Source organism: Macrotis lagotis, chromosome X, assembly GCF_037893015.1.
Source record: "Macrotis lagotis isolate mMagLag1 chromosome X, bilby.v1.9.chrom.fasta, whole genome shotgun sequence".
NCBI lineage: Eukaryota > Metazoa > Chordata > Mammalia > Peramelemorphia > Peramelidae > Macrotis > Macrotis lagotis.
Window position 1 is genome coordinate 534,550,316 of NC_133666.1, and position 135,450 is coordinate 534,685,765.

The window sequence follows — 135,450 nt, forward strand, 5'->3', positions numbered from 1 at the left end:
AATGCTATGCTGTTTATATACCTAAAGAAGACTGTTTCTGTTTCAACAAAACTAATGCCATCACACTCTCTTATAAACAAGCTATTAGTTTGAAGAGAATTGAAACTGGTTATTGTAAGAACATCAGACCTGCCAATCAGATTACAGGAAAACTTCAGTTCATGCATTGCTGGACAAGTCTGGAGAAAAACAGCCCAATCTACTTACTCATTTGGCAAGCATCTAGTATGGGTTGTCTCAATCCAATTCCTTACATTATCCCACTTAAATATATACATATATATATAAATATATGCATATATTATGTTTTTGTTATGTCAATACTTAGATCATACAATATATATTCAAATATATGAGAAATGTTTATTCAGTTGGAAATCAAATATTTTATAGTTGTGTTGTAGCTCTTAGCAAAGTAATGAATACTAGGTAAAGTGAATGGAAAACCCTTTTTCTTTCTTAAAATATTTTTCCTGTCCTTTAAAAAAAAGGCTGTAGTCCATTGACTAATTTAGAAAATAATGATTAAAGTAAATACAAATGTAAAAAGAAAATAAATAGACAAAAAATATATGGTCTTGCAACTCCTCAATAATGGAAATATTCCTGAGGAAAAGAAGCTAAGTTAAAATGGAAGGAAAAGCCAATTTTCTTCCAGGATGAAATGTTAGTTCAGAAAATTTCAAAAGTATGCAAGATTGGGGCAGCTAGGTGGCACAGTAGATAAAGCACCGGCCCTGGAGTCAGGAGTACCTGGGTTCAAATCCGGTCTCAGATACTTAATAGTTACCTAGCCATGTGGCCTTGGGCAAGCCACTTAACCCTATTGCCTTGCAAAAAAACCCCTAAAAAAAAGTATACAAGGTTAATTTCATTCCTCTGATCTGCTATGCTACAATAATACACATATATTTCTTTGATTTAAGAAGCAAAGGAAAGATGATAGTACACAAGACAGACCATTTTTTACAATCCTATTTGGTATAGGCTGTCAAGTGACCTTTCATATTTCATTTTCCCCTTTCCAAAGATTGTTAGTATGTCATGATTTTCTGAATCTATTATCACTGGAAGAATACTTGACGAATTTTTGTTTTGAACTAAAATTTGTAATAATTCTAAGCTTTTCCTAACAATTAGAGATATCCACAAGTGGAATGGTTTAGCCCTGTAGGTAGTAGTAAATCTCTCTCTCTGGTGGTCTTCAAGCAAAGGTTGGATGATCCTTTTTCAAATATGCCATAAAGCAGAATTCTTGTTCTAGAAGACTAATGGCCTACATGGTTCTGTGGTCCTTTTCATCTTACTAATTTATGGTGCTTTATGTTAGAATTTCTAGTCAAACTTACATCTATTCATGATCTTAGGGCTAAGAGAAGGATCTTTTGTGATAGGAAAAATTTCCCAGAACCAAAGGAGAGTATTTGCACTGGAAAAAAATATCCCTATACACTAATTCTTTGGGTTCCTAACCTTCCCAGCTACTGTATGCTTAAATAGTAGGGAGAGAACATGGAATGAATTATGTGAATAGCCAGTGTCAAGTACTTTGCACATCAAGTTATTTGGTCTTGAACAATCAGAACAAATGATAATTAACAATAAACTGCATATTACAGACATTGACTTCACAAACTGTCCTCTTCCTCTTTTATGTCATTGATTTCTCTTCTCCCTCTTTTCTTTTTTAAAAATATAAATCATATATGTTATATCAAATATAAAGTATTTATTTTTTCAACTACATGCAAAGATAGTTTTCTAAATTCATTTTTTGGTGAAATTAGGAGTTCTATATTTTTCTCCCTTTTGCCTCCCCTTGACAGTGAGTAATCTGATATAGATTATCCATATATAACTATGTTAAATATATTTCCATACTTACCATGTTATGAAAGAAGAATCAGAACAAAAGGGAATAAACATGTGGGGAAAATGCATAAAGTATAACAAAAATTTTTTAAATGGAAAATAGTATGCTTTAGTCTGCCTTCAGACTCCATACTTCTTTCTCTGGATGTGGATACCATTTCTTTTTTTCTTTTTAGGTTTTTTTTTTTTTTAGGTTTTTGCAAGGCAAATGGGGTTAAGTGGCTTGCCCAAGGCCACACAGCTAGATAATTATTAAATGTCTTAGACCGGATTTGAACCCAGGTACTCCTGACTCCAGGGCTATCCACTGCGCCACCTAGCCGCCCCTGTGGATGCCATTTCAAATACTTTAAAATTGTCTTAGATCATTGTACTGCTCAGAACAAAGTTTATCATAGTTGATTATCACACAATGTTGCTCTTAATGTGTAAAATGATCTCCTCGTTATGCTCATTTCACTCAGCATCACTTCATTTAAGTCTTTCCAGGCTTTTCTGAAGTCTACCTATTCATTATTTCTTTTTCTTTCTTTCTTTCTTTTTTTTGGCAAAACAATGGGGTTAAACCCAAGGTCACATAGCCTGTCTGCCTCTTGTTCATCACTTCTTACAGAACAATAGTATTCCATCGCATTTTTATACCTCAATTTGTTCAGTTATTTCCCAATTGATGGTCATCCCCTCAATTTCCAATTCTTTGTCACTACAAAAAAGAGCTGCTACAAATATTTTTGTACATGTGAGTCTTTCCCCCTTTTTATGAACTCTTTCAGATACAGGCCTAGAAATGATATTGCTGAATCAAAGGGTATGCACAGTTTTATTGCCCTTTGGATGTAGTTTCAAGTTGCTTTATAGAATAGTTGGATCAATTCACAACTTCACCATCAGTGCATTAGCATCCCAGTTTTCCCACATCCCCTCCAACATTGGTCATTTTCCTTTTTAGTCATATTGGTCAATCTGAGAAGTGTGAAGTGGTATTTCAGAGTTGTTTTAATTTACATTTCTCTAATCAATCATATTTTAAAATATTTTTCATATAACTTTAGATAGCTTTAATTTCTTCATCTGAAAACTGACTACTCATATCCCTTGACCATTTATCAACCAGGGAAGGACTTGTACTCATAATTGTTTCCCAACTTTTTGCATTCCTTTAAATCTTGATCTCATTGGTTTTGTTTATGCAAAACCATTTAAATTTAATGTAATCAAAATTATTCATTTTGCATTTTATAATGTTGCCTATCTCTTGTTTGGCCAAAACTCCTCCCCTTTCCATAGATCTGACATAAACTATTCCCTGTTTTCCTAATTGGCTTATGGTATCACCCTTTATGTCTAAGCCTTATACCTAGTTTGATCTTATCTTGGTATAGGGTATGAGATGTTGATATATGCCTAGATTCTGCCATTCTATTTTCCAGTTTAATGAGCACTTTTTGTCAATTAGTGATGTCTTAGCCCAGAAATTGGAGTCTTTTGATTTATCAAAGAGTATAGTCATTCACTCTCTTTCTTTTGTAGCTAATCTTTTACACTGATCTACCATTCTATTTCTTATCCAGCACCAAACAGTTCTGATGATTGTTGCTTTATAAGATAGTTTTATATCTGGTACAGTTAAATCACATTCTTCTGCTGTTTTTTTTTTCATTAATTCCCTTGATATTCTTGACCTTTTGTTCCTCTAGGAGAATTTTATTACTATTTTTTCTAGATCTATAAAATAGTTGTTTGGTAGTTTGGTTGGTATGGCACCGAATAAGTAATTTAATTTAGGTAGAATTGTCATTTTTCTTATATATTAGCTTGGCCTACCCATGACAATTGACATTATTCCAATTATTTAGATCTGATTTTATTTGTGTGAAAAGTGTTTTTAACTGTTTTCATATGGTTTCTGGGTTTGTCTTGGTAGATAGATCCCCCAAATAATCTGTTATCTACAGTTACTTTAAATGGAATTTCTATTTCTTGCTGCTGTGCTTCATTGGGATCTATAAAAATGTTGATAATTTAAGTGGGCTTATTTTAAATCCTGAAACTTTGCTAAAGTTGTTTCAAGAAGTTTTTAGTTGATTTTCTAGGATTCTCTAAGTATATCTTCTGCAAAGAGTGAGAGTTTTGTTTTCTTATTGTCTATTCTAATTCTTTCAATTCCTTTTTCTTCTCTTATTGCTAAAGCTAACATTTCTAATACAATATTGAATAATAGCAATGATAACTCCCACCTCTTTTCTGCTAACCATCAAATATAAAATGAACTATAAGGTAATGTGGAGCAATGAATTGTGGAATCAAGAAGACTTGGGTTCAAATCCTGTCTCAGACATTTACTACACGACCAGGGGCAAGTCATCGAACCTCTAAGTGTGCTCAGATAACTAAGATGTAATAACCATAGGTATTGGTAAAAAAATATCTTCATCAGGAGTGTATCAGACTGATAAAATTGATGATCAGGACCCCCCAAAATATACATTTTTATAAACAACATACATTTACAAAAATGAACAACTTTAATCCTGTGCAAATTCTTTGCAAATGCTTTTAATCCTTTTTCAACTGTGTGTTCTTGGAAGAAATTATTGCTTTGATGCCTCTCCAGAAATGGAACCCTATTCTCTCTCTCTCTCTCTCTCTCTCTCTCTCTCTCTCTCTCTCTCTCTCTCTCTCTGTATTGGAGAAGGAGGTGAGAGTAGGATAATAAATCTGCCTTTGTTAGGAAACGGTCCAATTCAGGGATTCTGTAATTAGCACTTCGGCCTGCCCCCATTCCATAAACCTTGAATTTTTGTCAAAGGTTTGCCAAACATGGGTCACTGACCTGAGTTTAGATCTTAACTTGTTTATGGTTCATATTTTTTCAGACTGTGAAACTTTAGAAAGAACTAAGTCTGCCAGAAGGATTACAAACTAGGGTAGAGGGAATGAATACATACAAAAGAGGAAAAATAGGAATTAATATTTACCTACATTATCAATGAAAAGATTACTTTGCCTCCTGCTACACTTAAGCATGGAAGATTTGTTCTAGTGTTAACATCTTTAAAAAGACATTGTTGATGCCAATATCGTTGGCCCAGCCAGGAGATGGGAGCTGGCGCAATAACCAGCAGCATTTTGAAAAGCTCACTGAGAGATTCTGAGTCTTCTGCCAACACAACAAACCACTGTGTTCGTGAAATTGTTATTAGTCTAATCTAAATGAAGTTTAATAACACTTAGAACTTCAAAGCACTCTAAAAACATTAACTAATTAATCGTCACTTTACCCCTCCAAGGTATATAGATGGTTGTGATTATCTTCATTTTACAGTTGGGAAAAAATGAAGCGAAGAGGTTAAATGTACTTGCCTGAGGCACCAAATGCGGCTGAAGTAAGAAATGCCTATTGCCTAGCTACAGAGCCTTAATCTTGGACTCTGCACCCCTCCTCTTTCTCAGTTCTTCTCTCCTTTTGGGTCACTAAAAATCAATGACAATAGGACTAGGAGACATTCCAAATCATCTTTCCAATGTTATTTTATATTTGACCCAGAAAATTCTTTATATTTGTAGTGTGTGTGTGTGTGTGTGTGTGTGTGTGTGTGTGTGTGTGTTTGTGTTGGGAGGTAGGTGATCGAGGCAAAAATCTGTGGTTTCAATCTGATTAGAATTGTAATGTGAACTGATTCCTTTTAGAAAGCATTTGCAGCAGCCAAGAAGCAAGATTAAACATTAGATGACTACATGGCTTTTTTGAATAATCAATTACATCTGGACTGACTTATTCTGTTTGCCATTAGTTTTTTTCCTTAGTGTACAGAGTAAATGTAAAATTTCATTAAAAAATGGAGCTATCCAGGCTTCATATACTCCTGTCCTTTCTAGAAAGTACAGACTTCCACCAAACTCCAAATTCAATAAAAAACCAATGATTGTGTAAACAACAATAATAAAAATAGTAGCACCATCAGTAGCAACAGGAGCAGTAGGAGTGGTAATAGTAGCAATTATAATGGTAGTAGTAATAGTATTAGTAACAATAGCAGCAGTAGTAATAAAAGTAGCAATGGCTGTAGTAATAGGAGTAGTAACAATAGAAGTGATAGTAGCAGCAGCAGTAGTAGTTGTAGCAATAACTGTAGTGGTAGTAGTAGAAATAGTAATACAGTAGTAAGTAGCAGCAGCAACAACATGCTTTACAAATAAAATAACTGATTGTTGGAACAACTCTTCGAGGTAGATTCTATTGTTATTCCCATTTATCAGAAGATGAAAGTAAGGGAGGGAGATATCAAGTAACTTGTCCAGGGACACGCAATTATTGAGTGTATGAGATCAAATTTGAACTCAGTTTATCCTGACTCCAATCCCAGGATTCTATTCACAGTGCCACAAAACAGAATAAAATGTAGCATCATAATTAACCTTTGGAAAGAAAGATCTATTAGGTATAATCTTTCTCAAGGAAGTCATTCTTATTCAGGTTCTTTAATATTGAATTGAATTTTTTAATGGGGGGAGAAGAGAAGGAGGATAGACATTTCAAGAGTGCTTATGTGCACCAAGCTGTTATAAAAGCATTTTCATCTACTATTTCTGATCAGAATTACAGCATTTGATACCTGGAGAGAACTTGGAGGTATAGTCCGATCTTTTCATTTTACTCTCTCCTATTTCTCCAACTACTTCTTCTGACTACTCAGTTTCCTTTACTGGATTTTCATCCAGTTCACTCCCCATCCCTGATGACCATTGGTTTATCCCAAGACTCTATCTTGGACCTTCTCTTCTGCTTTTATACCATTTCACTTGGTTATCTCATCAGCTCCTGGCTTTCAATGATTCTGATGCTGATGCTGATGTTGATGATTCTCAAATCTACTTGTTCTGATCTCTGCTTACAGTTACATCTCCAACAGCTTATTTTACATTTCATAATGGGTATTCTGTAGATGCCTTAAATTTATCATGTCCATAACTGGACTTGTTATCTATTTCCCCAAACCTTTTCCTCTTGTTAACTTCTTTAATCCTGCAAAGGATAAACCATCTTCCCAGTCAACCAGGTTTCCAAGTATGTGTCATTTTCAACTTCTCAGTCTGTTGCCATATCTTGTCATTTCTAAAGAAACCTTTCATCTCATCTGGTACTATCACCACCCTACTTCCCTCATCACCACAGCCTGGATATAACTTATTTGTTGGTCTTAATCCATCCATCACAAAACTAACCTTTCTTATATTATGTTTGACCTTTGAGCCCCCAAGCTTCATCATGTATTGAAGAATCAAATTTCTATATATCACTATAAGGTTTAGAAAACCCTTTCCCTCAAAGTAGTCCCATCTTAAATATGTTTAGTCCCATCTTAAAGAGGGGTGACAATTTGAAGCTAGACAACTTGCCCATTATCACACTACTGTCTGATATGAGATTCAAATCAATCTAGCTTTCAATTACAAATTCAACACTATTTACCCCCCCACACTATTCCATGCTAACTTTGACTTTGAATTCAGAGTATTGGAACACCTATTCATAAAATCATAGAATAATGAGTCTAGAGCTGAAGTTAAAGGCCATCTTTCACAAATGTAGCTCAGGAAAATTATGTGACTAAGGTCAGACAGATAATAAATATTTTGTTGGGATTTGTCTCCAGAGCATTTATCCTATTTTCCCTTTCCTGGGACATTCTGATATAGTCGTTGCATTTCTACATTAGCATTCTTTCAAGGTTTTTTATTCCATTTCATTAATAGTTCTTTAGTACTTTCATTTTTTAGCAAATGATCATCAAGGAATATCATACTTAATTGATGGATATACTATTGCAGAATTATTAAATGAGAAGTCATGTTACTTAGGGAAAGGAGCTTGGTCCAAGCACTTACCTGCTGGTAATTGTGAATAATGGCAATTTATTCATCATTTGTAAGAAAGGATTAAAATGACACTAACAATCTTGCAGGAAAAATTGAGAGACAACCATAGAGAAAACACTATAGTATTTAAATAAAGTGGGAAATCTGAAATAATTAAATTTCTTGACAAACAATAAATTTTCACATTATTAAAAGACATTTAATATACATTTTTTTTACTACAATCACTTGTTTTGCATGATTTGGGATTGAATTCATGTGATCTTAACACACATTATTAAATTTTTCAGTATAAAAACCATACTTTTGCTACATTGAATATTAAACATACCTTTGACAAATAGTTCATTTCCCCAAGATTAGACTTAATTATATCTCATAAGTTTTTAGTGAGGTTTAAGTCAGAAAAGTCCATAAGCCAGTGAATCATGTTTATATCCATCTCTTGAATAAATTTCTTAAATTTTCTGTGACATGGCATAGTATGAGGCAGTGGTGTTAAACTCAAACAGTGCTACAACTAAAATATATAGAATTCTCATGAGTGCATATTGATTTGGAAACATCTATGAACTACAGTATTTTTATTCATCTAATATTTTCCAATTGCATTAAAAAAATTTTAGGCAATGAGGATAAGTGACTTACCCAAGGTCACACACACACACACACACACACACACACACACACACACACACACACACTAAGCGATTATTAAGTATCTGAGGTCAAATTTGAACTCAGATCCTCCTGACTTCAAGGTTGGTGCTCTATCCACTGGTTGCCTAGCTTCCCCTAATTGCATTTTAATCTGTTTAGACATCTTAAGTACTTAGTACTTTCTTCCTCATAACCATTAACAGATGTTTTTAAATGTTCTTTTTACTGGTCTTCTTGTTATTCTTAGGTAAAGTAGGTAATAAGGTACTTAAGAATGTAAGTACTTAAGCACTTTGGTAATTAGGGATATTTAGGTTCTCAGACAAGTAATTGGGTACCACTTAGGCAGTTGTTTGGCTACTTAAATCAAGAGTAATTAGGTGTATAGATAATCAGTTAATTAATTACTTAGCTATTTAAGTACAAAAAAATATAGGCAATTTGTTAAGTAGTTGTTAGGCACTTAAGTACTGAGTTAGACACTTAGATAATTACATACCTATGTATATAATAGCTTATACACTTAGATACTTAGAATAGTTGGGAATTTAGGCAATTAAGTACTTAGGTACTAAGGTACTCAGACAATTATGTTCAAACTTGTTTGAACCTGATTGAACCAGATTGACAGGACTTCAACCTTTGAACCTTTTTAAACCATTTTGCACCAGATTCAACTGTTTGAATAGGTTTGAAATGGATTAAACCAGTTTGAACTAATAGGCTTAGGAATTTAAGTACTTAGAATTAGATACTTAGTTTGATATGTTTATACTAAAGAAATTATATATACATATATACATATGTATGTATACACAGACATTTAAGTATCTAAATAGGTATATATTTCCAGATATATAACTCTATAACATAAGTATTTGAGTATACAAGTACATAACTGTGTTTAAATGAGTTTCAAGAGGTTTAAATCTGTTTTGACTGGTTTGAACCAAACTAAAATAATTCAAACTGGCTCCTGCAGGGTTTGGTGAAGAATACTCCAAATTCCCCCCAAATTTTTATGGGGGCAAGGACATTCACCTGGAGGAAATTTCCTTTGCAAAATGTAAATGAGAGCCAAAAATCTGAATGTCCTTGTCATGCCTTAGAACTGATATTTGTGCCAACTGCCAACCTTAACACAAAGCATACACATTAAAAAAAAAGCTAGTGGTCTACAGTTCAGTTATATTCATTTCATCTTCTACTAAAAACACATCCCATTATTGGAGTAAATATACATAAAGAGCTACATAAATGAGCACCAATTATAAAACATTTGAAAATTTCCACAACCCACATAAATCCTGTGGAATCTCACTTTAAGTGTAGCTCTTAATTCTTCTACAAGACCATGATGGAAGCCTTTCCTCAAGTGACTCATTGTTCCCTGAAGGAGAGATCCTACTTACTTGGCCCTGCTCTGGACTCATTTTGAATGTCTGAGATAATTACTTTTTGATCAGTGTGGGCTAAATTATAAGAGAATGTGAGGTCTCATATTACATCCTGAAGGCCAAAGAACGTTGGCTGTGTTCAATCACAATCCAAATGGATTCTAGTAATGACAACCCTATAGAGAACATTCTCTTCCATGAATTAGTTGAAGTTTCACACCCTGGGACCAGGAAGATAGTGCCTTACTGAAATATGTAGCAAAAGTTTTAAAGTAAGGCCACCGGGTGAGATTTCTGAGAGGACCTCTTGGCCCCTTGTTAATTGTCAAATAACATTTGGAGAGTAGGTACTTTCTTACCCAGAATCCCTTTCCATGAAGTTCTGTTTGGAACTATTTGCCCATTGACTGAGTGAATTTTGTTCTTAAGAAATAAGGCTGAAAAGTTGATCATCTGTATATATTACAATTGCAGTTTCATTTATAATTCTCTCATTTTATTTGGTGTTTGTTAAGTTCAAAATTTAAAAAATTAAAAAAAGATTAGTTCAGTTACTAGTGACTAAGTATATATAAGTATATAAATATATTTACCTCCATTTCATCTTCTCTGTATTTCTTTGAAATATATATGTGTGTATATATGCACATATATACACGTATGTGTATGTGTGCATCTTTTGTTTTGTGTAGTGGCTGACTTAAAACTTTGACTCAGCACCCCTCCCCCAACACAGGAACCAAGAGACAAACCAGTAGCTTCTGATCTTACCATTACCCAAAAATGCAGCAACTCCATATCCAAGAATTCTGAAACATACTTAAACTGATTACAATTTTTTTGACTTTCCACTTCTCCTTCTGCCTTCCCATACCAAACCCTACTATTCCATACAATGACATCCAATCACCAGACCCCTTAATTCTTTTCCAGGTTATCACTCCTGCATTAGCCATAATTTTCTTCTTGAATCCTTGGCCACTTTATCATAAAACTAATTATTTCCTGCCAATTATTTCAGTCTTGGATCATGCCCACCATCTACTAACTTCACTCCTACACATGTGCCCCAGATCCTCCTGAGAAGAAAGAAAAATCTAATAAAGTACTTCAATAAATTACTTTTGCATATAGCAAAAAGTAGCAAAAGTTTTAAAGTAAGGCCACCAGGCAAGATTTCTGAGAGGACCTCTTGGCCCTTTGCTAATTGTCAAATAACATTTGGAGAGTAGGTACTTTCTTTCCCAGAATCCCTTTCAGATGCTACTTATGGCCCTTCCCAGAACCATTTTTATTTTAAAGGGGAGAGTAGGAAAAATAATGAATTCCTAATGGTACAATTGCAGGATCTATGATGACTAGTGAATTATCTCTTCTAGGTGGGAGGAAAGAAGTTTAGAATTTTTTCCAGAGTCCCTCATGTAAGACATTTAAAGTACATAAGATCTTTTGTTTTTGTTTTTGTTTTTCAAGGCAATAAGTGACTTGTGAAGGTCACACAGCTAGGTAATTATTAAGTGTCTGAGGTCATATTTGAACTCAAGTCATGCTGACTCCAGGGCCAGTGCTCTATCCACTGCGCCACCTAGATGCCCCAGTACATAGGATTTTTACAAATGCTACAGTTGCTTTGGTCTTGCTTCTTTCATTCTCAATTCTTTTAATAATTCTGTGCTGAGGATCTCAAGAATTTTTCCAAATGAACAACTACAGAAACTCAGTCCTGAAATGAGAGAGTATGCCAACTATGGAATGAACAAAGCTAGGACAGGTCTTGAGTTTCCGACTGACTTGTTAGTTTCCCTTTATGTAAAATTGAGATGAAGACATTCTAAGCATAGAGATTAAATAGGTAATCCTAAAGCATTTTTGTAAATATAAAGTGAGATAGATAAAGTGAGATGGATTAAAAACAGATCCTTTAGTCTAATTTCCATTTGACCTTAAAATCTCAAAACAATAACAAATACAGTGACACTCTCCAAATTCACTTTCAAAGAAGGATATGTAGCTGGCAACACAACACCCTTGTGTGCAAGTTCACTGTGTTTTTCCTGTAAAATTTCTGCAAGCACTTGTTCAGTCAGTGTCTTTTATAAATGTGTTCATTAAAGTGAAGTTATTATTGGTTAGGATTAGCTGCTGTGAGCAGGCATTTATCAGAAATGGCTCAATGCACATATGCATCAATGGCAGGGAAGATGTTTCACATTAAACAGTCTTTTAACTGTTCTGTCTAAATTTTAGCTCTCACCTACATTATCACTTATTTGGGTCCTAGCAAGACCAACCAAATGATCCATTAGGCAGTTATGATACATAGAGAAGAAAGATGCCAACTTCATATTATTTCTATTTCATTTCTCCAAGGAGTAATAACTAGCTATTTTCATAAGACTTACAAAACGAGTGCTTAAATATACTAGAGTAGTTTTGATTCTGCTTCTCTGAGTAACTACCACTGGCTCAGAAATTTTTTCTTCAGGCTAAAGAAACACATCTATCCCTCTTTTTCTTTTTGGAACCAAGCACAAGATTGGAAGAAACTCAATCATACCTACTTACCCCAAATATGAAAAATCTTTCTTCTCTATGTTGTTCTCTCCCCTTGTCCTCTCTACCCCCCAACTCCCCCCATGTGCACTTTAGTCACCTCTCTCTTCATCCATGTTCTACTTCCTTTTACTCTGACATATTACACTTGTTTCTCTCAGTCTCTTTGTCCTGTGGCAAATTTATATTCTAATAAAAATGATAACCCAATCAAGAAGGCTGAACAATTGAACTGTGGGAGTAAGAAAGAAGCAATTGCTTTAAGTAACAATGAAATCAGTCTCTCTGAGCCTACCTGTAGCTCATAACATCAAAAAGCAGGAAGATCTCAGGTCTTGGAGTTGTTTTCCTAAATAGATCTTTGGAACTGTCACTATGAAGTTAACTCACTGGAGGGAGAATAAGAGAGCTAAATGAGACCACAGTGTAGTACATGTTAGAATCAATGAAGAGTATAGATCCTGAGTGATTTTGTGATTTTCTTTGGTGTCATATGTGTATGCATGTGTGTATATATGCATATATATAATTGTATGTTTTTTGCCATATATATACATATATATATATGTGTATATATATATATATATATATATATATATATATATATATATATATATATACCAAGGTACATTAAGAGTCTGAGTGACAAGCATTCTGTATAGCAAGACTTCTTTCTCAACACCTTCTGAGCATTCTATTCTCTCAGGTTTTCTTCAGTAAGTGGAAAACAGATCCTTGTAGTCATCAGTCATGGCTCTCTGACACAAAGTCAAGTATGAAAGAAGTGAAGCTCTGATGTACCACCTCACACCCCTCAGACTGGCCAATATGACCAGAAAGGATAATGATCATTGTTGGAAAGGTTGTGGGAAATCTGGGACACTATTACACTGTTGGTGGAGCTATGAACTCATCTAACCATTCTGGAGAGAAATTTGGAACTACACCCAAAGGGCAACAAAAATGAACATACCCATTGACCCAGCAATACCACTACTAGGTCTATACCCTGAAGAGATGATGAAAAAGGGTAAAAACATCACTTGTACAAAAATATTCATTGCAGCCCTGTTTGTGGTGACAAAGAACTGGAAATCAAGTAAATGTCCTTCAATTGGGGAATGGCTTAGCAAACTATGGTATATGTATGTCATGGAACACTATTGTTCTATTAGAAACCAGGAGGGATGGGAATTCAGGGAAGCCTGGAGGGATTTATATAAACTGATGCTGATTGAGATGAGCAGAACCAGAAAAACACTGTACACCCTAACGGCAACATAGGGGTGATATTCAACCTTGAAGGACTCACTCATTCCATCAGTGAAACAATCAGGAACAATTTTGGGCTGTCTGCGAAGGAGAGTGCCATCTGTATCCAGATAAAGAGCTGTGGAGTTTGGACAAAGTTCAAGGACTATTCCCTTTAAGTTAGAAATAAAACAGCTATCTTATTGTCTGATCTTGTTACCTCTTAGACTTCTTGTCTCTTCTTTAAGGATATAATTTCTCTCTCATCACACTCAATTTGGATCTATGTACAACATGGAAACAAAGTAAAGACTGACAGATTGCTTTCTGTGGGGGGGGGAGGAAAGTAAGATTGGGGAAAAATTGTAAAACTCAAATAATATCTTCAATAAAAATAAATAAAACAATAAAATAAAATAAAAAAAGAGAAGTGAATCTGAACTTCTGTTAGACTTCTTTTTGCACTTCTTGCTATCATAACTGCATTCTAATAACATCGTTTTGGATAAGGATTATATTTTGTTCACCTCTCATAGTGCTTGGAAATAGCAGGTATTGCATAAATATTTATTGCATTGTTGAATAAGTAAAGTATAAGCATGCATTCGGAACAGAAAGAAATGAATAACAATAATTCAAATTAAGAACTAGTGGAATCTCCTATAACCTACAACTTTTGAACTTCCAATCCATTCCCTTTTCCAGTTCCCCTCAGCTCTCTCTCCTCTACTCCCTGACCTTCCAAATAATGCTTTTGTCCTTGGGAGAATTGTAGGAAGCTTTGTACTAGTTCTTCACTAACCACCATCTAGTCTCCTAACTCCTAAGAGAGGACTTTTAATAATATCCAGAAAAGAGATTTTTCGCTAGTGTCTCACAGCAAGAAATGTAATACTGCATTATAGAAATGAACTGATTATTATTTATATTGGTGGATATTAATCACTTGGTGAAATCTAGTATAATCCTTTTTCCAAAGTGCAAAATTCTGATAAGACCTATTGTGTATTTGTCCAATTTGGGGCACACATGGCACTGTGGGGCAGCTAGGTGGTACAGTGAATAGGCTTCTGATCCTGGAGTCAGGAAGTCTTCTAAATTCAAATCTGGACTCATACATGCACTGCTTGTTTGATCCTAGGCAAATCACCTAATCCTATTTGCCTCAGTTTCTTCACCAGCAAAAATGAGTTGGAGAAGGAAATGACAAAATACAACAGTGTCTTTGAAGATACTGTAGTCAAAAAATTACTGAACAACAACAAAAACTGACTTTTCTCCTCTCCATTCCTCCCTACAGTGATGTCTCCCTTACAATTTGCCATCTTTGTCATGCATCAGTACTTCACATTCTACAATTATAACAGCAGGACAAGACTAGTCAAGTATAAGACTCAAGAAAATATGAATCCACTCACTCTGTCAAGAAAGTCACTTTGGAGGTCATCAATAAGGTCATGTTGACTCTACTGCTGAATCTAAACTTATTTCAAATATTTTAATCTACATTCACCTCAGTTAAGTCCAACTGATAGCAAACAACTGAGGAACATGGTGACTACTCTGGTAATGAGAATCACAGACATTTAATGAAGAGGAAATCGTAAACTTTTTCCTGAGAGTACATAGCTTTATTAGAAAAGTTGGCTTCTATTTAAGGAATAGCAAATCACTTCAATTTTTTCCATCATATATTTCAGCCCATGCTAGCTCTCCATATGTCTTTCCTTAAGCTTCTGTGCTTACCTCTCAAGATCCACTCTCCTTTCTACCCATCCCTCACTTCCCACATACACATACACAGATTTTATTCCCTCCTGATGAGATAGAACTAGTGACTTAACCCCCCCCCACCCCCCACCCCCTGCACTGAAACCATTTCTGGTTCAAAATGATTGAGAATCTTCCTTTCTGGAAACTTGGTGAGGGATAGGATTCTGAGGACAAAAATTAGTACTCTATACTTTCACAAGCCCAAGAGATCATTAGAAACTAGGTCCTCAATCCTAAAAGTTGATTAGAAACTGAGATATAAGAAAATGGAATTTTTCAGGCTGAGTGAGGGTTTACAGGGACCATTTAGGATTGCCATTTAAGGTAATTTTGATACCACCAGTAAAGGTGAAAATCGGGGAATTTTAAAAAATCGTTTTCATTGGGAATTTGTAGCTCTTTAGTACAAAAATTTCTGTAATTATCTGCATGATGAAGTGAACTTAAGGATGAACTTAAGAACTTAAGTAAACAAAGGATAGGAAGTCTTTTTTTTTTTTGATACTGGAAAGGACCCTCCTGGGATACCATCTCCTCTCTGAGTTTTCATACATTAGTCCCTCCTGGTTCCTTTTCCTGCCTGAGCACTCCCTTTCAAGTCTATGGTCCTCAGTCATCATTCCACTTTTGAGAGTTATGAAGCCATTGTATCTCTTAGGCTTTCTTCTTTGCTCTGTCTCTATATTCTCCTGGCAATGCCATCAACTCCCCTGGGTTCAATAATAATCAATAGGGGTGACTATTCTATTTTTTATATCTAACCCAAAGTTCTCTTCTAAGATCTAGTTCTATATTATTAACTTTCTGATGGACATTTCCAATTGAATGTCTGTTGACCTCTTAAACTCAACAAGTCCTTACTTCCCTAGCTCTACTGAGGGCTAGGCCTCTTCAAACACAAATTTACCACCTCAGAATCATCTTGACTTTTTCCTTTCCTTCATCTCACTGACCCTTATTCAGTCAGTTGTCAAGTCTTCTTGATTATACCTATACAATATCTCTTCCCTTTTATCAGTTTGCATGACCATCATTCTAATTGATCTTATTAACTCTGGCATGAATTACTGAAACAATCTTCTAATTATACTCCTGGGATAGGGCAGTTCTAATGTCCTAAGGTGTAATGCAGGACAATACAGATCTCTAATATACAGGATCTCATAAATTGTCAACTGGGCAGGTGCATTTTATCTTATGTCTGGCTTTTTTATATCTGCTATCCCAGTCTTGGGGAAAGCATGAACTTCTTACTTTGGTTCATTTAAATCTCAAGATGCAATAAGGAATGTTTGGAAGGAGGATGTTGGAAAGTTAACTATTTCTTCCTCATTGCTTTGTAACTATGTAAAAGGAAACATGGAGTTATGCTACTTCATTTCTCTGGGTCTCAATTTGCCTATCTATAAAATGAGAATTAGACTGAGAAGTCTGAGGTCCTTTCCAGGATAAATTCAAGTTTTGCCCTTGCTTTTTTAAGGAAGTAAGCTAGCTTTTATCCTCCCCATCCAAATTCATTGGGCTTTATTTTGTTTTTAATGACTAGGTTGTTGACATCATTTATTTTAATATTAATATACTAACATGATGGTCATAACTCTAAAGGTGGAAGGAAATCTCCAACCCACTCTTATTTTGCAAATAAGCAAACTGAGGCCCAGTAATATTGTTATTTGCCTAGGCATAATACATGTGGTAAGCATCAGAGATGGTATTTGAACTCATAAGCTCTAATTTCAAAACTAATACTCTTTCCATTGTACCATGCTACCTGTCTAGTTGTAAGGACCAAGGTGCTTTGGCAGATTCATGCTGTCTGATTATTTTAATTATATAAGCTTAGGTATTGCTTTAGGTATTTTTTTTTCTTATGTGGACAGAGTTTAAATGTCAAAGGAAGCACTTGGAACTTTGGCAGCTTCCTGAATGTCTGTAGGTACATAAACTTAGGAACATTCTGTTAACTAACTTCAACCATACCAGATTTGGAAGAGGTACAGAAACAAACTGGAGTATACTGACAAATCGGTTTGGATCAACTCAAAAGGAATTCTCATCAAACTTCTGTTTTCTACTTGTTCTCATTTGATGATGACAGATTTACCTCAGTCTGTAGAAAGGGGGGGGTATTATTGTACAAGAAAGATAATTTTCTGTCATTGAAGCCAGAAGATAGACTTAAATTTAATTATGTGAAATTCAGCAAAAAGCCTAATATGTGCAGAACACTGCACTAGTACTGACAGAAGAGAAAGAGAAATATGATAAAAATCTATATCCTCAAGTTCCTTACAGAATAACAGGAGGCACACATGCTTAAAGAATGGAAGGAGCTGAATATAATGATATAATATAGTAAAAAGATGGAGTCAATGGGGGATAAAGGAAAGCACTGGGCAGAAGAGAAAGGAGAAGAAGGGTCTAAGATATTTCACATAAGAGTCAAGAAAAAGCTTTTACAATGGAATGGATGAGGGCAGAATGGATGAGGGAGAATGAGTGAGTCTTCGTTCTCATCAGAAATGGCTCAGAGAGGAAATAAAATATACACACGGGTATAGAAATCTATCTTACCCTAGAGAAAAATGAGAAGAAAGGAATGGGGGGAGGGGGAATGGGGGGAGGGAATGGGAATAGATGATAGAAGAGAGGGAAGATTGAAGCAGAGGGTACTCAGATACAACACACTTCTAAACAGGGACGTTTGAAAGAAGAGAGAGAATAGAGTAAATGAGAGTGGGAAGGAATGGAGGGGAGAGAAATAAAGCTTGTAATAGCAACTGTGGGAAAAATATTGAAGCGACCTCTTTGGTGGACTTATGATGAAGAACGCAACTCATCCCATAGACAGAGCCATTGGACTCTGAGCACAGAATGAAGTATATTTTTTTTCCTCTCTCACCATTCTTGATCTTTTTGGGGGTTGGGGGTGCTTATGTTTACTCTCACAAGATTATTGTAATAATATAAAATAAATAAACAAACCCAACAATGAGGCAGCCAAGACAGCAGAGCCAGAAAAGCAGTTTATGCCCTATCAACAATATTCTAAGGACAAACAACTTTGAAATTAGAAACTCTGATCAAGACAATAACCAAATACAATTCCATAAATCTCTCATATGCAGAGATTATGGATTCTGACACAGATTGAGACAAATTTGGTAGTATTTTATTTTTAATGTGATTTATGTAAGAATTTATCTTATTGTATTATATATATATGTGTGTGTGTATGTGTATGTGTATGTGTATGTGTGTAATAGCTTTTGCTTTTACTTCTCATTTGGGTGAGAAGGGATGTGGGAGGGAAAGAATTTAGAATTGAAAATAAAATGAGAATTTTCTATGAAAGCTTTCTGGTCCCTTATCATATTTTAATCAATAATATCCTCAATAGTTGTGTAGATCATATTCATGATTATTTATAGGTATGAGAAAATAGGCAAATAGATCAGTTATTTTGACATAGACTTAATCACCTTTTTTTGAAATAATGTTAGCCATGGGGCAGCTAGGTGGTGTAGTGGACAGAGCACTGACCCTGGAATCTGGTGGACCTGAGTTTATATCCGGTCTCAGACGCATGATAATTACCTAGCTGTGTGACCTTGGGTAAGTCACTTAACCCCCCATTGCCTTGAAAAAAAAAACAAACCAAGGTAAAATAATGTTAGCCATGATTGTTTGCTTGTCTTAAATCTGATTCCTTGTTATTTTCAAAAAAGTATACCTCAAGAAAATATTTCTCCTATATGGTCAATTCCAGCTATTCTTCCTAAATTCATCTTCATAGACACTGCTTTCAGTTACTCAAGTGTCATACTGAAAACTGATGAACCTCAATATTACGGTTCTTCAGTGGTAGATGATAAGACAACATTGCTACAGACATTGAAAAATCTGTACTACTTTTCTTCTATTAGTTGTCCTCTTTCAGGTTCATTTATAAATAATCTTGATAGCATGCAATTCAATTCATTCTCACATCAAGTTTTCTTCTCTTGTTTTTGCCTTTACTATTTTTTTTCTCTTTGGAGAAGCAATACTACTAAAAGTTTTCTGAAGTCAATAAAATAATTTTAACTTACCACCAATTGCCAGAGATATTCCTTCTAAGAGGCAGCAGGAGTCTTTTACTGACAGTCAATTATAAAAGGTATTTATACTAAGGCTTACAATGTATATCACAAACTGTCAGTTAATTATAGCTTTAATCTGTCAGAATTTGGTTTTTCTGATACTGAGCTTTCTGGCTTATCTAAGTTATTTTCTCATACCTCCATCTTTAAACTTGATTGCATCTTTGTTTATTTTGATTTGAACTTTCCAACACTACTTTAGCAGTTGACCCTGTGCTTTCCATTCACTATCTCTTTCTCCTTTGAACTTTAGGCTCATATTTGTCAACTATTTGGCTATCTCCACCCATGTTTCTGGCATTCACTTCCTCTAACTTAACTTCCTATTGCCTAATTCCAATTACCTGTTGGTGACTGGGCCATTAAATCTCTATTGTCCAATACCAAATGACTTTATGTTATATACTCTTCAGAGACATAACTAGCAATTTTTTTTCAGGTGAAAGAAAACACACTCTCAACTTTTTAAGGCAAATTCATTTGAGTTGGGTAAAGACAGATAAACTAGTACCCAATATGGTTCTTGCTGCGCAAGCAAGAAGCAGGGATGAGTTGGGGGTCTTGGCTCAAGTAGAAATTGACCTGCACTCTTATCACTAAGGGAAAAGAAGGTACCACCTGAAAGATTCTAATTTCAACTAATTATTCTTATGAATCAGGAGTTAATAGCAATTGATTTTTATGATATTAAAGGTCTTTAAGGATCCTCTAAATTTCTGTACCCCAGAGGAACCCCCCCCCATTGGCTTCACAAAGCTAATTCATAATCAGCTTTTTTTGTTTTCAAAATATTGTGGATTTACAAAACTTTTCTCTTTGACCACAAAGGAAAGTTGATAACTGAGGACCTATACAGATAATTAAAGCCAAATGGAATTTCATTATCTCTTTAAGTGTCTTCTATTTTGAACATCAGTTTTATGACAGCATGCTTGCCCAAGTTCTGGATAGTGGACAATGCTATCATGATTTCTGGGTTACCAATGGAGTGAAACAAGGCTGTGTCCTTGTTTCCATGCTTTTTAGCATAATGTTTTCAGGCCTTCACTGAAGATGAACATGACATCAAGGTCAGTTACTGCAATACCAGTAAATTCTTCTACTTGAAAAGTTGAAGACTAAAAAAAGTCAAGACCAAAGTGGAAGGAATGTTGGTACATGATTTTCTGTTTGTGAATGATTGTGGACTCAATGCTGGCTCTGAAACTGAGATGCTACAAAGTAGCTGCTTGGCTAATTTTGATCTAGCACCAATTTTGATCTAGCACCAAAAAAAAAAAACCACAGGTGCTCATCAGCCAGCACCACATCATTCATATGTAGAACATCAATTATAGCAAATGGAGAAGTTTTGAATACCATGGACAAGCTCATTTACCATTGTAGTAGATTTTCCAGAGGGGTACACCTCGACAATGAGGTTGACATACCAGAGTTAGTTCAGTATTTGAGAGCCTCCCAAAGACAATGTGGGAGAAAAGACTGACCATCAAATTGAAGATCTCTAGAGCCATTGAGCTCACTTCATTACTGTATTACCTGTGAAACCTGAACAGTTGACCAGCACCATGTGAGAAAACTGAATTACTTTCATTTATATTGTCTTAGGAAGCAGGAGAAGATACAAGATACTGAGGTCCTTTCTTGAGCTAAACTGCAAAGCATTCAAATATTACTACAGAGAGCACAGCTATGATGGATGGTCATGTTGTTCGGATGCCAGAAGGACACTTGTCAAAAAGACTATTTTATGGAGAACACACAAGGCAAGTACTATATTTCCCAATGTATAAGATGAACCTTAATTTTGGGGCCTGAAATTTGAAAAAAAATGTATTACATAAAGTTATTGAACTCATGTTTTATTCATCACAAAATTCAAACAATTCCTCATCACCGTCAAAACTCCCATTCATTAGTTTGTCCTCATCTGTGTTTGATGATGAATCACTGTCTTAGGAGAAGTTCTGACTGCTTTTCCTACCTGTGCTCTGGTCTGTGGCTGACCATAAGTACTTCCTGAACAAGTCTGGTGCATGGACTCATGCTTTGTCCATTCTGTTTCATGAACCCAAAGCACCAATTGTGACCTCCTTTGAAATCAGTAACTTCTTTTTCATCAGCAATTCTTTCCTCATGTGAACCGTCTTTGTGGCCACAGGAATTCCAATTGCCTTTTGTTCTTCAACCCATATCTTCAATTTCCTCTCTAAATCAGGTCATTTTGCTAATTTGCCTTTCATGGTATTTTCAGTAGGGTTTCTTCTTCCCATGGCCAGTCATGGATTGTTTACTCAGTTGGACAAGGACCAAACTGACATTCAGCAGTATGATTTCCATTCCCTTTTGTAAACTGGATCACTTTGAACTTGAATTCAGCACTGTACAAAAATCTTTTCTGAGTCATTTCAGGGCAGAACATGGAATAACGTAACCTAATATGGTGGTAACAAATGCAAAACAATGAGCACAAAGACAAGTGTGGAAAAAGTGGGAAATGTAAGTAAAAAAAATCTACAACTATATAAAATGCTCCCAGTTTTTAGATTCCAAATTTTTTGAAAAGTAGTACATCTTATACATGTGGAAATACACTCCAAGTGAGGGTCAGAAGGAGTAATACAGAGCTACCATAAGTCTCTATAAAGAACTTTGGAATTGATTATGCAACTTGGGGAACACTGGCATAAGACCAGGCAGCATGGCGTGCCCTCATCAAAGAGGGTGCTGTACTCTATGAGCAAGGCAGAACTACAGCAGCTCAAAGGACATGCGAGATATATAAATTCAGTATAAGCCTCCCAGGTGTTTACATGAACTATTTGTACTTGATCTGTGGCAGAATTTCCCAAGCTCATATTGATCTGATTAGCCACAGTCAGACACACTCTAACTTGTCTAACATAGTAGTATCATTTTGGTCTTCTTCAATAATGGACAAGAACCAACTAACCAGAACCAATCAATCTGGATATTACAGATAAAATAATTTGGGGACTCAAGTTACTATGATGCACATTTAGATACAGTGATTAAGCAGTGTGTAAGTTTATTTTATTATTTTAGTACTGCTTCATATGCAGTAATCTCTATAATTTCCTAATTTTATGGTTCTATGTTCTCTCTCTCTCTCTCTCTCTCTCTCTCTCTCTCTCTCTCGCTCGCTCTCACTCTCGCTCTCACTCTCGCTCTCGCTCTCTCACTCTCTCTCTTGCTCCCGCTCTGTCTTTCCATGCTATATGTACAGTTTATATAACCTCCTAAGTAAAGAGGCAAGTCTCAAAATATGGAGGTGTTATGGTATATTCAAAAGAGAGTTGACCTTAAAGTCAAGAAGACCCAAGTTCTATTTCACCTCTGACCCACAATAACCATGTGATCCTTGAATAATCATTTTAACTCTCAGTGTATTAAGGAAATTCTCTTAGACTATAAGGCACAGAACTGGTACTAAGTTTCATTGGTTGCCTTGGGACAAGAAGCTACTCTCTAGGAGTTTTCTATACTGATAAAATCCTAGTTACTATTTTAAAAAAATGTTTCAAAACAATTCATTTTATAAAAGTTCCATTTTAAAACTTCATAAGATACTTTAAATTAATCAAAATATTTAAGCATATTGACTTGATGCCATAAAAGGATTTCTAAAATTAGCTTATCATATTTAAATTGGTCAATTTTTATCAATCTAAGAACAATAGTGATAGCAAAAATAATGACATTATATAGCACTTACTATATGCAAGGTATCTTATAAATATTATTTCATTTGATACAAACACTCTAGAAGATAAAAGCTATTATTATTCCCATTGTGCAATTGAAGAAACTGAAGCAGGCCTGTGTTCTGGATCACATAGGGATTGTTATTCATCCTTCTTCTGGAAGAAGATCGATATCAATAGGGTGATGTTTTGACTTGCAAGTAAATTGGATTTAAGTGAAGTAGAGCTCTCTCCTTCAGAGTCTTGGGCATCCTAGCAAGACATAGTCAGAGAAAGAAAGCAGAAAGCCAGGAAACAATCTTCACAACTAAGAGTTCTGATAAAGGTTTCATTTCTAAAATATATAGAAAATTGCATCAAATTTATAGGGTTTCAAGTCATTCCCCAATTGAAAAATGGTCAAAGGATATGAATAGACAGTTTTCAAATGAAGAAATTAAAGTCACACACACACACATATATATATATATATATATATATATATATATATATATATATATATATATATATACACATATATGCAATCATATGACCTATCAGATAGGTCAAGGTGAGAAAAAGGGAAAATGATCAATGTTGGAGAGATTGTGGGAGTATAGGAACATTGTTGCTTTGCTGGTAGAGTTGTGAATGGATCCAACCTTTCTGGAAAGCAATACTGAACTATGCACAAAGAGCAACAAAACTATTCATACCCTTTGACCCAGCAATTCCAATTCTGCATCTATACCCAGAAAAAATCATAAAAAAAGGAAAAGTCCTACATGTTCCAAAATATTCATAGCAGCTCTTTTTGTAGAGACAAAGAATTGGAAATTGCCCATCCAAAGAATTGGAATGCCCTTTCATTGAGGAATGGCTGAACAAGTTTGATACATGAATACTATGGAATATTATTGTTCTATGAGAAATCATAAATAGTCGGACTCTAGAAAAGCATGGAATGACTTACAAGATCTGATGCTGAGCAAAGGGAGTAGAATCAAGAAAACAGTGTATATATTAACAGCAAAATTGTGAGATGATCAACCTTGATGAAAGCAGCTCCTCTCAGCACTTTGGACAATGTTATCCCCATCCAGAGGAAGAAAACAAAACAAAACAAAATACACCAAAAAACCCCAATAAACCCTTCAGAATCTGATGAACTCTTTATAAAAATTATCTCTTATGTATCTCTTTCCCTTAATCCTAATTCTTCATACAGAAAATAAATAATCGGTAAATATTTTAATAAAAAAAGTACATATGTACAATGCTAACCTGACTGCTGATGAGGAGGTGGGAAGGGAGGGTAGAAGGAAATTTTACAACTTAAAAATATACATGTGCATATAGATGAAAAGAAATGAATGATTTTTAAAAAAAAAATACATAACTGGCAATGGTCCAGGATGCCATGGGAAACCTTGGCCTTTCTAAGCTAAAGTCTTTTTTTTAAGGTTTTTGCAAGGCAAATGGGGTTAAGTGACTTGCCCGAGGCCACACATATAGGTAATCATTAAGTGTCTGAGGTCATATTTGAACTCAGGTGCTCCTGACTCCAGGGGCAGTGCTCTATCCACTATGCCACCTAGCTGCCCCTAAGCTAAAGTCTTTCCCAGTTTGCAGTTTGCCTGAAGCAGCATTCAGATTTGAACTCAATTCTTCTGACTTCAGACTCAGTGCTCTATTCCTTAATGCATCTAACTGTCCAACCTAGAGAATTTCAACAAAAAGCTTTTTGTACAAGTATATATTAGCATCTTCTTGGCAATTTATATTCTCACAGAGTAGCCTGGTAATAATATGAGGGTAAATGACTTGTCTAGGAACACACAACCATTATGTAATAGATGTAGAAACTGAACCCAGAACTAACCTGAATCTGAGGTCAGCTTTCTACCCAAATTCCCACAGTTTCTCTACCATCTTTAAATCTTATCTAACACAAACACCTAATTTTAGATTATTTGGCTCCCTTTGGAGATTTGAAGCAAAACCTCTTGGCCCTACTGGTCTTAGCCAAGGATATCAGGAAGCTGGAAACAAAGTAAGTACCTAGTCTATGATCTCCCAACTGCTCAACCCTTCCACTCTAGCCCATGGAGATTTGCTTGAACCTTGAAACAATATGATGTGACTGATGTGACTCATAGGTCCCTCATTCCCAAACCAAAACATTGTCAGAAGAAAGTGAAAGCAAAGGTTTAGGGATTATACAATTTCTCAGCCTTTCTTCTACTTTTCCCAGAATCCCTTATGATGGGATCACATTAATATAACATCATAACAACTCCCATGTGTCAGAAAGGAGGAGGAAAATACTATAAGATCTCTCCACAATGAGCAGACATTTGTCTGCAGCTTCCTGGGAAAACCATGGCCAAGAAAACAATGGAAAAAGAAAAAATGATTACTTCACTGCAAATCATAAGAATGATCATTCCCTTACTCCTCCCTCTGGCCATAGTTTTTTTTTTTAATAAGATTTTTTTAAAAAATTCTATTTATTTATTTAAGGCAATGGGGTTAAACGACTTGCCCAAAGTCACACAGCAAGACAATTATTAAATGTCTGAGGTCAGATGTGAACTCAGGTCCTCCAGCCTCCAGGACTGGTGCTCTATGCACCTAGCTGCTCCCATAGCTTTTTTTAATTACATAAAAATCTTAAATCCTAAAATCTGTCTGGTGGCAAGCAGAACTATTAAACTCTTGACCTGGACTGAAGAACTCTCCAGTAAAAGACCAGATAAAAATTTAATTGAAAGGTACAGGTTTTAGTCATAAAAGATGATAACATAAGACAATTAGGAAAACAAAGAATAGTTTACCTGTCAGTTCTATGGAAAGAGGAGCAGTTTATGACCAAATAAGAGACAGAAAACGCCATCAAATACAAAAGGATAATTTTGGCTACATTAAAATGAAAAGTTTTTGCTCAAACAAAACCAATGCAACCAAGAGCCAAAGGAAAGCATTAAGTTGGGAAACAATTTTTACAGTCAGTATTTCTGACAAAGGACTCATTTATAAAACATATTGAGAACTGAGTCAAATTTATAAGAATACAAGTCATTCCCAAATAAATGATCAAAGAAGATAAAAAGGCAATTTTCATATGAAAAATGCTCTAAATCATTATCAATTAGAGAAATGGAAATTAAAACAACTCTGAGGTACTACCTATCATATTGACCAACATGACTAAAAAGGAAAATGATAAATGATGGAAGGGATGTAAGAAAACTGGGACACTATTGTATTGTTAGTGTAGTTGTGCATTCATTCAACATTTCTGGAGAGTATTTTGGATTTTTGCCCAAAAGACAATAAAATTGTACATACCCGTTGATCCACCACCAATACCACTACTAGCTCTATATCCCAATGACATCATGAAAAAAAGGTTAAAAAACCATGTGTACAAAAATATTTATAGCAGCTCTTTTTGTAGTAGCAAAGAATTGGAAATTGAGGAGATGCTTATCAAGTGAGGAATAGCTGAACAAATTGTGGTAATTATTGAGATGGAACATTATTTTTCTATATGAAATCATGAGGGATGGGACTTCAGAATAACTTGGAACAACTTGCATGAACTGAGTGAAGTGAGCAGAACCAGAAGAACACTATAGACACTAAGAGCCACATTGGGTGATGATCAACTAAAATGAACTTGCTCATTACAGCAGTACAATAATCAAAGTCAATTCTCAAAAACTTGTGATGGAAAATACCATCCATATTCAGAGAAGGTACTGTGGAGTTTAAATGTAGACCAAAGTTTACTATCTTCAATTTTTAAAAAGTTGTCATATAGTTTATCTTTTTTTCTCTCTAATTTTTTTCCATTTGGATTTGATTCTTCTTTCACAACATTATTAATATGGATCTGTGTTTAATTTGGTTATACATGTACAGCCTTTATTAGATTGCTTTATGTCAGGGAGAGGGGGGAGGGATAGAAGGGATGGAGAAAAATGCAAAACTCAAAACCTTGCCAAAAATGCTTATTGAAAAATACCAAATAAATAAATAAATTATTTAAATCTAAAAATGCAATTGGAAAATATATAACAAACTAAATTTAAGATAAATAATTTCATTTTGTGTTTTCTAAGTCAATATTTGGCCCATGGGAATCCATTTCTATTTTAATTTGACTCCATGAAGTACAGGACTGAGAAATAAGAGACAATACCATAATCCTGACTGTTGCCATTTGCTATATAATTTTAAGTAAGTTACTCAATTTCTAGACAGTTTGATCTTCTATAAATAACTGAACTTGATATTTTTGAATCTTGTGCAAAACATTTGAACTTGATGTTTTTTCTCAGATACCTTCAAATTGAAATCTTTTTTAGTTCTAACATTTTATTTTATTTTATCTTATTTTTTTTAGTTTTTGCAATGCTATGGGGTTAAGCGGCTTGCCCAAGGCCACACAGCTAGGTAATTATTAAGTGTCTGAGACCGGATTTGAACTCAGGTACTCCTGACTCCAGGGCCAGTGCTCTATCCACTGCACCACCTAAACGCCCCTGGTTCTAATATTTTAAATGATGTTATTTCATCTTTACAAAGACATTTTTTTGAAAACTTAAGCAGGGTGATTGAGGGGACTGTCTTTTTATTAACATTGTAATGTTGACTACTTCATTCAACATCTGTCAATTATAAATTCATGAAAGCATAATTACTCAGGTTCTTAACACAAGATAACACAAATCATAAACAGCTAAGATAACTCATCTATCTCTGAGGATTAGAGACACACTTCGGTAATCAATATTCACTTTTAAAAATTACTATGCTGATTCTAAAACAAGTTTCAACAGTTCCTCTTTATTCACAGGGAGTAGAAAAGAGTTTCTGTTTATTGATGTCAGTGAGTACACCCAAGACAGATACTCACATCCCCTCCTCCTGTAAGCTGTGACTAAAGCTCAGATAAGCATTTTCCACTGAGTTCCATTAAAACTGCAAAGCAAGATTAGAAAAGTTGATGAATGATTTCTAAGTCTCTAAAACTCTATTTTGACATTTCAGCTACATCAGAACTACAGGGCAAAGGAAGGTTTAGCAAATTCTTCTCCTCTGGGTAGGTGTTTAATAGACACCAAGTTAGTTGACTGTGGAGTGATTTAGAAACCAAGCAGGATGGGGCAAGCAGCCCCAATCAAACAGAATACAAACTCTACGATAGTAGAAAGGAGGGGGGGGCAAACACCCCCAAATGCTCCATTGGCAGCAAGTTTCACCTTAGTTGGTCACTAAATTTGAAGTTAATAACCAAGAGGACCATTTCACACACTGCAGAAAAATCTTGTAAATGTGGAATTAGCCTGTCACATTATGATGACATGTTTTGCCATTGTTTAGAAACATCTGAATGGTTGAAAGTTAACAAATATTTCTAAGTATGGTGTTAGCCCAGCTAAGTGTAGCTTCCAGACATGTTATTACTTGCCAAAGCCTATGATTTGTCAACGAGTTTACTTAGGAGGTTGTGGAACCTTTCCAAGTGACAAGAATCATTTTCCCCCTCTTGCTTCAAAAGCAATAATTTTGATCAAACAGTAGGAGATACTTAGAACTGAAAAAAAGAAACAAAATCCACTAATTCCCACTCTTTTATTTTATTACTATGGTTTGAATTTACCACCCTCCTTTATCATTCCTCATAAATGATTTTTGCACACAAGTTTCAAGGAAGTATCAAGTAATTTTAAGAAGGAAAAAATATAATATTTGGGAAGCAGAGTGAAATTTGCATATGACAAAACATTTTTTAGTTCATAATAATAGTTAACATTTATATATATATACATATATATATGTATATATATATATATATATATCTTTAAGGTTTAGAAAGCATTTTACAAATATTCCTTGTTCTCCTCATGATAATACTAGGAGGAAAGTGCTTTTATTATCTTTATTTACAAATGAGAGGAATGATGCAGACAGAGGTTAAGTTACTTACCCAGAGTCATACATGTATTATGTGCTTAAAGGATGATTTGAATTCAGGTCTTTCTGACTCCAGATCTAGCACTCCAGCTACTTTTTCTCCTAGCTGCCTCTAATTGCCTTGCTGTACATGTGGAGAGAGTTATACATTTTTAGTTTATAAATCTCCTTGATAATAAATTATTTTGTTGTGTAGCATGTCCAAAATGAAGTAGAAATAACAATCAGATGCCTATGTAGTCTATTAAGGTAAGGTGGCACTGATGGTTAAATTTCTTTGGTATTACTGGGAAACCTGTCATTCCATGAATCATTACAAAATTACAAATCATTACAAAAAGTTGTAGCTAGGTCCTTCAATGGATAGAGCATCACCTCTGGAATCAGAAGGAACTGAGTTCAAATCTGACCGCAGACATTTGACACTTACTTAGGCAAGTCATTTAACCCTGATTGCCTTACATACAGTACCATCTCCAGTCATCCTGATCCATATCTGACCATTGAACTCAGATGATTTCAGAGGAAAAAATGAGACTGGTGGCTTAGCATTAACACCCCCCCCCAAACAACTCAAATTCAATTAACTTGCATGTCACAACTTCACCTCTCTCATGTCATAGACTTCTTTGAGAATGAAGGACAAACATCATTATCATCATCATCACAAAATGTTGCACAGTATCTGCAAGTGAGAACTCTTGCTTGTTTTTTGCCCCCCGGTTACATAATGCATGAGAAAGGACTCATCTATGTTACTTACTGATTCAGTATATAGATATGAAAGCCTCAGTTCAAGGTTCATTTCCATATTAATTCAAATATTCAATCAATTTCATTTCAATTCAAAGTATATCTATTGAGCACTCTAATATGATATATTGTGTGATGGGCTAGGGTTTAAGAAGACCTAGGTTCAAATGTTGACCCCCTAGAGCTTAGTAGATGGGAAACAATAGGAAATAGTTCAGTGAGCCTCATTTTCTTCCTCTGTAATATGTGTCTAGCAATATCTGTAGAATTTACCTCATAAGATTGATAGAAGGCTCAACTTCTATACCTGCTATATGATGGGCACTATGCTAAGTACTAAGGGATACAAAGAACAGCAAAAGATATAATGCAAGTACCACACTTTGTAAACTTAAACATGCTGTATAAATTTTGATATTACTTTGTGTAAGACACTGTCATACACAGACATCTACAGTCACCTCAACAAACTGACTGCAATATTTAATCTAATTTGATTCAATTCTGTTGAATTCAACTATTATTTATTAAATTCCTTTTATTTTTAAAGCACTATGCTAGGTATTTGGGATTAAAAAAATTAAAAAATTGAATATACCCTGCCATCCTAGAATTTTTATCCTTTTTGGTGGATATTTATTATTTGTTATTATTTGTTTATTTATACATTTTCAGTCAACTGAAACTGTTGTTATTTATTTATTTTCAGTCAAGTTCAACTCTTCATGACCCAATTTGAAGTTTTCTTGGCCAAGATATTAGAATGATTCACCATCTCCTTCTCCAGTTCATTTTATAGATGAGAAAGCTGAGAGAAATAGGGCTAAGTGTCTGAGGCTGTATTTAAACTCAGGTCTTCCTGACTCCAGGTCTAGCACTTTCTATTTTGCACCACCTAGCTTTTCCAGGATGTAGGCTATATACCCAGACTTTGATAAGCATTGTGCTAAGCACTTAGGATACAAAGAAAAGCAAAAGACAATCCCTATTCTCAAGGGAAGAAGAAGAATGAGGAGGAGGAGGAGGAAAGAGGAGGAGGAATAGGATGAGGAAAAGGAAGGAAAAGGAGAGGAGGAAGGAGGAGAAGGATGAGGAGAAGGAGAAGTAGCATTTGTATAGAACTTATTAAGTGCTCGGCACTGTGCTAAGTGTATTATAAACATTATCTCATTTGATAGTAGTCTAATTAGGCTATAGAAATTTACAGGACACACAAGAACAGTTGAAAATGATTTAATAGGAAAGAGAGAGCATATCAACAACTAGAGAAATGAAGGACAGTTCTCCTGAGCTAAGCTATAAGAAAGAAAAAGATTCTGGAAGTTGGAGCGAGGAAGGAGGATATTGCCAGGTATAGTCAATGACCTGTGCAAAAAACTGGAGGCAAGAGATGGAATGTTGAGCCTAGGGAAGAGTGACTACAATGGACCATTTATCAAAGGGAATTTCCAGTTCTTTGATAACTTCCAAATTTCATTCATATAAACAAAACAACAACCATCACCAATGCACACAAATATACACAAATACAGAATTCCATATTTTTTCTTACTTCAGCATGGCATTATGAGAGTTCTCGAATTTGAGTAAGACTACTTAGGTTCAAAATGGCAGAGGGCAGAGCCAAGATGGCAGTGTGAAGGCAGGAATTCCTGGAAACTTGTTCCCCCCAAATTCCAAAAGTTGTCAAATTATGACTCTAGTCAAAATCTAGAGGGGCAGAACCCACAAAAAGGCTGATTGATAAAATTCCTAGTCTAAGACAACTTAGAAGATCTCCAGGACAGGTCTGTTCCTCCAGATGGGAGTTGGAAAAAGTCACAGGGTTAACTGTGGCCAAGTACAGCTTAGCGGAGATGGACACTTGGGTCAGCGGCAGAGGGGGTGGTTTAATCATCAGGAACAGCCAGAAGGAGTGGTGAGAGAATTCTGCTGCACCAGAGTGAGTGCACAGCAGAGTTCCAGCCTCAGAGCTTTCCTGTGGTGAGAACCTGAAGCAGAAGTCGGCAGAGCCACTCAGCACCTCCAGAGTTCTTGGCTCATAAATGGTAAGGAGATTGAGGAAGACTTCAGAAATCTCTCTGCTCTCCCTGGGGCAGGATTAACTGTTTGCCTACACTCAGATCCAGGTTGCAGTTTGGGCTTCCACACTACTATAGCTGAGCAGGCACCATCCTCAAAGCTCCAGGGCAGAGGGGAGGGCCTGAAGCTTCTTATAAGACCTTGGAGGAAATAAGATCGCTGTGGATTGTCCCAAAAAATCCTCAAAGCCTTGGAAGTGCAGTAAATCAATTGTAGGCTGAGGAAATGAGTAAACATAAGAAAAAGAAGAATCTGGTCATAGAAATTACTTTGGTTCCATGGAGGGCCAAAATACATACTCAGATGATGACAAAATTGAAGCTTCTGTATCCAAAACCTCCAAGAGAAATAGAAAATGTGCTTAGGCTATGAATTAGCTCAAAAAAGACTTTGGAAAGTAATTAAGGAAGGTAGAGGAAAAATTGGGTGGAGAAATTAGAGCAATATAGATAAATCATGAAAACCAAGTCAGCAACTTGTTGAAAGAAATACAAAAAAAAATTGAAGAAAAAAAATATGTTAAAAACCAGTTTAGGCCAAATAGAAAAAAAGCAACACAAAAAAGGCAAATAAGGAGAAGAATTCCTTAGAAAAGCAGAATTGGCCAGCTAGAAAAGAAAACAAAAAAGCTCTCCAAAGAATATAACTCCTTCAAATGCAGAATGGAACTAAAGGAAATGGATAACTTTGCGAGAACCTGAAGAAATAAAACTGTACCAAAAAAACAAAAATTAGAAGAAAAATGGGAATATCTCACTGGAAAAAGAACTGACCTTGAAAACAGATCCATAAGAGATAATTTAAAAGTTATTGGGCTACCTGAAAGTCATGACCAGGAAAAGAGCCTAGGCTTCATTTTTCAAGAAATAATACAGCAAAATTGCCCTAAGATTCTAGAAGCAGAGGGTAAAACAGAAATTGAGTGAATTCACCAATCATCTCCTGAAAGAGATCCCAAAAGGAAAAACTTTTAGGATTATTATAGCCAAACTTCAGAACTTCCAAGTCAAGGAGAAAATACTAAAAGCTGCCAGAAGCAAGCAATTCGACTACTGTGACTCTATAGTCAGGATTACACAGGCTGGCAGCATCTATATTGAAGGCTCATAGGGCTTGGAATATGATATTCTGGAAGGCAAAAGATCTTGGTTTATAACCAAGAACCAACTACCTAGAAAAACTGAACATCCTCTTTTAGGGGAAAAGATGGACTTTCAATGAAACAGGACTTTCAAACTTTTCTATTGAAACAACTAGAGCTAAAAAGAAAGTTTGGTCTCCAAGTACAGGATTCAAGTGAACCATATCAGGGATGGATGAGAAGGACTAATTATAAGGAACTTAATGATGTTGAACTCCTTATATTTCTGCATGGGAAGAAGATACTGATAACCCATATGAGATAAGAGCAGTTAGAAGGAGCATATATATTGACAAGGCACAAAAAGGAGCTGAATATGATGGCATAATATAGAAAAAGATGAAGTCAATTAGTAGTAAAGGAAAGTACTGGGAGGAAGGCAAAGGAGAGGAAGAAGGAGCTAAGAAATTTCACATAGGAGTCAAGAAGAAGCTTTCACAATGGAGTGGAATGGGGGAAGGCGAGGGGTAATGAGTGAGCTTTCATTCTCATCAGAAATGGCTCAGTGAGGAAATAACATACACACTTAATAGAGTATAGAAATCCATCTTACCCTAGAGAAATAAATGAGATAAAAGGGATGGGTTAAAGGATAACAAGGGGGGAGGGAAGTAGGGAATAGGTGATAGAAGAGAGGGAAGATTGTTGAAGAGAGTACTCAGATACATACAACACACTTCTGAACAGGGACAGGATGAAAGGAGAGAGAGAATAGAAAAAAATGAGATTGGGAAGGAACAGAGTGGAGGGAAATACAGCTAGTAATAGCAACTGTGGGAAAAATATTTAAGCAACTTCTTTGGTGAACTTATGATAAAGAAGGCAACTCATCCCAGAGACAGAGTCATTGGAATCTGAATACAGACTGAAGTATATATATTTTTTTCCTCTCTCCCTATTCGTGAGGTCTCCCATCCTTTCAGCAGGTGGGGGGGGGGGTTATGATTACTCTCACAACAAGATTATTGTAATAATATAAAATAAAAAAAGTTTAAAAAAGAATACTTGGGTTCAAATCCTTGTTCAGGTATTTATTTGCTTTATGATTATGAGCTGATGACTTCCATGAATTTGACCTTAAAAATAATTTAATTGAATGTGTGTTTACTTCCAGGGTTTATTCTAATAAGGGACAAATATTAGCCTATAAAAGATTGATCTCAAGAAAGATCTTGGGATACAAAGAAAAACAGAATTAGCCTAACATACACATTTCTTAATATTTCTCTAAACTTTCAGATATGCATATGTGCATGGTGGGGGTAGCATAAATAGAAAACTAGACCTCCAAAGTGGGATTTTGGAGAGGGATTCTTATTCCATTCCACTATCAGAAGATAGGATCTGAAAAAGCTACCTCTAGAATCTAACAAGAGAGCAACCCTAAACTCAGGTTGGAGCTGGACATCAGACATATACTTCTAGGAGGTAAATCAGGAGGACATGCCTTCCCACCTAGGTTCTGTGTGACTTATCAGTTATGTTAAAACTTCCATGAAGTCATTGAATCTCTCCCCTCCAGGATATCTGCACCACCCAGTAACCATTGCTACAATTGGGAGATTCTTATTTGTTATTAGAATACAACAGGTCAAAACATAACTTGTCTCTGAGTTTCATTTTCTTTATGGGTAAAATGGAACTGATAATACTTATGCTATTCAACTTGTAGAGTTGAAAGGAAAACATTCCTAAAATTTAAGGATTATATAAATAGGAGTTATCACTTTAACAGAGTATTTAATTTAGGAACAGGGAATCTTAGATATGGAACTGGAAGATATCTCAGAGGCCATCTGGTCCAATTTTTGAATTTTATGTTTGAGAAAACTGAGATTCCAGCCACAAAATGACTTGCTTAAAGTCCCAGAGGTAGTAAGCATCAAAGGTGGAATTTAAACTCAGCTCCTCTAACTCTTGAGTAAATGTTTTCTCCCCATCAGGCTGGTTCCTGGATATTTTAATTTACCATAATAAGTATAGGCACCCTATAATTCTTATCGATAAACCCATTACTGGCACATATTCTTGACCACAATGTGAACCAAGATGCCATCTTCTATTTTCTTTTCATATAGAAAACTCCAGAATAGAAAGCAGGCAAAACGAAAGGAATGGGAAGAAAATCAAAGATCTCAAGGCTTAGACCAATGAATTACCTGTCTCTTCTTTCTCCTCTATACCTTTCACCTCTCCCCATCCTTCAGGAATTACCTATAGAAAAGAGTGACATTAAAGTCAACAAAGTCTTTTAAACATAGTACCTCCTTGTTCCTCTTAATGATCCTGTAGGTCCCCTGGCTTTGTTAGCCTGAAACAGTTAGTTTTCCAAATCTGACTCTATTTCTGACTCTCTGATTTTGCTACTATGCCTCATTTACCCTGGAAGTTCCCTCAAGGCATGTAGTCTCCTCACCTTACAATATCCCTCTGGCGCCTTTCTCTCCATTTCTCAGAAAGGGCCCTGGATAACTATTTTTCTTTCCTCTCCTGGCTCTCCTTCTGACTCTCTGGACTTTGCTACTAGGCTTATCTTCCTGCCCTCCCCAAATATCTCTTTTTCATTTCCTTTTTATGTTATTTTCCCTTATGATAATGTAAGCTCCTTGAGGGCAGGAACTTCTTTCTTTTTACTTACAAGTATAACCCCAAACCATCTTTTAAAGTTCTCACACATTTTATCTATTTGGAAATCCAAAATCTAACTATTAAGATCTCTTGAGTTTTACTCTGTACTTGCTTTTTTTTTTTTAAAGTAACTCCTGATCTCTGTTCCTTGATTAACCTATTAGCTGTTCTTACCTTAGGCAAGATTCTTCAAGGTCATAACCCAATCCCAATGGAATCTCTTTTTTTTAGGTTTTTGCAAGGCAAATGGAGTTAAGAGGCTTGCCCAAGGCCACACAGCTAGGTAATTATTAAGTGTCTGAGACCGGATTTGAACCCAGGTACTCCTGACTCCAGGGCTGGTGCTTTATCCACTGCCACTACGCCACCCCCTCAATGGAATCTCTTGAAGTTACCTATACATCTGTGCTTAGAAATGAGAGCTTAAGTTTCCTTTCAAGGAAATGAGACTCATTGAAAGAAGTTATTTTTATTTTATGGTTTTTTTAATTAGATTTGGGAGCCTAGGTTTCCTTCCTACATCCACCCACTTCTGGTAATTTCTTATTTAGACCTCCAAAAGTTTCTTCATTCTTTATAATTAAAATAATAAAATCAAATTTAGTTGCAAAAGATTGTAGGAAATGCAGGACCTCAGTTCAAGCAATGTTTCACAAAATCTTGTTCAGTCACCTGTGGAAAGACCTGAAGAGACTCAACTGGAAAAATGCATCCTTGGAGTGATGGATGTCTGTCTCCACCTATGTTTGTCTTTCTGTATATATCTCTCTCTCCCCTTCCTTTGTCTCTCTATCTTGTCTCTGTCTATGCATCTCTCTCTCTGTCTTTCTCTCCCACATTTGTCTAAGTCAGTCTGTTCAATTGTCTCTCCACATGCCTTACTGAAGCAAAGTGACTATCTATCACTTGACCTTAGATAACTATGCTTCTCAGACTCATGATATGAAATTTGCCAGACCAAACCCTTCCTTCATGAAAAACTACACTGGGTAATGGGAGTGGGAAAGACAGTTGGCCAGTGTCTCAGGAATCAGAATACCATATAAACTTAACCATAGCCCATGAGATAATACAACTTAAAAATCATAAATGCTTTATGTGATATAGAGTCATTATAAATCAATATTTTTCTGCCTACTCTGAAGTATATATGACTTTGTTCTCTGCCCTCAAAAAGGGGAAAAATACTAGGAGGCATTCCACAATTAGACAAAGGTTCATTTAACATTATTCAAATTATTTTTTGAATACTTACTATGAACAAGACACTGTTTTGAGAACCAAGGTAATTATGACATAAAACTTATTTCTCAGAGACTTTATAATTTTAGGGAGATGGAGCACTTAGGTGGCACAGTGAATCGAACCCTGGAATCAGGAAGACCTGAATTCAGATGTGACCTCAGACACAATTCTTACTTAGCTGTGTGACCATGGGCCGGTCACTTAACCCTGTTGCCTTGCAAAAACCAATAATAATAACAATAATAATTATTATAATAATAATAATCTAGGGAGATAATTATATAAAATAACTATAATAAAAGCAAATATAAGCCCCACAAGAAGTTATGAATCCTCAAGGAGTCTGAAGAAGATGTTATAGGAGTTTAGAGAAGGAAGATAACATCTTGGGCTGTGATGATCTACATTAACTTCAAGGCAGGGATAGCATTTGAGCTAAACCTGAAAGGATAGTAGATTTCTATGTCACTGAGATGAAAAGAGTGAACATTCCAACTTCAACGACTGTTATGAACAAAGTACAGACAAGGCAAAGCACAAAACATATTCAGAGAAGTGCAAGAAGTAGTCCAGTAGTCTGGAATATAGAGTCCTTATGTATATGTGTCTCTTTTCCCCTTAACCTAAGGGGCATTTTATATATGAGTATTATATCTTTGTATCTAAGTACAGTGTGGACTGGTATAGTCAGGAGAGGTTTCATGAAAGATGTAGACCTAAGTAGGACTTAGAGGAATTGGTAGAATTTAGATGGACAGAGACAGGATTTTCTAGCATAAGGAAAGGGACAGAGTCAAGCAAAACCGGGACAGATGGCATAAGTCAGAATTTGTGGGAAAACATCATATATAAGTAGCAGGAGCCTAGATCATGAAAAAAGAGATGAAAAATAGTATTTGATGCAACAGACAAAAGGGGGTGTCATTTTAAGTTCATAGATTTAGAACTTGACCCTTGTAGGTTTTCAAGTCCAGTATTTCATTTCATAGTTGAGGCCCTGAGAGGTAAAAGACGACCAGACTCACATAAGCCAAAAATTGTCTGAGACAGTAATTTATCTCTATTCTTCTATCCACTATATTAAATGCCCTCTTGAACAAGAAAATACCATGATAAAAGTTGTATGTTAAGAAGATTTTTCTTTCAATAGAATGTAAGATATAGTGAAACTGAGAAATGTGTGTTAGAGTTAGAGAACTAGTTGTTAAATTTTCAAATTGAGCATTTACAACTCAAAAATAGGGAAATGCTACAAATCAAGGCTAGATTTATGGCTTTGTTGATTGTCTAGATTTAAGAAAGTATGAAGAAAATATTAATATAATGCAGATTAAAATTTTAGAATGTTGTAGGTCTTCAGAGAGTTGATTGTTAAACATTTACTGGCATACTCCTGCCTATAGTTAACATAATGGCATTTTTGTTGATATAAGATTTGATCTGTTTACATCCCTTCCACCTGTGTAGATCACAATTCCCTTAGTTTCATTTCATTTGTTTCTTGTCCATATTTTCCCACAAATCTTCCAGAGACAATGCTCCTGAAAGATTTTGACTAATTGAATTGAAAAGTTCTCACAGTTTTGTCATGAACTTGCATTAGAAAGTGCTTTATCTTTATTTTTGATTGGCCTTCAAGGAAAGACTATCCTAACACTTTGGATTTATGTCTCTATATTCAGTCCCACTCTCCCCACACTTCTAACCCACTTCTATTAGCTCTATCTAAACAAACATTGAACAAACTAAGAGAGCCTCTCTTCAAAAATTCTTGTAGTGAATCCTTCATAAAGGAAATATTACCTTCCATAAGATCACCAGTTGCCTCTAACTTTTATATTAACTTAATGTCCCATAAAGAACCAGTTCTATGACTGAGGAAATTCATCTGTGAAAAAAACAATGAAGGTGGCTTGTCTTTAATTATTTTTATCTCAGAAATAATTAATAAATGGTTAGAATACAAAACTAAGGCCACATTTACACTTATTATTTTTAGGATCTAAGAAATATAACTGTCTACATTTTCCTAAGACATACTAAGTATTGTAGTACTTTGTAGAGGGCCAGGGGAGCTCAAGGTGGATACCAGGAAAGTAAGCCCAGAGTGAATATAATAATCATTAAATTTACCTGTGGTTAAACTAAAGATTTTCTGAGGTTTGTTGAGTTCAAAGGTCTTGTTTGTTTGGACTAACTTTAGCAACCCCCTTCTCTATCTCTACTTCCTGGTTTTGATTGTATCAAAGAGAGATTGCTCCAGGGAGTTAAATTCCCATCTCTGGGATGGGAATCCTTTGGAAGAGTGACTATCTCATGAAACTACACAGTCTGTTAGTATTGTCCATTGAATTGTGAATCAAAGAACTATCAGTGATTTCCTCAAAGAGAAGCAAGTAGTCCTTACTGGCATTTCTAGTTCAAAACAGTGCTCAAGCCTGGAATATTTTGAAGCTCATATCTAACTGTTTCTTTTTCCATCTAACTGCTGGCAAGTGAATACATCTATTAGAAGGCAAACTTCTTGAGGGCAGGAGATTTTTAAAAATTATTTTAATTTGGATTCCCCTTACTTAATACAGTGCCAAGCTTAATGTTTACTAATGGAATAATGCTGTCTTTTAATAATTTATATGCTTTAAAGATCTATGATTTTTATAAGTATAGGCATTCTCTCCCCAAATTCAGTTTGTAACTCAGTTTGCTGCTGAACTTGAAATCAAATCCTTTCAAATCCTATCCTTGTTTGATAGAATAAAACTGAGTGTGACCTGTACTTCTAAGACCTTCAAGTATCTATACCATGGTCATCTTTATGCAATGATAGAGTATGAGAGCAGGACTCCAAATTTCCTCTCTAAAACAGCTTGTAGAGTCATAAGATTACAAAATCCATAATCTGGTGCTTGCAAGGAACCTTAAAGGTTATAAGTCCAAATTCTTCATCTTAAAAATGAAGAAACTGAGTCACAGAGAATTTGTGGTTTGCCAAGGTCATAGAGTAGCAGAAGAATTTGAACTTGGGTCCACTGACTACAAATTCAAAGTTCATTCCACCATATTATACTGTCATTCTTATTACTACTTTGCTTTGATTCTTTGTGTACTTCACTACACACACACTCAAAAGCTAATTCTGTAACGTCATTGACTCAGATGTCTTTGCCTTGAGCTGATAAACTCTTGGGTTTATTTTCTATCTATTCCATTTTCACCCTGAATATCATGAAGAATGAAAGTCTATATCCACTGATTGGACAGGTAGGAAAGAAGGAAAATGAATCATGCTACTGCTATCCACTGACAAATTATCAAAATTTCTCTAAACCACTTTTGTTTTTAGTAGATATCCTGAAGAAATGATAGGTTCTTTAAAAAAACAAACAAAACAAGTCTATTCTTATTATGGTTGTAGAGATCAGCAAATGATTCAGGGCACCTGGTGCCTACTTCTAATCCTAGATTAAACTTTTAGCTGAGAAAGTTTGAAGAAATCCTGCCATTTTTTTTTTTGTTCCTCTACCTCTCATCATATGGAAGTGTTTTGTTGTCACTTTTCAGTTGTGTCTGATTCCCTGTAACCTTATTTGGGGCTTTCTTGGAAAAAAATATTAGAATGGTTCACCACTCCTCTCCAGCTCATTTTCCACATGAGGAAAAACTGAGTCAAAGACAGTTAAATGATTTGCCCAGCTCACATACAGGTATATGAGGACAGATTTGAACTCACGAAGTTGAGTCTCCCTGACTTCAGGCCTCTTACTCTATTCACTGCATTTCCTACCTGCCTCATATCAATCAGCTGAGTCTTTGATTTGAACCAAAATGTTCAAAGCTCTTAGCATGATATTTCAGGCTTCCCATACATTCTGAATCTGATACCTCTGTATGAGTCAGACTCTGACTCTAATACCTCTATATGAGTTCAGTGTATAGAGTAAGAGACCTGAAGTCACGGAGAATCAACTTCGTGAGTTCAAATCTGTCCTCAAATCTGCCTACCTGCTTCATATAGAGGTATACTTCTATGCTCATATAGACTCTATACTGAGTCAGAATGTATGGGAAGCCTGACAAATCATGCTAAGGGCTGTGAATATTTTGGTTCAAATCAAAAACTCAACTGATGGATAAGACTTTAAAAATTCTCTAATCCAATATATTTTTAAGGTTTTTGCAAGGCAAATGGGGTTAAGTGGCTTGCCCAAGGCCACACAGCTAGGTAATTATAAAGTGTCTGAGGCCGGATTTGAACCCAGGTACTCCTGACTCCAGGGCCGGTGCTTTATCCACTATGCCACCTAGCCGCCCCTATATTTTTCTTAAGAATGAAATAACTGAGGGTGAAATTCATTCTCAGATTTATCACTCCATTTTGACTTAAAATCTGTTTTAAGGGGCAGCTAGGTGGCGCAGTGGATAAAGCACCGGCCCTGGAGTCAGGAGTACCTGGGTTCAAATCCGGCCTCAGACACTTTATAATTACCTAGCTGTGTGGCCTTGGGCAAGCCACTTAACCCCATTTGCCTTGCAAAAACCTAAAAAATAATCTGTTTTAAAATATGGTTAAATATTATTTGAAATGTCTTATTCTTATTAGTATACAAGTCTATTTACGAGTTACTGAGAAGCATTTTTTCTAAGTTAGCCTCTCAGTTTAATCAAAGTACAACTGAGAATTGTTTTAAATATCTAAGCTCTGGAGTATAAAGGAAATTCACTCCCCTTTTCCCTTAGAGGTAAATTGGAAGGGGGATTTCAAATTGGGAAAAGGAAGTCATGAGGGGTCACCATGAAGCATGGCAAGGCATCTCTGTTTTCTCTCTTCATGGAGGAAAAGCTAAAGCAACTCTTTGAGAGGCATTGTGTTTAAGAGATGCTATTTTTCCTTTTCCTTGTCAATTGTTCCTCAAGTGAGTATTTGGAAGGAAGAAAGAGATAAGACATGTAATAAGAATGAAGAAATAGAGACTTTCACTGCAAATGAAATCTCAGAATTAAGTCAAGAAAAAACCAAAGAATTATTTTGATTTGTTTTGTTTTTAGGGGGAATTAAGTGAGAAAATAAAATTAAAGAAAAATTTCTTTGAAAATTCAAATGAAGCTGGTGTTCTAGATTACCACAAGATGGATGCCAAAATAATGTCCTCTGATTTTCATAAACTTTCAAAAATCTTCAAAATCAGGATTAATAAGGGGGCGGGTAGGTGTTACAGTGGATAGAGCAATGGCCCTGGGGTCAGGAGAACCTGAGTTCAAATTAATCCTCAGACAATTAATAATTACCTAGTTGTATGACCTTGGGCAAATCACTTAACCCTATTGCCTTGCAGAACCCTCCCCCCCAAAAAATAAATAAGGATTAATAAAGTAGCTGCAGCTTTCTCAACAGGCCAAGACAACAAGAATTCTAAGGTAACAATGTGATGATTTAATAGTAGAAAAAGCTAACCCCTAACCGCACAATGGAATTCTTAGGTTTGTGCTCTTTGATCTCTTAACAATTTCTTCACTGTGATGCTGCTGAGGCAGTCTCTGACAACGTGCCCTGCTCATCATCCTATGGCAACAAAAAGTAGAATTTAAAAGCTGCCTCCCCATCCCTCGAACTTTGGGTTAAGAGGGATAGGTGCAGGTATAAGAAAGCAAAAAAAGAAATAAAAAAAGCTCTACCTGGACAAACCGTGCCCTGTGTCTAACAGCTAGAGAACTGAAGAATAGAAGGAACCAGAACAAGTCACCTCTGTTGTAGTGGGTGAGGTTGAAGGGCTACGAGAGGTCTGAAGGAAACTTTGGTTAGTTTGTTCCTCCAAGAAGTCACTTAGGACAAAACTGAAATCAGTGAAATGTGAATTGTCCATCATTAAAGGGAACTGAAAAACCTTTGAGACCCAACCTTTAGGAAAACCACTGTCAAAGTAGTGAGTAGGGGAATACAAGGAAAAAAAACTGAAATTAACAAAGATCTCAGAAATGGGAAAATAACCTCAATTAAACACCTCAAGCACAAGCAGTTAAAACAAGAGGAAGAACAGTAACAACAAAGATCGTGTATACAAGTTTATACATCTATGAATGACTATTTTATAGCAAGGGAAAATGAAACAACTTGATAAGGCATTCTCAAGAAAGGATAGAAACATAGAAAGATACTCCTGAATGGTTTAAAAAGAAAGAATTGTGAAAGCAGAATTTATGTCTTCACAGCCCAAGTAATTGGCAGAAAAGAAAAAAAAAACTTGTCCAAAGAAACAAAAGGGGAAAATGGATTGGGGATGCCAGTACACAGAAGTGAAGTGTAATCTGGAAGAAAAGTAAAAAAACAATAATGTCAAAAGAAAATGACCTCTATGCAAGTAAAACATGGATCTTGAAGACAAGATGTGAGGAATTATACAGTATAGAACTTAAAAATTATATTTCTCCCAGAAAAACACAAAAAGTCAAAAAGCCTGAACAACATAATGAAAAAAATAAAACAAGAAAGCTACCCAGAACTTCTGAACATGAAAAACAGTACCAATCAAAAAATTTCACCATATACTCCCTGTGTTAAAAATGTATCTTGTTCTGGTTCCCCTAACCACAATAGCTCCTTTTAGTCAGTATAGTAAGTAAATTAAAAGTATAGGCAAAGGTTACTGATGAGATCTGAATGTAAAACCTGATTGGATCTGCTAGGATGATGGGATTTCTCAATAATGATATTCCTGGGGCATGATGGCAAAGTACAAAGCAATCCAGATGGAGGAAATAAAGACTCAGAAAAGAAAGTTCTTTTCACCAAATACCTTGTCATTGTTGTGTACTTCAACATCAGAAACCAATATGATTTTTTCTGATGGAAAAAACACCTAAATTAAGGTTAAGTTCTCTCCACTCAGATGTTAGGCAAAATGAGAGGTAAGATTTGGCAAATGATTCAAAATGTAGGTTGAGGGAAAGGGAGAAGCTGTAAATAATGTCAAAGTAACAAACCTAAGAGACAAGAAAAATGGTAGTGCATTCACCAGAAATAGAAAAAAAATTGGAAGAGAGGTGGATTTTGGGGGAAAAGACAATGAGTTTCCTTTTTGGAGATGTTGAGTTTGTGATATCAAATTTGACAATTCCAGTTTTTGATACCAGACTGAAGTCCGGAAGAGAGAATAGACCTAGATATATAAATGTGTTAGTTACATGGAAATAAAAGTTAAACCCATGGGAGCTGATAGTATCACTGAGAAAGCCAAGAACATAGTTTCAAGGACCATTTGATACTTTGGATCATAGAATCAGAACTAGAAGGAACTTTCATGGTCCTCTAGTCCTCTATAGGCCCTCTAGCTGACTTTATATGTGAGCAAACTGAGACTCTGGCTAAGAATAAAAACTAAGGATTTAGCAGAGATTGTTGGTATCTTCAGAGAGAAGTTTCTTTGAGTGATAAAGTCAAGATAAATTACAAAGGGTAAAAGAGAAGTAGAGACAAGGAAGGAAATAAACAGCTAGATGGAACAATAGATAATAGGTATGTGATGAACAACTTAACCTGTCTGTCATGGTTTTCTCAATTATAAGTATAATAGCACTTGCCTCATAAGGCCACTGTAAGGATCAATGAGAAAAAACTCACAAAATGCTTAGTTCATAAATAGGTGCTTAATAAATGCTTGTTTCTTTAATAAGTGTAGAATAGCTTTATTAATGTTTTTGTTGAAAATTTTTGTTTCTTATATCACCATAGATATCACAGGTATTTCTCCTTCTCCCCTTCCTAAAGAGTCATTGCATCTGAAAAACAGCGCTTTTTAGACAGAAAATTTTTAGCACAATAGATAAATACATTGAAAAAGTCCTATAATATGAAGCATCTGTGGAAGTTGCATCTCCACAAAGGAGTAGGTTGGAGTATTTTCTCCTGTCTTAATCATTTTATTACAGCTATTTTTTAGTTTGGAGTGTATGGTTATATTTTCCATTTTCAGTGTTACAGTAACTATGTATTGTCTCTTTGGCTCTGCCTTCTTCATTCTATACTAGTTCATATAGATCTTGTTATGTTTCTTTGTATGAATCACACATCTTTTCTTACACTGCAGTAATATTCCATTATATTCATGCACCACAAATTGTTTAGTCATTTGTCAATTTATGAGCATCTCCATTGTTTCTAATTCTTAGCTATCATAAAAAAGTTCCTATAAATATTTTGGCATTTATAAGGAACTTCTTATCAATGGGTTCCTTGGCATATAAAGTCCAATAATGGAATCTTGGTTCAGTTTAGTTACTTGCCTTCCAAAATGTGCTATTTCATAGCTCTAATGTCAATGTATTGGTAGGCCTATACTTTCACAACCCCTCCAAAATCGAATATTTCCATTTTTTTTCATTTCTATCAATTTTTTCAGGATATATAAGAATAACTTTTTGGTTGTTTTGATTTGTTTCTCTTGTTACTAATGACTTGACGTATTCTATTGTGATTGTAATATTTTCAAATACTTCTTTTGCATAGTTTATTCATTATCTTTTGACTATCTATTGAGGCACAACTGGGTGTACATGAAATTTGTAAATATGAAATAGCAAATTATTATCAGATATAGATAAAACAAATTTTTTTCTTTATTTCTTTATTCTTACTTCCCTTATCCTAGTTGCACTGTGGAAACTTGTCAGTTTCAAGGAATCAGTAGTATCTGTTTTTTCCACTTATAGTATTTTATTTTATCCAAATACATATAAAGATAGTTTACAACAGTCATTTTAATAATATTTTTGAACACTAAATTTTTCTCCCTCCCTCCTTTCCCTCCCTCTCCCCCAAGACAGTAAGAAGTCTTAGGTTATACATGTGCAATCATGCTTAATATATTTCCACATTAGTCATATGTAAAAAAGAATCAGGAAAAAAGGGAAAACCATGAGAAAGAAAAAACAAAAAACAGATAAAGTGATATGCTTCAATTTATATTCAGACTCTTTCTCTGGATGTGGATAGAATTTTCCATCATGAATCTTTTGGGAATTATCTGGGATCATTGTGTCCATAAAAAGGCAAAGTTTATCATAGTTGTTCATCTCACAATATCAATATTGCTGTTTCTGTGTACAATGGTCTCCTAGGTCTGCTCACTTTCCTCAGTATCAGTTCATGTAAGTCTTTCTCGGTTTTTCTGAAATTTGTCTGTTCAAAATTTCTCATAGTATAATAATATTCCATTATAATCACATATCATAACTTGTTCAATTATTCTCCAAACAAATGGGCATTCCCTCAACTTCTGTTTCAAAGATATCTATTTTGTAAATGCAACTATTTCTTATTTGATTAAGACTACAGCTTCTATCCATAGCTATGAGAGGTATATGATCTATTGTAAAATAGCTTTTTCAGTAAGTTTGATGGAGAAATAGAAGACAAATATAGAATAAAAGCTTGAGCAGATAGTACAGCCTAATGAAAAAATATTTTAATACAGGAAACAAACATTTTGAAGACAATAGGGTAAAAACCATTAGACAATGAATATTTGAAATTTAGAGAAAGAAAATAATTGAGATAGTAATCTGTGGAAAAATATGAAATAGGATGGTTTCAAGAACATGTGTAAAGAGAAATTGAAGGTAAGAAAGGAAGTAAAGAATGAAGTCAAAAAGTTTTGAATTAAAGAGAAGAGGATAAGAGGGAGCTCATAGCAAAAGCCCTCAATTTTCCCAATAGAGTTCTCAGCTGAAAGGATGAAGAGAAGTGGTGATTGAGAAACTTGAGGAGAGAAGAGAAAGGTTGGCATAGCTTTTACAGTAAGATAGATCAGAATTAATAAGGAAGAAGTAAAAGGATTGTCTTGTATTGAGGGTCCAGTTATTCATGATAACATGAATTTGTAATATCACTAATCATCAAGGTCATATGACTAAGTCTCTTAAAATGGGATTAATCCAGGATAGGAACTAGATAATTATGAGAGAGCCATTTTTTATTTACACATTACTAAAATATTCTTGTTTAAGAGTAAACATAATACCCTCCCTCCATAAAAATATAAAACCTCATAAGAAATAAAGTAAAAGAAAGAGAAAAAAAATGTGTTTCAGTCTGTGTTCTGATACCATCAGCTCTGTCTCAGGTGGATCACATTCTTTATCATAAGTCCATCAGGCAACTTACTTCCATATTTTTCCACAGTTGCTGTTGCTGATTGTAACTCCCTCCATCCATTCCTCCCCACTACCATCTATTATATTTTGTCTCTCCTTTCACTCTGTCCCTCTTCAAAAATGTGCTGTGGGGCAGCCAAGTGGTGAAGTGGACAGAGCACAAGTCCTGGGGCCAGGAGGCTCCAAACTCACATCCTACCCCAGAGACCCAGCAACCATCTGATCCCATGGTCCCAGACAGGCCTCCCAATCCCAGCATCATGCAAAAAGTTAAAAAGAAAATGTGTTATATCTTACTAGCCTCTCCTATGATCTACCTTCTTCTCTATCACCCACATCCCCTTTCCCCTCCCCCATCCCCTTCTCTCCTTTTTCCTCTAGATGTATATACCCTATTGACTGTGTATCCTCTTTCTGCTCTGAGCCATTTCTGATGAAAATGAAGGTTCCCTCATTCCCCCTTGCCTCCCCCTTCCATACCATTGCAAAAGCTACAGAAATATCTTTTATATGAAATATCTTAGTCTATTCTACCACTCCTTTCTCTTACTCCCAGCACATTTCTCTTTCACCTATTGACTCCATTTTTGCAATATACTTTCAAATTCAACTCTCTACTATGCTTCATCTATAAAAACTCCTTCTACCTGCTCTATTAAATGAAAAGGTTCATGTGAGTATTATCAATATCATCTTTCCATGCAGGAATATGTGCAGTTCATCATCATTAAGTCCCTCGTAATTTACCCTTCTTCTCCACTCTCTATGCTTCACCTGAGTCCTGTATTTGAAGGTCAAACTTTCTGTTCAACCTCTTTTCCTCAGGAACATTTGAAATTCCCCTGGTTCATTGAAAGTCTATCTTTTCCCCCTGGAAGACAATGTTTAATTTTGCTGGGTAGTTGATTCTTGGTTGCATTCCAAGTTCTTTTGCCTTCCAGAATATTATATTCCAAGCCCTATGAGCCCTTAATGAAGTTTCTGCTAAGTCCTGTGTGATCCTGACTGCAGCTCCACGATATTTGAATTGTGTCCTTCTGGCTGCTTATAATATTTTCTCTTTGACTTGAGAGATATGGATCTTGGCTATAATATTCCTGGGGGTTGCGGGTTTCTCTCTCTGGGGGAGATTGGTGGATTCTCTCAATTTCTATTTTGCCCTCTGCTTCTAGGATATCAAGGCAATTTTTCTGTAGGAATTCTTTAAACATAAGTTCAAGACTCTTTTCCTCATCATGACTTTTAGGTATCCCAATAATTTTTAAATTATCTTTCCTGAATCTGTTTTCCAGATCAGTTGTTTTTTCAATGAGATATTTCACATTTTCTCCTAATTTTTCATTCTTTGGGTGTTAAGCTATTGTGACTTGATTTCTCACAGTCATCAACTTCCTTTACTTCCATTTGTTTTTCTCAGAGAGCTTTCTTATCTCCTTTTCCATCTGGCCAATTCTGCTTTTTAAAGCATTCTTCTCCTCAATAACTTTTTGAACTGTTTTATCCATTTGACCTAAGCTGGTTTTAACATGTTATTTTCTTCAGAATTTTTTGGATCTCCTTGACTAAGCTGCTGGCTTCATTTTCACATTTTTCCTGCATCTCTCTCATTTCTTTTCCCAATTTTTCTTCTGTCTCCCTTACTTGATTTTCAAAATCTTTTTTGAGCTCTGTCATCATCTGAGTCCAACTTCTATATTTCTTGGAGTCTTTAAAAGCAGAAGCTTGGACTTTCTCATCTTCAGATTGAGTATTTGGTCCTCCATGGGATCAAAGTAATTGTATATAATCAGGTTCTTTTTTTCTGTTCATTCATTTCCCCAGCCTATGCCTGGTTTGGGGGTGTTTCCTGAGCTTTTGAGTATTATTGGGACACCTCCACAAGGACCTCAGTGTGTGAGGCTCCGACTGCTCTCCTGGTCTATGAATGATCACAAGCTCACCCCTCTGCCACAGGACTGTGTGTGTGTGGGGAGGGGTGTCCCTGTTCTATGGGGGCCTAGACTACGACCAGGGTCTAAATATGGTCAGAGCCCCAGAGGTCTGTTACAGGGACAGAGGACAGGTCTCAGCAGTCTCCTTCCACTCCCTTACCTTCTGTGGGTTGAGCACTCTGGGCTCAGCTGCCTGGAAGCTCCTTCTGGGCAACTCCATGGGTCTACTTCCATTTTCTGGATCTGGGCTGCTACTGCTGTTACTGTGCTGAGTGCCAAGAATTCACTGAGTGCCAGGACTGAGCTGAGTGCTACGAATGCGCTGTAGGCCTGGGCTTTGCACTCTTTCTGGCAGAGGTCTCCCTGCTGATCTTCCAAGTTGTGCTTGGTGTTCCCTGAGGTGCAGGTCAGGAATCAGCTTCTGCTGCTAGGAGCCTCTGCTCCCAGGCACCCTGGGATTGTTCCTGGGAGGCTGAAGTTCCTTCGCTCTAACACAGCCACTCCTCCAATACTGGGAAATAGAGTTTTTCCACTATTTTCTAGGTTACCTTGGGCTGCAGAATTGTCTCCCAAAAATTTAATTAGAGTCATAATTTTAGGGTTTTTGAAATATTTGGAGAGAGGACCTAAGAAAGGCTCTTCTCCCGCAGCCATCTTGGCTCTGCCCTGAGAGTCATTAAAAAAAAAAAATTATTCTTGCTATTTAGGTGTTTGGCTCAATTGTTTCTAAGCTACAGAAAGTATGTAATCCCTGTTTACTAATTTCGAATTGTTCCAATACTTCCCAGGAACCATAGCTTTGTTATGTATTTTGGTTTAGGAAAGACTCTAGAGGACACTGAGCTAACCTTGAAGTATGAGTAGAAATATAGACTCAAAGAGAAGAAGTTAGAAAGAAAGGAGGGGGGGGGGGGAATTGATATTCCAAGTCAATGGAACATTGTGGGCAAAAGTATAGAAATGAAAAAGTGAGGAATATGTTCAGGAAATAAGAAATAATCTAGTTTGGTATAATTAATCAGTAAGATTTCTTAAAGAACACTCTGCCAAATAGTAAATGGATAAAAGAGACTGGTGTTAGGATAGAGCACAAGAGACTAGAGTCAGGGAGGCCAGCTAAAAAGTTGTCAAAATAATACAGATAGGAGATGAAAAGGTGCAACTAGGTGGAACAGTGGATCAAGAGCTGGGACTGAAAACAGGAAGACTCATCTTCTTGAGTTCAAATCTGTTCTCAGACATTTACTAGCCATGGGATCCTGGGCAAGTCACAACCCTATTTGCCTCAGTTTCTTATTTATAAAATGAGCAGGAGAGGGAAATGGTAAATTGTCCCAGTATCTTAGTCAAGAAAATCTCAAATGAGGTCACAAAGGCATAACTGAGAAACAACTGAAATGCAACAAAGGAGATGAAGAGTATTTGGACTAAAGTGATAGAAGTGGAAATATAAAAAAAGGTAATGAATAAGATCTATGGGATTTTTTTTTTATAAAAATGTCAGCACTTTGTGACTACCTATGGAAAAAAAGATATAAGCAAGAGAAATTTAAATCAAAAAGACTGGAAAACATGGTGGTTTCATTGACTAGAAAGATGAAAAGTTAAAAGTGGAAGCTAATTTTGGGGTGGAGAAATGAATAATTAGTTCTGATTATGAAGTTAGAGGTGATCCCAGGACATACAATTCTTGTAGGTAGTTAGAGATCAAGGACCAGAACTCCTGATCATTAGTCTTTAATCAGTATTTCCTCTAGATTATAATCAAGAATTATTTAAATCAGCTTAAATAACTTTGTGAATATTATCACAAATCAGAATCAAAGAGATGTAAAGGACCTTGGATGCCATTGAGTCCAATCCATATCTGAGTCATGTTTGATGATCTCCAGAGAGGGGAAACTCTGTTTCTCAGGACATCTCATTTCTCTTTGGAAGTGCTTTCCCAGTTGGAAAACTTTGCCTTATATCAAGCCCAGGGCTAACTATAACATCCATACACTTTTGCTTGTTTTTGTCTGCTAGGGCCAAAATTCTTACCTCACTCCTTGTCTTTTTCTAACATTCCTATCTTCCTTCATTAACCTCCATCCAACCCATTATTTTGTCACTGGGTAAATGGTTTTTATAATTTTCAGGTATATCTCCCTTTTTTATACCATATTACTATGTGTGCCTATTCTGTAATTCCTACCAAAAAAAATTGTGAGGAAAATAAGATTCAAGCCTTAAAGCCCATATAAATAACAAAAACATTTATTGAACATTTACTATGTATTAATCACCTTTCAATGATTTCAACTGATCCTCACAAACTTAGAAGATAGGTACTATTGTTATTGCTGTTGAGTTATTTCAGTCGTATCTAGCTCTATGTGATACCATTTTGTATTTTCTTGACAAGATGTGGTGTGGTTTGCCATTTCCTTCTCCAGTTTCATTTATAGATGAGAAACTCACATAAATAGAAATTAAGTGAATAGCCCAGGGTCACACAGTGAGTATCTGAAGTCAGATTTGAAGACAGGTCTTTCTGACTCTACGCTCAGCACTCTCTCCCACGGTGCCACCTAGCTGCACTTTACATGATGGTAATAGCTCACATTTACAAAGCACTTTCAGGTTTACAAAGCAAAGGCTTTGTGTACATGATCTGATTTGATCCTTATAATAACCCTGTGAAGTAGACACTATTATTATCCTCATATTTCAGGTGAGAAAACTCAAGATCAAAAAGTTAAATGATAACCCCATTGCCTTGCAAAAACCTAAAAAAAAGTTAAATGATATATCCATCATTTAAAGGTCTGAAAGAGGATTCAAATCCATTTCTTTATGTCTCCAAATTCAAAGTTCTATCCATTAAACTACACTGCCCTTTGATACTAGAAAGGAGACTGGCCTCATAGACTGAAGATCTGGGTATGAATCCTGTCTATCAGTTTATTACCCTTGAGTAAGTTATAGAATATTCTGAGTCTTATCTTTCTCATCTTAAAAAAATAGGTAGTAAGACAAATAGTGTTCATTTTATAAAATTATTATGAAGATCAATGAGATAATATATATATATATATATAGCATTTTCAAAACATGGCATCATATTAATATTAGCTATTATTGTTTTAAAAAGAATTTAGGTAAAGTTTTTTATAAACATTAAAAGAGGATATAAATTTTAAGCATTATAATTATTGTTAGGAAGTTCTGATAGCTGGGCAATTCAAGGATCACTTTAAGAGATTAAGTTTCATAGCAATACTATTTTAAGAACCACTTTGATCAACAGTCATTTTGGCTATTATAAATACACAAATTAAAAATAAAGAACATATAAAGATGCAAGCCACATCCAGAGAAAGGACTGATAAATATAAGCATATATAAAATAATTTTACAGACATATATATATGTCTATATATATGTATACATACCTAATTAAGTCTAATGTAACCATCTCTAGGACAGTGGGGGAGAGGGAAGGAAAAAAGGAACAAAAAAATAAATTTATATGATAATTTTGTATATTTGGAGAAAAAAAGCAAGTTGTGCAAGGTCTATTTGCAGAGGAGGGAGAAAGAGAGAGACAGAGAGACAAAAACAGAGACAGAGACAGACAGACAGAATGGGGGTGGGGGTAGAACTCTCTTGCCTCTATCTTGCCTCACTCCATTTTCAATCTAGTCTAGTTTTCCTGTCCTTCATCAATTTGACAATCCCCTCTCAGAAATTCACCATGTAGATGTTGGACTTAGTAAAGATACTTGATTGGTTTAGCGCAATGCAGTTCAGAAAGCCTGAACTTGAGAGATCCTTCATTCTCAGCCTCCTTGGCAGCTGGGACTACAGGTGCATGCCACAATAACTTGGCTAAGGTGATTGTGGCATATGATGATTTGGGTTCAAATCAGAGCTCCATCCACTTGATACTTCACCTTGGTCTGGTTAATTTACTTCTCAGGGCCTCATGCTTCTCATAAATAAAGGAAATGTGTTAAATTAAATGATCTTTTCTCTAACATCCTGTCCCACATTTTAACCCATATTCTTGACAGCTGAATGATCCAAATCAAATTTAGTCTCTAGCCCAGGGAAGATTCAAGTTAAATTTTCTTCAGATTGAAATATCTGATTACTTTTTATCCTTTTGTTTTGAGGGTCCTTATGTTGCTCCATGGAAACACAAAGACTTCAAGTGTGGCCATCTTAACCCTGAGGTTCAAATAATACAAGCATTTCTTTTGGACTTTTTTCCCTTTCTTTCCCTGAGAGTGCAGCATGAACTGTCTGTGGGGCCTAGTTGCTGAGAATGAAAGCCCGTCTTCTGGGGTATGAGGCACCGGGACCACCTGCAGATAATGTTTATAAATCCAACATTAGGAACTGATTGATCTCACAATGGGACTGTGTAATATAAACATTTCATTATTCTACAAAAGAATATGCACAATACCACCTAAGGCACCTAAGAATAGGTTCTGAGTGGTTGAACATGGAAACCCTACTTACAAATAATAGATATGTGGCCCTTTCAAGCTATGTTAATGTCTGGAGTGACCCACCAAAGAAAAGGAAATTCAAAATTATGGGATCTTTGCAACCCCCTGGGCATAATAAGGTGAATTCAGGGCAGAATGTTGAGCCCTGGATTTCCTGGCTTTGAGGGTTAACCATGTTTTAACACAGGTTTGTAGCTTTGTTCCCCTTTGAGGTTGCTTACTTGGCAGTGTTAATTAAAAAAGGACACACCCAGGAGAATTTTATGAGGTGATAGACTGTAGTTCTAAAGGGAATAAAAATTTGCCAAGTAGGAAGTAAGCAAAAAGTATGTGTGTATGAGTGTGTGTGTGTGTGTGTGTGTGTGTGTGTGTGTGTGTGCCTGTCTGTGTCTGTGTGCTCATATGTTAGGGGAAAGGAAAAATGGTCCACTACTGAGGGAGGGAAAGAAAGAAGCCAACCTTCAGATCATCACCAATAAACCCTCTGGCAAAACTCTACCTGAACTCATCTTAGAACAGCATCTGGATTTAATCTCTTTCAATGGGATCCATCTCATGTAATAAGATCCAATCTATTACCTGTTCATGGAACTCAAGAAACCATGTATACTAGGAAAGTCGATTCAAAAACATGTTTTTCCCCTGACTGTAGCCAAGCAGATATAAAACATCTCTGCTGTGGGCCAACATTGATGCAATTTATTTGGGGGATTGCTATGAGAGAAGATGAAGGTGGAGCCTGGGTGTGAATTGCCCGCTTGCTACTCAAGAGGGCCCTTTGAAACCCCTCCCCAAGTCGGCAGGATAAGGGCTGTTAGCAGGGAACGAATGAAAAACATGTTCAAAAGCAAAGGATTATGTGTTTTATTTAGGCATAAACAAACTTCACACGTTATTTAAATTTATGACCATCCACCCCACTGGGATTGCCTCTGGGAGCATGTATGGGTTAAGATGCTACAAACTTTTTCTATTGTACTATATTGTACCGACTGCAGATGGTTACACATTTACAAACTGGATAATAAACAATTAACAAGGCTTCACCTCATGCTGAAGTAAAAGATTCAGACTTGCTTTTTGAACCAGGAGATGAAGAACACAGCATGCCTTGTCAAAAAACATAATGGTTCCTGGAATACTGGCAGTAGCTATGGTGGATGGCGCCTTGGACCTATGTTTGAATCTCAACTTTGGCATTCACTTCCTGTATCTCTTTTGAATTTACTTTTACATCTCTAATTCTCAGTTTACCCCAAGGTAAAATGGGTGAGTTTAATTAGTTGATTTTTGAGGTCATGTTAATATGAATCTTTTAATTTTTATTTTTTCCTGGTTATAAAGTTGGCAATAATAACAACAATAGTAGATAATAGTTTATATAGTACTTTAAGACTTGCATCTCATTTGAGTCTCACAACTACTTTATAATTAACCCCATTTTAGAGATGAGGGCGCTAAGAATGAGTGAAAGTAGGCGATTGGCTCAGGGTCACAGAGTTTAATGTTTTCATTTTCAAAGAAGACCACAACAACAGGGAGGTGATGCTATGACAAGCATGTGAATTGGATTTTGGTGAGGGGCTGCTGTGCTGTCAACCAGCCTCACTTTCTCCTGCAGAGTCATCTTTGTCCAGTGGCCCAATATGAATCAGGATGACTGGAGATGATCCTGGAATCAGGATTAAGTGGCTTGCCCAAGGTCATACACCTAATATGTGTCAAGTGTCTGAGTCAGGATTAGAATTCAAGTCTTAGGGCAGCTAGGTGGCTCAGTGGATAGAGCACTGGTCCTGGAGTCAGTAGTACCTGAATTCAAATCTGACCTCAGACACTTAATAATTACCTAGCTGTTTGGCCTTGGGCAAGTCACTTAACCCCATTTGCCTTGCAAAAAAACCTAAAAAAAAAATTCAGGTCTTCTAGATTCTTGGTCTAATACATGATCCACTATGTAAAACTGCTTTTCTAATACAGAGGATCACTAGGATATGTTTTGAAAAAAAAGATTTGAAAGAGCTCTAATCTCTTGAGGAGCTATGTAACAGTGGACAAAACCCTGAACTGAAATCAGGAAGTGCCTGAGTTCAAATTTGGCTTTAGATATCTATTAGTTGTATGACCCTTGCAATACTTTAACCTCTGCCTGCTTCAGTGTCTTCATCTGTGAGATTGGAAGAATAAAATTACCTACCTCCTAGGACTGTTGTGAGAATCAAATAAGATATTTGCAAAGTGTTTATAACAAACCTTTAAGAAGTACCATATAAACACAAGTTTAAATAAATTAAAAATCTCCCCAATAAAAAATCCTAATATCACTAAGGAAAGCATCACACTTGATGAAAAAAAATCCATCTAATTCAGTGAAAAAATATGAGGTGAAAGTGATTAGTAAATACTCTCTGAATTGTGTGTATAATACATACATAAAATACATATATGTATAAATCATGAACGTTCTTGGAATGTTTAAAGATATCCATGAATCTTAATGTTTTTTCACATATTTAAATAATAGTTTAAAATATTTTACTTTTAATTCTGTTAATATTTGATTCTCTAACACTTGTTCTGAGCTCAGTTGACATTATATTAGATAGCTGATGTCAGAATCTGCGGGGCACGGCTTCAAGTCTTGCTTCTGAATAACTGTGTGAGAATTCAGGAAATTGTTGAACTCAGACTACAAGATGAAATTCTTCACTGGGAATGATCTACATTAAAAAAAGTCAAGCCTTTGTAAAGTTGGTCCAAGTATTTATTAAATATTTACTATTTACCACGTACTGCATTAAATTAGCACTTGCAATACAAAAAAAGACAAAAACAGTCCTTGCCCTCAAGTTTATATTCTAAGAAGGAAGAAACCAGGTAAATAACTAGGTACACATAAAATAAATGTGGGTTCAACTGATGTTGGGAGCCAGGGTCTCTAAGCTGCTTGACACAGTCATGGCAAGAAGACTCAAAGCAGCCACACCGCCTGATGAAACAACATTTCCTTCTTCAACATATATAGGGATTCCATGTATACCAATATTTGTAGGATTAATATTGATTGCAAAACTTACTCATCCTAATGGTGGAATGACTATAAAGGAAGGATACCAAGGAAATTCCTTGAATAAAACAGATTGTAAACTCTGTCCAAATTTAACAGGATTGCCCCCCCCCACCCCAATGCATACAAAAGGTTTGAACATTATGAAATCTTTGGAAAATACAGCACTGGGAATTCCAGGGAGATGTCAGAATATATACAGGGGAAACAGATACAAAAAGGGTTAGATAGAATTCCTGGGAAATCATCAATTTTGCCCCCCCCTTATCATACACAGGAATATATGATAAAGATGGTGAAAGAATAGTTAATATAGGTGACCGATATGTGAACTCTAACAGCCTTAGTTTATTGGGAAAGAATAAAAAAATCATAGAAACCATGGTGTCTACCAACAAGGGCTCAAAGAAAATTTGGTTACTGAAGGAGTCAACGGATGGGTGGACAAACACAACTGCCCTCACTATAGGTTGTCAAGGGAGCGTATCAAAAAACATTACATATGCGGCACAAAAACATAAAAGCATTCCATTAAACGAATTATATCAAAGATTATTATCAAGAAAGTTCTGCTTAATTAATAACTTTACTATGCAGCAACAAACTAACAAACAGGTTGAGGTCATCACAGTCTGAGCAGGGACAAAAAATTAACTACATGATTGATAATTAAACTTGTAACCACATGAAATACATGATTAAACTTGTAACCACATGAACTGAACTATATGATTGATAATGAAAATTGTAAACTTTTGTAACCAAGGAAATGATCTTAGCTTGCTTGCTTGATGCTTATATGATTCTGAGACTATAAAAATAAATCTGAGCAGCTGACAGTCAACCTGCTTCTGCCTTCAAACCCCTGTGTTGACTCAATTCCTTTCACCGACTCTATCCCTCCTGTCAGGTTCCAAGGACCCCACAGAGGCCGGACCCCTGTGAAATGAGGTGAGGAAGGCATGAATATTGGAATCATTTAGGTAAAGCAGTAAATAGAGTATTGGATCTAGAGTCAGGAAGACCCAAATTGAAATTCAGCCTCAGACTACTTGAGTGAATGTGGGTTCAATTTTATCATCTGTGAAATGGGAATAATGATGCTACTTTTCTTGGTTGTTGTGAGGATCAAATGAGACTGTATTTGTAAAACAAAAAAAGGGGGTGGATTTAACACAGTGTCTCGCACATAGTAGGCCCTTAATGACTATTCCCTACCCTCTTCCTTCCCCTAATGGCTGTGGAGATAGGAAAAGGCTTCATGCAGAACATACAATTTGAGTTGTCTTGAAAGAAGTCAGAAGAGCAGAGATGAGTAACTAAAGTATCCTAGTAAGGGGGGATAGTCAATGCTTTAGGAAGAAAATTACTTTGGCAGCTAAATGGGCCATGGACTGGAAGAGGAATAGCGTTGAGTTAGGGAGGTCAATTAGAAGGCTACTACAATAATTGTCATGAGAGATGTTGAAAGAATAGCATGGTTTGTTGATGAAAGGAGATAATGGGGCATAGAACAGAGATATTGGGGAGACAAAAATGATAAGATTTGGCAATGGATTAGATATTTAAGTTGAGTGACAGTGGGAGATTGAGAACAATCTCAGATACTCTTAATAGGAATAACAAAGTTAACAAGAGGAAGAATTGGGGGGCAGGGAGAGACAATAATTAGTTCTCTCTGAAATAACCCATGAGATATTCAGTTCTAAATAAGAAGTAAGAGAGGACAGACAGTTGGTTATTCAAGACTGGAGCTGAGGAAAGAAAAAAAAGGATCTGATATAAAAGTCTGGAACTCATGTACATAGAGATTCTAGTTGAACCCATGGAGGCCAATGAGCTCACCAAATGAAATAATACAAAAGGAAAGGAATATTTTATCTTAGTGAGTCTTATGGACACTGGAATTTTTTTATGTTGAAATCTGAGAACTACAAGTCTTGAGAGATAAATTCATTCATTCAGATACCAATTCAACAGTCTAAACATGAGTGCCTAAAATATGGGAATTATAAAGAAGTATAGCAAAAGACCCCTGCCCTCTAGGACTTTCAACCTACTCAAAACATGCATACAATTGTTAAAATGATGCTAAAACTAAACAACTGAGTTCTAGTTATGTATGGTATAAAACTCTCTCATTTGGCATAGAACTCTCTCCTCATTGGTGGAGATCAAAGCCCATGACTCAGGCCTGGTTGAGGAGTCAGATGGAATTTGAGAAGGGAAGTAAGGGAAGCTCTATTGTCACTTGAATGTCTAGGGGCTTTTCATTTTGGGGGGAAACTACCACTAATATGGTCACTTCCGATTTCTAGCTTCAAGAGAGAAAGTAGGGGAATGTCAACCCCTCTTTGGGTTGATAGGGAAACTAAGAGTCTGGGAAGAAGTCAACATGAGAGGAATTAACTGTCTCCAGCATGTCCCTTTTCCCAGTTTGCTATAGTAGGGATTTGGAGAAATTTCCACTTGGGTGAGATCTAGGTCTCTCTCTCTGGGTTGATCTGAGTATCTCACTCCCATTCAGAGAGCTCCTTTCATCTATTTTGTCTGATATATATTCTCCTAAATAAACTTCCTCTAATTTTTTGTTTTGCACCTGCTAGGGAAGTTTTCACATGCTTGGAAGTAGATATGCCTCTAACTCACCAATGAATTTGAGTCTTATTGGTTACCCTCCACCTGGTTTAGTCCATCTGCCAAGATGATCTGATAGGGAAAAGATAAAGGCATAATATCTCTGACAAAATTGGGTATAATTCTACAAGGAAAAAACTGATCTTCTGTGAAATACAGGGCCTCCAAGAATTCCTGATGAAAAGACCATAACAGAGTAGAATATTTTTTAATATTAACACCAAGATCAAGAGTACTACAGAAGGTGTAAAATATATATTATGTGTGTGTGTGTGTGTGTGTGTGTGTGTGTGTGTGTGTGTGTGTATATGGGTGTGGGTATGTGGGTGTGGGTGTATGTGGGAGCAAAGAGTGGGGAAAGCTATTGAGGTGTTTTGATATAAAAAAGTAAAATGTAGTTTACATTTTTTTCCCATAAAATAGGAGACAAAGTCTTTACTTGAAAAAGGGTGGGTTAAAGTCCTCATTATGTGATAGAACACTGGATTTAGAGTGATGAAATAATCGCTCTATTTTCCCTAAGCTCTAATTGAAATTTAGCTTTTTCTTCAATTACTTAAAAAAAATTCTGAGAAAAGTTCCAAAATGCCAATGTCTTTAAGGTTATAGAGAGAATTAGATAAGATAGTTAGTGGATTTCTGGGGTGGTGATTTTCAATTTTATGGTCTTAGCAGACACATAAAGGGGAATATACTGGAGAGGAAAGGGAGAGAAAGGAATTCTATCTCATAAAATAGATTCATGGAATGACATCTAAAATCATGGAGGAAGGTGAATGGGGATTTGGCATCCCCTGAGCCTCGCTCTCATCTGAATCAGGAAAAAAAAAGTTGAACACATGTATCAAATGCCCAAATAAAGAGTTTGTTGAGGGAATATATTGTACTCAACAGGGAAATAGGTAAGGAAAGAAAGGGTGAAGAGTGAAGTTTCAGAGTGAGAGAGGAAGGGTAGGTGAATGAGTAGGTACAGGCAAAACAAGCTAACATCAAAAGGTGAAATGTGAAGGGGAAGTTTTAAAGGAAAGTGAAAGAATAAAGCTCATAATTGGTGACAGAGCAGAGGGGATAGAAGATAACATAGCAGAAATAGTCAGCGGCAATTGTAGGTTATTAACATTTTGTAAATACCTTCTACTTCCCTATAAAGAAAGAAATGAGGGACAGAGAAATGAAATAGCACAAGAGAACTGCATGGAAGGAAATATAAATTAATAATCATCACTGTGAATAACAATGGGACAAAAGGAGGTAGATTGCAAAATGGATTAGAAAGCAGAATCCAAATATATGTTTTTTTACAAGAAAAAAACTTGAAAAATAAAATTAAAAAATTAAAAATCAATTAAAAAACAAGGGATGTGAAAATTTAGGAACAAAAAGATATGGGAATTTGTTTTGTGTTTAACATAGTGTATGGCACATGGCAGATAATTAGAAAATATTTACTGATTTGACTTGACCTTATTTATTTGTTATATCAGTTTTATTTTCTTTTTTTCTCAATTTGGGTGGGAAAGAAGAAGCCAGAAATAGAGAGAGAGAGAGAGAGGGAGAGGGGGGGAGGGGGAGAGAGGGAGAGAGGGAGAGAGGGAGGGAGGAAGGAAGGAAGGAAGGAAGGAAGGAAGGAAGGAAGGAAGGAAGGAAGGAAGGAAGGAAGGAAGGACGCAAGGAAGGAAGGAAGGAAGGAAGGAAGGAAGGAAAGAGGGAGGGAGGGAAGGAAACAAATGAAAAAATGAACAAAAGGAAGAAAGCAACTAAGCAAGAAAAACAAATTATGGATGGAGGGAAGGAGGAAAATGTCATCACTGAAATATGTTTTTGAAATACACAGAGATGAACATAAAATATACAGAGAATCACAAATGTGCAGTACAGCTTTGAAAGTAATATCTTAAATTTATATACAACATGAGAAAAGCCAATAGTAGAGATTAGGATTTCATGTACAAACTTCTCTATTCTATTGTGACTATGAAAGTGTTTATTTTAGTTAGTTTTGTAAAATCAGAATTTTTTAAATGGGGAAAAATAAGAAATAGGAACAGAAGTTAAAAGGGCATAGGAATCAGGAGCACAAGTAGAAATTAATTTTGGTGGGGAAAAGATCTACTTCCTCTGACACTAGAGAAAAGTCTAAGAAAGTGAGGAGAGGCATTGGCGGGATCTGAGGTATAAAAGTAGAGAGAAGATGGTACTCTCTTCATGCATTGTCTCCATTTTCTCAGTAAAATGGAAGATGAAGTCTTTATCTGAGAGGGAGGAAGAGAGGTCAAAGTCATCATTATGTGATAGAAAAGAGCTCTGGATTTAAAGTTAGGAAGTTATCTTTCTATTTTCCCTAAGCTCTAACTGAAATTTAATATTTTCTTCAATTACTTACATTCTAGGAATAATACATTGATTTCATCAGCCTGACAAAAGGACCAGTGAGAAACACACATAAAAAGTTAAGAATCCCTATAGTCTAAAAAGAAACAATTTGTTTACTATTTTGTGGATATGAATCTAATGCTCCTACTCTTCCTACCTCTTTTTATCCCTGACTCTGATTATATGACTGGCCCATTTTCCTTCCTAGTCCTCTATGTTGATTCTTCTGAAGTAATAGAATTACATAATTTATGAACATGTTCTATCACTACGAGAATCTTCATATTAAGCATTTTTAGAAGACAGAGGAAACAGGACATCTAGTGGGTCCATACCTTTAGCTATTCTTAGCTATTCTTGCTAACTAGACCCTAAACTTAAGTCTTTTTTTTTTTTAGGTTTTTGCAAGGCAAACGGGGTTAAGTGGCTTGCCCAAGGCCACACAGCTAGGTAATTATTAAGTGTCTGAGACTGGATTTGAACCCAGGTACTCCTGACTCCAGGGCTGGTGCTTTATCCACTACGCCACCTAGCTGCCCCTAGACCCTAAACTTAGCTGTTTTTTAACCTACTGAAAGAATATAAGCACTTTCCAAATGACAACTGCCCTGCCCTGAATGTGTCCCTTGATCTTTTCATTCTCCCTGAACACCAAAATCTATTCATCATCCAGTCTTAGGAAAACTACTGTATGTCAAAAGACAGAATTACAGCAGGTAAGCTTTTTGAGAGTAGGGGCTATTTAATTTTTTGGCTTTGAATTCCCATCTCTTAGTACAGTGACTGGCACATATGCATTTAATTAATGCTTGATTAAATAATTAAAGAAATTTAACTAAATGTTTCATTAAAAAGATCAAAATTGACTCTGAAGCAGAGGTCCTAGGTTCAAATGCACCTGTAATGTTTACTGTGTGTGTGTGAGGATGTCACATCTTCTCTGGCCTTCAGTTTCCTCTACTGTAAAAATGGAGGAAGGGGGCTGGTGATTAGATTCCCCTTTAAGGTCCCTTCCAGCTCTTATTTTGTGATCTCTGACATACATTGCATTGCGCAAATATAAAGCTTATATATGGCATATATGTAAAGCCTATATCTAGTTCTCCAATAAAGACAATGTTGTCATTTTGCAAATCAAGGCAAATGTTTCCCACCCTCAGACTTGGGGGAAAAAGTCCTCCACTCTCCACCGAGAAAATGATCAGAAACAGTGCATAAGTAGCAGGACAGACTTGAGTTAAAGACTTTTGTATGTAGCTGCGATATTATTTTCCAAGTACCTAGGGTGCAGTCCATTCATTCATATACCTTCCCCTGAAGCTTTCATTATGAGCAAAAAAAGTCTTATCTTAAAATAAACACACACACACAAAATGAAATGAATGAATGAGCTAATTGATTTTTAAGTGCTTGTCAGGTATACAGTTTTAGGTTCTATCCCTGGAACACTTACCGAGCTATGGAAATGGTTAGTACAAAGGTTAGGTTCCTCAGGATTCATGGGGAGGGAATAGCCTAGCTGCATTTATCCCTAACAGCTCCACTTTTGCAACCCTGGCTGCTCCTCCTCCTGCTGTTGCTGCTGCTACTACTCCTTCTAAAGTATGTTATAGAATTACTCAAACAGGTTATGTAGTAACTGGGATAACATCTAGGTGGATTTGACCCGAGGGGATCCCTTCCTTCAGAGTCAGAGATGTTTGACTGTATCTGCATGAAAAGAGTCTCAAGGACCCTCCTTACAAAACAGAGAGACACACAAGGTGATTGTAAGGTGGGGCCAAGGATGAGGTTGGGGAAACCCCTCAAAGGCCTATCTGGAAAGAAATTGGTTTTAACGATTTGGGGACCAGAATTTCTTTGGCAGAAAACAACTCCTAATAAATAATCCTCAGGAATTTACTTGAGAAGATGGGAAGAGATCAGGGATCCCTTTGGAGAAAATCAGCTTCATTCAGGGTCATTGCTAGTGGGGTGGGCCATCTTTGGGATGTGAGCAGTAGCAGCATTCATATCCAGGTTCTTGATCTCAGGTGTGACCTGTACTGCATCTAATAAGCCATTGTTATTAAGCAGGCTGGGACCAGAAGTGGCCTGCTTAGTGAGTGAGTAGTGTGTCTATGTGAGTTATTTCTCTCTATTGCTCTCTCTGTGTCTCTGCGTGTGAGAAGCAGAGATAGAGAACATAACAGAGACAAAGAAATCCAGCTGCAAACATACTATATAAATAAATGCTTTAATAATCTGAAAATGTTTGCAGTCTTTATTTTTTAAAACATCTGCTATTGCATTAGTCATGCATTTCTTCCAATAATAATTAGTAAGTACATTCATGTACATCACTCAGAACATGCTCTTGTGATTTTGGCAGATTCCAGTGAGGCTATCCCTCAAGACTCATTAAGAACCATGTCCTTGTCTTTTGGGGGGGGTGGAAAGGAGAGAAGGAAAAAGAAGCCAGAAAAGTTGTGAGTATGCATGACCAAGTTGCAATGAGAACTTTAATTAAGCATGAAAAATGATAAATTATGCTGTATAAGAATATTTACAGATTGGAAAGGCAAACTGAGATTATCTGGTCCTTCCCTCTGTCTTTAGATAGAACCTTAGGAAAAGCATAATTCTAGAAAATTCTAAAAAATGTAGAAAAATTTTACCACCTTCCCTAGTAACTTATTCTTTTAATCTCAATACATTCTACCTTATAACTAGTATTTACTTAATTAGACCTTAGAGACAAGTAATTTTTTTTCATTTTTTTTTACATTCTCTCCAACATTTGACATGCTTCTCTTCTATCATTTTAGCCAATCTGGTAGATGTGAAGTGAAATCTCAAGGTTGCTTTAATCTACATTTCTTTAATCAGTGATGACTTAGAGCATTTTTATATGATTATAAATTGTTTTGATTTCTTTATTGGAAAACTTTTTGTTAATATCCTTTGATCATTTATCAACTGGGGGGGGAAGATTTGTATTCTTATATATTTGACAATGTTCTTTATCTTAGCTATGAGTTCTTTATCTGGAAAATTTTCCTCAATTTTATGCTTTCCTTCTAATCTAGTCTATATTTGTTTTATTTATACTAAACATTTTTAATTCCCTGTAATTAAAATTTTTCATTTTACCTAATTTTCTTTTCTATTGCCTGTTTATTCATAAATTATTCTCTTATCTCTAAGTCTGATAAGTAATGTGTTTCATGTTCTAATTTTCTTGTAAAACCTTTTCATCTAATTTATGCATACATTTTGACTTATCTTGGTAAATGGTGTGAAATATTGGTCCATGCCCAATTTCAGCTATACTGTTTTACCTTTTACAGATATGGAAACAGGTTCAGAAGCATGGTGAAGTGTGCCCAAGATCATTCAAATATTTAGTAGTGGAATGAGGAAGGCAGCTAGGTGGTGCAGAGGATAGAGCATTGGCCTTGGAGTCAGGAGGTTGGGAGTTTGAATCCATTCAGACACTTGTCATGTACTAGCTGTGTGACCTTGAGAAAATCACTTGACCCTAATTGCCTCACATCCAGGGTTATCTCCAGTTGTCCTGATACATATCTGGACAATGGACCCAGATGACTCTGGAGGATAAAGTGAAGCTAGTGAATTACACAGCACCCCCTCACTCAAATTCAATTCATGTGTTTCTCATGTCATCACCTCCCCTAATGTCATGGTCTTCTTTGAGAATAAAGGACAAACATCAGTGGGATGAGGATTACAACTCAAAGCATCTGATTGCAAATAGAGCAATCTTGCCATACTCCACTGCCTAACAGAGTTGTTGTGAAAAAAGTATATATCTGGCTCTATATTGTCATATAGTAGGAATTCAATAACTGTTTGTTGGATTGAATTTCCTCTGGATGAAAGTTTCACTGTCTGTGTATAATTCTTGACACCTCTGTCCAGGTATCCAATTTATTCTACTTTGGCCATGAGCCTAACTAAAAGCATTATGAATTCTCCCCTTTAGTTTGGGTTGAACTTCCCTAATTTTATTTAATTCCATTCCTTTCAGTTGACTTCAGATTAGGCTAAACAAATGCTATTCAATTCATTTCTTTTATTTTTTTAGGAGGAAGTGAGGATTCATTAATTTGAAAGAATAGAATAGAATAGAATAGAATAGAATAGAATAGAATAGAATAGAATAGAATAGAATAGAATAGGAGGGATTTTTTTCCTAGGTTTGGTCCAATTTTTTCCAGTAATATCCATGTTTTTGAAATCCCATTTGTGGTTTTCTTGGCAATGATACTTTTTTGAACTTTTTTTGAATTTTACAATTTTTCCCCCAATCTCTCTTCCCTCCCCCCCACCCCTACAGAAGGTAATCTGATAGTCTTTACATTGTTCCCATGCTACACGTTGATCAAAATTGAATGTGTTGAGAGAGAAATCATATCCTTAAGGAAAACATAAAATATAAAAGATAGCAAAATTACAAAATAAGATAATTTTTTGAAAAATTAAAGGTAATAGTCTTTGGTCTTTGTTTAAACTCCACAATTCATCCTTTGAATATAGACGGTATTCTCTATTGCAGATATCCCAAAAATTGTCCCTGATTGTTGCACTGATGAAATGAGCAAGTCCATTTAGGTTGATCATCAACTGTATGTTGCTGTTAGAGTGTACAATGTTCTGGTTCTGCTCATCTCACTCAGAATCAGTTCATGCAAATCCTTCCAGGATTCTCTGAATTCCCACCCCTCCTGGTTTCTAATAGAACAATAGTATTCCATAATGTACATATACCACAATTTGTTCAGCCATTACCCAATTGATGGACATTCAATGGATTTCTAATTCTTTGCTACCACAAACAGAGCTGCTATGAATATTTTTGTACAAGTGATGTTTTTACCCTTTTTCATGATCTCTTCAAGGTATAGATTCAGTAATGGTATTGCTGGATCAAAAGGTATGCATATTTTTATTGCCCTTTGGGTATAATTTCAAGTTGCTCTCCAGAAAAGTTGGATCAGTTAAAGCTCCATTAACAATGTATGATGTCCCAGATTTCTCACATCCCTTCCAACATTGATCATAGTCCTTTCTGGACATATTGGCCAGTCTGAGAGGTGTGAGGTGGTACTTCAGAGATGCTTTAATTTGCATTTCTCTAATCAGTAAAGATTTAGAGCAATATTTCATATGACAATGGATCACTTTGATTTCCTCATCTGTAAATTGTCTCTGCATATTCTCATACCATTTGTCAATTAGGAATGGCTTTTTTTTTTATAAATTTGACTCAGTTCTCTATATGTTTTAGAAATGAGTCCTTTGTCAGAAATATTTGTTGTAAAAATTGTTTCCCAATTTACTGCATTTCTTTTGATCTTGGTTACAGTGGTTATGTTTATCTTGGCAAAGATACTTGGAAAGATACTGGTTTGCCATTTCCTTCTCCAACTTCTTTTATGGATGAGGAAACTAAGGCAAAGGTAAGTAACTTGCTCAAGGTCACACAATTATTTAGTGTCCAAGGCTAGATTTGAATTCATGGAGAGTCTTCTTGACTTTAGGTCTAGCACTCTATCCCTTTTGCCACCTACTTGCCCTTTAGGGTTAGAAACAATGTTTTCAATAAGTTAATTTTTTCATTTCAGTTCAGTTCAACTCCAAATCTGGAAGGTTTGTGCCTATTGAGCCTTGTTTCTTTTCACTGACTGTGACCTTCTGGCAATTCACAGAATCTTTTCTGAGCATTATTTTCTAGTGACTGAAATTATGTTTCCTTTATCTCTGACTTGCTTTCTGATGTGTTTCACTAGCTATTATTTGATCTTCTGTTCTTCCAAGTATGATCCACATAGAATATCTATTGGAGAAGACTAAAAGGCACTTCCTACTTACCAATAAGTATCACAAAGTCTCTAAACTGGAAGTGGAGGTCATTGAGTCTTAATACCTGACCCCAACAGAAACCCATCCCTTCTATAAAAGTTGGATTACAGGGACCATCCCGTCTTTGCTTGAAGATCTCAAGTATTGGGTAACCATATAGCTACTAAGGTAATCCATTCAAATTTTGGAAAACTCTTGTTATTAGAAAGATTCTCCTTATATCAAGTCAGAAATCTGCTTCTTCATAACTTCCACCCACTGCTTCTGGTTTTGCCCTCTGGAACCAAATAGAACAAGGTTAATCTCTTTTGCACATGACAGCTCTTCAGACATTCCAAGTGAACAGCATTCATGTCCTCCCTAAGCTTTTTCTTTAGTCACAAAATTCCTAGGTTCCAGTGCTTTTCTTATGCCCATTCATTCTCTGTCCTTCCTTGCCATGTGCTTGTGTATGTGCTACAGTTTGCTAATGTCCTTTCTAAAATATAAAATCATTGGATTTAGAGATGAAGGAAATCTTAGCTATCACAATCCAAACTCCTCATTTTCTAGATGAGAAAACTGGGACCTAGAGAAGTCAGACTTCAAATACAATTCATTTAACACTAGGTTCAGAGCTCTTCCCATCATGCCATATTGTCTCTTCTTTCTTGTATCTATATGTATACAAACATATGTTGATATATATTACAAAGATCAAATAAGATAAAATATAAACTGCATTGCAAACCTTAAAGCACAATATAAATTTAACTATTATTTTTATTATACATATAGTCTATACATGTTTGTTCTTGCATACATGTGTATATATATATATATATATATATATATATTCATGAACATAAATACAGACAAATACATCAAGGGAGGCCAAGGTCATTGCAATAGGCATCCATCATTCTTGGTTGAATATACATAATTTCAAACTTATGGTAGCACAAACTAAGATCTTGACCTTTAGGAATTTTCCAGTTTGGCTATATAGTGTGAGAAGTGATCTGACTTAATAACAATGCATGATGCCAAAACCTAGGTTTACTAGACTGAATAATTAATTAACACCTAAACACAAAGAGAAAAGATTATCTAAGAATGGTTAGTATAGAGTCATGCGATATCCAGGTAAGGAATTTGCACAAAGTAGTAGAACAAGACTATGGCTGATCACATGAAATAGAATTAATTATTCTGAAAATGTCACAAGAACTGTGTAACACACTTTGTAACTCATAATAAGTCAAAATAGTTTCTAGTCTAAGCCAAAATGAAAGTTTGGGCACCAAAAAAATGGAGTTTTTAGAAACAACCTTCCCTTGATAATATCTAGTATCAGTAGGATAATTACTTCAGTGTCTGTGATGGGCTGATTTGCTTGGCTATGACTCTGTGCTAATGAGACTATGTGTGTGAGAATTGTCCTTAACAGATTAGAGGAGTTCTCTTACATTTTTCTCCTTCATGACCACACTCAGAATCTTGAAGAGCAGTTATCTCTTTGTATAAATGACTCTCTTTGAAGACATTGTAAAACATTCTCTATGAAGACAAGGGCTCAGTTGTTTTTTCTTCTTTCCCTTGTGCCTAGAACAAGTCTTTACACATAGTAGATGATTAATAAAATTTTGTGGAATTGAATAGAATCATCATCAACAAATGGATTGAAGTGCCTTCCTACCTATGATCCTGCACACAGCATCACAGGGAATTGTCAGGTTCCCCTGACATCTGATAGTCATGAAGGTCATGAAGGGAAAGTGACTGAGAGAATGTGTTCTCAGGAACACAGAATCTGCTGATTCTGGAGACCTATTTCTATCATAGTCTCTTTTCTTGGAGGTAGACATAGTGACTCCCAGGCAGTGAACAACTTGGGCACAGAAAGATGCATTGTATCCCCAAATACAAGTCCCAACTCCCCTGATTTTATTCCCAGAGGGAAAGTCATCATTGAAATACATTCGAGGAACATACCTAGGGCTGCTTGGCCACACCCACAAGCTTCACCTGGCTCTTTTGCACACAATCTCTTCACAAAGTCACATGATACTAACAGCTTGTCCAAAATATGCCAGTGGTATTCATTCTGTCTGCTTTCCTTTATTATCTTTCCTACAACAACCCCCACCCACCCCAAAAAGAAATGCTGATGCAATCAACTGGCTGCAACCCAGATACTCCCTCAACCTTCTGAATGCCTTGAAGTACCAGAGGGTTAGAGTGGGAAGGGATTAATTTATTTAATCCCCTCAATTTAAAGTTGGGGAACCTGGGGCACAAAAAGGTAAAAGTACTTTGCTTAAAACCACCTTCCACTACTAAGGATGAAGATAACCAATTCAGAACTAGAAGAGATCTAAAGCAGTTACTTTGTTAGACCCCTCCTTTTATATGAAGGCTCCAGGGACAAGAGAAAGTCAGTGACTTGCCTGGAGCTACACAGATAGTAACAAGCAGAAGTGAGATTTAAAGCTAAGTACTCTGACAACCTATGCAATTCTTTCCACTATATCATACTGCCTCTAAGCCATAGATGTTCTCTTCCCTTCTCAGCAACCTCATTGGTATTTAAAATTATAGTCCTTGGAAACTGGATTGGGGGGAACAGGGGGAAAAGGAGGGATGGGAGAGTCATGTGGGGTGTTCAGTAAGGACTAGCACCTTTAGAGTGAGGATATATATGCTGAGGTTTGTTTTTTTTTAGGACAGCCCATCCACCTTTGTTGTCTGTCTGTCATCCAACCTCACTTGTGTCTCCAAGAAACTGAAGCATGCATAGCAGCCACACCCCAGGTAAAAACTCTCCAGATGGGTCAAGCCAGGTGGAGATTTTTTTTTTACCCATAGCCTCAACCCCCAAACATGTAAAGACTTTCCCCATGGAATGGGCAGATGAAAGCAATGTGTTTCAATGGCCATGAAAGTAGCTGTAGCATGTGATATGGAATGCTTAGAACTTGGCTACACATTGCATTCGGAGTTGGTCATCTTGACTTTTGCCTTGCCACTGGACTTCATTGATGCTAGAAGTGAGAGTGAGGCTGACATTGTGCTCTGTCTCACTTAAATCCAATTCCTGCAACAAGTAAAAAACATCTCCCTGTGAAGTCATTGGTTCTCTGAAAAAAACAGACTCTTGTGATTCTTGGCCCTGGGAGTCCTTTTCTGCCTCTCAAGTCCCCACACAGTTCACTTTATGCTATGTGCCACTGATGGGTGAGTTGCCTCCTCACATATCAAGGCTGGTTCCTTGATTGACATGGTATCTTATCAAAGACAATCTATTGCTGGTCTGGGTCAACCAGATCATTTAGTTGCTTCCTGGGTTTCTCACTAGGCATGGGATGTTCAGAAATAAGTGTATACACACACACACACACACACACACACACATATATCACATATATATATATATATATATATATATACATATATATGATATACATAAAAAATTGATGTGGAAGGTAACCTTAGAGGGAAAGAATTCAAAGAAGTTAATTTTAGAGTCAGCCAGGTATCACAGTAGATAGAATTCTGGACCTGGAATGAGGACAAGAATTTAAATCCAACTTCATGCGCTTACTAACTGTATGATCTTGGGAAAGTCACTTATCCTCCTTTTGCCTTAATCCACTAGAGAAGGAAATGACAAACTACTGTAGTATGATTGACAAGAAAAGTCTATGGACAATATGGTTGATGAGGTTAAAAAAAATTAGACAGGATAATCAACAACCTTAGAAGGAAAGTCACTAGCATCTGGAGACACCAGATATGACCTTTGTGTATAAACAAAGAGTACAACACAGCATTCAGACTACTGAGGGAGAGATTGGTTAGGGTTGACAAAGATTGAGAGGTCATGAATAGTTAATAAATTCACATACATCCCTGGGATTTTAAAAACTGCTCAGGATTTATTATAGATGGCTACAAAGTGTACAGATTAAAAATTTTTTCTCCTCCTGGAAAAGCAGTAAGCACTTTGAGGACAGGGTGGAGTCAGGAAGACCAGAGTTCAAATTTGACGTCAAATGAGAGAGAGAGAGAGAGAGAGAGAGAGAGAGAGAGAGAGAGAGACAGAGAGACAGAGACAGAGAGACAGAGAGACAGAGAGACAGAGAGAGGAGAGAGAGAAAGGATAAATATCCATAAGGACTGACTTAGTCCAGTCAAATGGCATCATGGTGCTCCAGCAGGCACATGGCCTAAGAAACAGAGAGTCATCCTTGCAAGGTAGAGGTAGGTTGAAGAAGAGCAGAAACAAAAAAAGGGTGTTAGCACTTCTCTTCCAGACTGTGGTTGGCTGAGAGTGACACTTGGGGAGTGATCCAGCACCTGGCACCTGGCCTATTGGTTCTCCAATAGGCAAACTATGTAGTGGTCCTTCCTGTCCCAAGGTGCATGACCGCTAAGTCCAACATTCATTTCCTATCATGCTAGCACAAAACTGACCCATCAATGACTAAGGTCTGGTAGCTAGAAACCAGAACTGGAGAAAAGGGGAGTAAGCCAAGGCCACTCCCAACCTACAATGGAGTCACATTGTACAAACATTTTTCCTTCCACAAAATTTGTTTCTAATCACAATATCTGCCCTGTCCACAATTCCCTGCATAAGACTACGAGTAATTATTTTATTAAAAATTATTTTAAAAAGATGGTAATTGGAGTTAAAAGTATATGTTGTGTCCCACTGTGCTCCCTAACTCACCTTCAATGAATCACGTTGCCACATAGAGTGACAACTTTTAGGAGAATTTACACTGAGTCTCCCTTTCTCAAAAACTAAACAGTGTAATTTGAACCACTGACTCTGGCTCCCTATGGACATGCTCTCACTCCTCATCACTACTTCCTGGCTCCCAAGGCTGCCTTCAAGTTTCAGCTAAAATCCTGCCTCCCTCAGGAAGTCTTTCCAAGGACTGCTTAATCAACTTAGAGCCCCCTCTCAGAGATTTGTGGTTGTTCCGTCTTTTGCAGTCCTATCTGACCCTTTAGGAACACTTTGGGGGATCACAATTTCTTATCCAGTTCATTTTGCAGATGAGGACTGAGGCAATCAAGGTTAAGTGATTTATCTAGAAAGTGTTTGAGATCGAATTTGAACTCTGGTCTTCCTGACTCCAGGTCAACATTCTATACACTTTGCCACCTAACTTCCCTTTGCAATTTATCTGGTATATGTCTTGTGTGTGCATAGTTGTTTGCATTTTTATTTCTCTAATTAGAATATAAACTCCTTATATGTTGTATAACTTTGTATCCTTAGAGTTTAGTACAATGCCTGCCAAAGAGTAGGTACTTAATGAATGCTAGATGATTGATTGACTAAGTGACCCATAGTGTAGATTTCTTAAATCTATATTTTTTCAATGTTTTCTCTCATTTTAGATCCTGAGGTTTAACTTTACTTTTCTGAGAAACCTAGAAACAAATATGGAATCTACCTCCCTAACTTTTCTGCCACCCCCACTTCCTCATCATTCTATTCTTATACATGAGAAACACTGGGTCATAAAACCTTGTAGCAGGTCAGCCCAGTGATAATGGAGAAGATGACAACATTAATGCCTATAATAACATATTCATCTATTATCACTCTATTGTCAATATATTAGTAATAGTCAAAATTTTAGGTTTCAACCTAATAATAATAATCATAACATGTTTAAGAACTGGCATTTACAGAGCATTCTAAATTTGAAAAGCATTTTGTATTCATTGCCTCATAAGATCATCTCAATACTCCTGCAAGATAAATACTACAGGTATGACTTTTCATATTTTATAAAGAAATAAAAGTTCAGAGACTTATTGATGGTTACATAGATCATCAATATCAAAAGTAGGAATTAAATCCATCAATCAGCTATTCAGCAACATTTATTATTAAATATTATGGTGCTGGGAATCATTCTAAGTGCTCAAGGTAAAAAAAGAAGTAAAAGGAAGCCAGAGAAGCAAAAAGAGCTGAGGAAGAAGGGCATTCAAGTCATTGAAGCTAATCAGAGAAAATACTGTGAGTCAAGAGATAGAAAAGTAAGGAATCCAGTGCCACTGGAAAGAAGAGCATGCTGAAGAGTGCAAGGCATAAGATTGTAAAGGTGAGGGAGGAGGAACTTTGAATGCTAAACATACAATTTTGTATTTGTTCTGGAGGCAAAAGAGGGCCATGTTATGATTGCATCTCTACCTTTAGAAAAGTCACTTTGGTAGCTGAATGAAGGACAAGATTTTCACACATGTGTGATTATCTGATGCAAAAATAAAACAGATTGTAGCCAATCAAATTTCAAGAAAAATTAAAAAATACAGCATACAGCACTAGTTTTGTACTTAATTAAGCTTTTAATGCCTTGCTAAGTAAAGTCAGGTATCAACTATCAAAATATTCCTAGAATTCAGTGTCCTGGATCCTTTTGTAGTGGTTCAGGCACAACAAAGGATTTATCTCTGTTCTTAGAAAGCTCACAACTGAGTTGGAAAAATAGGATATTTCTGCTCCCTCAACCAAATATAGACATTAAAAGTATATGAAAGAATACAAGTCTTTCCCCAATTGATAAATAGTAAAAGGATATGAATAGTTTTTAAGATAAAAAAGCTTTTTAATTAATATGAAAATATGCTTTGTCATTATTGACTAGAGAAATTTAAGTTAAAAGAGCTTTGAGGTACGACCTCACACCTGTTAGATTTATTAATGTGATAGAAAAGGAAAATTATAAATGTACTGTGGGAAGAGACTTGAGACAGGAAGACTCAATGTCAGGCTCTTGTATTAGTTCAAGCATCGTGCAATATCAAAGAACAGAAAGAGACATACTTAAGAGATATTGCAAAATGAGAACAGGGAGACAGTAAGGAGTTAAAGATAAGACCTATGATTTCAAGCCTGAGGGACTGGGAGGATGGAGGTGCCCTTACCAGTAAAAGGGAAATAGGTGAGGGTAAAATTGAGAAATAAAATGAGCTATTGTGACATTTTTAGTTTGAGATCAATCAATAAATAAACATTTGTTACTGTAACTTTAGTACTGGGGATACAAAAAAAGGCAAAAGATAGTTTCTGTTCTTAAGAAGCTTATTTTTTTAATGGAAGAGTTTACTGATTTATTCAGTTCAAGATATGAGATTAGGATAGAATAGATTGACTTGAGAATAGCAACAGAGATTGTAATTAATTCCATGGGAACTGACAATATCTTCCAGATATCTCAGATTTCTAGTCTAATATGCTCTCCTCTAATCCAGATGACTTCTGGATTCAAGGATCAGAAGGATTCACCATCTGGGTTCAAAGACGAGACTCACACCAATGACACTCCATCATTAGAGTCTCCTTGAACTTTAAGTTTCAGGTAAAAAACAAGTTCATATCAATGGCAAAATATGTCATATACATTTCCCCCTCAAAAAAAACCATAAAATATCTAAAACTTGACTTAAAAGACCTCTGAATTTTTTTAACCAAATTTTTTTTTAATTTTATTTATTTAAGGCAATGAGGTTAAGAGTGACTTGCGCAAGGTCACACAGGTAAGCAATTGTTATTAAGAGTCTGAGGCCAAATTCTGAATTCCCGTCCTCCTGACCCCAGGGCTGGTACTCTACCAACTATGCCACCAACTGCTCTCAACAAAATATCTTAATTACAAGCTTCGTGTCCTCACAGTAAATGAATTGGTGCCCAGCTCACAAGACATATTTTCATAGGGAAAAAGATTAAAGGTTTCAGAAAGTGAGAATTTTAGTTAACATTTCAATTCAACAATAACCAAAAGGTCCAGGGACCTGTATAGAGAGTTTAAAGAGCCTTCACTGCCAGAGTAAAACGAAACAACAAAAATATTTTTTGTCATATTGAATGGGAAACAAGGCTTTTAGAAGTTGTCTTCCTAATATGGAAATATGTTTAACATGATTATACATGTTTGACCTACATAAGATTGCTTGCTATCTTGGGGAGGGGGGAGGAAAGGGAGTGAGAGAGAAAATTTTACAGAAACAAATGCTGAAAACTAGTGTTACATGTAATTGGATAAAAAATAAAATACTATATTAAAAATAAAATGAAAAAGAAATTAAATCTTCAAAATCAATCTTAAAAATCTTAAATTCTTAATCTATGGTTAAATTATATGTAGAATAGTCTTTATTTCAAAGAATTCCTATTTTAACTGTGGTAAAATAAATAATAGTCCTATATTTTAAAATAAGTCAGGCTAAACTAATGGTTCACTCATGCATTCAGCAAGTATGCAAAGTATTACACAGAGCACAAAATTTGTATGTACATGTGGTCAGAATATGTTCTACTTTATCTGATATGGAGGAGTGGGAAGATACTCAATTTGGAATGTTTGCATCCTTCCCCCCACCACTAAGTACCTGTGTAGCTTTAACATTTCTGAACCTCAGTTTCCACATCTATTAAATAGCATGGTTAGACCAATGGAAGTACAACTCAAGAATTTCTTAAGTCCCATGTAGCCTGAGATCTGTGATGCAAATTAATATATAACAATAGATAACCAACCCTGAAAGAGTTTGAGCTCATAGGATATAATAGGAAACATCTTGTTATACAAATATATATATATATATATATATATATATATATATATCATATAATCTAAAAATAGTCCATACAATTCATTGTTAAGTTGTAAAACATGCTTAGGAGTCTGTAGGAGGCAGATGACACCTAAGATAGAGATAGAGAAGGTGGTGGAGATAAGAGAGGTCTTGTGCAGAGATGAGCTTCCTGCAACTAATCCCTTAACAAAATTTTATTTAAAAATCAGAAAATTTAGACAAACAACAGCAGCAGCTAATGAAAAAAAATTCAATAGAGGACTAGTGTTTTGCTGTAACCCAAAACAGCATCAACATGTGTGATTATCTGATGCAAAGTTGCATAGGCCTAAAATAAAAACATATTGTAGTCAATCAAATTTTAAGAAAAAGTTTAAAATACAGCATATAACACTAGTTTTGTACTTAGTTAAGCATTTAATGCCTTTTTAGTGAAGCCAGGTATCAGCTATCAAAATATTCCTAGAATCCACTGTCCTGGGTCCTTATGTAATGGTTCAGGCACAACCTGTTCTTAGAAAGCTCACAATCGAGTTGGGAAAATAGGATATTTCTGCTCCCCCAACTAAATATAGACATTAAAAGTATATGAAAGAATACAAGTCTTTTCCCAATTGATAAATGGTCAAAGGATATGAATAGCTTTTTTAAGACAAAAAAGCTTTTTAATTCATATGAAAATATGCTTTGTCATTATTGATCAGAGAAATGTAAATTAAAAGGGCTCTGAGGTACTGACTCATAACTGTTAGATTTGTTAACATGATAGAAAAGAAAAATCATAAATGCATTGTTGATCAAGTTGTGAACTGAAATAATCTTTTTAGAGAGCAACTTGGACCTATGCCCCCAAAATTATAAAACTGTGCAGACACTATGATCCAGCAACATCCACTATTAAGTGTTTATCTCAGAGATTTTTTAAAAAGAAAAGAAAAGAACCTCTTTGTAAAACAAAAAGTTTATGAACATGGATAATGCTGAAGGCTAATGCTGCAGTTAGGTTTCCATGGAGAGACTATAACTACTATAATTAAGGCTTAGAATTCCCATAGCCTCTGAATTTTTTCTGTAGAACCAGTAAATATGTAGATAACATTGAATTTAGTGGTTAAAATAGGATAATTTTCTTAATTAAAATTGCATGATAAAAAAGCAAACTCTTTCAACACCCATGACCCCAACCAAACCATTCCCCATCTTATTCTTTTGCCCTTATACATGCTATCACTGTCTTCAAGAACTAAAGGTTTGACTCAATGCTAGGTCTTAAGACATTGCTATCACTTTATTCAGTTTAGAGAAATAGGAGATAATAAATTATTGCTTTGCCACTTCTTATTGAAGTCCATCTGGGTCGCCATTACTACTTGCCATAGAAAAATTGCGTCTTCTTAACCTGCTCCTTATCACTATGGCTAATCTTCATTCAACAGACTACAACTGCCACATTCCTAGGCTAGAGTTGCCACTTGGATCTGTACTGGGTCTAAAATCTTGTATCACAATATGGGAAATAGAGGAAAAGGAAAGGAAGAAGAAAGGGAAGAGAAAGAGGCAGTAGGAAGGGGACAGGCAAATCTCAATGATTATAAATCACTAAGGGGCAAGGCAGGAAAAACTTTTCTTTGGACATTTCCTTTCCCAACTTCCTCATTTTTGCAGTCTGGTTTCTAGCTTCGCTCTAGTATCTTTTTTTTAAAACTCCCAAATAAGAGACATTTTTACAAGGTATGTCATGCAGAATTATTGGGTACAGAGCAATTCTCTTTGGTCCCAGAACCATAGGAAGTGGTATGTAGCAGACAGAGTGATAGTCTGAGTCAGAAAACCCTGGGTTCAAATCTTGATTCAATCTGCAATTGTGGGCAAGCCATTTAGAGCTTAGCTAAAATTGAAGAAGCTGGACTGCAGAACTTTCCAAATCAAAATTTATTACCCCATGATCCTTGTGAATTGAAACCCAATCTCCAAAGAAGCTCTTTCTATCAATATGTAATCAAGTATCAAATTAGTGGTACTTATAAAAATGCTATAGGATTTCAAAGGAGACAAAGAATAATGAGAACTGAAGTGGTAGAATAACTTTTAAGAATGATCTGAAAACTGATCTTGGCCTTGAAGACTGAATAAGATTTGTATAAATAGAAAGGAGTGGATAAGACCGGTGGTATTCCAGAATGTAGAGTCAACAGGTGAAAATATGATGCTTGAAGACTGTGATGCAACTTGAAAGACAGATTAAAGAGATTAGATTTTTATCTTGCAAACAGTGGAACACCATTGGAAATGAGAGAGACAAATAAAAAGCAATGTTTCAGGAAGAATAATTTAGTAATAAAATGCATGAATTGGCAGTGTGCATAAGAAGAATTAAAGACAAAAGACTTGGGTTTGGATCCAGAACCTGTTGCACTTTATATAAATCAATTTATATTTTTTTCTCTTCAATTTTCCCAGTTATAAAATGATGTGGATAAGGATTTTTTCCCCATATCCAAATTTTATGATTAGAAAGGAAACACTGGAAAATATGAGAAGACTGAATTTTTTTTTCATTTGTACAGGAATTGGGGCAACTAGGTGGGGCAGTGGAGAGCACTGGCCTGGAGATAAAGAGTACTTGGGTTCAAATCCAGCCTCAGCCACTTAATAATTGCCTAGCTGTGTGACCTTGGACAAGTTGTTTAACCCCATTGCCTTAAATAAATAAAAAAATGCTTTGTACAGAAATGATCAGAAATCATTATTTGCTGAAATGGGGCATCTTCCATGAATCTGGACATGCCCTATGTCCTCTTATTGCAAGGATACAGCATTAATTTCTCTGATTAATTTACAGGGCTATAGTAGTTGTCTAATGATTGATTGACAAGTTTTGCAAGCTATCCTCAATTCTTCCGTTGTTTCTTTCTCTGCAATTTTTTCTATGACAATGAATGCAGTTGTTGCTTTTTTATTTATTTTTTATTTATTTTTACTTATTTTTAGGGGTTTTTTCAAGACAGTGGGGTTAAGTGGCTTAAGTGGCTGAGACCGCATTTGAACTCAGGTATTCCTGACTCCAGGGTCGGTGCTTTATCCACTGTGCCACCTAGCCTCCCCAGTTGTTGCTTTTTTATTCTCATTTCTGTTTCTCTGTACTTACTTTCCTCTCCCCCATTTCTGTCCTTATATACTGATTGTAAGATTTTTCCCAAAATTGAGTAGAAAATTCCTAGTTCCATGTATGCCATGATTCCTCATCCTTCAAAATTTATAGTCCACATGAAGAATTATGGAACTTCAAATTCTTTCTAAGAATAAACACTTTGATTCAAAAACAATGCTGAAATACTTCCTCTTAAAGAGTATCAAAATGCATAGTGCAAATACTAAATCATTTCTGATCCTCTCCCATGTAAGGTGGGCTCTCTGGAAAATCACTTCATCATTTCTTGCCTAATTGCTTTCCTGGGCTTCATTATCTCCAGAAACTCATCATTCTGCAAGATGAAATTGTCTGAACCTCTCACCTCCTTAGATCATCTCCCTCCCTGGCTGTAGGACTAAATATTCCCATCCTTCATGCCCAACCCCCACCCCAACCCTATGTACTTGACACATAGGAGACACTTAATAGTTATTGAATCTCCCTGGAGTTGAAATCGAAAGAGATGAGTTTAAAACCCTTTTCTCATCTAATCTATAAGACACCCCTATATTCCTCAATTTCCTTATCTTTAAATCAATAATCTGCAAGGTCCCATTCAATCTTAAATGTACAAACCAATGAGCTCCCATTTGCAATGTTTCCTCACCATTAGGCTTCACTTAAAGTCATTTTCAGCCCCCCACCCCTTTTAAAATTTCTATATCTAAAACTCAGAGAGATTAAGTTCCTTGCCTAGGATCACAGTGAAGATCTGAGATAAAAAAAAAATGTTTAGATTCTAGTCCTTGGAAAAATTGTAGCAAAAGCCTTCAACTCTCACATTCCATGCCATTATATACTTTTCCCCATTACTTTATGACTTTAGCAAACATCCTCACACACGCACATTCACTCAGATCTCTCTTGTGGTAAATTCCAAGACAGAAAGGCAAACAATCCCTCCTAAGCAGTTCTTTTGCACACGAGGCAGCTTGCAGCAGCTTCACTGCCTCTTGGGTGGGTGTAAAAGTACTTGATGAGCTTTCAGGTCGAAAGGCAGGTGAAAACACGCTTGAGCTGCCATCCAAGAGTCGAGTATTTACCTGTTGAAGCCCAACATAGGCCCACGCATACACCCTGTGACACCAAATGGAATTTTAATGGATGCATGGGCTTCTAGGCCCCCACACACCCACAGTCCAAAATGGTAATTTTTTTAATTCCTCCAAATTCAAGATTCTGGGCATATTCAATTATTTTACAGGCATCTGAGAAGAGCTTACAAGGGATTCAAGGCAAAGATGACCTCAGGGATAGGTGAACTCCAAGCAAATTGGAAAAATTACCAAGAACCCAGCCACCATACTGTATTTCCAATGATGTCAGATCACTGTAGGATCTTCCTTCATCTGGAAATTGTAAAAAGTGCAAGTTTGATGGTCTCTGAATTAATCATCTTAATTACTTCTTATTCTTTCAGAGGGCAGGGTCTCCTTTTTATATCCCCCCTTCTTATATTAAGAAGCATCTGGTGACTCAGTGGATTGAACACTGTCCCTGAAGTCAAGAAGACCTAAGTTGAAACCATCTCAGACATTTATTAGCTGTCGACCTTGAGCAAGTCAGGTAATCTCTGCCTGTCTCAGATTTCTCAACATCAAAGTATATGTAATAATAGGACCTAATTTAAGAATTATTGTGAGAATAAAATGAGAAAATATTTGCAAAAAGTTTAATAAATTTTATTCCCTTATCCATCTTCTCTCCCCTTTCACAAAAAGAAACCTTCAGTACACATTGAGGACCAAGACAATGAGGGTCCTGCTCAAGACAATCTCTAAGGTTCCTTACAGCCTTGAAGGTCCACAATACATTTAACTTAGTTTATGTGAAAATCTGTAACTGATACCAATTAGATTGTAAGTTCTTTGAGAGAAGAAACTGTGTTAAATTTTTCTGCTTTCCTAGAGCATACTGAGCAAAGAGCCTTGGGCATAGGGAATTTACAGGAAATATTTATTTAATAGAATGCAAACATTCATAGGGTTCATTAATTTAACTTTTCTTTATTATTTCTGATACAAATCACCTATTTTCTGATGTCATTAAAAATGCTAAATATATAAGATATAAGTGAAAAGGGATCAATTACAATCTAATTTTTATTTTGGATGGAAATATGCATTTAAGTTAGGTTGATGAGACTGAAAAAGTGCTATTTATTGGATTAGAGAGTAAGGTAGTGGCGAAACATATTATAGATTCTCAACTTTGGACCAGAGTAACTCTTCTCACATGCCTATGGAATAAATGGAATATGCCCAGAATCTATATATAGTCAGCTACCCGTCAGCCAACCCCAAGAGTAGCCATTCCTCAGACATTTGATCAGAGGAAGTAAGGAAGTAAAAGAAATCTAAGGGGGTTCCATTGACTATATGTCAAGCAGGCATCACAACAAGGCCGCCAAATGCTCTTCCAGGTAATTAGGATTCTGCCAATGAGTTTCTGTAATTCAAATGGCAAAGTATATAAGGGAGATGTGCAAATAATCAAGAAGAAACTAGAAAATCGTAAAAATATCTGAAGATATTTTTCACATTTATTTGCAAGGTAACAGTACTTATCTGAGCAAGAAATCTGCACAAATGTAGTAAAGTTCCTTTTTATAGATAAAAGCACTATAATACAGAGTCGTGAAATGTTTTATTTGAGATCTGACCATTTTCAAGTTAGAGATGAAACATTGATAATTTGTCCTCTATTTAGAAGTGATGATCCCTTCTATTAATGCTTTAAGATTTTTAAAGCACTCTACACAAATTATCTCAACTGATCCTCAACTTAACTCTTTGACACATATTCTATGGGCTCTTATTATCCTCATTTTACAGAGAATGACACTGAGGCCTAGAAACAAAGTTCCCATGTTTGCACAGTTCTACAGGTTATTTGATACCAGGTCTACCTGACTCATAACCATTAGTCTATCCACTCTCTCATAACATTCTGTTTGATCTTCCCTAGGTACTTAATCATATCCTTGTTCTATCTTAACATATTCTAACAGTTGCTTTCTGTAAGCTCCTTTACTACATTTGTACAGGAACCATATAAAAGTACACTTCAAAACAAATCCTTCCCTTCTGAAAGAGATTGGATTACATTGAAATTCAACATACAAACAAAAACTAAAAAGAAAGCAGGGGATTCTAAGCATCTGTTTTTGAACAGATTCTTAGGCAATAAATTTGGTTCTGATTTTTTTTAACATCTAAGGTAAAAATGGAAAACCCAATGGGTTACATAGTTATAGCTTTTGAAAATGAAAATCACGTAAACTTAACCATAAAAGCTCCCCCTTCCCCCAAACAAAGAATAATTGATCTAGTGGGATTGAGGTAGCTTTTGCTATTTTGAACTGTTAAATGACTTTTAATTGCAATAATACTTTTTAACTTTTTTTCTTTTCTGGATTCATTTACTAAGAGGACTCAGAAGTCATATTTTTTATATTTTATACAGGCAAATGCAGAACATCAGCAAGAGTACTCAATTCACACGGTATCCCTAATTAGGATTCTGAGGGCTTCAAACATGTATAAGTGGATAGCACAAAGTAATGGGGTCTGTATGGTTAAGGGTCAAACTAATTATAGTTTTATAAACCTACTCATTATTTATGTCCAAATCCTAGAGAAAAACCTTCTGGATTTTTATATCAATATAGTAATTAGGATAGGTCTAGATTAGAGAGGAGAGGGAAAAAAGAGGATAAAGGAGGGAAATGGAGAGAGACAGAAAGAAAAAGGGAAAGAGGGAGTGAATAAGAGGAAGAGAGAAAAATTGTGCATATATGTGTGTTTAGATCTGTGAATATTATATATGATATCATACATAAATTATAGAGATATAGGAAAATCTCCAGAATAGTTTGATTCTGAGGAAAACTATCCTTTACAACAAACTGCCTCTCATTAGCCTGAAAGTGAGGAATTATCTTTCCAACTATTTGAGAGTCAGTTAGCAAGAGAAAATGTATGTGATGGAAGAATACTTAGAAAGGAGAGACACACACACAGAAAAAGAGTGATAAAAAAAGAAAATTAGACCTGTAGAGAGTAGAATGGCTTTTATTTATCATTTCTTTAAATAGTAATAATATTAGTTTTTATATGGCACTTGATCTGAAAATTCTAAAAATATTATCTTATTTTATACTCAATAACAACATTGTGAGGTAGGTGCTATTATTATCACCTTCATATTGTAAATGAAGAAACTGAGACAGAAAGCAGTTGTATTTTGCACAAAGTCACATAGATAATCAATATACAGGGCCACATTTTTAACTCAGGTCATCTTGACTCCAGGCTCAACACTCTATCCATTGTGCTGCCTAACTACCAACAATCTTATAAAAATTAGATGTAATTCAAAAAATGTTTTTAAAGATGTAAATAATGACTCTAAAACAGTGAAACATTTTTCTTCGTTTTGTACAATCTATCTCTTTACTTTGCAATTACATCTTTCTCCCCTTTCCACTGGCTTCTTCTGCAATTCTACTTGTTCTTTGTTCAGTCTTTTCAGTTGTATCCAACTCTTCATAGCAGACACATACACCCATACACATACGCACACAAATTCATCTACACCACAACCCCCTGGGTCATCTACTAGCACTTCAATCTCAATTTTGTCTTAAACTGAACATGTTCTTTCCCTCCTCCCAAAGTTTCTTATTTCATTATTTGTCTGTAGTACTTTCATTCATCCTATCCTCCCATGCTGAAACTTTGAGTTTACCCTTGATTCTTCCTTCTCCAAAATGTCCCAGATTCAATTAGAAATTAAAATACATTGATGCCAACTCTGCAACCTTTCAATCAAAAAATTTATTAAATAATTATAAATATAAATGTCTATTATGTACTAGGCATAATCCCAATTTATTTCAGGAAAAAGTCCTACCTCAAGGAGTTTACAATCTAATGTGTGGAAGGTCATGGAAAATATATATATATATATATATATATATATATATATATATATATATATATACACATATATATATGTATATACATATATATATATCCATCTGTAAATAGAATAATTAGGAAATAATGCCCATGGGGAAAGCACTAGAATTAAGAGAATTTGGAAAAGGGTTCCTGTAAAAGATGGAATTTCAATTAGGACTTAAAGAAAGCTAGGAAAGTCAGTCACATCTATCCCTTCTCCACTATCCACTGCCGAGGTTGACACAAGCCTTCATTAGCAAATGTTTATGCTATTGGAAGAGGAAATCATCTCTTCCAAGTAGCTCTTTCTGATGTTTTCATTTGGTAATGACTTGTTCCTCTGCATCTTGTATAACTCTCATTTCAGGGTTCTCTAATGAATTTACAAAATGATTAGTTATCTATATATTAGAGTTATCTATGTATGTTTCTTATTGCTCTGTCAAACTTATAATTTCCAAAAAGATAAGATAAAGGTCATATATTATCTAAAATTTTTATCTCAACTCCACCATCTTCCACAGTGCTCTGCATAATATTGTTGCTTAAGAAATTTTGGCTTAATTCAATAAATTTATATAAAATATAAATATAATTTTCCCTTCTTAATGGTAATCTGGGTCAAAATTTTTCATCTGTTATATCTGTAAAACAAAGAAAAAACAGTTTATCCCAGAATTGTCCTATATAAAACAAGCATACTATATTCAGATTTGTCCATTCCAATATCTAAACTGATTTATTTCATAAAATTTCATGTTCTTTGAAAAATTTCATTTTTCAAAAGCAATACCAGAACCACCCAAATCCTAAATAGACTTGACTTATTTTGTATCAGCCAGTTAAAAGCAGAAAAATAATGATGATATAGAAGTAATCATGAACTTTCTTATAGGTAGTTGAGTCAGAACTCAAGCATTTGGAGTTCCACTATTATGGGGAAATGAGGACCCATAGCTTATTCTTGACTACATAGTAAAGCAATGATTTTTTTGGCAACAACAGTCTTATTGTTGCTTTTTTGGTAACTGTCCTATGATCTCTTAGAATTAGAGAACAAAGGAAAATTAGTCTAAAGTCTCCAAGATAGACACTTATTTATAAAAAAAATATGAATTAGAATCACATCCAAAAGACAGAGAAGAAAGCTGACTCCATTGACTCCTTTTCCTTCTTGCCCATACAGAGATATATCTTCCCTAGCCAGACATTCTCTTATTATCAAGTAGAAGTATTCATCTTTTTACTCTGATTAAAAGACAAATATATCAGGAAAATTCCCTAAACAAACACAGTCCAGTTCAGAAATCTTAACACTCCATTCACTAAAGCTACCTGTAGAAAGACAAAGAGACATAAATACGATTCATTAAATGACATTTGTCTTTGAGAATGTATCCCAAAACATGAAAATTCAATTAAGGAGGAAAAATTATCTGAAACAATTCAATGAGTTTCTGCTCCTAAAATAAATTCTAAGTCTAACTCTTTTTTGGGGGGGGGTTGCAAGGCAAACAGGGTTAAGTGGCTTGCCCAAGGCCACACAGCTAGGTAATTATTAAATGTCTGAGACTGGATTTGAACCCAGGTACTCCTGACTCCAAGCCCAGTGATTTATCCACTACACCACCTAGCCACCCCTTAAGTCAAACTCTTGGATGCATAAAAATCATAGCTGAAATCTTGATTTATCTTGTATAATATATATGTGTGTGTGTGTGTGTGTGTGTGTGTGTATCATAGCTGAAATCTTGTATATATATTATATATATGTATGTATGTATGTATGTATTTATGTATATCCAATCCTTGAACTAACTTCATATCGCTCCTCCTGGACAGAATGAGAAATTAGGTAGTCCCCAAACAAATTCCAAGTATTTGACTGAGAGGCTTGTCCTAGGAATGTTCCCTCAGAGTTCCCACCCAAGGACCTAGCACAAGAGGTCTGCACTTAAGCTCTGTCAATGGGAAAAGTTCACCAGAGCCTCAAAAGGGGCCCATGAAGGCAGTGTATGGAAATTCACAGGAAGTCTGCCTAATCTCTGATATCCAAAGGGAGACTGTTACTCAGCATCAGGGTCAGAAAACCACACCCGATGTTGCTTGGCTCTCAGCCAGAATTGTTGCCTTCAAAGACCTATGTGTCAATCAGTTCTTCCTAGGGGCACTGACCCTAAGCAGAAAAATAACCTTTAATCCTAATTTATGGTGTTTAAGACAGATAGAGCTATTTTGAATCTTTCCATTTTGATCCTTGAAAGCTTACTTACTGACCAGGAAATAACTTGAGATAGGAAGGTTCCCCACCTCCCCTGCTTTACCTTGGTTTCTGTTGTCCCATGGGCTGGTAACCAGAATCAAGATGATTTCCAATACAAAATTGTCATTGCCAAAGGATATAATTATCCACTTGGAGCTTTTGATTATTAAGTTATACTGAATTCCAAATTTCTCCAATGCCCAGCGCAATGTCCCATTGAACCTTTTTCCAAGTGACTACTCAAGAAAACACATACTGAAACCATAGCTTGAACTTGATGTGTTTGATTTCTGACTCCTTTGCTTATTTTACTTTTTTACTATTTATTGTTATTTCATTTGTATTGTTATCTCATTTCTTTTAGGCAGGGGTACTTAAGTTTTTTTAGCATCATGGTCCCCATGGTCCCCATGGTCCTCATAGTCTGTTGAAGTTTATGAACCCCTTGTCAGATTGATGCTTTTTAATCCATATAATATAAAACCTAGGATTACAAATGGAATCAATCACATTGAAATAGTTATCAGTATATTTTTTTAAAAATAAATTTTTAGGTTAAGATTCTCAGGAATCCAGCTTAACAGTAACTTTCAACCCTTTCAACTCCTTTGCCAAAACCTCAACTTTCTGCTCAATTATTGACTGAAATTCCTTTGATAGGCTACAAAAAATCTTCCATCCAGTAGACAGAGTTTAAAAATAAAATGTAATTCCTTTGGGAGAGGTCATAGTGACTTAAATTTCATACTAAAGTGTGAATGACCTCCTTGGGACCAAGTTTTGATGGGATTTGAGAGTAAGAATTGTCCAGATCAGGACATATTGTTCAGAAAAAAAGGAGGTAAAGAAGCAACTGTTGTGTGGTGAATTATAGTAGACCCCTCAAAAAAAACAGGAGAAATTTATCAACATTTAAATAAGTAGTTGATAATTTGTTAACTTCTATGTGCTTGTTTCTTTTTCTATAAAATGAGGATATTATAAAATAGTATTTGCACAGGGTAGCTGTGGGAAAAGTCCTTAGTAAGCAGGATAGCACTACATCATTGAGAGAGCTGTTATTGTTATTATTTATTTATTTGTTTGTTTGTTTGTCATTCTCTATGTTTAGAGCTTTAGACTAAGTCAAGAGAGGAATACAAAGAAGGTAAAAGGCATAGTCCCAGCCCCTATGAGGATTATAATCTGCCTTCATAGGAACAATTCTGAAGTATTATGCAAAGTTTTAACGCTATCCTTTTTAAAGGACACTGATGAAGTAGAACCTCATTATAAGGAACAGCCAAGATGGTAAAAGGTCTGGAAACCATGCCATATAGTTAAAGGGATTAGGTACATTTAGTCTTTAGAAGAGAAGACTTAGAATAGATATGGTAATAGTCTTTAAGTATTTGAAGAGGAATTGAATTTATTTTCCTTGGACCTAGGAGGCAGAACTTGGAATAATCAGTGGACATTGTAGAGAGGCAGACTTTGAGTTAATAGATAGGAAAATGTCCTAACAATCAGAGTTGTGAAGATGAGCAGTGAACTTTCTCAGGAAGTCATCGGATTAAAGGACTAAAAATCTAAATCTGGAAGCAACTTCAAAGATCATATAAACTGATACCCTCATTTTATAAGAAAGGAAATTGAGACCCAGGTTGGGGAAGGTCAAGGGAGCCATACAAAGCCAGGCAGTAGAAGACAGTGTGTTCCTCTACCCTGAAGGTATTATGTGGAGCCTAGATGAATACTTGTTGGCAATAAAATAGTAAGGATTCCTTAGTTGAACTGTCGAGCTTCCTTCTAGCTCCTGAAATAAGAGAATGATGTGTTTGTATACCTGGAGTAGTTGTATACCTAAGTCATAGTTCCCATGTTCATCTGTTCAGTCACACTTCAACTTCAATGGATCTTTGATACACTGATAAAGCTGCTTCCTTTGCTTTTGGGTAGCCTAACTCACTAGTGTTCTTAACACCTATTTGATTCTTACTGATGTCTTTCCATAATTTCTGTTTAAAATAAATATTTAACATATAAGAGGCTTTCTTCTGCATCTTTTAGAGTTTTCTGAATACCAGTATAATCCTTATGATACCCATCTGTTATTCTTCCCTCTTGCTGTACAACCAAACTATTTTCCAACCACACATGTTCAAAATGAGGAGGATGCACTTCAGTGGAAAGTAGAAGCATAACCATGCTGACAGCATTAGAAAAACAGAAATTAACATCTATGTTGCATTACATTTTAATTTATTTTTTCTAAACATTTCTCAATTACATTTTAACCTGGTTCCTGATGCACTGAGAGTTTTGTGGATATATGAAACCTGCAGGTCATGAGCATAATTCCTCTAAACTAAATGATTCCTGAGTTCTTCTACCTCTGAATCTTTGTTTCTATTATTCTCACAGTCATGCTCTGAAGTTATTTACATTATTTCCATTATAACTATTAAACTGGGTAGTAAAATGGTGGTTACCTCCCCAATTCCATCAGTAACTATCTAGAAGAAGTTAATCATCTAAAATCTCATCATCATCATACTGAATGACTCAGTTTTGGATATTCAACACCTTCTCAATTCCTTTCACTTCCTCTCCTCTCTGATTAGAGGGTTCATGTAAAGCAATGTAGTCTTCCCAAAGTTTTCCCATAGTAAAAGGCTGGACTTTGGATTTTCCATCTAACTCTCCACTATCTATCAGCAGTTCTACTTAGGTTTTAATGCCAAAGAGCATAAAGCCCTGTCCTAGCTATACCTTTGGGCACCATCTTCAAATCTCCTTTGGTGTGTTGTCTTTCTACTTTAGACTGTAAGCTTCTTCAACTCAAGGACTATCTTTTTCTTTTTTTTATTTACATTCTCAGCATTTATCATGGTGCCTGGTAGAATAGATACTTATTATTAATACTTATTAAATTGATTTGAATTGCTGTGATATCTTCTGTTGAGGGTTTGGCATTGATAGGCAAGGCATAGTCAGTACCTATTTAATCATGTGATCTACTTCAACACTGATTTCATCCTTTCTAACTATTCTAGTCCATTTTTGTTTTCTCATATAGGATTATCTCTTATAACCATATTTCATCCTCACATAGAATCAATGACTTCCTTTATGATTCTAATCAAATAACATCTACTTTAAGAAACGTTTTTGATGTGTTTTGTTTTATATTACAATTGCATATTACTTCCACTCTAAGACCATTCTTGTAACAAAAATAAAGTTGTAAAGCAAGATTAATAACAGCAACCTCATCAGAAAGTAATTGTTAACATTCTGCAACTATAGTACCCTTAATCTCTTGCACTTGTTTTTTTAAATTAATAGAAATTTATTTTTCTCCCACTCACCTCCCCCCATGTAGATTTATATATGTGTATATTACACATACACACACACATATGTACATATATACTACATCCATTGGAGAAATTTGTTTTACTTGACAATAAATCTTATGAAGGACTTTATTTTTCTCTTTCTTTTACTGTAGGGAAAGATGAGAGAAAGAGAAAATATATGTCTTCTAATTTTTTAAACAATTAAAAATTTTATATAATCAAAATAGATATACATCTTTTAACATAATTTAGCTAATATATTGTTAAAATAATCTTTATTACATGGACATATGTTTGTTTATGCATGCATATATATTTATACATATATTTATAAAATTTTATACCTTAAATATATTCCATATGTCATGAATAGCATGTCTCATCGTGGGTCCTCTGGAATATATTTTGTCCATTTTAGTTCTTAAAGCTTTCCAAGCTATCTATCTTTAAGTGTTGCAGTTATTATTGTATAAATTGTCCTCTAGACTCTATTGATTTCAGTCTTCATCAATTTATAAAAAGTTTTCAGAATCATTCATTTTTATAATACTGATATAATTAAATTATTCTTCTGCTTACTTCGTTCTGAAAAGTTTCCAGGTTTTTCATCATCTTGATTGTCCCTTATGATTGGGCTTTCAGTTCATATAGTCTGTCCCTGTCTCTCTGAATTCATCTTTCTCCTTATTTCTTGCAGCATAATGATACTCCATCAACTTCATTTATCATAAGTTATTTAGTCATTCCTCAATTGAGAAGCAGTCCTTTAGTTAGCATGTTTTTGCCACAACAATAAAAGGACTGTTATAAATAAATGTGTCATACAACATTTTATTATATATATTATATATATATTATATATATATAATTATATATATATATATATTATATATATATATTATATATTATATATATATATTATATATATATATTATATATATATATTATATATATATATATATATATATATATATATATATATATATATATAATGTGTATGTACATGTACATTTAAATATATGTACTTTTTCTTTTTTCTTTAATCTCTTTTAGGAATAGTTGCAGCAATGATATAATTGGGTCAAAAGGTAGGCATTTTTAGTAAATTTTTTGTGCATAATTATAAACTGCTTTCCAAAGTATTCATTCCTATTTATAGGTCAACCAACAGTATTATCTTCTACAAAAGCTCTTTTTGAATCCCCTACATTTTAGTGCCTTCCCTTCTTGTATCAAGTTTTTATGCATTATAGATGACAGCATTTTTGTACATGTTGCTTCCCCTGTATTAGAATATAAACTTTTTAAGGGCAGGGACTGGTTTTGTGTTTTTTCTTTGCTACAACTCACATCCACCATATGTCTTTCCTTCTGAGTCACTTAGAATTGTGAATCTTCTGAGATCATGATATCCAGTGATTCATTGTCTCTCTTGCTGTCTCTGTCTCTCTCTTTTTGTATTTATTTGTCTTTGTCTATCTGTCTGTCACACACACACACACACACACACACACACACACACACACACACGCAGAGCAATTTCTTCATTTTGTAAACATTTCTGAAGCATCTTCTGTTTGCCTGGTGCTGTGCTAGGTTCTTCAGGGAGTTTAAAAGAAGAGTAAGATCCATGACTTGTTTAGAGGGAACTCATTAGAGAGGTAATGAAAGATGGTGAAACAGTTGAAGAGTCTAAGGCACTATTTGCCTATGTGCCAAAGTGAGTACAGTCAATAAGTATGATGGTAGGTCAGAGAAAGAAGTCAATATGTACCCAAACAGTCAGGATAGGCCTAACTGAAAAATTAAGCTAGAATCTAGCCTTGGATTTGTTGAAGTAGAGAAAAGGGAGAATGGTATTGCAAGTAGTCAGAACCTTCTCAAAGTCATTGCCCAGAGCAAAGGATAGCATTCAAAAGTCTTAGAGGTTAGCCCCTCAAATTGCACCATGTAGAACATGTTCCTATTAAAGCATTCCTACTTTTCCCACTTCTTTGTACAAAGACTTCTTCTCTGACCCAGAGACATGCTATCTCTCAATTCTATCTCTCCATTTGTAGGCCCTTCTGACCTTTTTTGGAATGTTCTAGCTATTGTCAGGTTTGTCTTTTAGGTTGAATAGACTTCTCCCATGATTCCCAAGGCAGGGTCTTAGCCTTAGTCACTTGAGAACTGGAAATCATTCAAGAGAAGGGGAGCCCACAGAAACAGACCTCTTTCCTGCTCTGGCTTATAAGGTTCCAGTACTTTGTATTAAATAAACTTGGGGGAAATGTTCACTAAGTGGATACATGTATCTTATTCTACAGCCTCGGGGTCAAAATAATTACATATTAACAGAAGTTTGGGGTTTTATGTGTCTCTTAAATGAAGTATGATCTTTTAAGACTGTTTACTTGTTTGTATCTGGCACCTATCTGTATCCAAAAGGTTGTTTGACTTTACAAATTCTCTCTCTCTCTCTCTCTCTCTCTCTCTCTCTCTCTCTCTCTCTCTCTCTCTCTCCATACATATATCCATTCATCCTTCCATCCATTCCTCTAGCTACCTTGCTAGCTAGTTATATATATATATATATATATATGCATATATATATTATATATACCACTCTATCCATCATTCATCCAACCATCTACTCACTTTTTATCTATCTATCCATCTATCTATCAATATAAGTATAAATATAGGAATAGAGTTAGAAATGTCTCCCCCTTTCTTAGGGATATCTGAATTACATTTTAGCTTCATTCATTTTACCAAAACAATTCTGGGATAAGAAGTGTGGAAGAGAAGTCTATCTCCTAAACAATAAATGCTCTTATGAAGAGTAATATCTTAAGACTAATCAGTTTTACTTCAGTTGTTTGACTAAAACCCTCCAAAAAATACAAAATGTGATTTCATTGATATGGGAACTCTGTTCATCTATAAAGACTATCCATTAATACCTTAAACTGTTAAAGTCTTAGAAAGTTGTCAGATTCTCAGAGAACAGTAAATTGATTTTCTCATGTTCGTAACTAAGTAATATCAATCAGGGTCTTCCTTAAGCGGTGTTTATGGACTATCTACTCTCCTATGCTTTCCATCTACCATTCATTTATATGGTTCTCCAACGTAGAATTTTGAAAGTCTGTTTTAATAGGGATGAAGGGGTAGATATTCAGGCTAGAAAAGGGCACAGGAGGGTTATAGTTATCAAAGTCAAATTTCACTCTCTTTGGGTCCAAGGCCCTCTAGCCCTATCTGCATCTACATGGGAATCTTTTTGATAAGATCACACACCAAACGATCACCTAGTAACACAACATACTGCTTATATTTGCTGAATGTTCAGCTCACTGTTCATAACCCAGATTGTTTTATTTTTATTCAATTACACTCTTATCTCCCAAATGCAGTTTCCACTGGCTTTCTGATCCCATACCTGGAACACTCTCCCTCCTCATCTCTGCTTCCTTCTTCCCTAGCTAAAGTACCATCTTCTGCAAGAAGTTTTTCCCAGTTCCACTTAAGCTTAGTGCTTTCTCTCTGAGACTACTTTCAATATCTTCTATGTGTGTGTAACACACACACACACACCCACACACACATATACACATCCATGTGTGTCATCTCTCCCAGTAGGAACCATGAATTTCTTGAGAATAGGAACTATTTTTTTGATTTTGTTTGTATCCCATCTCTTAGTAGACAATTTGGCACATAGTAGGCACTTAAGCTAATGATTAACTAACTTTCCTGCTTCTACTAGCTCCTAGTGCAGCTCTCTTCCCTCAAAAAAATAGCTTTTTAAAATTTTTCTATGCATTTATGTATTTTGAGTGCCCATAACCTAGCACAGCATCTAATGGGTGCCAAACAAATGCTTACTTCACTTTCTGAAAATCTCTTAAGTTTGCTCCCAGCTGTAGAGACAAACAACATGTAAAATGTTATTTTGCTACAGCAATATCATTGAAGAAAATACTGAATGCTTATTGGAGAGATTCCTATAGAATCCATAGGAAATGGTAATCCAATTGACATCAATTGTTTATTACCACTGTTTGATTCTATCAGCTTTGTCACCTAACCAGGGTTTCTCCATTTTGTTCCCAAAGATAGAATGAGAACCATTATCAAATACCTCCCTGGAATCAGGATATTGTTTGTTCACCATATTTTTTGATTTACCATTCTAGTTAATCTATCTATAAAGGACTTGGGTTATTTTGTCATGATCCACTTTTTGATGAACTAATGTTTATTATAAGGGTCTACTATTACCATCCCAAGTATATACAATTCTCAAATTTCACCAGAAATCAAAATTGAAATTCATCACCCTTCAGTTTTAAAAATCCACCTAGTTCTCTTTATGTTGAAAATTGAGACATTTGTCCATTTCCAGTTTTAAAATAAATCTCTCACAATTAAGAAAAGTGATCAATCTCTGTTCAGGAATTATATCTATGATTGCTAAGTAGTAGTCTAGATAAGAGAGTAATTGAATTAAATCTTATGACTTCAATTCCTTAAGGAAAATTGATGATCACTTACCAACTCCTCATTCAATTTAGATTTCCACTCTCTCTCTAAATCCTTTTTATTCTCTCCTTCCCAATCCAAACATCATTTTCCTTGGTAGAAAAAACAATTGCCATCAGCCTATCTATCCTAAACAGAAGTTCAATTCCTTCTTTGTTCCACATCTTATCCTCAAAATAGCTGAGGAAGTCATTTCAGAACTCATTTCAGAAAACCCCAACATTATGTAATGATCAACTATGATAGTTAGCTCCTCTTAACAATACAGTTATCAAAGACAATTCAAAAAGAATTATGAAGGAAAATACCTTCCACATCCAGAGAAAGAAATAAGGAGTCTGAATGCAGACCAAAATGCACTACTTCCAATTTTTAAAATTTGTTCTTTGTTTTTTTCTTTCTGATTATTCTTTCACAACCTGACTGATATGGAAATATGCTGAATATAATTGTACATGTAAAAATCTACATCAGATTACTTGCTGTCTTGGGTTGGGGGGAGGGAAAGAAGGGAGGGAGAAAAGGTTAAAACTCAAACTCTTGCAGAAATGAATATTGAAAAATATCTTTAAATGTAATTGGGAAAAATAAAATGCAAAAAAAAGTTACAAAGGATTGGGTTTTGCTGACTTAAACTCTTTCAAAAGTTAGGTTTGAATCCATACTATGGGGAGGCATTAAAGTAGAACTCTTGTCAAGGTAATTTTGTCAAATTTCCCAAAATTGTTTGATATGAAACATTTTTGAGCCTCTTGGAAATAGGAGTTGAATCTGAAAGCAACAACCAAGATAATGTGACATATTTTTCCTCCATTTGATTGGGAAACTACCTTGAACTTCTATTCTTAGAGTTGTCTAAAAGGTTAAACAACTAGTCCAGAGTCACATAGACAGGTTATGTCAACAATGGGACTTGAACCAAGGCCTGGGTATTCATTCTGAGCCTGGCTCTTTCCCCATCATACCATGATGCTTCGTAAATACTTATTTTTGAATACATTTTGAGTTTTTCCAGTTCACTTATTACAACCTCATCCTAAGCAAATACATAGCTTCCATAATCTCAGTATTTTTCTGTTTGGAATGGGGAATCCTAATCTTGCAACAGATGAATAAATTCAAATTTGAGTTTCAGTAACAAAACACTTGGTTTTTTCCTTTATCCTACTGTCCAAAAGCAATTCCCATAGTCTCATCATTAAGTTTTCCATTTTGAATCGTACACCTGTGTGCTACATCTTATAAACCCGCCTTTGATTTCCAAGATTAGTCCAGGTCTTCTAAAGCTTTAGAGAGAACAGGTGAAGTCAACTACTGAGTAAAGAAAGATCAGTATAGGACTCCTAGATATTTTTACAAAACAAAAGCCAGGAAGTTTGCTGAACAAACTCACTCTCACTCAGTGTCTAGTCATTTCTAACAGACCAGAAATCAGTCTTTTGAGTCAGGCCAATTAGACTAATTTTTTTGGCCCAATCCCCATATCTGTGAAGTGTGGCCTAGGTCCTTAGGATCTGAACTATAATGGCATTACAATAAAAGTTTGTTTCCAAACATCAGTGCCACTTTTTAAAGCCAAGTCCAGAGCAAACAAAATTCTCTCTGTCTCTGTCTCTGTCTCTGTCTCTGTCTCTGTCTCTGTCTCTGTCTCTCTCTCTCTCTCTCTCTCTGAATACCTTTTAAAAAAAACTATTGAAGGAAAAAACACACCTTGATCTGCTTTGCAAAAATGCACAAGATGCTGACAAACTGCACGGGATGATGCTTGAGTCATCCAGGATTGTCAGTTTTTTTTAATTGACTTTGGCAAAAAGGTACATTTCAGTGATGAAGAATCAGCATGTCATCCGACACATGTGATCTTCTCAGCGTCACTACTAGTGCCAACTAGTAGTAAATTTGGCGCCTAACCTATTAGCAGTGATGAATCCATTAGAGCTGTCAGGCGCCAGGCCCATATCATAAAGCATTAACTCTGATGGTCAGAAACCCTATTGGTCAATAAGAATAAGGCCAAAAATGTAACAAAAAGTGCTACATCTCTCTGGACATTTTGAAAATCTACTAGTTAGAAATCAAATTGGAAAAGATGAACAGATTGCTTTGAGATGGAGGATTTGCTCTAAAATTAGAAATATTTGTGGTTTGGCATGAAGCCTTGAAATGCTATTAAAAAAACAGAGCATGAAAAAAGTAAAATTAAACACACAATACAATGTTATTGCACTTTCTATTCTTGCTTGAAACACTTTCTCTGACCAGTCCTAATCATTCAATAGGAGATGCACCCAGATCCCTCTCTTTTCTTGACTGCTGTCCAATCTGTTCTTGATTGTTGAAATTGTCACACAAATTATTCCAGGATTTTTAGCAGAGATTAATATATTTCAAAATGAATACACACACAGATCATATGGGGAGAAAATTTTCTATGTTGTCCTGCAAAAATGCTCCCTGAGAAGGAATGTGCTAGGGGCAGGAGCAACCAGTGAAGAGCAGCCCTTATTGACTTTCATAAATTGTGATTTGGATGTTGGTTCAAATATCAATTTTTTTTGTTTTGCTTAATGGTATCCTCCAAACCTAGCAATCAACTGCATCACTTGCTAAGAATCTCTTGTAGAGTATGAATTATAATACTTTTGAATGATCTAACTAGTATACTACATTAAATATACTGTGGTTGATAAAAGATTATTCAGTGCATTGACTTGCTACATGGTCAGCTGCTTTATCAGTAAACTGCTGTCAATGTTTGTAGCTCAACCTTGTATACTAAAAACCAGTCCAAAGCCTTGACACAAAGGAGGTAACTCCATCCATTTTTCTACATTGCAGGGGAAACAGAAAAAGAAATATCTGCTCTTTCCCTACAACATAGTGAGTGGGTGCTAGGAAGTTGATTTCCACACTGTTTTTAATTTCATTCTGTTTTTTACACCCATCTCACTTTCTACTTAATCTGCATAGAATATTAAAGAATATTAGAGAATAGGAAGAATAGAATAGTATAAAATATAAATAACTTACAAAATAGTGAAAGACATGATGACCATGTCCTTGCCAGTGGTGTGACAGGTTAACCTCTCAGGGAATTAAGACTGGAAAGTATAGAATAGCTATTGATCTTCAGTAGTAGCAATTTCCTCCACAGGTGAACATTCTACTAATAAAATCATAGGTAATCCTAAAAAGGGGGGGGGGAACTAATTCATTTTATATGGCTAAACGTTGTAAGCTTTCTAACTTGAAATGAATGCAGTTTTCTCAATGACAGCTCCTGTTGGTCAAGCATCACATTGTAGGACAACTCAATTAGATGTTTCAAGTGCTCATCACAGAAGAAAATGTGGTGAAAATCATTAAGAGATCTATGAGAATGACCCCTCATAGTCAAATTCTTAAATGTCTAAATGACATTAGAAAGTGACCACTAGGAGAGGAAGGACTATTTTAGTTGACATTTAAAGTCCTTCCTAGCTTTCTATTGTTTTTATTCTGTCCTCTGTTCCACAAAAAGTGGAATCCAACCATATCGGCCTGCTTTCCTCTGCTTACAGAGAGCATTCTATCTCCCATCTCCATGCTTTTGCACCAGCTGTCCTTCATGCTCTTCCTCCTTAAGTGTACCTTCTTAGGATCTCTGGCTCCCTTTGAAATTCAGTTCAAGTAACATCCCCTGCAGAAGGCTTCTCAGTCTCCCCAGTGGTTAGTGTAGCTTCATCTAAGATTACCCTTTCTCTATTTTGCCTTTATTTTTGAATGTGCCTATTTATGTCAATGTATAATCCATTAGAATTTGATCTACTTAAGAGTAAGGCCTATTTTTGCTTTTTTCTTTATATTCTCTGTGTATAGCGTGTAGATGTTAATAAACGCTTGTTGAATAATTGAAGGATTCCTCCTTCCCTCCTTCAAATCAAGAAATGTGGCCCAAAAATATAATAATAAAGTTGGACAAATTTGTATTAGTTCTTGCATTGCAGGGTATATAAAAATGACTATGAAATATTCCATGCCTTCAAGGGGATGTGTGTGTATATATATATATATATATATATATATATATATATATATATATATATACACATGCACATTTATAGATATAGAATAGATATTGATATCAATATCAATATTGATATTGATATCGATATAGATATCGATATCGATATAGATAGATGATATAGATATAGATATAGATATAGATATGGATATGGATATGGATATGGAGATAGAGATAGAGATAGAGATAGAGATAGAGATAGAGATAGAGATAGAGATAGATAGAGATAGATAGAGATTAGATATAGATATACCTACATGAGTGCATATATATTTAAATGAATAAGAAAGATACATACAGAACTATAGTTATAGCAGGTTACTCCAACTTCAGTCCTTCAGGAATTTGTTATTTCATCAATGGACATTCCTTCTACTCATACTGGTTATACCTTCTTAGTAGATTCTCATCTCAGGCCTTCACAATTAACCAAGCTTCAGGGCCCTTGATTGTCATATACAGTCTGCTGTTGAACTCATATTTAAAGCTATTTCAACTTGGTAGAAACTGTTGTCCCAAATGAAATTCATCTTGTCCAGTGGATCACTCAGAATCTGGTAGTTAAATTAAATTAAATTCAATATGATTGTAAAGGGAAAGGGAAGCTTAAAAAAGATATTGGAATCAGGAAGGGAATGGTCACAAACAAAACAAAATTCTACTTTGGAGAGGAAATTATTAGGGAAAAAAGCAAATATAAGAAAGTGTGATTAGTATCTGGACAAGAGAAAAAAAGAGAGTAGAAGAATGAAACAGTTCAATTATAGAATATTCTGTAGACTACTCTCCTTTGTTTTCGTTTTATTGCTAAGAGGAGCATAGGGAACAAAGAAAAGAAAACATTAAAAAATATAATGAAGAATAGACAGAATTAGGAAATAAAATTGTGAAGGGGTTGAATTCTCTCATAACATGGAAGAGGTTATCACAATATATTAGAAAGTAGTCTTCAGGGAGCAGCTAGGTGGTGCAGTGGATAGAGCACTGGCCCTGGAGTAAGGCAAGACCTGAGTTCAAATTTGACCTCAAACACTTAATAATTACCTAGCTGTGTGACCTTGGATAAATTAATCTTAACCCCATTGCCTTAAATAAACTTTTAAAAAAAGAAAGTAGACTTTAACACACTTGATTCACACAGAATTAAAATAAGGGACTGGAAAAGAATTTGTCATGCCTCAGATAAACAAAAAAAGCAAGGATAGCAATCATGATCTCAGACAAGGAAACAATAAAAATAAACATGCTTAAATAAGATAAACAAGGAAATATGCTTAAATTCAACATAGACATTGAACTAGTATAATTTCTTAAAATATGTGTGTGTATTTGATGGAATATTGTCTATAAGAAGAGTAAAATTATAATAATCAATATACCTACTTTTAGACCTAAACAAATCTAACAAAGAGAAAAACAAAGGTAAGTAAAGGACTTAAATAAAGTTTTAGTAAACTATATATGATAGATTTCTGTTCATTACTGAATGGGGAAAGGAGGGAGTATTCATTTTTTTTCTTAACTCTTCAAAGTTAAAGCTGCTAAAAATGTGTAACAGACATAAAAACATAAAGATGACATAAAAACCTCTTAACTGCAGTGAAACAGAAATATTAAATAATCCTTTATCCTACATAGAACAATGAAAATCTTAATCATCAATAATTTTTTGAAGAAAGGATTCAAATTTACATAAATTACTTTACAAATTTACAGTAAATGAACTAATCCTAAAGTATCGATAAGCCAAAGAACAAATCATAGAAATAATTATTTTATCAAAGAAAATAAATCAGGGGCAGTTAGGTGGCACAGTGGATAGAGCACTGGCCCTGGAATCAGGAGGACCTGAGTTCAAATTCATACTCAGACACTTAATAATTGCCTAGCTGTGTGACCTTGAGCAAAGTCATTTAACTCCATTGTCTTAAATAAATTTTTTTAAAGCAAAGAAAATAAATCAACTTATCAAAACTTTTGAGATATAATCAAAGAAATCTCTAATGAAAAATTTGTCTTTAAATGTTTTCATCAACAAAAGATAGAATGTAACAATAAATTATATATTCAATATAAGTAAATTTTTAAAGTAGTAATTAAAGAACTAAGCACAATATTTTAAAAATCAAAGAAGAGATTAAGCAAGTTTTTAAAAAGAGATTTCAAATAAATGAAAGGGAAATAAGGTAAATTGTTAGAAATTATTGTATCCCTTTATGTGCCAGTAAAATTCAAAATTTAAATGAAATGAATGAAAATCTAACTTACCCAGATTAACTGAACAAGAAATAAAGAATTTAAGAAATTCAGAGTTCCCAAAGAAAAACTTTCATGATCAGCTGAATTTACAAATAAATTCTACCAAACATTCAAAGAACAATTAAAATAGGAAAACTATTTTCAAAACTAGGATAGGAAATAAGTCATCCTAATTACTTATATGATACAAATTATCTGGGTGGTTAAATGAGAGAGAATTGAAAAAGAGAAAGAAAAGTAAAGATCAATATTCTTAGTGACTAAACCTAAAAAAGAACAAAATATTCTAAAGAAGCTATAGTAATATATTTAAAAAGATAGTATACAATTTCCAGATTGGCTTTATATCAAGATGTTAGGGTTGATTTAATATTAGGAAAATTATATATTTATTTTATTTTATTTCTTATAAATTTATGAACTTAATATTAGGATAGTTATAAATAGAACATATCAATATGGTATAAATACAAGACTCATGATTTCCTTGATATGGAAAATTCTCAAATGAAAAAACTTCCTTTAAACTAAAAAAACTGCCTTGAACTATGAGAAGTTGTGATTTGCCAAGAGTCACATGGTCAGTATGTATCAGTAGTGAGACATGAATCCACATCTTCTTAATTCTCATCTCACTGTCCTGTCCACTTTGATCAAAGAAATATGTTTAAAACATGTATAAAAATGTTGGGTATGAAGACATATGCTCTTATTTACACACTAACATGATAATGTTTGTCCTTGATTTTCAAAGAAGACTACCACATCAGAGAGGTGATGCCATGACAAGCACATGAATTGGATTTGAGTGAGGGATTGCTGTGCTAAGTCACCAGTCTCCCTTTCTCCTTCAGAGTCATCTGGCTCCAGTGGTCAGATAAGAATCAGGACTGCTGAAGATGGTCCTGGATGTGAGGGGAATAAGGGTTAAGTGACTTGCCCAAGGTCACACAGCTAAGTAGCAAGTGCCTGAGGCCAGATTCAAACTTCCATCCTCCTGAATCCAAGGCAAGCGCTCTATTCACTGTGCCACCTAGCTACCTTCATGAACTATGCTCTTGTATATATATGGGAATATATATATATATATATATATATATATATATATATATATATATATATATATATATATACCGGAAATGCATTATTAAATTCTGTCCTGGGAAGACTAAAGTCCCCATTAAAGAATTAAAGCAAAGGCTGCATACTTGCTGCAACTTGCTGCTATATTCAATTAAACAAACATTTGTTAACTGCCTGCTGTTATGTAATACACTATGGAATCACTGAATGAGATACAAAGATGACATATGATAAGTTTAGGCATTCAAGGAACTTACAAGACCTCAGACCCAGAATTCCAGGTCAACTTCATGAAAATGTCAGGGCTTAAAAACAAACAAACATACATACATACATACATACATACATACATAGAAAGAAACAAAAAAGGGCAGTATATCTGAGAAGCATCCAGGAGGCACAGGGTATAGTAAGTCGGAAACATGAGTTCAAATCCATTCTCAGACACTTACAAGCAATGTAATTGAAGAAAGTCACATAACTTCTTTATGTCTCAATTTCCTCAGCTGTAAAATGGGATAAAAATACTTCACAGTTATTATGTGGATCAAATGAGATAATAATTATATAGCATTTAGTCTAGTGCTCAACACATGTTATATGATATATAAATGTTTCTTCCCTTCCCTCCTCCCTGAGGGAAAATGAATTTGCCTTCTCTGAACTTGTGTTGATATAAATGAATCTTTGTGGATGAATTTAGCTTGTATTCTTATAAAGGAAGAAGAAAATAAAGTGGTAATTATTAGGATGTTCCAAACTTTTGCAAATGAAGCTGGGAATAATGTGAATTGTGCAGCCTAGAGATATTTAGAGATATTTTTAAAAGTTATTAAATGAATTCAATGATTTCCATTTAGTGAAGAGCAAACTATGGATTTGAGATGATGGTCCAAGGAGTTTACACTAAAAATTAATCAAATTATCAAGCATTTATTAAGGATCTATTCTGGGCCAGGTACTGTGCTAAATGGTTGGTTGCTTCTTGTCTTTCATTATCGAAGAAGACCGAAGGGACATCACTATGATAGCGACAAATTATAGTCTGCCCAACTGTGACTGATCAGACCAATACGAGCTCAGAATGCTGCACCATAGGCTGGGCACAGATAGTCCATGGGAACACCTGGGGTGGGTACTCTAATCTTATGTATGTTACATTTCCCTTGAGCTGCTTCAATTCTGCCTTCCTCCTAGAGTGCACCACCCTTACTGATGAGGGCATGCCATGCCGAGTGGTCCTGTGCCAGTGTCTCCCATGTTGAATAATCAATTCTAAATTTCTTCATTGAGGCCTTCAGGGTGTCTCAGTATTGCTTCTTCTGTTTTTTTTCCTTCCTAATTATTTTTTCTATTATCATCCATTTGTACATGCATATTTCCAAGTTACAAGATTTCCCTCTACCCTTCTTTCCCACCCTCCCTCCCCTCAGAAGGGAATAGTAAGGTTAGCATTTTACATACATACAAATTAATAGTTTTTGGTATGAGGAATTAGGATTAAGGGAAAGATAATTTTTATAAAGTTTTCATCAGATTTGGTAGAGGTGTTTTGTTTTTGTTTGTTTTTTTGCTGTTTGGTTAGTTTTGTTTTGTTTTTCTTCCTCTGGTTGGGGATAATGTAGACCATTCCCAGTCTAATACAGCTGTCCTAGATCTCTAGACTGCAAGAGAAGCTGTGTCCATCAAGGTATCTTATCTCATAATGTTGTTGATGTGTACATTGTTCTCTTGGCTCTACTCCCTTTGTTCAGCATCAGATCTCTAAATAATTCCATACTTCTCTAACAATTTATGGTTTCTTATAGAACAATAATATTCCATAGTATCCATGAACCATAACTTGTTTAGCCTTTCCCCAATTAATGGGCATCCCCTCAATTTCCAACTCTGCCACTATGAAAAGAGCTGCAATGAATATTTTTGGAATATGTAGGACTTTTCTCATTTTTATGATTTATTCTGGATATTGTGCTAGAATTGGAATTGCTGGGTCAAAGGGTATGGACAGTTTTATTTCTCTTTGGGCATAGTTCCATATTGCTGTCCAGAAAAGTTGGATCCATTCACAACTCCACCAGCAATGCATCAATAATGTCCCAATCCTCCCACAACCTCTCCAATATTGATCATTTTCTCTTTTTCTCATCTCCTAATAGGTGTGAAAATGATACCTCATTGTTGTTTTAATTTGCATTTCTCTAATCAATATGATTTGAAGCATTTTTTCATATGATTATATATAGCTTTAATTTCTTCATTTGAAAACTATCTGTTCATATCCTTTGACCATTTAACAATTGGGGAATGACTTGCAATCTTGTAATTTTTTTTAGGCTTTTGACAGGCAATGGGGTTGAGTGGCTTGCCCAAGGCCAAACAGCTAGGTAATTATTAAGTGTCTGAGGAGCTCAAATACTCCTGACTCTAAGGCTGGTGCTTTATCCACTGCACCACCTAGTCGCCCCAAAGATCTTATAAATCTGATGCAATTCTCTATATATTTTAGAAATGAGACTTTATCAGAACACCTGTTTGTGATGATTGTTTCCCAGCTTTCTGCTTTTCTTCTAATTTTGGCAGCATTGCTTTTATTAGTACAAAAACTTTTTAATTTAATATAATCACAATCATTCATTTTGCAGTTTATAATATGCGCTAGTTCTTATTTGATCATAAATTTATCCCTTTTCAATAGATCAGATACATAAGATTATTTTTTTTATCTATTATTTATCTATGGTATTGCTCTTTATGTCTAAATCTTGTACCCGTTTTGACCTTATTTTGGTATAGGGTGTGAGATATGGATCTATGCCTAGTTTTTGCCACATTATTTTCCAGTTTTCCCAACAATTTTTGTCACATAGTGAGTTCTTATCAAAGAGTCTGATGTCTTTGGGTTTGTCAAATAGTAGATTGCTGTAGCCATTTACTGCAGTTTCTTTTGAATCTATCCTGATCCACTGATCCATTACTCTATATCTTAACCAGTACCAGGCAGTTTTGATGCTACTGCTTTATAGTGTAGTTCTGTATCTGGTAGAGCTAGACCACCTTCCTTTACATTTTTTTCCATCAGTTCCCTTGCTATTCTTGCCTTTTGTTGCTACAGATGAATTTTGTTACTATTTTTTCTAGCTCAGTAAAGTAGTTATTTGGTAGTTTGATTGGTATGGCAATGAATAACTATTTTAATTTGGGTAGAATTGTCATTTTATTATATTAGCTCAACCTAAACCATGAGCATTTAACATTTTTTTCTAATTATTTAGATCTGATTTTATTTGGGTGAGAAGAGCTTTATAACTGTTCTACTATTTCTGGGTTTGTCTTGGGAAGTAGATTCCCAAATATTTAATGTTGTTCATAATTATTTTAAATGGAATTTCTCTTTCTATCTCTTGCTCTTGGGCTTTTTGTTCATATATAGGAATGCTGATGATTTATGTGGGGTTATTTTGTATCCTGCTACTTTGCTGAATTTGTTAATTGTTTCAAGGAGTTGTGTTAGATGATTTTCTCCAGTTCTTTAGATATACCATCATATCATCTGCAAAGAGTGAAATTTTTGTTTCCTCACTGCAAATTCTGATTCCTGCCATTTCTTTTCCTTCTCTTATTGCTACTGCTAGTATTTCCAATACTATATTGAATAGTAATGGTACTAAAGGGCATCCTTGTTTCACCCCTGAATTTATGGGAAATGCTCTGACTTTATTCCCATTAGATATATTTGTTGATGGTTTTTAGATACATACTATTTATTATTTTAAGGAAAACTCTGTTTATTCCTAAACTCTATAGTGTTTTTAATAGGAATAGATGTGATATTTTATCAAAGGCTTTTTCAGTATTTATTAAGATAATCATATGATTTCTATTGGTTTTACTATTAATATGTTTAATTATATTGAGTGTTTTCCTAATGTTAAACCATCCCTGCCTGGTATAAATCCAACCTGATCATGGTGTATTATCCTAGTAATAACATACTGTAGTCTCATTGCTAAAATTTCATTTAAATTTTTTGCATCAGTATTCATTAGGGAGATTGGTCTATAATTTTCTTTGTCTCCTTTGGTTCTTCCTGATTTAGGTATCAGTGATATTTTGGTGTCATAAAAGGAGTTTGCCAGAACTCCTTCCTCTCTTATTTTTTAAAATAGTTTATGTAGAATAGGAATTAACTGTTCCTTAAATGTTTAGTAGAATTCACATGCAAATCCACCTGGACCTGGAGACTTTTTCTTACAGACCATAAAACATAAACTTGATGGTTTCTTCAATTTCTTTTTGTGAAATAGGGTCATTTAAATAATTTATTTCCTCTTCTGTTAATTTGGGCAGTTCATATTTTTGTAAATATTTATCCATTTCACTCAGGTTGTCCAATTTATTGGCATCTAGTTTGGCAAAATAACTCTGAATTATCTCTTTAATTTGCTCTTTATTGGTGGTTGGTTCACCCTTTTCATTTTTGATATTGATAATTTGCTTATCCTCTTTCTTTTTTTATCAGATTAACCAGAGGTTTGTCTATTTTATTGGCTTTTTCATAATACCAATTCATAGTTTTACTTATGAGATCAATGGTTTTTTTTTCCATTTTATTAATCTCTCCCTTGAATTTCAGAATTTCTAATTTGCTATTTAATTGGGGTTATTCAATTTGTTCTTTTTCTAGTTTTTTTAGTTGCACACGCAATTCATTGATCTCCTCTTTCTCTATTTTATTCATATAGTCATTTAGAGAAATATAAAGTTTCCCCTCAAAACTGCCTTTGCTGTATCCAATAAATTTTGGTATGATGTCTCATTATTATCATTTTCTTGAATATAATTATTAATTATTTCTATTATTTGATGTTTGGTCTACCCATTATTTAAGATAGTTATTTAATGTCTAATTAGTTCTTGCTTTATCTTTCCCTGATCCTTTATTACATGTAATTTTTATTGAATTGTGGTCTTAGAAGAATCTATTTATTATTTCTGCCTTTCTGTATTTGATTTTAAGGATTTTGTGCCCTAGTACATGGTCAATTATAGTGAAAGTGACATGTACTACCAAGAAAAAGGTATATTCTTTTCTAATACATTAAGTTTTCTCCAGAGGTGTATCATTTCTAAGTTTTCTAAGATTTCATTCACCTTCTTAGCTTCCTTCTTGTCTATTTTGTTCTTAGATTTATCTAGTTCTGAGAGAAGGAGATTGAAGTCTCCCATTATTAAAGCTTTTCTGTCTATTTCTCCTTGTAATTCACTCAGCTTTTCCTCTAGGAATGTGGATGCCATACCACTAGATACATACATGTTTAGTTATGATATAGTTTCATTGCCAACGGTGCCTTTTAAGAAAATGTAGCTTCCTTCCTTATCCCTTTTAATAAGATTGATTTTTGCTTTTACTTTGTCTAAGATTTGGATTGCTACCCTGGATTTCTTTATTTCTGCTGAGGCATAATATATTTTTGCTCCAACCTTTTACCTTTACTCTGTGTGTATCTCTCTGCTTCAAATGTAAACAACATATTGAAGAATTCTTGTTTTAATCCATTCTATTCACTTCCATTTTATGGGACGGGACGACTCATCCTATTCACATTTACAGTTAAGGTTACTAATTTTGCATCTCCCTCCAAGTGATCTTTCTCCATTTATATTTACCTCTTTCCTATTCCCTTATTCCTCCTCACCAAAATTTTACTACATTTGCCCTTTGACTTTTCTTTTAGGAGTTTACCTTTCAATTTATTTTCACTTCTACCTTCCCTTCCCTTTTATCAGTTCCTTCTTTCTTTATCTTTCCCATTCTCTGTATAATAAGTTAGATTTTTTAAACCCAAGTAGGAATGTATCTTATCATCCAAAGACATATCATTTATTGAACTATTTGTGCCTCTCCTCCCCCCCAGGTCTATTTTCTTTCACACACACACACCCCTCCCTACCCAAGGTACTTAACCCCTTGTTAAGTCAAGCACAAATGCTGATCTAATTAACTGTAAGAATCTTGAAGATCTCTGAGTACTGGGAAGTTCAGGAGTTCTCACTGAGAACTTTACAAATGATTCTAAGTTACAGAAACACTGTCTCAGGTCCTCTCTGCACCTTGTGATTAAAGTGAGTCAAGGTATAATGAGACACTTAAATTAAAGTTAATACCTCTGCTTTTTTTTTCAGGGCTTTTTTTGTCTTAAACACAGTGATGTGATCTTGGACCTCTTCAATTCAGAAACAAGACCCAATCATACCCATATCCTTTAGGTTCATTCTCTTCCATTATATTCTGCCCTCTAATTTTCTTTTTTTTTTAGGTTTTTGCAAGGCAAATGGGGTTAAGTGGCTTGCCCAAGGCCACACAGCTAGGTAATTATTAAGTGTCTGAGACCAGATTTGAACCCAAGTAATCCTGACTCCAAAGCCAGTGCTTTATCCACTGAGCCACCTAGCCGCCCCTCTACCCTCTAATTTTCCTTAGAGAAGTAAAGTTCTAAAGAATTAGAATCATTATATCTTCCCTTTTAGGGACCAACATTTGTTTAAAACAATTTTGTTTTTTCAGTCCCCTTTTTGATTTACTTTTTTTTATGTAACTCTTCAGTTGTGTATTTGGTGATTGAATTCTCTGTTAAATTCTGGTCTTTGTGTTAGGAAATTCTGGAAGACCTTTATTTCATTGAGCATCCATTTTTTCTCTAACATTATATGCTGAATTTTGTAGGGTAGTACATTCTGGGTTGTAAAAAAGAACCTCAGTGTCTGGTATCTTCTTCTGCCAGATAATGTTCATAATCTTCCTAAGACAACATAAATGGAAGCAAGGCGGTTTCCTGACATGGCACTGGTAAACTATCCAGGTTTCACAGGTTCTTAGCTCTCCAAAATATATTACTCCAGTTTTTCCGATCCTTCAGTGTTGAGGCTGATAGGTCCTGTGTTAGTCTGATTGTGTTCTCTTTGTGTTTGAATTGTTTGCTTTTTGCTGCTTGCAATATTCTCTTTTATTTGAGGGTTCTGGAATTTGGCTATTACAGACCTTGGAGTTTTATCCTGGGGTCTCTTTCTGGAGGGGTTCTGTTGGATTCCTTCAATTGTTATATTGTTATCTTGTTCTAGTAGATTGGGACTGTTTTCCCCTATAATTTCCTTGCATGATGTTTTCCAGGTTCTTTTGTTGGTCCAGACTTTCTAGAAGTCCAGTGATTCATAGATTGTCTCTGTTTTCCAGGTCATTTGTTTTCCCTAGAAGTTACTTTATATTTTCTTCAATCCTTTTAGCCTTTTTATTTTGTTTGATGGAATCTTGTAGTCTTGTAGATACATTGGTTTCTAACTTTTCAATTCTAATTTTTAGGATTTTATTTTCTTCAATTATCTTCTGTGTTTCCTTTTCCAGTTGGTTATTTTTCCTTTTAATGGAGTTGATTTCTTTGGTCAACTTGTTACAATTTTCCTATCAGGACAGGCAGTTTAGCTAGGCAGTTTAGCTTGAGAAAGGACCTCAGTGTCTGCTATCTTCTCCTGCCAGGTGATCTTCAGAATCTTCCTAAGACAATTTAATGGAAGCAAGGCAGTTTCCTGACATGGCACTGGTAGACTGTCCAGGTTTTCACAGGCTTATGGCAATGAGGTCAGCACAACAGCTCTGTAGACCTTCAATCTGGTAGTCAGTCTTGATGAAAATGATAGAGAAATACAGAAACTGTTAAATCAAAAATGAGAAATCCAAAGGATTTACCAGCAGATAGTTTATCTATTTCTAAGAAGGCAGCATTTAATGCCATCAAAAGTAAAGTCCAAGTAAAACTGAGAGAGATATAACAGGACTCTTGGCTCAGTAAGAAGGCAGATGAAATTCCCTAAAGAATTCAAGGATGCCTCCATTATCCATCTCTATAAAGGTAAAGGGAATACATTGTCCTGTGACAATCACAGGGGTAGTTCTCTTTTAGTCAGTTCTGGTAAGATTCTTGCCAGAGTCCTTCTCAATAGGCTAATCCTTCTCTCCCGTATTTTCTTTCTCCCATTTTCTCTCCCGTACTTTCTTTTGGAGCCTCCCAAATACTGAGCTATCTCTAGCAATTCGAGTGTCAACCTCATTGTCAATATGTACCTTCTTAGAAAGGTCACTGCCAAAGTAAGTGAACTTATCCACAATACTCAAAACTTCTCCATTTTCTGTAATCAATGGTTTCACATATGGATGGTGCGGTGCTGGCTGATGGAACACCTGTGTTTTCTTGGTGTTAATTGTTAGACTACAACAAGCACAAGCAGCAGAGAATCGATCCATATTTTGTTCCATCTCAGCTTCAGAGGCTTCATTGAGTGCACAATTATCTGCAAACAGAAGATCATGCACCAACACTCCCTCCACTTTGGTCTTGGCTTGTAGCCTTTTCAAGTTACTGCATTAATGTAGGAGTTGATCTTGAGGCCATGTTCATCCTCAGTGAAGGCATTTGATAACATGGCTGAAAACAACATGCTAAAAAGTATGGGAGTAATGACACATCCTTGTTTCAATCCTGGGAAATCTCAGGAGCATCATCTGCTATCCAGAACCTGGGCATGCATGCTGTCATGGAACTGACATGCAATCCTGATGAACTTCTCTAGGCAACCAAATTTTGACATAATTTCCTATAAGCCTTCATGGCTGATGGTATCAAAAGGCTTGTTCAAATCTACAAATGTTGTATACAGACTTCTGTTCTGTTTCTGGGATTTTTCCTGGAGTCTCAAGCAGCAAACACCATACTGACTGGTCCTCTACCCTTTCTGAAACCACCCTAGCTCTCAGAAAGGTGACCATCTTCCAGGTGAAGGATTAGCCTATTGAGAAGGACTCTGGCAAGAATCTTACCAGAACTGACTAAAAGAGAACTACCCCTGTGATTGTCACAGGACAATCTATTCCCTTTACCTTTATAGAGATGGATAATGGAGGCATCCTTGAATTCTTTAGGGAATCTCATCTGCCTTCTCACTGAGCCAAGAGTCCTGTATCTTCTCTAAGCTTTAAATTGGACTTTACTTTTGATGGAATTAAATGCTGCCTTCTTAGAAATAGATAAATTATCTGCTGGTAAATCCTGTGGATTTCTCATTTTGATTTAACAGTTTCTGTATTTTCCCTATCATTTTTCATCTAACCAGTCTTGGTGTTTGCAAGTGTTCTGACCCAGACAGGCAAATACACCAGATCTCTTTTTCTGCTCCACTGTTGCCAACTATGTGTTGGCTCAATTTTCCCTCCAAGTTAACAACAAACTCTTCCCACTTACAGCGACACTCTAATCTCTTGACATTAATTCTTTTAGTATTCATTTTGCCTTGGGGGCCTCTACTTTGGTTGAATGTGACTATTTAGCTTAGAGAGGATGAGACCAGCACTGCATCACACATTGTCTTTGTCAAGCTCATATCCTGCCTTTCTCCTTTCCTTAAGATCCCACAGTCTAATAGATGCACATCTGGGAAGTTTTATTGCATTTAGATAAATGAATTTAGGGATTTAGGGGTATACACTAAAAAAATTGATAAAATTATCAAGCATTTTTAAGAACCTATTCTGGGACTAAATGGTAGGGACACAAAAAAAAAAGGGCAAAAGACAACCCCTGTCCTTAAGGACAGGTTACAATTATTGTCTAATGGGAGAGACAACATTCAATCATATAAATACAAAGTGAGCTATATACAGTGTAAACATGAAATCGTAACACAGGGAAGATACTAGAATTTAAAAGGGTTGGGGAAGGGTTAGGATTTAAGGGAAACCAAGGAATTGGTAGTCAAGGTAACGAGTATTCCAGGCATGGGGTACTGAATGAGAAATGTTTAGAAACTGAGAAATAGAATATTTTGTTTGTGGAACAGCAAGGAGGCCAGTGTCACTGAATCAAAGAGTACATGGTAGGGAATAAAAAAGGTAGGAGTGATTAAGAAGAACTTTGAAAGTCAGAGCATTTATATTTGAAGCAATATGGAACCAATGGAATTGAGTTAGGGGTGTGACATAATGGGTCCTGGGTTTTAGAAAAGTTACTTTAGTGGATGAATGAAGGATGGATTGGGATGGGGAAAGACTTGAGACAAGCAGAACCTACCATCAAGTTATCACAATAGGCATGCGGTGATGAAGTTTCTACCATAGAGTGGTGGTCATGTCAGAGAAGAGAAGAAGGCAGATTTGAGATATATTGCAAGTACTAAATCGACAGGACTCAGCAACAGGTAAGAGTGGTGAGAGATAGCAAGGGGTCCAGGATGACTCCAACTTAGGTCCAGAGACTGTGGTCCTAGAGAGATGGATGTTGCTCCCTGCAGTAATTGAAAAGATGTGTGAAGGCATGTGTTGGTTGGAAAAGTTTAGGAGCAAAGATAATGAATTCTGCTTTGAATATATTTAGTTTAAGATGTCTACTGGACATTCAGATTTAGATGTCTGAAAGGCAGTTGGAGATATTACATCAGAAGTCAACAGAGTGGTTGGTGCAGATAATGATGAAGATCACCAAGTAAAGGGACAAAAGAATCCAGAACAGAACTCTGAGGGATACCTATGGTTAGAAGTACTGATCTGGAAGGGGATCCAGCAAAGGGTCAGAAAAGGAGAGTTCAGTTAGGGAGGACAAAAACCAGGAGTTTCGTGTTCAGAAAACCTAGAAATGAGAGTATCAAGGAGAAGAGAGATCACAATACTGCCATAGAGTACAGAGAGGTCAAGGAGAATGAGAACAGGGGAAAAAAACTCATTAGAACTGGCAATCAAAAGATCTTTATTAACTCTGAAGAGAGCATTTAATGGTACCTTAAGCAATAAATGTAAAGAAACATTGTAAATAGTATATGAAATTACTCTGCAGGTTCACAACATATCTTATTTTGGTTGAAAGGAGTTCAAGTAAGAAAAAAAAATTGGGGTTCATTGAACAAGGTGATTTCTAAGGTTGTCTCTTGGTTTTTTTGTATCTTATGAGTCTCTTTTGAATTTCTTAGAACACTAAAAAATTCTCTTTACTAGAAATGACAGAGAACAAAAATATTTTCAAACACTGTGAGCAAATATTTACAAAAACAATTGAACCACAATTTTAGCAAACTCCATGGTGCAGTTTCCAATTGCAGCCAAAGTAATACATTATGTTTCTGTCAGTCTGAAAAAAATGGTGGCTCTAAAGCAACAGAGGACGGGCACCACACAGGAAAACCAAATTAAAATATACTGGGACACAAGGACTGTTCCAAAGATGACTGCATACATAAAGCAGATCAAAGAGACAGTTTTAAACATCTAAACAAAGTAAAAAGGCAAAATACATTGTATAAACCACCCTCTCTCATTGCTCTCTATATAAAACATCCCTCAGGCAATATCCACAGGGAAAATCAATTTCCACATCATTTTAGTTCTCTAATTATGCCCCCTGTAAACAACGCCTTAGTGCTATGACATCAATTGAAATACAGAGTGATTTGCATTAAATATTAAAGTCACGATTCAAGTGGGCACTTCTAGCAAAGGGCTCGTGGGAGTCATCCACATAATGTTATTAAATTAGCAACTTAAAAAGGAAAGGAAAAAATAGCGTGTTTCTAAACATGTGTTCTATGGGGTTTCAGAACATTCCACTACAAGCTTTACAATAGCACTGACCTAAATGCTGCAGTCAGGGAATGGACTCTCTCCCAGGGGACAACCAGACATTGCATTTGGAAATGTCAAATGATCTTTCATTTCTTTGGTGTGTGTTTGTTTTCCAAATTCCCAAAAGGAAGGTCATGGCAGTGCCTGGAACAGAATACATGTTTTCTGCCCTGACGCCATGCTTTAGTCTATGTGATTATTCTGGGAAAGAGAAAGGGACTCAGAAGCTCAGCTGGTCAGTTAAGTTTTTACTGTAGTCAAAGCTAAACAGTCTCCATTGAGCAAGTCAAGCAGATCCTCATGGTCCTCGACTAGTTTAAATTAGATTCAGTCACTATTTATTCAAGAATCTATAAAATCCAAGGTATTCTACTATCAGGAAGAGAAAAAATAAAAAATGTCAGTCTCAGCCTTTAAGAGGTTGAAGTTTATAGCCTACTAAGAGTTACGATCTACTAGCAGAGTTAATATATATGATATATAAAGTGGTATAGATATATAATATGATAGTGATGCAGAATATAGACATTCTACTATGCCTCTATATGTATATGTAGATGTTTATATCTATATTACCTATTTATATTTTTCTTTTCTTATATGTTTTACTTAGTATAATATATTCAGTATTTTATAGATGTGTTTTATATATATGACACAATAAATCATATATATGCAATAAACCTAGTATTTTATAGTTATATAGTATAGATATTTATTTATCATATATATTTATAAAATACACCTAATATTTTATTGATATATATGTATATTTAATAGCTATATATATAAAATAAAATACAGCCAATATTTTATTGATATATGTACATTTGTATATATTTGTATTATATATATGCATTCACATTATACACCATTATTTTTATACCACACAGATATATCTATACATATTTATAGATATATACATAGACCTAAACATACATATATGTGTATGTTTTAGAGAGCTAAAGATAAATACATATTTATAGCTATACCAACACATTTATATGGGTATATCTATCTATGGAAAGACTGAGTATATACATAGATATACACACATATGTAGTGTGTGCATATAGTTATATATGTATATCTATAAAATACTGGGTGTTACATATATGATATATATATCTATAAAATACTGGTTACATTATATGTTTATTGGTATAATATGTAAATATATAATATTGTAGTGAGTAATATAGATTGGGAGATAAATTCTGTACATATCCCTATGTATATACCATACATAGGTAGCTATTATATCTTATAATATACATTCATGTGAGTCATATATATATGAATTGTGCCTGTGATTCTGAGTGCTTGTTTGTGCTGGATGTTAGGTTAGTAGTATTCTGATGAGATAGATTTAAAAGCTCAAGTCTGCTTTTTTGCTGATTCTCCTTTTAGTCCTGTCCCAGTCCCAAACCATGTGATATTTCCTTCTCAGGAGATGAGCAAAAACTTTCAAATTGCAGAAGTCTATGCACATCCAAGTCATTCTTCTCACCTCTAGAAGAAGTTTTACACTTATATGACAAATATAGTGGGATAAAGAAGTTCAAAATATGATTATATATTCAAGGAAAGAAGGAGCATCTTAGGAGTTTGGGAACAACTTCATGGAAGAAGTCACTCCTGAACTAAGAATTTCATTAAAATGAGATGAGGAGACAGTACATCCAAGACCTGGGACATGTCATGTGTGATTTTATGAAGGCAAGAAATGGCAGAAAAGCATCAGAAAAAAAGCTATTTGTGTAGGGCAGATAACATTTTTGGTTTCATTCTTTAGTTCTCTATGTGTTGTAAAGTATACTTCCAAATGGTCCTTAACAACTGTATTTCACTTACTGTTGACTGCTATAATCCTTCCTAGTTGTCATCTGGGCTGATCCGTTCCTAAATAGAAGTCTTTCTACAACTTACCTGGCAAGTGACCACGTGCCTGAACAGTTACAGGTAGGAGGATCCTCCCACTTTCAGAGGTAGCCTCATTTTGTAAGAATTTTTTTTCTTATATTATTTTGTCCATTTATGATTTCTGCTCCTTGCTCTTAGTTCTGGCCTCTGTGGTCAAGCAGAATTTTATCTACTGCCTTTTCCACATTATAACTCTCTGAATACTTGAAAACAACTCTCCTGTCTTCTCCAAGTCTCCTCTATTCATCATCATATGGGATAATCTTGAGGTTCTTTACCAAGAAATTGATTTCAATCAATAAGCAAACATTTCTAAAGTATTTTTGGGCACTTCGCATTAGGCAGAGTACTCAGGATGAGAAGACAAACATAAAAAAAAATCCTTACCCTAATGAAGCTTAAATTCTATCAGTGAAGACTAACATCTATACATAGGCAAAAAATATATAAAATTAAAAAAAAATTATTTGTGTTGTGAAGACCAGTAATGGGGAGGAAGAGGATGGATTGGGCATACAGAAAGACTGTGCATCGAGAATCTTTTATTTGAATTGAATTTTGAAGAAAACCAGGGATTTTAAGAAGTAAAAGTTAGATTGGGATGCTTTTCCAGTATGAGGAACAGCCCGTGCAAAAGCACAGAGATAAGAAAGAAAATAAGCAATAAAGGATGAAGGACAGTTTGACTAGATCATAAAGTGAAGGAAAATAGTGATATATAATAAAGCTAAAGAGGTAAGTTGGATTTAGGTTATAAAGGAGTTTGGATTTCATCCTTTTGAAAATAGGGATACACAGGAATTTATTGAGTGGGGGAAATTTTAGTCAGACTTGTGCTTTATGAAAATCTCTGACAATTGGGTAGAGGATGGGTTAGAGAAGCTAGAGACTTGAGGGGGGGGAATCAAGTAAGAAACTCTTGCAATATAAACTAGACTAGAAGTGATGAAGATCTGAACTAAGTTGGTGGCTATGTGAGTTGAAAGAGAAAATGATGCTGATATGACATCAACAAAACCTGGCAACTGATTTTCTTATTCCCATGGTTGCTAGTGTCTCTTGATCCCACCAAAAATTAAAATTGCTTTGTCCTTATTTAATATGCATTGATGTGCATATTCTCTCCTTCAATAAAGACTCTTCAAGGACAGGGACTATTTCATTTTTGCCTCTGCATCATAAGTACCAGAAACATCTTGGGCACTTAACGAAGGCTAGTCAATTGATTGATTTGATTTTAAGAGAGACTTGGGAGTGTTTTTAGTCAGTTAAGAAAGAACAGTGAATAGAAAGAAATCAAGGATTACTAAGAGAACATTTAGCAGGACAATGTGCCTAAGGAGATGAGAAGAAATGGGATTGAAAGTTCACATAGAGAACAGAAACAAGAGAACATTGTATACATCAACAACAATATTGTGGAATGATCGACTGATGGATGCAGCTCCTCTCAGCAGTTCAGAGATCAAGGACAACCTTGAGAGACCTGCCATGGACCATGCTATACATAGAAAAAGACTTCAGAGTCTGAATTCATACCATGTTCACTTTTTAAAAGGTTTTTCTAAAAAAAACTTACCATATTTCCCCATGTATAAAATGAACCTTAATTTTGGGGCCTGAAATTTGAAAAAAAAATTGTATTACATAAAGTTATTGAACTCAATCGTAAAACTCATACAATTTCTCATTACTGTCAAAACTCTCATCTGTTATCTTGTCTTCATCTGTGTTTGATGATGAATCACTGTCTTAGGAGAGGCTCTGACTGCTCACCTGCCTGTTCACTGGTCTGTGATTGACCACAAGACCTCCCTAGGCAAGTCTGATGTGAGGACACATGCTTGGTCCATTCTGTTTCATCAACCTGAAGCACAAATTATGTACTGCTTTGAAATCAAGTATGTATTTTTCATCAGCAATTCTTCTTGCCTCGTGCTAAACTATCTTTGTGGACACAGGAATCCAATGGCCCTTTGCTCTTCAATCCATCTCTTCAAATCCCTCTCTGCATCAGGCCAGTTGACTGACTTACCCCTCATGGCCTTCTTCTGCTGGGGTGTTTTCAGTAAGGTTTCTTCTTCCCATAGCCAGTCTTGAATTGTTTTCTCAGTTGGAGGAAGATCAAACAACACTCAGCAGCATAATTTCCATTCACTTTAGGAAACTGGATCACTTTGAACTTGAATTCAGCCCTGTACAAAAATCTTTTCTGAGCCATTTCTGGACATAACATTGCAAAACATAATCTAATATACCAGTAACAAATGCAAAACAATGAATGCAAATTCAACAAATACAAAAAAGTGGGAAATATATGTAATAAAATCTAAAACCACTGTATAAGATACTCCCAGTTTTTAGACCCCAAATTTTTCATAAAAGGGTGAATCTTATACATGGGGAAAATATGGTATGTTGTGTTTTTTCTTCCTTTCTCAGATTATTTTTTTCTTTCCCCTGAATTCTAATTCTTCTTTCACAACATGACTAATGTAGAAATATGTTAAATAAGATTACACATGTATATCTTTTGCCAAACTGATCATCATCATAAGGAGAAGGGAGGGAAGGGAGAGTGGTAGAAAAATGTAACACTCAAAAATTTTCAAATGGAAGAATGTTGATAAACTACCATTGCATATAATCAGAAAAAATAAAATTTTAATTAAAATAAAATAAAATAATGAAAAAAAGTTCACACAGAGGGATTTTTTGGGCAAGGAAAATTCACCACTTATGGAGAGAGTGAAGAAAAATATAAAGTTTTATTTCAAGGGACTTTAAAGTGTGGAAGAGGCAAGAGAGATCTCAGTGACTGGACTGCTTTTGAAGTAAAGTATGAGGCAAAGTCATTAGTTGAGTATCTGGGGGGAGAGATAGTTTCAGAGGCTTGAGGATAGAGAAGGTTTGGATTTACTTTTAGTGGAACAGGTAACTCCAATTGTCCTTGCACTAGCAATGCATAGGCTTCCAAGGAAAAGCTCAGCAAATCAAAAGCTGTCATGCAGCTAATGACAAAGCCATCAACTAAGAGTCCCTTTATTTGTGTTCAATCAACAGCAGCATAGAATTTAAATTAGAGGCCACCCAACAATTTTTTGCAAGGTAATTTCACTTTGTTTCATGGGTCATGGCCTTGAATTTCTCTTACAAACAAGTTGACTCTCACAAGTGCATTAAAATTAAATAAGACTCTATGACAGATGGGACTACAGGGATAGCTTTGTCTAATAATCTAATGCCTTCTGACATTAAGTCAAGTGTAAAAGAGAGATGTGTGCTCACTGGAGTGTGCACTACCATCATGGAAGGTACCCCATGTAGAGTTAAGACGTGAAGATTCCCTGATGATGATGTTATATTTAAAGAAGCTTGAAAACCATTTATAAAGCACCCACTTTGTGCAAGACAATGTACTATCCATTGAAAATAAACAAAAAAAGAAACAGGGCAAGCCTTCAACTACACAAATTAAAGAGGAAGCCCCTCCCCCCTTTTCCTTCCTTCCTTCCCTTTTCTTTTCGTCTTCCTTTTCTTCTTCCTCCTTTCTTTCTCCTTCACCTCTTCTCCTCCCTCTCCTCCTCCTTCTTCTTTCTCCTTCTCCTTGCTACTCCTTTTTCTCCTCCTCCTTCTCCTTCTCTTCCTCCTTCTCTTCTTCTTCTTCTTCTTCTTCTTCTTCTTCTTCTTCTTCTTCTTCTTTTTTCTTTCTTTTGGTTCTTCTCCTCTTACCACTCACCTACTTCTCCCTTCCTTCCTTCCTTCCTTCTTTCCTACCTTCCTTCCTTCCCTCCTTTCTTCCTTCCCTCCTTTCTTCCTTTTTATTTCTTCTTTCCCTTCTTACATTCATTAGCTCAAATTGATTTATTTGGGATACTAAAAGAATTTGAGAACTATCTCCAGTTTATTAAATGGATAATGTATCAGAAATTTCTGGAAAGACATGGAAAAGAAACACACAGAATAAAAAATTGAAGAGGGATTGTGAGCCGTATTTGTGGAAGAAATAGTCTTATTTCTTCCATTCAAGATTACCTGCAGCACCAGTAAAGCTTTTATCAGTTAAGAGGAAACTCAGGCACTACTTTTAGAGGTTCCCAGACACTACTTTATGAAGTAGTTTCACCAATGAGTAAGAGTTATGCAAACTAAATCAGGGCAAGACATAGCTTGCCAAAAAATTGCATGGCAAGCCCTTGAAAATATATTTTTTCTCTCTTTCCCTTAGTTGGCCATGTTACAATATTCCCATAGCATCAACTCCAACAGAGGAGGCTCTTGTGCCCTCAATAAGACTTCGATGTCCTCTGATGATTTCTTCACAATAACAAGAGGTGGGATCTGCTGATGTCTTACTCACCCTGGCACAGTTTGGTGTCTGGTTATGGATTTTTTTGTTGGTGTTGCTGTTTCACAGTCTTTGTAATCATGTAATCTTATCCTGCATTGAGAGCTTTTGAGGATGAGCCAGTCCAATGAATGAAGGAACACTCCTAGCTCCTAAGAATTCTCAGTGGCATGACAGATTGGTGAACAGATTGTGGCAACTTTGATTCTGTCATACATAGAAGGCACTAAGATATTTAGGCTAGCCCTATCATTATCTGTATTTCTATTACAGATAAATAAAAAGGAAGGTTTTTGAGTACTGACTAAAAGCCTGGGTAAGCCCTACAAAGATGAGACATGAAAAATCTATTAATGGAATAGGCAGAAAAAAATATTTGAACTTCACGGAAGTTTCCAAGTCCCTGAATGATCTATCACTGATCATGGATACACAGAATAGACTGACTATGAACAGAGGTCTTATTGGCTCAAATGATCTATAACTACTCAAAAGGTTTCCTTGACCTAAAACATTGATCACAATCTATACAGTTACATGCCATGTTACTGTAGCTATTTTAGCTGACACTTCAGGAGACCTAGGACCAAGCTACTCATTAATTCAGCACATTTTCAAAACACCAAGAGTTTCTTTTGGCTGATCCAGTTTAAAGGATGAAATTTTAATTGATTCAGATCTAGAAAGTAATCAAAAGAGGAAAAAGACTGCAGGAGAACAACTTGAATAAAACAAAGACAATTTTAGTGATTTTATTTATATCTCCATTTGTGAAAAATTGGTATACCACATAGTATAGGAGGTATGTTTAATTCTATAAAGTCTTCCTCAAATACATAAATCATGATGTGTAGGCAACTGTATTAAGACCGTTGCAAAGTGAACATATGCTATAGCAAGATGGAAAGGCTTCAAGTTAAACTGGTGATGGATTTTATGCCTAACATAGGAGAACCAGCTTATCTGAGATGAAAGAGATCCATCACCTGAAACCCATGAAACCATGAGCCTTTCATTCACAGCAATTAACAAAAAATGTCCACCTTCAAAGGAGTTATGACCTACATAGACAAAGGAAGCGCCTGCATAAGGAGCTCACAGATTATTCAATTAAGTAAATATTATCTACCTGCTTTGTGCAAGACACTATACTAGGCACTGGCAATACAGAGTAATAGATGACCTTTAATTTGCACAATGGGAGGAGCACCCTGATCAATAAGATCACAATCCATTAAAGTTTTTGAAATATTTAGTAGTCATCTGTTTAAAAATGATCATTAAACTCATCATTAAAGGTATCTAAGGAGAATTAGTGGAATAGAAAAATTCCAGGTTAGGAAGGGATCTGGAGGCTACTTAGTCAAACCTGTACCTGTACCTGTACCTGTACCTGTACCTGTACCTGTACCTGTACCTGTACCTGTACCTGTACCTGTACCTGTACCTGTATGTGAACAAGAATTCCTTCTACAACATACCCCAGTAGTGGTCATATAGTCTTTGTGACTATCAAGTGAAGAAGAACACCTTGTCTTCTGAAAGAGTCCAATCTATTTTTCACAGAATTTCAGAGTTGCAAAAGAATTTAGTAATCATCTATTTTTACTGTATTTGAGACCATCATTGTAAAAAATAGCTTATCTTAGAAATATTCTCCATTTCTTACTCCCTTTAGGGGAGTGGATAAAACTGATTTCTCCTTTATCACATTCTCTCCACCCATTACAGTCAGGTTAGGGCATGGCCTGATTCCTGGGGGGGGGGGTTGATGGTGGGGTGAGAGATGTCCCAAAGGCCCTAATGTTCAAAAGGGAAATATCAAGATTAGTTCATGAGGCTTTGGTCTAAGGCAAAGATCCTATTTCCAAATGGCTTCCTTGATCTGCAAAGTTAATAAGCTTCAAAATACAGATCTTTAAACAAAATACAGAATTAAACATTTTAAATATAAAAACTCTGAACTATTGATCAAGTTGTAAATAACATCTCCCAAATGGGTAAATTCTATGCATACACTGATTTTCTCCTTTACACTCTTTAGCAAAGATATTCAGAATGCAATTGAAATTATCTTGACTTTATCTAAAAGATCATTAAAATACAAGAACTAGAAAGCAAATTAAAAAGAGCTAAGAAACACTTGGAAAACAATTCTATCTCTTAACATGTGACAATAAAACAAAAGGGAGAAGCAAAGAGTAGATTAGTTTACCAGTGGTGTAACTATTTTTTCAGTTGGTAATAATTCAGTTACTCCTCTTAATTCTCTTAAGAGCAAAGTAGAAAGCCTCTATTTATTGACAGGGCTTATAGTCAGTTCTTCTTAAAAAGTATCTGTGATCTGCTGCTTCCAATTATTATGACAGTCAAAATTCTCTTTTCCCTTCCCTGATATTCTTTGAAACACATTTTGTCTCCCACAAAATGATTTAAAATTACCAATGGAGTTGAAAGCTCTTCATTCAAGTCTATAAAAACTTCATCTCTTCATCTTGAGAAAAGCAACTCCCAGGATGTTAACAACTTTGTGTACCCTTCAAAATACCCAAACTGAGCTTGGTCCAAATGGTTTGACTATATATATATATATAGTTGAAAAATATTCATTTTATAACTTTTCTTATAAATAATAATTCAACTTCTTCCAATGAAAAGGAACTCAATGCCTCCTAAAGAGCCTCTTTCCACTTTGGGGTGATATCAACTTCCTGATGTCATTGGTCCTCTTCAAGAAGGAAGGGAAAACAACAACAATAACAACAATGATTCTCATTTTTAGGAAATATTTTCTAACCCAAATCCCAAATTTATCTCTTCACCATTTCCATTCATTCCTCTTGGTTGTTGATGATATTTGTCCTTTGTTCTCAAAGAAGACAATGACATCAGGGGAAGTGATGCCATGATAAGCACATGAATTAGATTGGAGTGAGGAGTGTGTTGTGCTAAGTCACCAGTCTCAGTTTTTCCTCCAGAGCCATCTGGGTCCAGTAGCCAGATATGGATCAGGATGACTGGAGATAATCTTGATAAGAATCAATCAGGTTTAAGTGACTTGCTCAAGGTCACATAGTAAGTATCAAGTATCTGAGGCTAGATTTGAACTCCTATCTTCCTGAATCCAAGACCAGTGCTCCATTTACTGTACCACCTACCTGTCCCATAAGAACCTCTGAAGCCTAAGAAAAGAAATCTAATCTCTCTTCCTGGTTTCAGTTCTTCAGTTCCTTGAGAAGAACTTATACATCTTCTGCTTTCCAGGTTAAATATCCCCCTCCCAAATTCCTCCAAATAAACCTTATATATTATGAACTCAAGGCTCTTTACTTAATAGTTATCCTATGAACACTCATTTTTCCATGTCCTTCAACACGTGGTACCTAGAACTGAACATAGTACTATACTGTATATCAGGTGTGGTCAGACCAGAGTAGTATCATGTCAGCTTCCTTTGACTTGGGCTGTCTTAACATCATCCAAATTCCAAAACATTTTTTTCTGATATATTTCAAGTCATATCTTCTAACAGAGGGGAAAAAAGGGTAAAAATATTGGCAATTAGTTCAGTAGAAAAGGGTGGGAATGTCTGGCCTTAGAGACCAAATCCAATTGAATTATTTTATGTTCTATTGATAGGGTGATAATTTTAATGAATTTGAGTGAGGGTGTGGACTCCTGTCCTCCTGACTCCAAGTCCACTGCTCTATCCACTGCAACTTATAGTTGACTTCCTATTGATCCCAATAGACATGACCAAGCTCATGTACTTACATGTAAAACTCTCAGATCTGAGCTTAAAACCTGTTTGTTCATGTTCTTTGTATCTCATGCACATGGAAAAAGTGATCTAACCCTAAAAACAAAAAAAAATCATCTAAACCTTCAAAGGTACTAGTGTGACTGGGAATATTAAGATACAAACTCAAAAGAAGACAATGACTTGAAAATATCTATAAGTAAAGCCTCAAGAAAAACACGTATTGGGCATAAGCCCAATAAGAATTGCTAGAAAAGATAAAGAAAGATTCTTTTAATGAGCAAAAAAAAATAAAAATAAAGTAAAAATCATAGAAAAATAAAGAAGGAAATGAGAGTAGTACAATAATTTTATGAAAAGAGAATTAAGAATTTAGTTAAAGAGGCACAAGAATGATGAAGAAAATAATTTCCTCAAAAAATCTAAATTAGCCAGGTAGTAAAAGAGGTTCAAAAGCTCACAGAAGAAAACAATGCCTTAAAAATTTATATTGATTCCATGAGATATCAAAAACCAATAAAATAAAATTTTAAAACTGAAAAAAATAGCAATGTGTAATCTCTCACAGAAAAAAGTAATTGAGTTAGTGATTGATAATGGAGAAATAATTCAAGAACTTTTGTACTACCTAAAAGCAATATTAAAAAAAACCTAGACATAATATCCCAACAAATTATAAAGGAAAATTTACTCAACTATTTTAGAATCAAAAGACAAAGTAGAAATTGAAAGATCAACCAACTACCTTCTGAAAGAAATCCCAAAACAAAAACAGGTCCTAGATCAAGTAGTCAGAAAGAAAGAATATAGAATCTATGAAGCCCCAGAAAGGAACACACAGATGTATAAGTTATCACCATGATGAAATAGAGACTTGAAATATGATTTTTCAGGAAGACAAAAGATCCAGGATTACAAGCAGGTATAACTTTCCCAGAAAAAGTGAGTATAATCCTATAGGAGAAAATATTTAGTGAAAGAGGACTTTTAAATATTCCTGATAAAAAGACCAGAGTTTAATAGAATATTTGATTTTTAAACATGACTCAAGAGAAGCATAAAAAGGAAAATATAAGAAAGAAACCATGAAAGATTTCAGAAGGTTAGACTACATTAGGGAAGATGATACATAAGACATATAAGAATTTTATTATTCTTTGGACAGAAAGAGTCTATATGGAGGGTATGTGTGTGAGAGCCTATTATGTTAAGATGATTTCAAAAGAAGAATGAAGGGGTGCTCCAAAAAGAATTCACTGGGAGAAGAATGAGGAAAATTATCTCATTTAAGAGTATGGAAATATGCTTTTTCTACCCCCTGCCCGATGTAGTTTCATTCCAACTCTGAAATTATGTGATGCTGTGAAGAGCAGAAAAGGTTATTTTGAAGATAGTGGGTTCTTGACATATTTCAACCATTTTTGGTTGGTCTTGACCATTTTTCAGATATGTTATAGAGCAGATTCTCATCTAGTTACAATTGGACTAAATTGTCCCTTGCAATCTCATGACTTTGAGATTTTGTAATGTTCTTAATTGGTATAAATTTAATTATCATTTCTATATACTCCAAAATTTCACTGAATTTGGAAACTCATTGACAAGGGTATTCTCCTATATGGCAAATAAAAACCCATCTATATGATATCCAGTCCTTATATATCACGTGAACTCTTAGCTTTCTGGTTGATTTGTTTCTGTTCACTCTCTCACCCTACTAGGTAATCCATCTTTGACATCCCTACAAAATACAGTTACTAAGGCTCAAGTCTAACCACATCATGTTCCCTCTAAAATACATGGTATGTTTATGCATTTTACTTTAGAGCCAAAAAGAGGCAAATAGGCAAATTTAGGTCAAGATAAAAATAAACATTTCCTAGCAATTAGAGCTATCCCAAAATAGATTGGACTGCCTTGTTCTATCTTCTCAGAATTATTTCATGTCAGTAAAATCACAGTTGTAAACAATACAAATATTGGAGTTTTAAGAATTTTTATGCACTTAACTAAATCTGGCACTTCTAAAAGAATTAAAGAGACAAAATGAATGTAACTTGAATATTAAATGTTATTCCATAAATGAATAAATAGAAAACTAGAACATGTACCTTTTATAACTATATCTGGGGGAAAATTATTGACTAAAGAAGGGGAAAAGGTGTTCACCAAAGGCAAAATGTGTAATTCTGGCTACATGAAGTTGAAAAACTTTTATATGAACAAAATCAACACAGCAAATCAAGAAAATCATTTGAATAGGGGAGGTGGAGAAACCTTTGCAGCACATATCTCTGATAAGAGACAAATATCCAAGATCTATAAGGAACAAACACAAATATTTAAGAGCAAGAGTAATTCATCAGCAGATAAGTGGTCAAAATGAAATGAACAAATAGTTTTCAAAAGAATAATTGTGAATGATTAACAAGCATATAGAAGACTGTTTCAAATATTTAATAATAAAAGAAAAGTAGCTCCATGAAACTCTGAGATTTTATGTCATCCCTAACAAACTGACAAAGGTTACAAAAGTCATGAATGGTCAGAATAGGAGTTGTGGAGAGTTAGGTACACTTAAGTATTGGAAGCAATGAATTTATACAAATACTCCAAAGCGAAATGTTTCTAAAAATGCACAAATCCTTTGATCCAGACATCCTACTGCTAGACCAGTCCTCAAGTATATGCAAATATATCTACAAAAGGTCTTTTATAATAGCAAAAAAATTAAAAATAAAATAGATGTTCATCTGTGATAGGAGTGATATACTAACCCTTCCTCTCATGTAAGCTTAAGCTAATTTTTCCTTAAAAATTATTTGAGACTTTGTTGACTGAAAGGACTTGAGTGTTGACATCATTGGTTGCAAAACGGTTAGGTTTATCTGATATTTAACTATTAGAACATAATGGGCATCTCAGACATATTTGCTCATCTTAGTTAATGTAAGATGTCCTTAATGCTTATCCTTATTAAATATCCTTCTGCTATGATTGTTAACTGTTGAATAATATCTAAATTCCAGTTTTGAACTAAACTGAAGAGTTACTAACCTGAGTCAGGCGCAGTTCAGAACACCACTGATTGGGTAATGAATGCACACAAACTGTGCTATATGAATGTAAAGGAATATTAACATACCTTAAGAAACAGTTATGCAGGGTGAAGCAAGCAGAAGCAGAAAAAAAATATATAGACAAAGACTTCAACAACATAAATTGAAAGAACAACCACAAAAAAGAGTCAGGTCTGAACACTGAATAATTAAAATTAACAAGCTTGGCTCCAAATAATAATGTAACTTCTTTGTAGAAGTGGTAGCTATGGATGTGAAATATACCTTAAATTGTTGAATTTAATATATTAGGATGTTTTTCCCTTGAATTGTTTTTTAATTTTTCTCTTATTCCTTTATAAAAGGAATGGCTTTCTGGACTAGGGACATGGGACACACTGAGAGATCAGAGTGTAATAAAACCAAAGAGAGTAATTTAAAATAGATGTATGATGCATATGTATATGCATATATTTCTTTTTGAAAAATACATGGAATGTCTCTGATACAGTAGGTAAGTTATATATGAGACTAATGAACAAAAATGATACAGGATAAGAAAGTGCAAGAGAATTGTCTTCTATACTAGAGGACTATGGACAGATAGACACATTAATACATGATTGGTAAGTTGTAAAATGGTATAAACATTTTGGTACACAATTTTGGATTTAATCAAATAAAGTGACTAAAATACTCATATATTTTGAACTAGACTATTATTGGACTGATCTTCCATAAGGAAAAAACAAAAACAACAACCCAATAACCCATATGATCCAAAATATTTATAACAATACTTTTTGTGACAGCTAGAACTGGAAAGAAAATAGATGTCCTGTTTTTGGAAAATAGATAAATTATGATGCATAAACATATTAATATGTTATAAGAAATGAAGTGATAGATGAATACAGCAGAGTCCTTTGGCAATTTGGTGAAGTCTATTGACTGATTCTCAGAATACAAATGAATAAAAAATGAAATACATAGAATTACAAAGGAAGGGTATTATGTTAAATTCATTTATCACATTTTTTTAAAATTCTCACACCCGAGGTTAAAAACCTCTGATTTAGGGCAGCTAGGTGGCATAGTGGATAAAGCACCAGCCTTGGAGTCAGGAGTACCTGGGTTCAAATCCGGTCTCGGACACTTAATAATTACCTAGCTGTGTGGCCTTGGGCAAGCCACTTAACCCCATTTGCCTTGCAAAAACCTAAAAAAAATTAAAATTAAAAAAAAATAAAAACCTCTGATTTAGAAACAGCCTAAAACAGAGTGGTCAGCCCTGTTTAGCCCACACCCCATTGTTTCAAAAGAACTCCACTATATGAATATATCTGTCCATGTGTGCATATGTACATACCATGGTTCTAAGAGGAAGCTACTATAGATTTAATTAGAAAAATTAAGTCAATTATTATTTTTCTGTTATTTATACATCAATATTCATATCTATACAAACATTTACTTGGCATATCTCTCTCCTAAAATAATGTACATATTCCAGATTGCATCACTAATTAGATTAATTGATATATTTGTTTTAGTAGTCTATCCATTATCCTTCCTCCCAAATCAATTAAGTGTATATGCTAACATTCATTAAGTGCTTCAGTATTATTCACCCCATGTCCTATATCCTGCCTGATGGGTTTGAATTGTTTTGTCATCCATGAGTAGAATGAAATCATTCTGATTTTCAATCTAAATCAAAATGATGATTTTTCCTAAGAAACAGTGAGACTGGGGCAGTTAAGTGGCACAATGGATAGAGTACTGGTCCTGAGGTCAGGAGGACCTGAGTTCAAATATGACCTAGCTGATCTTGGGCAAATCACTTAACCCCATTACCTAGCAAACACTAAAAATAAAAGTGAGACTTATGAAAAATTATAATTTTCATGGAAGTCAACTCAGAGACAAACTCTAGAAAAACTAGCCTCATTCTGGACAATGATAAATTTATCCTTACAGTGATAGAAAAAATAAAATAAAACTAGCCTCATTCTGGACAATGATAAATTTATCAGTGATAGAAAAAAAAACAAGTATATCTGGTGTTGAATGCAATGATAGAATTTTGGGTTAAGGAGGAATAAAAAAAAGCAAAACTAATGAGTTTTGAAGCAAGTAAGCAACAAAAAGAAAAAATCAAAGTCTATATAAAACATAATAAATTTGGTGTCACATAAATTGGAGTTAGAGTTGCTTTTTCTGCCTGCCTATGAGTTTCTAATGCCTGTCAAAGACAAATGGAATACAAATCATAGGAATGAATGAACATTCTGGGAATGGAAAATGAAGCAGGAAGTTTTTTAAGAGCAGTAGCTTTTGCTGTATTCTGTAACAAAAATTAAAAATAAATGACAAACTCATTTATCAAGGAGTTTCTCTATGCTTTAGAAAGGATTATATTTGAATGTGTTTTGAGAATAATCCCCACTGCCTATCACTCACAGGAATATTGATCATGAGGAATTTTTTAGACATGTCTGAAAGAAGGAAAAAATTGTTCAATTAGTCAGAGTCGGAGTCAATAAACATTTATTAAGTAACTACTGTGTTAAGCACTAGGAATATAAAACTATATATAAAACAATGTCTACCTTCAAGGAGTTCACAGAGGTAAAATTGATAGCTCTTGCCAACAGATTTGATCAAGTCATTTATGCTCTCAGGCCCTCAGTTTCTTTTTCTATAAAAAAGAGTGAATTGGACTATTTGATCTCTAATGCTAATCCCATTGAAAATTCCATGATTCTAAAGTGCACATGCAACATTGAGGAAAATAAATCATTTTGCTTAGCCCTATTGGATGTCTCATGGTTATATAGTTTTATTACAACCTACAAACCACAATATTTTATTGTATTTATAATTTTTTCTTCGTGAATTCTCTCTTTACTTGTTGATATCAGAGCATTTTTATCATGGCTCCTGTTGACCTTTCATAATGCTCTAACCAACATGCTGGAGATTTTCCTCTAAGAAATGGTTGTTTTTTGTTTTCCTTTGTTCTTCCTATACTGAATCTCCTTATTTCATTCAAACTAGAAATAAAAGAGTCACTCACAATGATCCCAATGGTTATCAATCTAGCTCAACCTGCTCCCTATTTCTGACCTAACTTGATTCTTCCTCCTTAGGCATCCTGGTGAACCTAGGCTCCCAGGTACTAATGGGTTTTTTTTATGAGACAAACAAAAGGCTTATCCCTGCAGCAGCTCAGATAGACTAAAACAAATACCCTAGCCTCAGCCTCCTCATTAGCAGGTACTGTGGATATGGAGCATCATCCCCAGTTTTAATATGCATATACTAATGTAACATTTGCCTTCTCCAAGATATAGCCAATTAATCCTTTTTTCCAATCATGCTTATCCTTGATTATATCTTTAATGACATTTGTCTGGCTGGAGTCCATACATTGGGGTAACAAAAATATAACTTATAAATTTAATGGGGCACAGTTAGGAGTCTGACTAGAATTATAATAATGATAGCAACAACTAACATTTAGATAGTGTTTATTACATGCAAAATATTGTGCTAAGTCCCTTACAATTAAAATCTTATTTGATCCTCAAAACAACCCTGAGAGGTAGGTGCTAGTATTATCTTCATTTTATAAATAAGAAAACTGAGATCGATAGAGACTAAGTATCTTGCCCAGGGTCACACAACAAGTGAGTGTCTGAGGTCAGATATAAATTCAGGTCTTTCTGACCCCAGTGCTAATGCTCTATATAACTACCCGTTGTGCCATCTATTCACATCATTGCAATATGTTGAAACCTACTTGCACTCAGCATTGTCAATTTTGGTTTTTTAAAAGTCACACATTTTCTTTGATTTATCATCATTCAGTTGAAGTGAACATGCATTTGTTAAAATGCCTACTATATGGGTTGGTGTGCTATTATTTTAGACCTGTCTCTTTGTGAGCGCTTTAGGGTTTTCTTGGAAATGATATTGAAGTGGTTTGTCATTTCCTTCTCCAACTCATTTTACTGATGAGGAAACTGAGGCAAGCAGGATTAGGTGACTTGTAGCCCTAAGTGTCTGATGCCAGATTTTGACTTCAGGGTCAATCCAATACTCAAATTTTTCAGATGCAACATGGCCCACTCCCCTCCTATTAAATTCTTGTCAAGATCATTTTACACTGTCATGGTGACTCATAATATTGTGGATAAGTTTGAGGTCACCAAATAGAGATCAAGAGTTAGTGAAAAGTGGGATTTTAAAACTGCTCAGGATTTATTATAGAAGATTGCAAAGTATACACTTTAAAAACTTTTTTCTCCTAGAAAAGCAATAAGCACTTTTGAGGTCAGGCTATTTGAAGTTTGAATGAGAATGACAGTGAGAGTGGGGGGGGGAGGGAAGGAGGGGGAAGGGGAGGGGAGGGGAGGGGGGGACAGACAGCCAATAGGACTGACATAGTCCAACCACATGGCATGGGGCCCATGGTTTCCTGGAGATTGGGTCACGAAGAAGCAAGAAGGGCCAGCTTCTTTTTTTATTGGCTACAGAGTCAGCTTTATTTCATTCCACCAGAAAATACAGAAGAGACAATGTACAGAAGACTCATAAACAATGCAGAAAGGGACTAATATAAACCTTCAAGCAACCTGTACAATTCTTCCTCTCTTATGGTTCCATTTGTTTTTTACTGCATCCCAAACTCCAACAGAATAAATGATGCTCCATAATTTATACTTCCCTGGAAAGGGAATTAGGGCTGTTAGTCTGCTTATAGATGTTTCCATTCCAGGAAGAATTTAAGTCCTCAAAAGGATGATTGTGGCTTCTTGTTAAATGCACTTCTGTAGTCAGTTGGACAAAGGGTGGCACTTGGGGAGTGTTCTAGCACCTGGCTCAGGTAGTCTCCAATAGGCAAGCTATGCACTGGTCCTTCCTGTCTCAAGGTGCATGACTTAGAAATCCAACATGTCATTTCCTGTCACACCAGCATAAACTTGACTCATAAATGGGCAAGCAGGTAGCTAGAAACCAGAATCTGGAGAAAAGGGGATGCCGGAGGAAAGGTGAACAATCCAAGACCACTCCCATCCTCGAATGGAGTCATTTTGAACAACAGAATTGCCCAGATAGGTACAAATATTTTCCTTCCACAAAATTTGTTTCCAATTACAATAGCCCCGCCATGTTCATAATTCCCTGCGTCAATATTGTATATTCTTTGGGGAAAAAAAAAACAGAGGTGAAAATCTGAACTCAAAAGTTCTCTTAGGTCTGGCAGGTAGGTTTGGGTAGAGAGAGAAATGAGAAGGAGAGCTATGGAAATTCTCTAGAACATTTCTAAATTTTAAGGATTCTAACCATGAAGATAATCTGCATTGTGAAGCACAGATTTAGAACCAGAAGAGTCCTTAGAGTCCGTTGAGTTCAATACTCTCATTTCATAGAGGTACAGAAAGGACTTGCCCAGGATCTCACCTCTAATATCCTGAGGCATGATTTGAATATGGATCTTCCTGATTCCAAGCCCAGGATCTTTTCTACCACACTTACCACAAGGGCAAATTGAGGACAAATGTAAACAATTGAATGTATTTAATATTGGGAAATAATAAGAATGTTTTTCAATTACCAAATTATTTTCTTTTTTGTGCCAATGCTCTAATTATTGAGAAAAACCTTGTATCTGAGGTACTGTCATTATTAAATTAAACATGAAGTTACTATTCAAATGTTCTTGCCCTAAAGCTGAATAGTGAGAAGAACTATTGAATGTGAGAGTACCTTTAAGTTTAAGACTCCAATCCATTAGTTCTGTCTTTCTCTGTCCCTTCACTCTTCATCCTCTCTTGGTTCTATCAGGGTTGTAGAATGTTTAGATACAAACAGCTGTAGGTGATTTAGATACATGGTGGGTAACAGTATAGACACATTTTATTAAAATCAGAATCAGGGGATATGTTTTCCCAAGTTCTCATTTTTTTAAATAAATGCCATTCAACAGAGGAATACAAATATTTGTTACTTCGAAGCCTGACAAACAGATGGAAAATTCCACCTGGAAAAATGTATAGTATTGCCAAGAAATAAAATTGTATAATAACCCTTAATGATGCCCAGTATAAACCATTAGACTGCATGTTATATAAACTCTACTAATTTATTAGAAAAGGAGTGGCAGATAAAAAGATCATGGTTGATTGGTTCACATATGGGACAAGGAAGGGAAAAAAGCTTGATTTTCAAGTCTAACCACGTCAAGAAATGACAGTTAAGTGGATAAAATTAATGATGCCCTGCAAAATAGCGTGCAGCATACAGGGAGGAGTAAAGAAGGAGGGAAGCTCCACAGAAGCTTGGTGCTGCCTCATAGATATTCATGCATTGGGGTTAATGCCTACCTAAACATAGTCCCTCCCCGTCTGTTCTCCTGCCTGAAGGACACCACTTCTATACTGTGGCAGTCTTGATACAATTTCAAAGGACCACATGCCCCCAATGAAATCACTTTAAATAAGCAATTTTCTAATGGAGTTATGCTGAGAAGGAAATAATAGTGGATCACACAGCAAACCACAAAACTCACCACTCTTCTTACTAACAAATAAATGGTCCCTTTCTACAACTTCATTAATATCTGTTCAATTCATTCAGAATTTATTAATTGTCTAGAGTTTGTTAAGTATTGGGGATTCAAAGATACATTGAAATGAATGCAAATGAAACCAGTGAATGAAACAAAATGAAACCATTCTTACCTTCCAGAAACTTACCTTCTAACAGATGCAACAATCATGAGATAAAGAGACTTACCTGGAACAGGAAATGTGTGGTGATGAGGCTGAAAAAACTAGTTTTGACATTTAGTACTGGTGTAGTATTGGGCAAGTTCTCTCATATCCCTGGACCTCAGTTTCCTCATGTAGATTAAAGTAGAGGCCTCATCTCAGAGCTTACTCTTGAGTTTAACAAATCTAGTCACCTAGCTGCCCTCCCCCAGTAGAGATTAGAAAACACAAAATCCAGAGCATTGGATTTGTAATTTGAAAGCCTGGTTTGAATGTTATCCCTTGTATAATAATAGAAAAACAATAATAATCATATATATCTATATATTAGTATGTATATATATTAGTATGTCCAAAGTATTGTGATAAGTGCTTACAACCATTATCTCATTTGAACCTCACAACAACCCTGGGGGTTTTGTGCTATTATTATTCTCATTTTACAGATGAGGAAACTGAGGCAAAGGTTAAGTGACTTACCCTGAATCTCACACACACAATAAGTGCATAAGATCAAATTTGAACTTAGGTCTTCCTGACTTCAAGCCAGTTGTTCTTTCTGTTGTGCCATCTTGTCACATGGCCTGTAATTAATTATTTCCCTTGTATGAACCTCAGTTTCCTCAATTGTAAAATGAGTAACTGAATCAAATAATCACTTATAGTTTATGAATCTGTGTATTTGTCCTGTGTGTGTGTGTGTGTGTGTGTGTGTGTGTGTGTGTGTGTGTGTGTGTAAGTATTTATGGGGGAAAGAGGTCTTTCTCAAAATGAGATGTTCCAATCCATTTGAAATTACAGGTTGTAAGGAATAAATAAGGGAAAAAGAGAGCTAAAGGTGTGACTTTTTCAGACTTGGAATGGATAATTTGCATATGAAAGACTTCAGGAAACTCAGCAGTGAATTGACAGGAGAAAAGAGAGCCTTCTGATGTATATAACTTTTTTCTATGAACTGACATGACTAAATGGATGAGGCAGAGTTGGAAAGCTGAGAATTCTAGTGTGTGAGCAAATTCAACTGTAAAGTCATGTTAAGTTAGGTTAGTGAGAGAAGCTTGAACTCTCACAGCACTGAAATTTGCCATGTACTTCTACTGAAAGCTATAACCGATATACATTGTAGGAAGGGAGGGAGAAACTCACTTTGTCTCCCCATGCACCTTTGAAGAAGCACAAGATATGCATTATTCCTCCAAAGCTGATATTCTTCTCAACTTGATTGAGATGTTCAAAAGCTACCAGGGCCAGCTTCTCTTTTTTTTTTTAACTATTAGTCTTTCCAACAGGAGAGCAATGATTCCATAGTCATGTCAATGAATGGAGAACTCTTCTCAAAATAGCAGAGTAAGAGCAAAAAGAATAACCTAATTCTCTCATAGCCACTTCTGTAAGGTTAAAAATGTTTTTAAAGTACAAGACTATCAAATGATCAAGAAATGCAAGGAGGAACAATAGTAGATGCATTTTGCTATTACATGCCAGCACAAAGAGTCAAAAACCTTAAACTGCTAGGGAAAGACTTCATATAGAAAAGCTAGGACCAGGAACACAGTTCACAGAAAGCTTCCAGTAAGTAAACACAAGGATAAAACAGGGAATCCTGAAGCTTTTTGCTATATAGGGAGGACTTATATGCATGAGTCCTTACCAAAGTCTAGCCAAGGATGCTTGAAACAATAAATCCATATAGCATTTTGATCTCAAACTGCAGTCAGAAGCTTGTGGAGTTAGGGTGGGGGGGGGGCAATTATCAGGGAATACTCTGGATCTAAAAGAGACCACCATACATAAATCATCTCTAGGCACAAACCATCCACAATTCCAGGCCAGCCTATAGAACAACACAATATGAACTATCTGAAGTAGACCACAAAAGTAAAACACATCCTTTAGTGGGTTTTAGTAGATAACCTATAACACTGCACTTAACTGATAGGTTCACTATTATATTCATTAAGAAACACAATGTTCATTATTGTTTTTTAGGTTTTTTGCAAGGCAGTGAGGATAAGTGACTTGCCCAAGGACACACAGCTAGGTA

At 35.3% G+C, this 135,450-nt stretch overlaps 1 long non-coding RNA gene across 3 annotated transcripts; it reads left to right on the forward strand.

The window, feature by feature from the left end:
* Positions 1-57,565: 57,565 nt before the first annotated feature.
* LOC141496866 (uncharacterized) lies at positions 57,566-121,538 on the forward strand. 3 transcript variants are annotated; one of them, XR_012471186.1, is made up of 4 exons: positions 57,566-57,657; positions 67,085-67,178; positions 70,286-70,374; positions 80,580-84,311. It is a non-coding gene; the product is annotated as an uncharacterized LOC141496866 (long non-coding RNA). The 3 variants fall into 3 exon arrangements; XR_012471185.1 differs by lacking the exons at positions 67,085-67,178; positions 70,286-70,374; positions 80,580-84,311 and adding exons at positions 115,417-115,499; positions 119,689-121,538; XR_012471184.1 differs by lacking the exon at positions 80,580-84,311 and having other exon boundaries at positions 70,286-71,051.
* The last annotated feature ends 13,912 nt before the right edge of the window (positions 121,539-135,450 follow it).